This window comes from Lissotriton helveticus, chromosome 5_1 (assembly GCF_964261635.1).
Source record: "Lissotriton helveticus chromosome 5_1, aLisHel1.1, whole genome shotgun sequence".
Taxonomy (NCBI): domain Eukaryota; kingdom Metazoa; phylum Chordata; class Amphibia; order Caudata; family Salamandridae; genus Lissotriton; species Lissotriton helveticus.
Window position 1 is genome coordinate 1,360,559,919 of NC_136065.1, and position 126,177 is coordinate 1,360,686,095.

At 48.4% G+C, this 126,177-nt stretch overlaps 1 protein-coding gene across 5 annotated transcripts; it reads right to left on the reverse strand.

Annotated features, from left to right (window-relative positions):
* Positions 1 to 35,923: 35,923 nt before the first annotated feature.
* Positions 35,924 to 91,961, reverse strand: LOC144755394 (uncharacterized). 5 transcript variants are annotated; one of them, XM_078644249.1, is made up of 6 exons: positions 86,011 to 91,948; positions 60,980 to 61,149; positions 55,475 to 55,795; positions 54,437 to 54,544; positions 44,377 to 44,599; positions 35,924 to 37,083 (listed from the first exon to the last, which is right to left on the reverse strand). In XM_078644249.1, the coding sequence occupies exon 1, from the start codon at positions 91,078 to 91,080 to the stop codon at positions 89,035 to 89,037; it is 2,046 nt and encodes a 681-aa protein (XP_078500375.1). In that variant the 5' UTR covers positions 91,081 to 91,948; the 3' UTR covers positions 35,924 to 37,083; positions 44,377 to 44,599; positions 54,437 to 54,544; positions 55,475 to 55,795; positions 60,980 to 61,149; positions 86,011 to 89,034. The 5 variants fall into 5 exon arrangements, with proteins under 5 accessions (XP_078500375.1, XP_078500373.1, XP_078500374.1 ...); XM_078644247.1 differs by lacking the exon at positions 60,980 to 61,149; XM_078644248.1 differs by lacking the exons at positions 44,377 to 44,599; positions 60,980 to 61,149 and having other exon boundaries at positions 86,011 to 91,961.
* Between the last annotated feature and the right edge of the window lie 34,216 nt (positions 91,962 to 126,177).

Sequence of the window (126,177 nt, forward strand, 5' to 3'; positions counted from 1 at the left end):
ATCATAGACTAGGAACGTATTAGTAAACTAGCTGTACCCGGCCACGCGTTGCTGTGACTCAGTCTGGTTAAATGGAAGAGAAAGAAAAGAGTAAGCGCACGTTTCTAATATGTTTAATTTCACAATGCTTGTGGGTATACAATATGTTTTTGTCCATCCTAATATATGTAGTCTATTGTCAATATGCGTCCTTTGTATTTGTTGCGCAGCAACCAAATCGATAGGGTCTGTTCGGGTTGCAAAGTGAACCAACTCCTCCCCCCTCCCTCTTCCCGGTCTGCCACCCTGACACCAACTGTCCATCCTAATATATGTAGACTATTGTTTATATGCGTCCCTTGTATTTGTTGCGCAGCAACCAAATCAATCGGGTCTGTTCGGCCTTTTGATTAAAAACACGCGTGTATTGGACACACGTGTTTTCGAATCCAACGTTGTGTATATAAAAACACGTGCTAATGTTGCAAAGTGAAGCAACTACTCCCCCCTCCCTCCACCCACTTCCTGGTATGCCATCCTGACACCAACAGTCCATCCTAATATATGTAGACTATTGTCTTTATGCGTTACTTGTATTTGTTGCGCAGCAACCAAATCGATAGTGTCTGTTCGGCCTTTCGATTATAAACACGCGCGTATTGGACACGCACGTATTCAAAACCAAGGTTGGGTATATATAAACACGCGCTAATGTTGGAATGTGAACCAACTCCTCCCCCCTCCCTCCACCCACTTCCCGGTCTGCCATCCTGACACTAACTGTCCATCCTAATATATATAGACTATTGTCTCTATGCGTCCTTTCTTAATGTTGCCAAGTGAACCAACTCCTCCCCCCTCCCTCCACCCACTTTCCAGTCTGCCATCCTGACACCAACTGTCCATCCTAATATATGTAGACTATTGTCTGTAAGCGTCTATTGTAGGTGTTGCGCAGCAACCCAATCGATTGGGTCTGTTCGACCCCTAGATTAAAAACACGCGCGTATTCAAATCCGTTGTGTATATATAAACACGCGCTTATTCGAATTCAACGTTGTGTCTAAACTTCAAATCAATCTGTGAAGAACTTTAGTACATTTAAGATTTTTATCAAACGCACATTGACATTTTTTATGTGTCTGTTTGTGCTTTCGATGAAAAACACACGCGTATTCAACACACACTTATTCGAATCCAACGTTGTGTATATAAAAACACTTGCGTATTCGAATGCAACGTTGTGTCCAAATTTCAAAGCAATCGGTGAAGAACTTTCGGAGATTTGAAATTTTGAACAAACGAACAGTTACATTTTTATTTATATAGATTAACTTATGCCAACTGTGGGGGAACCAATAAGACATATACCTGTTAAGGATCAGAGCACTGGCACTGCAGTCTGGTTAACAGGCCTCAGTGCACCTCCAGATTTGAAAAACCAGCACCAGCAGTCGAAACTTTTGGGGGTAATCAAAAAGAGACATTTCCTTACAGCCACAAATTAGCTTTTTTAAATGTTGGGACTTTTACGAGACAAGCAGACTGGGATCATAGAGGGTGCGAAGTCTGGAATCGGGAAAATTGCAAAGCCATGGTGTATGCACAAAGCTTTAAACAGGCAGCTATTATGGACAGGAAGCCAATGAAGCTTTTTGAGCTCACTGGAGATTCGTGAATATTTCTTCAGACCCCAAAACAGTCTGACGGCTGCATTTTGAAGCAACTGCACTCTGTATAAAAATTATTTCAAGAATCCAATAACCAGAGAGTTGCAGTAGTCCTTCCCAGAAGAGACGAGTGCTTGATTCAGATATTATCTGGCTGACACAGGAAGAGAAGAATTTTTTATAATTATCCCCAAAAGATCAAAACTAGTGGAACCCACAGTCTTAATGTCTTCTGCAAAAGACATCTGTGTCCACAATGACTCTCAGAATTTGAGCCTGGTGTGCACAGACAGGAACAGCTCCTAACATCTCCAGCCACCGTGCTTTCAGTTCCAAAGACTACTATTTCAGTTTTACTGCTGCTGAGAAGCGAGTTTGCTCTCACCCTCCTTTACACTCGTTGAAGGCCATCCCTGAGAATCTGCACAGCCTCCCTAGGGTTGCTATCTAGTCTGCAATCAGCTGAGTGTTGTCACCATATGTGTGTGGAATGACATCCCAAAAGACTCAATTAGGTGTGCAAGGTGGGGGAGGCAATGTACAGAGTAAAGAGAGTGAGGCTCAAAACACAGCCCTGAAGGACCCTAGTCACAATAGGATAGGGTGGACATCTAAAGTTGGTATCAAAATAAGCAAATAAATCCAACAATATCAGGGCCAACACTCCACCATCACTCAAGGTTCCTCTAATATCTTTGGTGGATTTAACCTGCATTGTCTCCATGGAAAGGCCTTTGTGAAATCCAATTGAGCCTCATGTAATAGCATGTGACTTAAGATGTTGAATTAGCTGATTTTTCACTGCGATTTGAATCATCTTGGCTAACAAAAGGAGTAAGATTGGATGAAAATGTGCCATGACTTTCAGATCGAGTGTAGGTTAATGTTGGGGAAACAGTAGTTGCCTTACATTTCTTGGGCAACAAGTCCTGATGTGAGAGAGGAATTACACAAGTCGGTTTGGTAAAGCATAACCATGAAGATAACCTTTTTGAGTTAATGCACTAAACAAATGCTGGACAGAGAAGAGGAGGAGATGGCAGTGTAAAAGGACTAGGATTCCATCACAGGGACAAATGTTGACCATATACTCAGATAAGAGCATATTTAGAGAAGAATTGTTTATCACAGTCTGTGGCAATTTGTTGACTAAATCAATGATTTTATTATGGAAGAATACAGGTAGATCATCACGAAGGACTTGCGCGAGATTAGGAATGTTGCATCCTGTCTCTGGAAAGGCTATGCCCTTAAAGCTTAACAAGTTACATAGAGGTATTATTATACCCCAGAATCGGCTGCTGGGTAAACATAACCTTTGTGATCCAAATATATTTCTGGTAACTATGAAGAAGGCTATTGTAAACCAATTTGTTTGATGGATTATAGTCCCTTCTTCATTTTTTCCCAATTTTTTGCATTTCTTTTTCAATGACAGAAGCTCTTTGGTGAACCAGGGGGCTGTAGGTTTATTTCTTTGACGTCCAAGATGTTTGAAAGAAATTGGTTTATCCATGGAGGATGAAACCCAAGTATTAACCAAAGTAGAGTTGTACGATCATCATGTATTAGGGAGGAACCAGAGGAAATGATTGTGATCTAGTCAATGCTGTGTTTTAAAAAGATATAGAAACATTTCAAAAAATAATTTGCCCAAGTGAGGAGGGAGCAATTCTGGATGGACACTCAGGATGGGGAGCTTAAAACTGCATTAAATGATCAATCAATCAGGGGTTTATAGAGCGCACTACTCACCCGTAAGGGTCTCAAAGCGCTGGGGGGAGGAGGTTCCGGGCAGTTCCGAGGTCATCCAAAGAGCCAGGTATTGAGGTCGTTTATGAAAGTTTGCAGTGTAGGGCTTCGTCTGATGCTGAGGGGGGAGTTCTTTACAGGTCTTGGCCACGATGTAGGAGAAGAATCTGCCATCCAGAGTGTGACCTGCATCGGGGATGGGTCCCATGTTGAGGTATTCCAAATTCAATTTTTCCCAAAAATAATAGACATTCTCAGCAACCTTATCCACCTTGCTGTCGAGATGTGTTAAAATCTCCCAACAGCAGTCATGTACTATAATTTAAGGAGGTGCATGGCAGAGGAGTCAAAAAAGGAATGTATCAAGTCCCTTACTGCTCTGGGTAGTATATATATAAAAAAAAATTCTGGAGTTTTTTTATAGCACAAACTTGACCCGAAGGTATGAGGTATCAGAGCGCTTGATGAGCACCAGTTGCGTTACACAAGGACGCATTCATTTTTGTTAGGCACAGGGAGATTAAGTGATTTGCCCAGAATCACAGGATATTAAGCGACGTTATTGCAGAGACTCGAACCGGTTCCCCAGATTTGAGGTCGACCGCCCTAGCCGTTAGACCACATCCTCAACCATATGTTAAAAAGCGCTGAAAAGAAGCACGGGCAGAAACGTTAAATGCAAAGACAGCGACTCTGCCCCTACAACTTGAGAGCTTTATCATTAGAAACCAAGCATGTGTCTTAAAATCTGCAATAACACCCTCCCCTCTAATTTTCTCTATCTAGATGCTTAATAAAGTTTCCCCCGGGAGGAAGGAGGGGGAGTTATTTTTTTTATCAAATTTTTGTTGCGATTAGACTCCTTGATTAATTAATTTACTTTATTACAATATTTAAGATTTGAGAATGTTTAGGAGTACACATTTGAGATGTAACCGGTTCTCCTTTGGCTCCTTCCCTGGGTACACGCCACCTTTTTAAGGTGCGGCCATTGAGGCTGATGCGTGGGCTGGGTTTACCTTTAACTCGGGGCATTCCTGAAAAATATTTTCTGAGCTGGATTTTGTCAACAGACATGGGGCGCATACTGTAGGGCATGTAAATGGTTGATAGTTACTCCTCGGTTGTCCCCTGTGCAGACGTGCTTGCCTTGCCTTCGGCGCACCATTGGTGCTACCTCTGCGCGTGGATGCACAGCATCTGTGCTTATAATTCATGCTGTTGTCATAAAAATGAGACTGCAATTGAGACTAGATTCACAGAAAGCACCCTATCCAAGGTTTGAAGTACTACTTGCCTCCTGAACCAAGGCGCAGGGAAATAATAAAATACCATTCCGACCGGATATGTAAAAATAAACAAAGTGCAAAGTGTTGAGGCCAGATGAGGGATAGTAGGAAATGTAGACTACATTAGAACGATAACACCAGACAAAGTCAAAGTGAAACCAACCTAAAAACAAATTAAAATCCTTCTCATTTGCGGGGGAATGTACCCTTCCAAAACAGGCATACGCTAACTTCCTGATTGTTGTTTTAATTTCACAAATAGCAATTGTTCAATCACAACTAAGGGGTTATTAAGTTGGGCTATAGCAATACCATTTACTTAGGTCTTTCTGCCAAATTGATCAACAAACTGCAAATTATTCATAATATGTCAGCTTGGGTGATAGTGAATATTAGGAAATATAAATGGATTACTCCTGGGCTAACTTAATAAGATTGGTCTGCCTAGAACACAAAGCATTAACAATAAGAGAACAAGCCTCGGCACAAAAGATCCTCTTTCTATGGGTCAGGAAGACATTTACGTATAGAAAACACAGAAAAAAACAAGTTACTTACCTGTAACTACAGTTATCTTGTATTGGTATCTTTCATAGATTCACATGCCTGAATCATTCCCCGTCACCGAGTCGGGAGTCCCACGGTAAATTACAAAAGTAGTGCCATAAGTAAATAATAGTAGTAGGCTAAAAGAAAAAAGCCTAGACCTAAATCTTAGTAGCCTATCTACATCCTTATAGTAAAAAGAACCAAAAGTCAGCTCCAACCAATCAGCTACCAGCACCCTCTAGAACACTCTCAGCAGAGGAAGTTCTCCTCAGATTTTCGCAGCACAAGTGGGAAGTAAGTATCCCAAATCATAGACAACTGACTCGCCGGGGAGGAGGGTGGGTGCATGTGAATCTATGAAAGATACCAATACTGGATAACTGTAGGTAGGGGTAAATAACCTGTTTTCTTATCCAGTATTGGGGTATCTTTCATAGATTCACATGCCTGAATCAGAGTAGCAAGCAGTATACCAAATGTACTGTCGTTTGCGGATGGTGGCAGACAAGTGTTCATAAACTCCCAAATTGCATCCACAATAGTTGAACATTTCTAAATGACCAAGCCTTTAAGAAATCAAAAGCCATCTTAAAAGACATTACCGAAATAATCAAAGAACTTGAGAAGCACTTCGAAGTCACAAGAGGGTCTATTGAAAAACATTTTCTCCAGAGGGCAATTTCATTGACTACCTGTTAAAGCATAAGATGAATGACAGTGTTTTTACTACATGCAGTTGTGATATAATATTTAGAAAGTTAGCATAGTCACTTTTAATTTACATGGAATATTTTTTAACATCAGCTCATGTTAATACCATATGAAGAATATTGGGGAATTGACGTCTGAGATGACATCTGAGGGTGGGCGGGGCAATTTTTTAGTTCGATAGCATGCCATTGTGGGGGCTTGTGCACCAGGGCGCTTTTGAAACATATTTCAACGATGTATACCGTGAGGATACTATAAGAGGTTTTATATTAACATCGAGATAGTTGGTAATGATACACGCAGTGGTTTATGGGATTTGTAGTACATGAGGTTACAATAGCGCTAGGGTGCAGGTGATTGTGAGGGAACTGTTTTTTGTAAATCTATTACAGGGTGAATTTGAGCATGAAGAAGGAGTTTGGGAAAGTGTTTAAGATCGACAGGTGCAGAAAGTAATTACCTCGGGTGGTGGAGTGATACGGACAGGCAGTAAAAACTTGTGTTAATCATGGGTAATAGGAAGGCTTGCATTAATGCAATTACAGATGAAAATCACTTGTTGAAGGTATGGGCCAGTACGAAAGATTTTATGAAGTGGGGTAACAGCTAGATTGTGAGGTGGCGTCAGGCATTTATTTTGGTTAGTGGCCAGTCAGGATTGTAATGTTGACAAGGGAAACATGTGGACATTTCAGGCAGTAGGGAAGGGACAGGTTTAGGTATCGGACTAGCGGTAGCCATGGAGCTACACATTTAGCGGGAGGACGTTAATTAAGGGGCAAGCTGGAATGCAAGGCATGGGTTTTTAGTTTAAAGTGTAATAGGTACCATGTTAAAAGTGTGGAAACAGAGTCTAACACTAATGCTTTGATTTGTAGAGCACCCCTGACGAAGGGCCAGCAAAGGCCCGAAATGCATTGGGTTATTGGAATTTACGGTGGAGGAATACTTGTGTACGCTCCATGCCCCAAGATAAGGCCTGGATAGGCATTTTTGTGGCATTAAGGATACAGCGACAAACACAAGCGTCTCTCATGTGACAGTTGGATACACATTGTTTGAAGAGAAACTATGAAAATTTGAACAGGAAAATAAAACAGTAAAGCAACGAAGTAAAGTATATTTGTGGCATTTTTTGTGATGCATAAAACCCAGCTGTGCGTCCGGTACTGGGGCATGGCGCCCCAGTTTGGAGATGTAAGAGGGACCAATATTATCATATAATATCCTGGAACATTCTCATCACTCAGCCAGCATAAACCCCTGTGTAGGCTCTTCTGCTCAAATTATAGGCCTCTGGTTAGATTGGCCATAATGCTGCCATTTTTCTGTTTAGCAAGTTGAGGGCATGTCTGATCAAGATTTTACTCAGCTCCACTCCCTGTGAGGCCTCCTGCTCCGGACTAAGCCCCCACCCTACCCTTGCGCCAAGTTTACGTATGCTAAAATTCAACATACCACCTGTTCTTTCGACATACAATAAGACCACATCCTGGGTACGTGAATGAGATTAGGGAAGTTTCCCACCGCAGATACGTCAAGCTGGAGGTGAAATAAGGGCGTACAGATTTATATATACATATATCCCTTTACAATAGCACATTTTTCTGCTGTCCGATGCAAATTTACGACAGGTGCCCAGTCTAAGAGGCCTGAACTTTAACCTAGCTTACGTGCCACAATTACAGGAAGGGCTGCACAATGTATGGAGGGAAAAGTGAGGACCAGGCCATAAGTGACGCAGGTGGGAGAAGTGGCATGGGGTGGCGTGAGATGATGTTACCATAGACTTCTCACAGCCTTAAAGAATATAAAAAGGGATCCACAAAGACATCTTTGGACAAATCCTTGTCTGTTTGTAGGTAACGGGCAGCAAGTTGTTCCCAAGAGCTCTTGATCAATTGATTGACTTAACATATATTTTAACTGCATTGTACTATTTTTTATTCTGCCAAATGAAATGTTATATTTGATATTTTCTGTGTAACCTTGTTTTATCCTTTTTACATTTAAAGTGTTCAAATTGTAATTTCAGGATTCTCACTTATAGGCAGATGTGAGTATTCCCAGATAAAAATGTACCTTGTGTTCTGAATACATTCTACCTCAAAAATTATAACTAATTATAAATGTGTCTTTAAGGTTTAGGCTCTCTCTCTCTAACTGTTTAAAAGCTTTTCATCAGTAAATGCAATCTGATCCATGTGGCTATCTGAGAATACGGAGCACTGGATTCAGAACTTCCTGATTGTTATGCCTTTATATTGAAGTTTCTTGAAGTTCCATCTTCTTAATAAAACTGTTAAACTTTCAGCCTCAGTTTCCACGGCTCACATATCTGTTTTCTCTATTTTTAGAGCAAGCGTTCCTGGACACCCTGGCACAAATGAAGGTGCCCCTTTTGTCCCTAACTCACTCCCTCGACCATTCGGTGCAGGCTCTCAGAGCCCTGCGATCAGCCCCATGCCCTTTTGCCCCATAATAAAGCTCCCCCAAACAGTGGACTGACCGTGCCGTTGCCGCCCGGTACCGCCACTGCGTTAACCACGTCCGCGACTGCGTTGAGACTGGTTCTGCTGCCTGTGGCTGGCTGGACGTGTGGGAGCGCCCATTCCTTGGCCACGAAAGGGGCGAAAAGCGGAAAACCGCAGCCAGGCGTGGCGACAAATCGCCACCGTCGTGGAAATCACTCTACCCAGCGAGTCCGTGGTGTCAAGTCCACATATAATCGAGTACCGTGCTGCATCCCGCCCCTCCGCTAGGGCTTGGGTGAGCCGTGTCCGGGTCTCCTCCAGACACTGTGACAGCACCTCCGCAACCGTATCCCACAGAGAGTGGGTGTAATGGCCCAGAAGGCAGGCAGTGTTGACAGACCGCAGCCCCAAACTCAGAGAGAAGAACAGTTTCTTCCCAAACTGATCACACCTTTTGGATTCCCGATCTGGAGGAGCGGTCGGGAATGCGGTCTGAGACGTAGAGGCCTGAATCGCCAGGCTCTCGGGGGTGGGGTGAACTGACAGAAAGCCAGGGTCGCCCGCAGCCGGGCGGTGGCGTTGGGCCATGTTCCGATCCACAGGGAGGCCTGTAGAGGGCTTGGACCAGGTGCCCATCAGAACGTCGGTGAGGTCTTCGTTAAACGGCAGTAGAGGCTCTGAGGAGCTTGCCTGCGGTTTGAGCACCTCAGTGAGGAGGTTAGTCCTCACGGCCGCGACAGGGAGCTCAAGAGCCAAGGCCTTGGCCGCCCTGTTCAACACCACGCTATAAGTAGCCCCCTCCTCCGAAGCCACGGAGGGAGGAGAGATGAATCCAGTGTCAGGTGAAGCGTCTAGACCACTGGCCTCCCCCAGCTCATCTGCCCAGTCCTGGCTCAACTGGCACTGCTGTTCCAGAGGGTCCTCAGAACCCTCCCAGTCCTCCTCGTCATCCATCTCCTGGAAACCAGGCAAAAATGATGGAGCCCGTTCGTAGTTGAACTGTTCCGCTCCGGCGTCGCACCCGGACCGGGGCTGAAACCGGGGATGGTGCCGTCCGAAGACGGCACCGGGAGCGACTCCCTCGGGGTCGGCGCCAGCAGAGGAGTCGTGAGGTCGACTGGTGATGACCCGGATCCAGGCCTGGATCCTGTGGGGCCCTGCGGCCGGAGCCGCCGGCCCGCTAGGGCTTCCAGTCGGACCTGCGGAGCCCGAAGGCGCCTCGGCAGGTTCCGACGGAGGGAAGTGAGTCCTCATAGCCATGAGGAAAGCATTTATCTCCTCCGGCGTCAAGTGCAGCCCAGGCACCGGCAGGTATGGAGCTGGACGCGGCACCTGCGGCTCCAACGGAGCCACGCGGGCGGTGTCGCCCAAAACCCAGCCGCGTCGTGCGAGCGTCGGAAGAGCAATGCCATCTCTTCGACTTCTTTTTCAAATGCCTCGACTTACCGGAGGACTTGAAGCCCGCGAGTGGTGGTGACTCGACGGGTGGTGAGGACTGCGGCCCGCGACCAGTCCCTCGACTTCCTCCTCGACCAAGACCTCAAGCGGCGCGAGGCCGACTGCCGGAAAAGCTTTCGGGACCGCTCCCGTCTAGTATTCGAGGTCAAGGCCCGGCAGTCGGGGCACAACTTGTCATCATGGTCGGCCCAGAGGCAGTAAAGGCACCGATGGTGGGGGGTCGGTTACCGACATCAGGTGGTGACAGACGTCGCAAGGTTTAAAACCAGGCATCCCTAACGGCACTGCGAGTCGATAATCGACTCGAAAAAGTGATAAAAAAAGTTAGTAAAAAAATGGCTAGAGTAATGCTCTTCCCGGATCTGCGCTTGCTGGCACGGAAAAAAGAAGAACTGACGTCAGCGCACGAGGGCGGCGTCTAATTACTCCGACGACGTCATCCCGGCGATCACGACGCCGATGACGGATGCGGAGCCGCAGACGACGCCTACCGACATGCAAGGGTACTGCTGACGAAAACTTCCCGGATCCAGCCTGACGCCTGGGGATATTCTAAGGTAAGGAATATAACACTAACCTGTTTCTTTCAGATAATGAAAGCATGGATTTCACTAACCCTTCTTGCAGAAGTAAGAGCCAGTAAAAGGGCGACCTTCCAAGTGAGGAATTTGAAATCAGCTAAGAGGATCGGCTCAAATGGACGCTTCATTAATTGCTCTAGCACGGTATTGAGTTCCAATTCTGGAGGGTGCCCCCGCACTGGAGGGAAGGTTCGGAACAGCCCTTCATGAATTGTTTGACAAGTGAGGACGACCATAGATAAGGAAGTTTAGCACATTTTCTGAATCTGGAAAGAGCAGCAAGATGGACCTTGACCGATGAAAAAGTAAGCCCAGACTTGGCTAGAGTAAGCAAATAAGGGAGGATTTGTTCCACAGGAGCTTGAACTGGGTGAATGTTATTCGCCTCGCACCAACAACAAAATCACTTCCGTTTAGGCGAAGAGTCTTGATTGTGCTATGGGCACGAGATTTGGCCCAAAATTTCACGACAGTCTTGTGAAATGTTGAGGTCCTTGAACTCTAAGAAAATCAGGAGTCATGCGTGCAAGTGCAGGGACTGTGGGTCCGGACGAACTACTTGGCATTTGTCCCTCGACAACATCGAGAGCGACGTAAGAAGGCGAATGGGCTTGTCTTGAGAAAATAGCAGAACTTCCTGGAACCAATACTGTCTTGGCCAACGGGGTGTAATCGGAATTAGACGGCAACCCTCCAGCTTCATCTTGCGGAGCACTTTCGGGATCAATGGTATTGGGGGAAAAGCGTATGCACAAATCTCTGACCATTGCATGGACAGGGCATTCCCCCTTGAGCCCTGTTGAGGGAACCTGCTGGCATAGTATGAGCATTTCTTGTCCTCCCTCGTTGCGAATAGATCCAGTGCTGGTTTTCCCCAAGCCTGGAATATTCTGTTCGCCTGCTCCAGCTCCCACTCGTGACAGTCCGATTGAGACCTGCTCAGCATGTCAGCCAGAGTATTGTGGAGACCCCTGACGTGCTCGGCTCTCAGGGTTATCTTGTGGAATGTGACCCACTCCCACAACTCCTGAGCCTCCTGTGAGAGCGTAGCTGATCTTGTTCCTCCTTGCTTGTTGATGTAATACATGCTGGTCGTATTGTCGGTATGGACCAGCACTGAGGGATGTATGACGTTACAACGCATACCTTTACAATGCATACCTTTACAATGCATTTTTTACAACGCAACATCCATTACAACGCATGCCATTACAACAAATTTTTAAAAACTACCTTTACAACACATTCCATTACAACGCATGCCATTACAACGAATTTTTAAAAACTACCTTTACAACGCATTCCATTACAACGCATACTACCTTTACAACACATACCATTACAACGCATAACATTACATTGCATGTATGGTAAGTATTGGATAGTGTAGGGGTAAAAATTACTATTCTAACTCCAGGGGGGGGTGCAACAGTAGAGTAAGTGTTGGATAGTGTAGGGGTAAACATTACTATTCTAACTCCAGTGGGGTGCAACAGTAGGGTAAGTGTTGGATAGTGTAGGGGTAAAAATTACTATTCTAACTCCAGGGGGTGCAACAGTAGGGTAAGTGTTGGATAGTGTAAGGGTACTATGCATTGTAATGGTATGCATTGTAATGACATGCGTTGTAGTGGTATGTGTTGTAGTGTCATGCGTTGTAATGGCATGCGATGTAATGGATGTTGCGTTGTAAAAGTTTTGTTGTAATGGTAGTGCGTTGTAAAAGTTGCGTTGTAAAGGTTGTTTCCCGCACTGAGGGACCCGCAATCCTTGGGAGGAACGCTTGTAGAGACAGAAAGATGCTGCGGATCTCCAGTCTGTTGCTATGCTGCTGTTTGTGTACTTGAGACCATTTTCCTTGAATCTGCAAATCTTGCAGATGACCTCCCCATCCCTCCATGGAGGCATCGGTCGTTAAAACAAAGTCTGGAATGGTTTGTAGGAATGTGAGACTTTGGGCTAGATTAGCTGTTTGTGACCACCAATGCAGAGAACCTATCATGCGTGGTGTGATCTTGATAGAATCGTCGAACACACCCAAGGCTTGTTGCCATTGAAGGCTCCTCCTGAAGAGGCCTCATTTTGAACTGTGCCAAGAGTATGAGATTTATTGCAGAAGAGCACATTCCCAGGAGTGAAGCAAATATCCGGACAGAAACTGACCTTCTTCTTGAAATTATAGTTGCTAAGTTTTGGAGACATAGTTGGCGGGCGTGTGACAAGAATGCTTTGCACTGGACGTGTCTAGAATTGCTCTGAGAAAAGGAATGACTTGAAGTGGACGCAACTGCGATTTGCTCTTGTTGAGAGTCCCAGAGAAGCAAAGAGATGGAGACACGCTGTTATGGCAACCTTGGCTTCGTGTTCCGAAGGACATTTGAGCAGCCAATCGTCGAGATAAGGGAACACTTGGATTCCTCGAGATCTCAATGCTGCTGCCACTAGTGCCAAGCACTTCCTGAAGATACTTGGTGCCGATTTTCAGCCCAAACGGGAGCACTTTGAACTGATAGTGGGCGCCAGCCACTGTGAAGCGAAGATATTTTCGATGTTTGGGGTGGATAGGGATGTGGAAATACGCGTCTTCCATATCCAGATAAGTCATAAAATCTCCTTTGTTTAAACAGCTTAAAATCTCAGAAAGCGTGACCATCCGGAAACTTTGCTATTTGAGGAATTTGTTGAGCTTGCGGAGGTCAAGAATCAGTCACCATTCCCCAGACTTTTTTTTGTTCAGGAATAAACAAGACTGGAAAACTGTTCCTTTTTGAGATGATGGAACCTTCTCTATCGCATTCTTGAGGAGCATCGTTAAGGCTTCTTTGAATAATAAGTGAAGACGAGGGGGAGGAGGACCCCTGGGCGGAGTAGGAGGTGGCTGTTTGATGATTTCCAGGGTGTGGCCTTTGGTGACTAGGTCCATAACCCATCGGTCTGAATTCATTTCCTGCCACTTGTGTACAAAAGCTGAAATCTTCATGCCCACGGGTATGGAGGGTAATTTGGTTGGCACCCTGTGGAGATCACGGTTTCCTGTTAGTGTCTCGACTTTGATTCTGTGATCGCTTTCGACCACCCTGATGGGAGAAGCTAGCCATAGAGGATTGGCGGTATGACGACTGGTTGTAAGGCTATCTATACTGAGATTGATACTGCCTGTTTTGTTGGTTTTGGTATCCTCCTCTTGATGTAAAACCACGTCCTCTTGCGCCTCTGAAAGATCCATGCCTGTATTGAAGGGCGCCTAAAGATCTAGCGGTATCCTTGTCAGTTTTTAACGCTAGGAGGGCCTCCTCAATGTGCTCACCAAACAAAGAATCTCCGTCATAGGCCATGTCCAGAATCTTCGTTTGTACCTCAGGTCTGAAAGTAGCGGCTTTAAGCCATCCCTGGCGTCTAAGCACTGCAGCCCCAGCGAGTTGACGGAAATTGGTGTTCACAATATCCAGTGCACAATAAACAGAATTTTCCTGGCTTCCTGTCTATGGTCTTCAGGAATGAGGTCAATGAGACCCGCCTTATCTGACCACATTTGACGGTCATAACGGCCGATTATCGCTAGAGAGTTAGCAGCTCTAATAGAGGCCGCTGCCATGGTAGAGAATGTTTTGCCTATGAGGTCCAGACAACGTCCTTTCTTGTCAAGCGGTGTGGTGATAGTTGTGCAGGATTCTGAGATCGCTGTTGGGCCGCTTGTGAAATTACTGAATCTGGTCGTGGATGACCAATAAGACAAGGTGGGCTGTATGCAGGGGCACAGTATTTTTTCTCTATGCGAGGAAGCACTGCCGGAATGGATGCAGGCGTCTTCATGATCTTAACCCCTTCCTTCCAGATATAGTCCATGATGGGTACAGCTCGCGGGATTTTTCTGGACTCCTCCTTCAAATCATGTAATAAACACTGTCTGTTCGACCCTAACAGGCAGTTGGAATCTAGCGGCTGCCCGCTGCATTCAAATATGAAAGCCCCCAATGTCCTCGGGGGAGAATCAGAAGGTAGCGGAAGAGGTGGAGTAGGCATCAGTATTATATATTAGTCCCGGGGATCCGTAATATGAGAATTTTCAGGTAATTCGCCCTCTTCAACCTCATCTTCAGAGGAGGTACTATCATGCTGCACCTGTTCAGAAGGAACTGAAGGATGAGCCGGTGTAACAGGAACCTCAGACTGAGGTAACGGATCAAGAAACCACCGCTGGTGGGGGTGGATTTCCTGAGACAGCCTGTTGTGGGGGGGGAAACCTTTGACGGTAATCCACCAGCATGGCCTGGAGATCTTGTATGAGCATTGGAGGGAGGTGACTCATTTCCCTCTGGCGTGACTCCCTTCGATGAAATCTATGATGCGGAACCATAAGTTGTTCCTGGTAATATTGTTCCTGGTAATCGTCATAGACATCCTGACACTTAATGTAATGCTCAGAAGGATGGTGAGCTGTGCCAAATGGTCCCTCATCGTCTGTCTTCGTCCTCATAATCATCATCGTAAGTTTCTAAGTGGTGTGAAGGCAGAAGCGGAGAAATCTTACTATAATCATGATGCTTCTGAAAAGTCGTGAGTTGGGAAAGTCCAGATGATATCGGCATTGACTGTGAAGGTATAACTATCACCGTCCATACATTAGATTGAATTGGTAAATCACATCGCCGACGGGCTCTTCGTCTTCACTGATGGTGTTGCCGTCGACGGAAGGGTCGTCGAGGGAACATTCATCGACGGTGACATCCTCGACGGGGCAGACGTCCACGATGTTGACTTCGTAGACTTCGTTGATGATAATATCTTCGTCGACAGTGGAATCAACGTCGACGTGGTCGTCGACGAGGACTTCGTCGATTATTTCCTCATTGACTATTCTTCAAAAACTGGCTTTTTGGACATGATTAAGATTCTGGTAGACAGAATAGGTGATGTAATGGCCGTCGTCGAGACAGTAGCCGCCGACGATGGGGCAGAAGAAGTCACAGAAATCGTCGAAGATGGATTAAAAAGTGACAGATTTGGCATAACTTTTACTCACGGTTTTTGAAGTAGATGTTTTCTTAGACTCCTTGACCTATGTAGAGGGTGGATACAGCGTTGATCCAGAAGAAAGCTGGGATATCATAAGCAGCACCAGGTCCAAAACAACAAGAAAAGAAACCCTCAGGCAGAAGTCTATTGAAGGCGGAGGCAACACAAGTTATGGTTCGGTGAGCACCAAGGTTTCAGAAATGGCAACATGGTGGGTGGATCCTCCCATCATCAACGACCCAGGACTCTATTTTACACTTAGGTAGGCAACAGGGTGCCTGTTTGGGACACACACATACCTCACATTGAAAGTACTGGTACAAGGCACATGGGCTTACAGTTATGTAATCAAAACATTCTGTAATGTCCAAAAACTGGGTTGAGATATTTGGAAAATACAAGTGTAGGCCTTGTGAATAACAAAATCATTGTATACTGGACAGATTTCTTTACTAGTTGAAGGTGTTTTTCATAAGAGCCGCATAGGTTGCTGTGTGACTGTTTAAGTGCACCTTTACATATGAATTATGTATAGAGCGCAACTCTTGCTACAAAGCAACAAAGCCCTGTAAAAAAATTAAATGAATATCAATACATATCAAACACTATAAGCTGATATACCTCAGGTGTACATACATGGTGTCAAGCCAGTGTGTTGGTGCACTGAAGAGTTAGGTTGCTTTTATCCGAGGGATCTGCCAATAATTACTGTAGTGAGGGGGTTCCTAGACTCCTAGAATTCATCCAAGGGCCTGTTTTTTAAATTACCTCTGACAGCTTATTCAAGTGATAGTATAGGCAAGGTTGAGAATCACCCTGGGTTCTTAAAACACAACAAAACATGGCATCCTGGAATTCCTATATAAAAACCTCTCTCTAATTTCCTCATTACTCGTGATGCACCCAGTAGCCTGTAAAAGGCAGAACTTAGCTGCTTACTGTAATAACTTATAACAGTTAAGTACTGATGTCACAGTGCCTGCTGCCAGACCACGCACCAGAGATGAAAGGCTGGACACAGAGCATAATTAAAGCGGCAGTTGTAAAATAAAAATTTTTAAAAAGGAAAACGAAGCACGGCTTTTCCTTCCCCTGCTCTGTTATGTGCTAAGGATAAAGGATATATTTATGGCAATGTGTTTATGCTTTTACAGTCCTTATGTAACTATAGAAAAAAATCAAATCTCACCGCATGATGCTACACATTCCGAGCTACAGCACTTTTTTAAAAAGTCTGACTTGAATTAAATGGATTTTTTTTAATCTTTCAAAAAATACTTATCTGCTTTTAGGTGTGTTTAATTTTCCACTGTAGATACCACTTTTATTTTCTATATTTCATATAAAAGAGCAACGTACCAAGACTTTTAAGGATTTTTTGGAAAGTTGATGATGTGACCATGTATCATAAGGAACAAATAATCCTCACTGTACATTATATAAGAATGTTACAACTCACTTTGGAGTTTCATGATCTTATGAAGGAATTCAGCCTTCGGCCTCATTGCTCTATATGGTCACAGAACTTGTGACTTGCAATATCCTTATAATTTATGTCTGGGAGTACCTAATCTAATATATAATGGAAGTACCAGCAAATGCAGGATTGTGGAATAGCAGACCCCCACAGACCCCCCCAAAAGAAATTGCTCAAGCTTGTATATAGGATTCATTGATGTAAAGCCTTTACTATTAGGACGAGTGCTGTAAGGAAATGCATTGAGTTTTTGCTCGGCTGGCATTCCTGACAATGGATCCAGTATAAAAAAATGTGCATGTTTGCAAGAATAAATAATTTAAGGATTGTATAATGCTGCCAGCTTGTATTATGGTTAGATGTCATACACACATAAGTATGAATCCAAGATTTTGAATTGTCGGCTTTCAAATTAAAATACACAGAAATGGGGGCGTGGCCTGGCAGCCAAGATGGCGGACGTGTCCAGCCTGAAACATTAATCCATCAAATATCCTGTCCTCTGATCCTTAACTACGCTTGGATCGTGTCCCTTGTGGGGCGCCACAGGGGGATGAGTTTTAAGCCCGTTTTGACCTCGCATCTCGGCGTGACGTGCCGGGGTGGAGGAGGCCTGGGGCGTGGCCCGGGAGTAGCAAAGCTGCGTTGGTGCCTGAGGAGGCAGCCGGCATAAGATGAACAACGCATTTGGGGCTCCAGGAGGCTGCGGTGCCAGTCGCTGTTTGCTTACTGAAGCAGTGAAGAGGTAAGGGTGTCGGCGGCCTCCTATTTTCAGCCACAGGGGCCTCGGGTGAGGCCGCCCCCTCCCCGTACTCTCCCGCCGGAGCTGCTGAAGTTCGGTCGGCGGCTATATCGGGCCGCGGGGTTGACAGCATACAGAATCGACAGTCGAATCGGGCCACAGTGGAGGCGCTGTGAGGAGGGGGTGCAGTCAATGGAGCCTGAAACCAGCTGTGCTGCCCTGGGGTCGAGGTGGGCCCGTGCCCCCTGTGTCAGGGGAGGCAGGGAGTGCTGCTTGTAGCCTAGCTCATTGTTGGGCCGCTACGCACTTGCACCATTTCGGGTCGGGGGACCGCAGGGGTTCTTGGTGGTCCTAAGTCACGGCTTAGCTCCCCAGAAGGTAGTGAAAACACTGCAGGAGGCCCTGGGGTGGGTGTTAGGGTCCCCTTGACACCCGAACTCTGCACTTAGTTGGAAGCTGCCAGACCTCTTGTTGGGACAGTGGGGGGGGGGGGGGGACGGCTGGATGAGGTGGGACGGCCCTCTACAGCGGGCAGCTGTCCTGGACTCAAGTTTACCGGACCTTGGTTGTTACTTGGGGCCCCCTTCGCTCGCTGCTTCTCTACTCTAACCTGCTAGCATTCCTGCGTTCAGCGGCCAGGTCGGGTTGCGCGGGTCCCCCCTCTGCTTGGTCTACTGCTGCACCTGGGGGGTCGTCTCCGCCAACCACGTTCATAAAAGCAGGATGCTTTATCTTCTACCCAGACGAGGGAGTGCTCCTCGAGGACAGTTGCCTAGAGATCTGGTGCTGAGTGACCTGGGAATAGGGAGGCTCAGCAGGCACCATGACGAGGGACAAGACGAGTGTGGGCTCGGCCAAACAAAGCACCCTGGACAGATATACTGGCCCCGGAGGGCGCCGCTGCGGTGCCTGGAGGGTCACAGGGGGCTGTGCTGGACATGCTGGACAATGCTGGACTCATAGCCGCTATCACGCAGTCCAGAGATGCCCTGGATGCCAAAATCGGAGCGGTCGGCTGCGATGTCATGCTCCTTCACCAAGACCTGCGGAACGCAGTGCCCCGCATCACGGAGAATGAAACGCAGATCTCTGGGGTGGAGGACGAAGTTGCCACTCCACAGTAGCGGGTGGCCACCCTTGAGATGACTCAGCGGGGCCTTGCAATACGCGTGGAGGATGTGGAGGGGCGGGCCAGGTGTAACAACCTCCGCTATGTGGTCTTCCCGGAGGGGTGCGAGAGGGGGAGATATGGAGCAGTTCCTTACTAGGTGGCTGGAGAGCTGGCTCCCCCGGAGTCCCTGTACTGCTGTTTTGTGGTTGAGCACGCCCATAAAGCCCTCATGCAGAAGCCCCCACCTGAAGCCCGTTCGAGGCCGGTTATCGCAAAGCTGCTGAACTATCACGACCGAGACATCATTTTAAAACAGGCTAGGGCCAAGGAACCTTTGCTATTTGATAACGCTTGCATTTTGATCTTCCCAGACTACACGAAATTGGTGCAGCAACGGAGACAATCCTTTTTGGTGGCCAAGGCTCGACTCCTCGAGCTTAAACTTCCATATGCTCTGCTGTATCCGGCCAGACTCCGGGTGTTGTACCGATCACGGACGCATTTCTTTGATTCACCAGAGGAAGTATTTCAGTGGACAGATGAGAAAGTGCGTTTGCGTCCCCATAAACCGCTTCGGTGTGACTCCGACTCCTCATTTAGCGAGGAGGCTCGTAAGCAGCCTACATTGAAGATCAAGGATTGCAGACACTCCAGATCCAGTCGTCGATCCCGCTCCTGTAGTATGTCTTCCCGGGCTGGCTCGGCCTCCAGACAGTCTACTTTGGCTCCCTAATTCGAGGGAGAATTCATAATCCTGTATATCTTTGACACTATTGCCTGGATCGGAGGAGCCTAAATGTGGGCCGGCTTCTCTGTTGGTCCTTTCCACGGAGAGGATGCCTGCAGATGTTGGGCTGTAACTTGGGAATCCATTGGTCGAGGTGCGCCGGGACTCCCTGTTGGGGTCTGCTGGCAGCACCCGCCCATGACCGATTCTTCATCGTTACTGAAGTATAGGGTGGGGGGGTTGTTAGGTTGTTTATGGGTCTGTCAACATGTCACACTTTGTTAGGGTACTGTTAGGCCTTTGTACACACACCACATACTTTCATTTGCACCAGCATATCTCATCACGGTATCTAATGGCTGATCCATCTAGTGGCTCCCGGGTATCTCTTGGGACTCTTCAAATAGTGAGCTGGAATGTCAGGGGAGTATTAGATAAAATTAAGCGAGGGGCAGTCCTCCAGCAGGCTAAGAGGGCTCACGCCGATATACTCATGCTCCCAGAAACACATCTTATGGGGTGAAGGCACTCTGTCTTCAGCGTTACGGTTACGCTCAGGTGTTCCACTCAGGGTTTGCACGGGGGTCCCGAGGGGGTGGCGATTTTGGTTCACAGCTGGGTCCACTACACACGTCAAGATGTGGCCGGTCACCCATGGGCGATACCTGTTCCTGCAGAGCATGATCAGAGAGGAACCAGTAGAATTGGGCTGTGTCTATGCACCTCCCCTGCTCTCATGGGGCCTGGTGGAGTGGCTTCTGTCACTGTGGGCGGATATGCCAGAGGGCCTGTCCATGATTGGGGGCGTTTGGAATGATGTACTGGATGTGTCCTGGGACCGTTGGAGGCTCGAGGAGAGTGTGACTGCATGCCAGGCGACAAAGCTTTCTTCGCTGGTGGCTGGGCTCGATTGGGTGGACCCTTGGCGCCGAATGCACAGAAACACTCAGGGATACACGTATCTGTCTGCGGTTCACAACTCCTTCCCTCGCCTCGACTATTTGTTTGTTCCTTGGGCGGCACCTGGCAGGGTGTTGCAGGCAGAGATTCTTCCGAGGGGGCTCTCTGATCATTCACAGATTACTCTAACGATACAGATGGGCTGGGCGAAACAGTCCTTCCGCTGGCGCCTCTCGACGTGGAACCTCCAGAAGGTAGAATACAGGGAGTGTCTGGAGAATGCGCTTGATCAATACTCGACGCTTAATGTGGGGTCGGTTTCTGGGGCTGAATCTCTGTGGGAAGCGCTGAAGCCCACAATGCGGGCGTAGATATATCCTTTTGTGCGGCAGCCCGCAGGACACGGAATGAGGCTCTGCTAAAAGCGGAGACTACTAGTGCGGATCTTGACCTTCATAGTAGAGGGGTTGGCGGTCACCATTCACTGCAGCAGTTCTTGCTGGCGCAACATAACTATGCAGCTCCTCTTATGGTAGGTAAGGCTGCTGGTTGCCACCCTTACCTGGCTGGCAACGAGCATTAGGGTCTACCAATGGGGGGATAAATCTAGCAAGATGCTACATCGGTTGTGTCAGGGGATTTTCCATTCCCAGCCCCTTCCTAGATTAGTGGGCCTAGATGGTAGGCCCTTCACAGACGCCCGGGATATTGCTGAGAGCTTCTCTACCTATTTTGCGGAGCTATATGCCCCCAGAAAATGTCTCCATGAAGACGTAATATGGCGGTTTTTGGATGATCTCCCACCTCGGCCCCCGTCCGCTGAAGCGAGTGCAGAGCTGGATCTCCCGCTCACGGAGAAGGAATTGGGAGCAGCTCTGGGAGACCTTAATTCGGGAAAGGCCCCGGGGCTAAATGGGTTCCCCTGTGAATTCTTTTTTTTTAACATATTGTTTATTAAAGATAGTCATCAGACCACAATACAGGGAGTGTTAATCGATACAGTCATATTACAAAATTACATGTTATTTAAGAAGCAATATCATTAGCGTACCTTCAGATGATACTTTAGAGTGTTTAAGCTTACAATAGCCTGTTTTATAGCACACAATAATAATCACATATTCTCACAACTATCTGAGTGCATTTGGCACGGTCTCTATTTGTCCAATCCGTAATGACATATCTCGATCGGATAAACAATACTTGGAAAGCACATTTCCACTAATTAAATGTTGTGGAATTAGGAAAAATTAACCTAAACCCAAAAACGTAAACACCCACCCCCCACACCCGTAGACTCAGCAAAAATGTAACCATTTAGTCAGTCCAATCCAGTATATCAGAGGCACAAAAGTTCAACAGTGTATACCTGGACGACATACTTCATGTTTTTTTGTTTAAATCTTTTTATTAACAATTGTAGCATTTTGCACAATTTTAGGAAAAAATCCGACAATGTACAGTGTGTGTGTGGCAGCGTTAGTCAATAGAACATGTACAAATACGCCATCAATCAATGTATGACTGTTGAGGTACCTGGTAGTCCATTGCAAGAGTCCAAGGACGATGCCCCGGGTAGAAGGGGGTATCTAGACCGAAAGACTGCATCGCCAGAGTATATGAACAGAGCTAGAACATGGTGCATTATGCGTCAACTGTGGACATAGAGTACAACATATTGAGGACAACATAAGATAACGAGGGGTGGGGGAGTCGCCTGTGACCCGTTTCTGCGCTTAGTATAACCCGGGGGTCGGGGTGGGGTGGGAGAAGAGGACTAGAATTTGCCAAATCCAGTGACAGGAAGAGGATGCAAAACACTTGGAAACAGTGCTCTTCAGTCTATGTGGGGGCCAGAGAAGAGCCCTGAGTGCCAGTCTCCATCAACTCGCATGAGCCCCCTGCACCAGTGACCATCTCCTGGAACTTCAGTAGCAAAGCATCCCATTGATGTGCTATGGGGAGTTTGAGTAAGCAAAGGAGATCTTCCCTTTGGAGTGCCATCCCCTCCACTCTAGCCCAATTCAGTAGAGATCGTTGCCAAGTAATTGTGGGGGGCGAGAGAGGGGACTTCCATCTCTTGGTTATGAGAAGCTTAGCCCCAGGTCTAAAAATCTAGAGGTGGCCTTATGTTTCTTGTTTCTGCTGAATAGATGCAGGAGGTGGAACTCCCAGTGGAGATGGATCACCTTAGTGGTTCAAGCCGCCAAGATAGTTGATACGTGGGACCAGTAGTCGTGCAGGATAGGGCAAGACCACAACATATGGAGGATGTCAGAGTCTATGTGTTGGCAACGGGGGCAATTCGCGTCATTTCGACGAAAATACCGGTTGATTTGGACGGGAGCGAGGTAAGCTTGGTGTAAAAGAAAGAATTGTATCTGTGTGAACCGTTGGTTGCGCGGGATGTATGTGGGGCTGCCCCGAACAGTGGTCCATTCTTTATCTGTGAAAGCCCTGCCCAGATCCTCCTCCCAGTGTTGCCTAAGTCAGGTGAGATCAGTTTCCGTGTGCTGTCTAATGGAAGACGTGAACCAACGTATCAGCTGTCACCCTGTCCCCATCTCATGAAGGTATTGTAGTGTGTAGTGCACAGGTGGTTCTTCCTCAAGGGTCCCCCACGTAGACGCCAGGGAAGCAATAAGTTCTCGATGTAGTAGGAACTGCCCAGGGCGTAGATCTCCTTCTGACTGAGCTCCCGATAGGGAATAAGGCCGCCATCCTGAAAGAAGTCGCCTATGTCCACAATACCCTCTGAGGCCCATTGTTGTAGCTCCGCTGTCGAGGTGTAGATGTCTCCCCGCAGAGTTCCCAGCAGTGAGATGGCAGGGGCATATGGAATAGTGTCCCTAGTGATAAAAAGACATCTTCGGACGCATAAGTTTGCTACGTTGAGCAGGAGCACATCAGGGGGTTTTAGTTTGGAGCAAGGGTGGAAAATCCGTAACAAGGAGCTTTGGGACAGCGGGGGCTGCAGGGAAGCTGTCTGGACAACATCCTTCATTACATCACAAAGTTGTACTATAGCTAAAATTATTTATCTCAACTGCCCAGACAGAACACGCAGTAGGGGCGGAGGTAGGAAGAGGGGACACATAAAAATTCCATTAATATGCTAGTATGTCTACAGCAATAAATTCTTCCAATAATACATTCCATTCCATAGAGATGGATTCCCTGCGCAGCCCCCGTTGTTCTTCCCTTTTTAGTTCCACCCTCTCTGCCCTTCCCCATCTCACCATCTCAGCGTGCCAATCCTGCAGTGATGGCGGCCTGGCAGTTTTGCATTTCATGGTAATGTTACGTTTCACTAATATAAATGCAAGATTGTTGAATTTGGTGACTGGGCTACCTTTCTTCCCTTTTGGACCTAAGCCTAGCAAGCAGTATTCCAGCTGATCATTATTTCGCACCGGAGCTATATCTGCTAATATCTCACAGACTGTTGCCCAGTAGTGTCTCAGTCATGGACAGCTCCACAACATATGTAGGAAACCCACTTCCTGCGATTGACAGCGTGGGCATACATCCAATGCGTGTTGAAACATGACACTCAATTTAAGTAGGGTCAGGTAGGCCCTATGTAGTAGCATGAGTTGTATAAACTTAAATTTAGGGTTCCTCGATACCTCTCTAGGGTATTCTAGCATAGCGCTCCATTCCTTGTCACTGAGTGCTCGGTCCACATCAATATCCCCTTTGTTACGCAGGAGTTGGAGTGGTATCGCTGCTATTGTGCGGATCCCTTTGTATAGACATTTCGTTAGATGACGCCCATTTCCCATCAAATATGGCATAGTGAGTAGGGCTTGTGTTGACGGTTCTATCCCCCCCCGCCGGGGCCCAGGTGGTACGTATGTATCTAGAGACACTGGCGTGTAAAAGAAACAAGGTGTTTGGCACTCCTTGTTCTTGAACAAATACATTGTGAGGCATTAGGGTAGCATCCTTGAAAAATGCGCCCACCGTGTGCACTCCTGCATCTTCCCATGCCAACACTCTCCTATTTGTAACCCTGCCTAGGTGTGTGGGAATCCCCAGCAGAGGGATAGTGGGGGCATATGAAGTCATTGTTTTGGTGTACCTCACAGCATTCCTCCAGTACAGTAACACACTTAGTAAATAGGGCGCCGTTGGGGTAATTTTACTTTTTGGCAACAAGAGTGTATGCACATCACCTCTCTGCCAGGCCAATTGGGACATACCTATCTCATGCAGGTTCTTCCCCGCCAACCAATATTCTAGCCACTGTAACTGACTCGCATAGCAGTAAGCTTTCAGGTCAGGGACCCCCAGTCCACCTTGTTTAGCATCTAATTGTAGCTTCGCGATCCCTATAAGTCTTCGACTCTTGCCCCATATTAATTCAATAAATAGGGAGGTCAATAATTTAAATATCTGTGCCGGTACGATAATGGGTAGGTTGGTGAAATAATACAGCAATCTCGGTAACATCACCATTTTGGCTACTGCCACATTGTTTGCCACCGATACAGGCAAGGAGGTCCAGAACTTTATTTTGGAACCTAAGGGTAGTTATAGCACGATGTAAGTTGCCATCCAGAAGATCCGTTGCGTGTCTATATATATTAATTCCTAGATACTTAAAAGTAATAGGTGCTATATGGAATGAGTTCCCAAAGCTTAGTATCCCAGTGCGTGTCACATCAGTAAAGAAATAAACATTGGATTTGTTCTCATTAATCGAGAGCCGGGATAGTTTCTGGAACATAGCAAACGTGGAGGCTATGGGTTCGTAATCCTCATCGAGGTTCCTGAAATACAATATTAAGTCGTCTGCATATGCGGAGACAATATGTGTGCTGGGTCCCAGTACAATCCCCTTATGTCCTGCTACAGTGCGTAATTTATGTAGGAGAGGCTCTAAAGCTAAAATGAACAGCAGAGGCGAGAGTGGGCAACCCTGTCTGGTGCCCCGTGCAACCTTATATTGCTGTGAAATATGTTTTCCCGTGCGTGCCCGTGCCGTGGGGTTCAAATATAATAAACTCACCCACTTTATATGTTCCTCCGGTACACCAAATTTGGAAAGGGCATGAAACATATACTCCCAATGTAGGGAGTCAAAGGCCTGATGCAGATCCAGCGAGATGCATCCCACAGCATCGGCTGTTGGTAGTGTGTGTGCCATTATTTGATGTAGACGCCTAATATTAAGGACTGTGTTCCTGCCCAGGACAAAACCGCACTGGTCAATGTGTATCAGTTGTGGTATGCACTGACAGAGTCTAATAGCCAACAATGTACTCAATATCTTATAGTCCACATTTAATAAAGAAAGAAGTCTATATCCTGCCATGTCTGCACTATCTCGACCCGGCTTTAACAATGAGACTACGGTCGCCTGAAGTGTGGTAAGGGAAAGGGTGCCATTTTCCAAAGAGGTCTGGTATAACCGCTGCAGGTGGGGTAACAACAAATCAGAAAAAGTTTAATAAAATTCAATGGGCAGACCATCTACTCCCGGTGCCTTGTTAGGGGGCAAGCTATTACTTGCCTGTTTAATTTCCATACCAGTCATTTGGAGACCTAATACCTCCTTGCGGTTTTGCAACAATTGTGGGAGTTGTAGGCCATCAAAGAACTTGTCAAGTTCTGTCTGCAGTGACATCTAGTTGTCATAATAGTCCTTAGAGCCTTATTTATGTCAAGTTGCGTGCACATCATCTCTCCCTTCATAATCCGGATTTCTAAAATAAGAGACCGGCGGGGCCTCCTTGATAATTTTAGCGAGGAATGGAACCACCCTGTTCGCCGTTGCATGTTGTTTCTGTGTGTAAAGCCGGTAGTCTAGAAGGCGCAGGTCTTCCAATAGTTCTGCGTGTTTAATGTGCGCTTTTTGTAGTTGTGTTTGGTGCGTATCGTCCAGTTCAGCTACTTGTTCCAGGCGACCCAGACTATTTTCTATGTCAGTAAGTTGGGCAATAAGGGTATGCCTTGCCCCTGCCCTCGTACTGATTGCCACCCCTCTCATTACGGTCTTAAAGGCATCCCATTCCATTTGGCGCGTGGATGCTGTGTTTGCATTTTCAGTGAAGTAGTGTTCTATGGCTGTTGATAGTGTCGCTCGAAAGACCGGGTCTTCCAGGAGCTGTGTTTGCAATTTCCAGGTCAGTACCAGGGTAGGTATTTTGCCCCATTGAAGTGCAAGTTCTACTGGATTTTGATCCGATAATGTTGTACCCAAATGTGTTGTCACTCATCGTGCTCAGCAGCGATAAGGAACAAAATATTTTGTCTATTCTGGTCTGCAACTTGTGTGGCGGGGAATTAAAGGAGTATTCCCTATCCCTAGGCTATGTTGCATGCCATGCATCCATAATTCCCCACCCAACTGCCCATCTTGTTAGCGTACCCGCTAATTTCCTACAACCAGTGTAGTGCAATGGAGGGTATGACCTATCTAGTTCGACATCAAGCACAGCATTAAAGAACGGGGTATCAATCGACAGTATAAGCATTACAATCTGTTAAGCACTACGTTATACAATACCAATTTCCGTAGATCCCTTCCCACCATTTCAATAATTGTCGAGACTGTGGAGTAAGCAACGGGAACAACGTTAAACTGGACTCAGAGTCTGAGCGAGCCATGGCCTCATCTGAGGAGTGGACAGACACAGCACGGGACCGAGCATCATGTTCAGCCAGCGGCGCTGCCGTCAGGAGAGCGTCTCTCTGGCTGTCTGTGATCTGTTCCATGGATGGACTCTTACCAGTCCCTGCGTCTCGCCGTCCATTGTTTTCCCTGCTGCCTGCATCTTCCCGCTGTGGTATAGGTCGCGCAGAGCCACTCGGTGGAAACGAGTTCTGGGAAGCAGATGGAGTAAAAGTGAAATCCAGCCAGTCCGCCACCTCCTCTGGGTTATCAAAGAATATAGTCTTTTAGCCAGTGATGACTCTTAGCCGGGCCGGAAAGAGTGGCGTACTTGTGTGCCCTCAGCTTCTTTTTGAAATCCTGGAAAGTAGCCCTAGCTTTCTGCACCGCTAGTGTAAAATCAGAGTATAGGGAGATCATCTTAATTTCAAAACGGACAGGGGCATTCTCTCATGCTGCTCATAGTATTGTGTCCCGATCTTTGTAGTTCCGAAAGCATGCCATCAATGGTCTAGGAGGCGCTCCCGGGGGGGGGGGGGTGAGGGGGGGAGGCCTCTGAGGCACCCTATGTGCTCTCTCCACGCTGTAGAGTTCCCTCAGCCAGGTCTCCACAAATTGGGTGGGGTTACGTCCTTCACTCCTTTCCGGTATTCCCAGTATTCGAACGTTGTTCCTGCGTGATCACCCTTCGGCATTATCCACCCTGTCTTGGGAGTCCCCGTAGCTGGCGCTGTAACTGTTTCATTTGTGAAGTATGTAGAGTTTGATGAGGTATCAGGTCATCCAAAGCAAGCTTGTTGGATTTCACCTTTTCCTCCAGCTTCTTGTGATCCGCTTGTAAAAGATTGAGGCTACTGGAGAGCAACCCCAGATGTGTTTTGAGCGACGTCCGTGAGTCTCTGATCTCTTTTAGTATTAAGTCCACTTATCTGTGGTTTGTTCGGCTCCCGTTGGGTGTATCACATCAGTTTCTGTGCCCTGCGTCTGGTCTCCACTCATCACAGCATTCGTGGCATCAGCAGCATGAGGAACAAGTTGTTTGGCTCTGGTGCGTTCCATGATACAGAGGGACTATGGTCTCATATACAGTTCTCTTCAGCGCCACAGTTGGGGTGAAGCCACTAACGGTGCACTCACGGGAGCCTGGAGCCTGATCCCCCGGCTTGTCACTGCACGGTAAGTCTAGATCGCCTTAAGGAGAGGGGGGGTCACTACCCCCGTTATATCCGGTGATACCGTCTTGCGGAGGCTCTGGTCGATGTCCAGCTGTACCCTCACGAGTCGCTCCAATTTCCTACAGCTGCATTTAAATTAGCGGGACCACCCAGTTGCACAGTATGGATATGACGCCACAAACATAGGCGCCCAGGTTCCAGTACCAGTCGTCGACTGCCTTCACATCTACTTCAGAGCGAAATGCCGGCAAGTAGTCACGTCGCAATGGTGGTGTGGAGTCAATCACGGCTTCCCAGTGTGCTTATATGGCCAGCTGTGCTTTTACTCTCCAGCAAGCCTCTCGGTCGCTGGCAAAGCGCGATCAGCCCGTTAGGTATCAGCACTCTATCTCCGCTGCAAACCCGATGATAGGGTGCCGCGCCGTACAGCAATTGAACTTACCTCAAGCCGCCTCGGTCACCAGTTCTCGGCAGTTACGGCTACAGGACAGCGCCGCCACTGCAGCGAGCAGATCGCGATCCGCACGACGTGGTGCAGCTTGGTTCAGGCTCGTTTCACCACCACCACCACGTTCAGCTGATATCTCCACTACCAGTAATATTAAACCGCTCCAACCTGTGTCTACTGGTCTCTGGTTTGCCTCTGCATCATCCCCATAGTCCTCAACGGCTCTCCTCCTTCACTTTCATTTCTCGCTGAGTGCTATTTTGCCACCTCGCCTCACATCGGCTGATCCTCACAATCTGCCAAGTTTCAGAGATCGTGCTCTCAAATACAGGGCATTACAGTAATCCAATCTCGACAAGACTAAGCTCCAACCACTGTTTTCCTCAGCAAAAAAGGGATAAATGGAAGGATCTTCCGAAGAACCTTCAGGGTGAAAAAGCAGGCTGAAGACACCCGATTTATCTGGGGGGCAAGCATGAGGTCTTTGTCTTTCAGGACACCTAAGTTCCTAGCTTTCGACGCCGGCACAGGGCAGATTCCGGCTTCAGGGGGCCACCATAATTGGCTCCAGACTGATGGTTTCGGACCAAACTCTACAACCTCGGTTTTACCTGTATTTAATTTAAAAAAATTGGAGTTCATCCAGGTCATCATGCCTTGGCAGGGCATTTGGGGCTAGACAAGACCTTTGAAAGGCTGGTCACCCACTTTAAATGGCCCGAAATGCGCAAGTACTCTGACACATTGAAGGTCTTGCCAGACTCAGCAGGCAAGCGGTAAGAGTGGGAGGAAGTGCAAGGCTCCTCTCCAATCTTTTCCTGTAGTCAGCACCCCATTTGAGAGGGTGGGTATGGACATTGTGGTGCCTCTGGATACCAAGACAGCCATGGGCAACAGGTTCATCCTGATCTTGGTGGACCATGCCACCCGGTACACCAATGCTATCCCTCTCAGGACGACAATGGCCCCCGTGGTGGGCCAGGCATTGATGGGGATCTTTTCCCGCATGGGGTTCCCCACCGAGGTGATATCCGACTAGGATACCAACTTCATATTCAAGTTTATGAAGTCCATGTGACACGAGTGCAATGTTACCTTTAAGTTACCCACTCCTTACCACCACCAAGGTTATGGGCTGTTTGAGAGATTCAACCAGACCCTGAAGGGCATGCTTGGTGAGTCCATGAGGCGTAAGTGGGACGTCCTCTTACAATGCCTGTTTGCTTACAGGGAGGTATCGCTGAAGTCCTTAGGGTTCAGTCCCTTTGAACTCCTGTATAGACATCCTGAAGGAGAACCTCTGAGTCTGGTCAAAGAAGGCTGGGAGAAAGCTCCCAGTAAACCTCCCTGGGATGTATATAGCTACATGCTGGCCTCCAAGAACCAGATTAAGCACGTCAGACGACTCATCAGGCGAATCTGGAAGCCAGCCAGGAAGAGATGAAGCGGTGGTATGATCGGAATGCCACTCTGATAGAGTTTCAGCCTGGCCAGAAAGTGTGGGTCATGGTCCCAGTGGAGCTTTGTGTGCTCCAGAACAAGTGGACTGGGCCATTTGAGGTGGTGGAGCTGCAAGAGTAAAGTCGCATCTCTGCTGGACCTGCAGTCTCCAAGGAACCACCTTAAGCCCTGCTTGGACCGGTCCAAAGTGGGCATGCTCCTAGCAACAGATGCTGAAATGGAGTAGACTGAGCCTCTTCCTGACCTCCTGTCTGCTAAGGAACAGGATGGGTCAGTGGACGGTGTAATCCTCTCTCCTGCCCAGACCCCTGAACAGCAGAGGGATTGCCGCGAGCTGTTGGGGCAGTTTGTCGCTTTGTTCTCCCTAACCCCAGGTGTCACTCAGTGCTGTGTCCATGATGTAGGCACTGGGGACAGTACCCTTGTGAAGCACACAATTTACAGGGTGACTGACAGGGGCAAAGCTTGCATCAAGGAGGTCTCCAAAATGTTAGCACTAGGGGTGATTGAGCCCTCAAACAGCCCTTGGGTCAGCCCGGTGGGTTTGGTCCCAAAGGCTGCCGCACCCGGTGCCTCACCAGAACTTCGGTTCTGTGTGGACTACCGAGGGCTCAATTACGTCACGAGGACTCACGCACACCCCATCCCCAGGGCTGATGAGCTCATAGATCGGTGGGGAGCTGCCCAGTACCTTAGTACATTTGACTTAACGTCTGGGTACTGGCAGATTGCCTTTACTGATGGTGCCAAGGAGAAGGGTACATTTTCAACCCCAGAGGAGCACTACCAATTCCGGGTAATGCCCTTTGGGTAGAAGAATGCCCCTGCCACCTTTCAGAGGTTGGTCGACCAGGTGTTGGCTGGACTGGAAGAATTCAGTGTCACCAACCTGGATAACATCGCAGTGTTTAGTGCTACTTGGGAGGAGCATCTGCACCACCTCTGGGGAGTGTTGAAGGCCCTGCTGAGGGCAGGTCTCTTGATCAAGGCCAGCAAGTGCTAGATAGGGCAGGGCTCAGTGGTGTACTTAGGACACCAGGTAGGAAGCGGCCAGGTGTTGCCCCTACAGCCTAAGATTGACACCATTCTGTCTTGGGAACCCCCCCCAAGACCCAGACAGAGGTGAGAGCTTTTTAAGACCTCACTGGGTATTACAGATTTGTCAAGGGGTGTGGCACCATTGTTGCCCCCTTCACACAGCAGACTTCCAGGAAGCAGCCCAGGAAGGTGAACTGGACTGATACCTGTCAAAAATCTTTTGATGCCCCGAAATCTACCATGGGCACAGCGCTCGTAATAAAGGCACCCAACTTCTTACAGGAATTTGTGGTGCAGACAGATGTTTCAGAGCATGGTGTGGGGGCTGATCGCTCAATTCGATGAGGAGGGCCTAGTTAGTAGGAGGTTACTTCCACAGGAACAGAAGTTCGATGGAGCATGAGGCTTTTGCTGTAGCCTGGGCACTGAAGAAGCGGAGGCCCTACTTGTTTGGGACTCACTTCCAGGTTCAGACCGACCACAGGCCCCTCAGATGGTTGATGCAGATAAGGGGTGAGAACCCAAAGTTGTTGAGGTGGTCCATTTCCGTACAGGGGATGGACTGTACGGTGGAATACCGCCCTGGTACAGAACACTCCAATGCTGATGGTCTGTCCAGATTTTTCCGCCTTAATAAAGAAAACTCCCAAGGGGGTGGGTAGCTCTCCCCACATTTCAGCTGCAGGGGACACGTGTTAGACCTGGCATCCTTGGTGTGGGTTTCCCCTGTATTTTTGCCTTTGCCTCTGTTTTTACTGTGCGTTTGACTTTTTGCTTGTCTAAATGCTTTGGGCACTCTGCCACTGTGTTCAGTGCCAAAGTGCCAGTTCTCCCTCTGTAAATTGTTGTCGGGAAATAGTGTTTCCATAATTGGCTTATTTGGTTTACTGCTAAGCCCCTAGTACAGTGCACTGTGTACGCCCAGGGCCTGTAAACCAAATGCTGCTAGTGGGCTGTGTTTGCCACCCACAAACACAGCCTTGCAAAAGTGGCTCAGGCCTGCCATTGCAGTGTGTGTGTGCAGCCTAGTATTGGCGTGTCGACCTGGGAAGTGCACCCACTTGCCAGGTCCTAACCTTTTCTTACATGTGAGTCATCCCTCAGTTAGGCCTATGGTACCCCTGTGGGCAGGGTGCAGTGCATGTGAAAGGCAGGACATGTCCTGATGTGTGTGGCAGTCCTGATAGTGAGACACTGCTTATTTTGTTTTTCACTAATGAAAGGCTCTCTGTCCCATGGGATAGAATACGAGTTCATTTATAACATCTAAATAGAACTAACCATTGGGACAAGATAGGAAGATAACGTTTAGTATGCCTGAACTCAGAATATAAAGATGCATCTTTTAGTAAGGATGATTTTTACATTCTGTGTTTGAAAATACAATTTTTAGAAAGTAGGTATTTTCTTGCTTAGCCATCCTGTGTGCCTCTGCTAGGTTTGTGCATCGACTGTCTGGCTTTGGAGTGCCATGTGCTGGGGATGTGCATTCTGTTCAGACAACCACTTAGGGGGTGAGGTGTGTCCTGCCATTCCAGGGTGAGTCAGGGCTGGGTTAAATAGACTTGGGCTGCATTCAGAGTTGAGGGATGAGATTTCTTTCACACCTGAATGGGTCTGGTCTGCCTTGGAAAATGCGGTCTTCACCTCCTGTCTGGAAGCAGTACCAGAGAGGACAGAACTGGTTTTGGCTGGGCAAAGAGCTTCTCTACCATCAGAGAACAAAGAAATTTGAGCTATAAAGAGTGGGGCCCAGACCCCCGAACTTTAGTTTACTTCTGGAATTCAATAGGAACCTTTGCCAATAAGAAGAGCTGGAGAAATTGAATGAGAAGTACTGCCCCTTTGCAGTGTGCTGTCTGGGGTTGGCCTGCAGTAGCTGTTTCTGCCAAGGAAAGGACAAGGACTTTGCCGTGTGCTGTGTCCCCTGCTTGAGGAAGATCTCCAAGGGCTTTAAGTAGAGCTTGTCTCCTGCTCTGAAGTCTAAAAAAACACAAAGACTTCACCCCCAGCTCCCCTGAACTTCCTTGCTGGTGGTTCTGACCTACCAAGAGGTGCCTGTTGCTGTTCTGGGCCTCTGGAGGTTGTTTCTGCTGTTGGGGGCTGGAAAAGTAACCCAATGACGAAAAGGCGACACATCCCCACCTGTTTCCGATGCATCACCGAAAAAGCCAACGTAGCGCCCGCCCACGGCTGGAGAAATTGCTGCACGCTGCATCGAGTGCACCGATCTACGAAGTACGAGATCACCGCACCGATTCAGACGCAGGCCCTGATGTGCAGCTGCAAGAACCAACGCATACTGGGACCGTGGCTGGAGAAATGAATGCAGCACCGTTGCGTTGAGAACCGCCACATCCCCGATACTTGTGCATCACACCGGGGCACTAAGTCTACATCAACACTGAGGCCACCGTAAAAAACAGACACATGACCTCCCCTTCAGTAAGAAACCGACGAATCACCTCCCCTTCAGTAAGGAACTGATGCATCACCTCCCTTTCAGTAAGGAACCGACGCATCACCTCCCCTGCGTGGCAGTAAGGAACCGAAGCATCCCCTCCCCTGGAGTAAGGAACCGACACATCACCTTCCCAGCGGCTGTTTTTGCTTATGATTTTGACGCATCCAAGGTACTTAGTGTTGACGGTGTCACATTTATAGTTTGCTATGGACAGAACTGTTTCTACCTTTCAAAAGTCATATTTTGATTACCGTATTGTGGATTTTTGTCATTTTGGTCTTGTTTGGTTTAGATAAAGATTGCTTATTTTTCTGAACTGGTGTGGTGTCCATTTAAGTGTTTTCACGGTCTTACTGTGTGTATGCACAAATGCTTTATTTACACACTACCTCCAAGATAAGCCTGTCTGCTCCTGTCAAACTACAAGGGGTGAGCAGGGGCTATTTTAGAAGTTTATTCCTCTTACCCTGACTAGGAAGAAGGGTCCCTATTTCGACAACAGGGCAACATTTGCCAACTAGAGACCCCCCATTTCTAAAAATGTTCATTTCACTCAAAGTTATGCTGTTGGAGGTATAAGGCCTATGTACTGTTATTGTCGGAGTGCAAATGCCTGTATGATATAATATATGGAATAATAAATTACTTTTAATTGCATTTATTGAGGTTAAAGAATATTATGATAAATAAATGTTCAGTGTTTTACTGTATCCTCACTGATCTGTTTAGAATACATACAGGGAATTGTGCCCACTGGGATTTTTTGGTCTTTTTCAGGTTGAAAACAGCAGTGCCACAAGCTGACTTAAAATCCCCGATTGTAATGACACTTAGGACTACTATGCGCTGCTGTTTTTTAACATAACGTTATCCCTAGTGAATTGCTAAAAGCTAGCAACTGCCAACCTTTTCATACAAAAGACTCAAATGCACTTCACACCATCTGAGACCTTTAAAGGGATCCACAAAATAGAAATGACATACTAGTGTATTATTAAAAGATATAGGACACACCACACATTGCACATTTTTACTAGCAAGCTATTGAACGATTATAAGAAATCATGTTTAAATCTATAACCAGAAGCTGGGACCCTTATTTTGCCAAAGCAAAACAGTAACAAGCCTTTGGAGAGGAAGTAACTTGGTAGCTGTTGTCAAACCTGAAATTCCAAGACCAGGATTGTGTGGCCTCTTGGGAGTAACCTGTGTCATACTCAACAGCTGCCTTGATCAAGATTTATTCTTGAGCGGGAAGTTTGACATCTAGACACACTTTCTGAACGCAGATTCTGCTCTATTCTAAACTTTTGAAGTGGATGAATCAGTGGTGTACCTGCATTTGCCGGCATGTAAGAGTGGGGGGGGGGGGGCGGGGAGGCTGGCAATTCCCGCAATGGCTGCAGGTAAGGGGAGGCAACCGCACCCGAAACTCGTCGGCCCGCCCTGTGCGGACAGCACCGCCCCTTGCCCAAAGGCTGGACCACCAAGATTCCCAGATGGTCAGCAGGCAAGAAAACCAAAAGATGCTGGCAAGTGAGGTCAACGAGAAATCATCACTGATGGCTTGCCTTCAAAACTTTAGCTATAACCTCTGTCGGACAAAGAGGAGTGACCAGTAGTAAGTGAAGAATGTATCCTCTTCCTTTCGGCTAATGGGTAAAGTAAACTTCAAAGTGCACCAGCAGAGTGTACATGGATGTTCTGCTGTGCGTAAGGTACAAGAGCAGCCCCCCCGACTACGCGCTATCAGTGTTACTTTGTGAACACATGCTCAAAAAACAACTATTTGTTTCTAAAGTGGAAAACAAAATATAGTCTCAACATTTTAAGCAGTGTTGCAGATATTTAGATACTGGCTGCAGTAAACGCACCAGCCATTACCCAATGCCCGCCCCCTCTCTCCTAAATACAGAATGTGTCAGTATGGAGTAGTGGATTGGGAGCATGGCAACAATCACTATGTGAGCGGGGCTATCAGATTCCTATTCTTTGACAACAGGGCTAACAGCGCGGTTGAACAGTCTGTTAAGTAGTTGTGCTCGCAAATAGCCTGATAAGGAGACCATATGGTTTGTGACTAGAATTGAAGCCAGACTCACTCAAAGCCCATATTTGTTGGGCAGACTTGAGGCCAGGGAACATTTCAGGAGCCAGTGTGAAGTAGGATAATTATCTACCCTCTTGCAAACATTAAAGACATGTGATTGTGAGTTGCCCTTTCTCCAACTGCCATATAAGTACAAGACTGCATTCCAACAGCAAAAACATGCCCACAATGGTGATCTTAACAGCAGATATTTATTTCTAGCACATCAGGCCCCAACAGATCACTGTCGGACACATTTTCCATGGAGTCAAATTTATCTTAATTACAAAACTCATTTATGTGGCCTCTGCCTTAAGGTATTCAGGGTATACAGTAATAGTGAAAAAAGGTTAAAGCACAGGGAGGAGTTCAGCAGGCTAGATGATCCCAGGAATGCTTATGTCCCTCAAATATTAGTGTTTCCATTTAGCGGAGGATGTTTATATGGAATTTCTGTGCCATCTAAGCCCACTGGATGAATGGATGTTGCTGCAAGTTACACGGATGTTCTCTTTTGCTTGTTGCTTCCTCTTGATGTGCTACAACAGAGCAGTAGACTCCAAGGCCATGTAGTGTGAGCACATTTGCAAAGGGGAATGTATTTTTGTAGACCTGGCTGGCTGGTGCTGGGAGAGATCACTAGATACACTTGGGTGAGGAAGAAAGGATGATTTTTTTCCCCAGGCTTGTGGGAGCACTGATGTGCTTGTGCCCAATCAGTCTGTCTTCGGAGGCGGCTTTGATATGGGTTGGTTACATCTAGTATGCTATTTCTGTTTTTTTGCTGCCACAGAATGCAGTGTCCAATTTGGTGAGTGCTGGTGGATTATTCGGTGGTCAATGTTTCAATGTGGCATGTGAAGACTGCTGATGCAGTCTCAGGTTGAGTTCATCGAGAAGGGGGCTTTAGACTTTCACCAATTTGCTTTTTTTATTCTATAGTGCAGCAGTATTAGAGTGAAGGTTATTTTCATAGCTGCACAGCTGGTCACTGCAAATCTGACTGACTCAGGAAAAGGTACTGAGGAGCCTGACTGAATGCGGGATCTTTTGTATATGAATAACAGCAATTGTGCAGACTGATGCTGCCATCAAGAGGCAGGAGAAGGTGATCCATTTTTTCCAAGAGTTATCAGAGGCATTCCATCTGCTACAACTCAGCGAGAGGGACAGTAGGGTGGATTACTCTACTGATGTCTTATTCATCAATGATCACTATACACAAGTCATAAAGAGGTACGGTGGAGTATCTAGACATAGCACCCGTCAGTCTTCCACCATGTCATTCGGAGTGTGCCCTTTGTGTCCCTTACATACTCTCTCTCGGACCATCAGGAGAATCCATTCATGAGTCTGTCAGAATGAAAACAAAAGTAACAGCAAGGTTGTTAAATCACAATGAAAGCTTTTCGCAGGACCACAAAGCAAGTCAAAGAAGCAAAACATTGCAAATCCCTTTTTTTTAAAAAACAGATTTGATTAAGCATGTCTTCCACAACTCTGTACATTTCAGATTATACAATGGAGCCTTACAAGTAAATCAAATTTACAATATAAGGACATGGTATTAGCTGTAGACACTCATATTTCCTCATATTGAAAGAAGTTTAATTCTCAGTATACCATTAAATCTTTATGTCTTCCGAAACTTCTGTTAGAGAGGTTCAGTTTGTTATTTTGATACAATCTTTATTCAGCTAGCTCCTTTTTCACTGGCATGTCTTCTTGTTCTAGTAAACACAGTTAGGGCCCGAATCACAGAATGAACTTAAGACTCAATCCTAAACTTACTATTTTGGTATTCACAGTATGCACTTACTACTTTTGGCATTCACAGAATGAACTTACTACTTTCAGTATTCACAGAATAGACTTACGACTACTAACTTTACGTCCGCTCCCGGGTCGGAAATTCCACTTCCGGGACGGAATTTTCAGCACTGTGGCGGATTTTGCGATTCCGGCCCGCAATTTCCGGCTCTGCGTCGAAATTTCCGGCTCTGCGTCGGAATTTCCGATTCCGGGCCGGAAGATACAAATTAAGGCAGTTGATCATGTTAGCCAAGGGTAAAGACCTGTCCAAGTGCCTCCCATCCCCCACCATGGATCAGCTAACACACTGCAGCCAATCCTAGCCCTGCAGCATGTATAAATGCAGAGCAGACACACACAAACCCTTTCAACATGTCACTGAATGTGTTTGTTGCACTGCCCCTTGCCATGCGGCAAAACTACTTGAGGAGGAGGAGAGCAGAGAGGATCTTCAGACAGAGGATCAACCTATTTGGATTGTCCAGCCAAGATGTAAGGGCCAGGTACCGTTTCCCTCCAGAAGTTATCATGGATATGGTATGTGAGTGGGAGCAGGAACTTGACTCTGTGACCTGCTGCTCACATGCAATACCAGCATATCTCAAGATCCTTTCTGCTCTCCATTTCTTTGCCATCGGGTCTTTCCAAAGGGTCTCCCGTGAACTTGTGGGCAATTCCCAGGCGAGCCAGTCGCGGTGCCTGCATCAGGTACTGAGATGCATCACTGCTAGAGCCCACAACCACATACAAATGCCACATACACTGGCCATGAAACAAAGGGCAGCAAGAGATTTCTATCTCCTTGCACAATTCCCACGTGTGCTGGGTGCAATTGATTGCACCCATGTGGCCCTTCAGCCACCCCGCCACATTGCACACATCTTCTGCAACAGACACAGATGGTATTCCATCAATGTGCATGCTGTCTGTGATGCCAGTGGGCGGTTCAACAATGTGCATGCAGTGCTCCCAGGCAGTACCCATGACAGCTTCATATTCCGCATGTCACCTCTTGCCCGGCGGATGGCTGCTGGAGAATTTGGCAACATGTGGCTACTGGGTAAGTACCAAGCACTAAAAATAAAAGATATGTGTCATTGAAATGTCTGAATGCCCCCCCAATATTAACCAATGTACAATAAGATTCATGGCCCAACAGACACTGCATGTATTAACGTATAGATCATGTCCTGTGTAAGTCAAAGAGGGAAATGTAAACAACTGCCCTTTCTTCCCTCCTCAGGCGACGCTGGGTATGCACTCTCCCCACATCTCCTCACCTCTTACAAGCGTGCAAACACTGTACCTTAGCGTAGGTACAATAGGGCACACATATGGACTCGCTCCATCATAGAGCGCACTTTTGGTCTGTTGAAGTCACAATTCAGATGCCTCGACCGTACAGAGGGTGTGCTGCTGTACTCCCCAGAAGTCGTGTGCAAGATCATATTAGCCTGTTGTGTTTTGCACAACATTGCTTTAACGCATGGCTTACCCATACCTCTGGAACCTTGGCTAGCTCTGAATCTGGGAAACCGGGCCATTGCACATAACCGGTCAGGGCATGCAAGTCCGTCATCAGCTCGTTGCCACGTTTTTCACATGAGCAACCTGTAGCGTCATGGACAACATGTGGTTTGCTGTCTGTTGTCAATTATGATGAAACTTGGATAGACACGACTGAGTCAATAAATTCCAGCCTGAGACGACTTTGCTAACTGCATGTAAATCAAAGCTGCGGACAGTAGTCAAAAGGTGGAGTGTGCCTCAGGTCATGTGCCCATGTCAGCGATCAGTGCAGTGGATGTCCCTAAAAACAACTATTCATGCTGATGACAAACAATACATGTCCTGAGAGACCTACCTGGACCACATGAGGATGGGTCACTTAATCACAAAAGGCTATAACCCTTGCATACTCAGGCCTGTGGCCTCAACAGATTTGACGCCCCCACAAATGATGGGCCCAGAACGCGAGTGATGATGTCATGGGTGAATCAGACACCATGGGGCAGATTTACAATAACTGGCGCATACCTGCATATTATCAGGGATGCGCCAGTTATTGTGCGTCACAGCAGACACCTCTTGCGCCACTATGGATGTGCTGAATTTACAATGCGGCACACAATGGCGCAAGAATAGACAGATGCGTGACGCATCTGCTGCCGTAAAGGTGACGCATTGCTGGAGTTCCAGCAAGGCTCGGGGTGACCCTATGCCTAACATGCTGCAACAATCCTTACGCCTTCAAGCAGGCGCAGGGTTCTGACGCAGCATGGCCATGAAAGTGACTGAGTGAAACCTTGTAGATTTCACTCAGCCACTTTTAGGAGGCGTTCCTGCGTCGGTACATCCCCCCCCCGTGCCTGAGCGCCCGCATGCGGCGCAGGGCTTTGCAACGGGACACATCTCCCAGACGTACTGCATTCATAGCAGTGGACGGATAGGACATCGCTCCCCCGCTCCCAGAACACCAATTGCAGCAGAGTCATTGCACTCTCACAGACACAGCGCTGGTTTCGACCCGAACCATGCAGTTCAACTAATACTGTTCGGACGAAGGACATTGTACCAGAAAACTTTCGGTGGCGCATAACAGGACCCTGCAGTCCAATTGCAAATGTGCGGACCCCGAGACCCCGAAATTCAGGTAGAGCAATCTCACCTTGAAACCGCGTTTTCTACCAACTCGTGTAGGCGGGCACGCCACACGCTCGCGATATAAAGAGCCTAGAATTAGGCGGTTGTATTACAATTACAGGCAGGCAAATGTTGTCAATTTTTAGTCCTGATGATGATCCCGTGTAACTAGAGCAAAAGGGGATCGAAACGTCGACTTCATGTAGTGCTTTCACAACCTAGCCATTGTGTTGTATTTCAGCTGTGTCTAGCGCTTTCTGGCAAAAACTTAAATTTAACATTGACTCAAAAGTGGCCAGCATTGCTCTTTTTTGCCTGTGAAATCTTTTCTCTTATATGTTGTTTGTCCTTCTTGAGTAAGGTACAGGACTGTGCCTAAAACCCATTTATTTAACTGTTCTTCATTGTGTTTAAATAAATACCCTGTCCGGCTGGACAGAGGACAAATATAGTTTCCTATTATGGCCTATATTTCATTCACACTTTTGATTTTGATAAGCTAAGGACCCTTGTCTTTTAAAACATCTCCCAGATGCGTCACATTCTAAATACCCCGCAGCATGGCACTGGCTTAGCGCCGCCGCTGGGTCACAAAAGGGACGCAACGGTGGCGCAAATGTGGCATACGGGGCTTGAAAATCTGCGTCCATGTGTCTGTGATATATCCACACTGCTCCATCTCAATGTTACGTAACACATCACACAACTCTAATAATGAGCACTCAATATGGACTACATGTACCATAATGCAAAGTAGAAGAAAATGAAACTGGGGTATGATGTTGTGTCAGCCCCCCCCCCCTTGCCTGTGCAGAAATGTCATTAAATGGTCTGTTCCCCATTTTGTTACATATTCATGATTTTCACCTGCACTGTAATTTCATTTTTTTCTTCAACAGAACAGCAGGATGGGAGTGGATTTGATTACTGATTGTGGATGGATCAGGATGAAAACAAAATGGCTGCCAACTACTTCCTGTGATGTATTTCCTACTTCCTGTATAAAATTTCCTCTATGTAAATATGTCTTCCGGGTCATTTTCGGTGGTTACGGCCCAAAAACATAATTTCCGGTTTTCGAGCGTAATGCGGGTGCGTGGACCCTACGCTCCGGAACCGGAAACTACATTTTCGGGCCGTAATCTCCGAAAATAACCCGGAACACATCATTTCATACAGGCATTGATATACAGGAAGTGGGAGACAGGAAATACATCACAGGAAGTAGTTGGCAGCCATTTTGTGTTCATTCTGAGTCATCCTCTATCACTGATCAGATCCTCAGACATCCTGCTACTCTCATCACACTTATATCCCCCAAAATGGCTGAGGAGTATGAAGAGAGAGCACCCCCTTTCACAGAAAGGGAATTGGACATCTTGGTAGAGGGGGTGCTGGACAAATTTCCTCAGCTATATGTGGACCCTGTGTACCAGCTGAGCACTGCAGCCCGGGCCAGGCTATGGGCCAACATCGGTGAGCGCTGCAGTACAGTGGGAGTCTACACCAGGAGTGGACAGGCTACGGAGCTGGTGGGCCTGTCTTCCCAGCACCACGTGCATCGTCCTCGCCTCTCTCCACTGTACAGGAGGGTCCTGCGAGCAGCTTGGCCGACCCTCCATGCTCAGCTGGAGGAGCATGAGCAGCAGAGATCTGGTGAGTGAATCATATGCAATATGTGTCTGGGAGTATGATGTGAGTGAAACAGTGCTGTACCATTGTGTGTCCCATGCCTCCATTCACCAATTCCATGTCCATACAGCAGTCACCAAGATTAACAAGCATTTACAATGCAATGGTCTCAGCATTATTAAAGGCAGAGCTATTGGCATTGCTCAATGCATTTTTTTAAAATCATAAATAAATGGCATTGTCATTTACAATGCCAATAGCTTAATCGCTCGCAAATGCCTGACCTACTGCATTTACACCCACACAGAGCCACACACACACACACATACAGAGTCACCCACAGTCATTCACACAGAGCCACCCACACACAGAGCCACCTACACAAATCCACCCTCACACAGACCGAGCCACCCACACAGAGCCACCTACAAAAAAAGCTATCCCCACAGAGCCACACACAGACAGAGCCACACCCACACACACAGAGCCACACACAGACAGAGCCACACACAGACAGAGCCACACACAGACAGAGCCACACACAGACAGAGCCACATATACACACACACACACACACACAGAGCCACACCCACACACACACAGAGTCAAACACACACACATTGCACAATCAGAGCCGGTATGTGGAAGCCCGTAGAGGCAGTTAGAGCCCCGTCCGGAGCTATCCAGAAGCATTCATTCAGCAGCGGTTTCTCCGAGGGGGCCTGGCCGGGCCACTGGGGGTCAGTCATGCCGACGGTGGTAACTCACTCCCGCCCCCACGGACTCTCAACTAGCTCATCCATCCTGACCACGCACTTACCCAGCTCACACCCATCAGCACGCACACTCGCCCAGCTCACACCCATCCTGACCAAGCACACTCACCCAGCTCACGTCCATACTCAGCACGCACACTCACCCAGCTCACACCCATCCTGACCACGCACACTCACCCAGCTCACACCCATCCTCAGCACGTACACTTGCCCAGCTCACACACATGTGCAGTGCCTAATAGAATCACTCTGCAGACATAAGTGCAATCCGAGGCACGCCCCAGGTGCAGTGCCCGCTCACAGTGCCAACAGGCCATGCCAAGTACAGAAGCTTCTAGAACTAAAGTCAACACAGCAGGGAAGTGTCGTGCGACCCACAAGGGGAGCTGTGTCACACTCACACGAGGTGACTCCTGTTACAACCCTGTGTATTGTGTCCTGGGCCTCTCGGTGCCCGCTGATGCCTGCTTCCCCCCCACCCCTCTCCGGGGATCGGGCACATACATCAGTTTTTCTGTGGGGCAGATTCTCCTCTCGCCCTTCCAAAGTCGATATAATTAGGGCCATTGTGTATGTACATGCAATTCTGTAAATATACGTGTTTTCCTTGTAGCGCCTATACCCACACTCCTACCAGTTGTCTCCAAGCACACGCCCTCTCTGCGCCGTGCAACACCTTGAACATACTACAATCTGCCAGACCCTTTGCAGGGATGACGCTGTGCACCAAGGCAGCATGGATAGCGCCTAGAAGGGGCGAGGCGCATGCGCAGCCTGGACACGACACCTAAGGACCCGTGATCACAGAACACATAAGAGGTGCCCCGTGTACAACACCCACATCCCATGCTCCAGGTGCCCCAGGGGTGAACATCTGGGGTTCAAGGTGGTTCACTGCACCCAGCATTGTGGCGGGGAGGGCCCGTGCCATGCGTGACACCCTCAGCCGTGCGTGACGCACATAGCCGGCAGCATCGCGAATTATGACATTTTAAATCAAATACTTACAATGTTCATGAAAACTACAACTCCCAGAAGGCAGAGCGCTGACCTCCGGACCCCCACACACCCCTCCTAACACCGACACAAGGATTATATAGTCCACATCCTCTGTCATATTTGCCTCATTGCTTCGCCCTCGGATTCTTGTTCACCATCGCTCTACACCTGTTAACAGCATCTTGCAGCTCAGCTGCCATCCCTTCCCGTCTTTCCCTCCACTGTTGATTTATCTTCCCGGCTAATTTCGACTCCCCTTTTCAACAGACCCACGATTGCCAACTCTTCTATGCTCTCCCGCTTTCATAGAGTACTTTCTATTTTCACACGCGCTCTTTCACCTATGCTTAATTTTGCTTCTTTATCACCCACTTGTTTCTCCAACACACCGCTTTCTACTGCGCACTCTTAAAAACCTGTTTCGCTCCCACGACTATACTCAGACTACACGTAAATCTCGCTTCTCGGTCTCCTCTTCGATTCTACCTTCGCATCAATTTCCTGACTGGCCCCACTTCTCTTCCCATTCACTTTCTGATGGTCCCCTCACTCTTGGATACCACTTTCTCTCACCTACCATCCAGGTATCCTCCTCGTTTGTATCTGTAAAGGGTAAGTATGTAAATTTCCTCATGTACTTGGTTTTATAGTGAAGCGCTCCGAAATCTTTGGGTAAAGTCTCCGCTATACAAAATTGCATGAAATAAATAAATAGAATTAATTTATCCCGTTGCTTTTTATTCTACTCTCGACTCTCTCACTGAGCCTTTCCTTCTGCACTCACCCATTCGCTCGCTGTGTGGCTGAAAATGTAGAGCGCTACTTGGCTTGCTACCTCCAGAATTCCCCGAATATAGGGATCATGCCTACGCAGAGCAGCCAGGCTAATGTCCAAGCCCTTCTCCAGGAGCAGTCCGCTCACCGCTACCCCAGAGGCAGCCATCTTCCCCTCGGCAGGCACCGGCACCATGGACACAGAGAGCAGACTAGCGCCGCACTGTTCAAACCTGTACACAATAGCAGAAACTACCATTTTAGGAAGGGAGATAATGGGCCCTGGGTGAAGAGATATAGAAGCGAGGAAAATACAGTCAAGTACAACAAACCTTAAAAGCGAAGTGTTTTACACTACCTTTTGAAAATATTACAATTAAACATTATTAAAAACAATTCGTAATACTCGATACTTAAAAATATTGCCACACCTGTCAAAGCCAGCAAGCTAATATTCCATAACTAAATACACATTTAATTTCTGATCTGCTTATTTAAGTACTTTTCACTGTCTACGTGTTTGAGAATTGACAAAATGTGGACAGATTTTGCCATTTCAACATGGCCGCTGAGTTTACACATTAAGAGAAGACTCTCGAACTATGATTCCTTAAGTATCCATTGCCACCTCAGTCGCCCTCGTTGAAATGTTAAAACCACAACCAAAAAGTTTAGTTTCATGACAAATACACGTATATTTTTCACACAACTCACGCCTTTCTCCAGAATGCTATATACGTGCATTGAAATGAAACCAGTTAGCGAAATGCAAATACTATATTTTATGGCCTTTACCATATAAGAAGTACGCGTCTGAGAAACGTTTGTCTTCCTTCATGGTTTGTTGACGCCCAATTAGCTAGTAAGAACATTTAAAGGCAAAATCAGTACTTCTTTCTCTTCTCGTGTTTCTGTTAGGCTGGTACGCGAGATCACCAAACAGAACTCTTCCATTGCCAGAAGCGCGAGTGGGCACGTGATTGTGTTGTAGGAAAGACAGTACCAGTCAATAAACAAACTCTCTCGCAGCTTGTTACCCAGGCAACTGCAAATGCATCTTTTTCTATGTGTTTCAAATGGCAAATAAATATGCGTGGTCTCTTTAAAATGTATTTGAACCCCTTTTAAAACCAATTGCGACAAACCCACATACTAAATAGGGGGGGGGAATAGGAGTTGTTGGAGACATGGGTCTGCTTTGCTGCTGGAATGTTCGGGGGGCACAGAGTGAGGGAAAGCACATCCGCCTTTCTCCGAGGTCAAGAAGAAATGCCTCGGAGAAAGGCACCGTCATTTTGCGATTTGGGGCGTATTTTTTAGGTTGAGTGACGGATGACGTCACAGATAGAAAGAACCTAAAAAACACGCCCCCGAATCGCCAAAAGACGGGGCTTAAAGGGAGTGACGCCCCTCTCCTCCAATGGCTGGCCAGCATTTACTAGGCCAGCCAATGGAGAAGAGGGGCGGGTTCCAAGCCCCCTCTAAGAAACATAAAATCTTCGGCTCCGCCCACTGCTACGCAGTGTGGCGGGCCTCGACCTAAAAAGGCACACTGTGGCATATGGACTGTACAGGGCAGAGTGCATTTTGGGAGTAGTAGTTTCTTCATGACAACTAGGTAAATGAGCCACACTTGGGCATTCATATTGAAGTCTGCTCTGCCAGCACCACTACCATTGAACCAAGTAAATCATAATTGATGTGTGCATTGGATGAGCAATGGTACAGACACTGTCCAGTGTGCGCATGGCAGGCCAAAGGGTATTGGATGCTATGACTTGCATTGCAGTTGTAGAGTTTGGGTTCCAATTGAGACAGATCATCATGTGCCATGGAGTTAAGACAGACTTTGAGATCCTTGCATCAGTCTTAAGTGTTCCTTAATTTGCAAGGTGTGTGTCCAATGACAGACGTCTCACCCTCAGTGGCCTGTATGACATTTCACATGTACAAGTAGCTGTCACAACGACTGTTCACCGGTGTACTGCTCTACCTTTTAAGTCAACAAAGTCAATATGTGGCACTGGATTGTCCGATGATGTGTGGGGACGGCAAAAGGCTAGACTCACAATGTAGCTTGAGAAGTTGCCCAGACCCTATGTGGATGTGTGACCCACATTCGGCATTTGTCTTGTCCCATACAATGCTACAGAGCAGATGACACTTGTCCAGACGTTAAATAGCTGCAAATCCATGTCAATGGCCAAAACTAAATAAAATCTGGACTCTTCATGTTCTCCTTTGGTGGACTGGTTTTGGAACAGGCACATGTAGCAGTGACAGGATACACAGATCACAAGAATACCAACGTTGAGGGTTGGCCAATAAAGTTGCGTAAGCCACAATAATACAGATGAGATGTCCATGTCAGTAAATGACGGTGAACATACATGTAATGTAAGTTCATAAACACTGAGGGGCAGATTTTCAAGACCCATGCGCCTCTTTTTCACCGCCGTTGTGTCACCTTTGTGGCGCAGCGGCGGCGCAAACCAAGCACCATGCTGCGGGGTAATTACAACGTGACGCGTCTGGGAGATGCGTCACGTTGTAAAGCCCTGCGCCACATGTAGGCGTTCTGGGGCGGGGTTCCGGCGCAGGAACGCCTCCTAAAAGTGGCTGAGTGAAATCTACAAGATTTCACTCAGTCACTTTTAGGGCTATGCTGCGTCAAAGCCCTGTGCCTGCTTCAAGCAGGCGTAAGGATTGACTCAGCATGTTAGAGATAGGGCACCCCCGAGCCTTGCTGGAGCTGCGTCACGCTTGCAACGCAACTCCAGCAATGTGCTGTATTTCCGCCGGGGATGCGTCACGCATCTGCCCACCCGAGCGCCACGGTGCGCCGCATTCGGCGCATCAGTGGTGGCGCACAGGTGGGCAGATGCGTCGCAACTCTTCTGGCACATCTCTGCTGATTAGCAGAGATGCGCCAGGAGTCGTAAATCGGCCCCTGACAACTGTAGAGTGTGATCAGAGGAAAACAAACTCTGACCTCGGCGTATCTATGTATATGTCTCGTCCTGCATGAAACAACCACCACATCAGGATTTTGCTTACATTTCAGCAGGCACAGATGGTGCGACAGAAGAACTGCATGAAAAGGTCCGGAGCAGGAGGACATCAGTTCGCCGGCGGCTACACCCTCTTTCCACCAGCGAGGAAGAAGAGGCGGAGGGAACCTCAACATCATGAGGCATGGGGATTGCGCCCACCCGGGATGAGGAAGAACACCACTCTGGTGCAACTTTCCTGGGTGGAGGCTGTGGACATTGAAGGTGGGGGGGGGGAAGGACCCGACACTTCTGACCATGATGTGGTGGAAAGCTACTCTCCCCCACGCTCTTCACAAGTGGGTCCTGAAGAGGTGTCCCCGGGGCAGACCAACATTCATTATGGGCCTGTCATCAGCCCCTCCCTACCTCCAGATTCCCCCATGCCATCGGGGGCTCCAGCTCCATCCACTGCAACCTGTCCCCCTCCTCGTAGCCGCCAACCCGAACGCAACATCTGCCCCGGAACTGAGGCATCACATCCCTCCTGTCCCCCCCAGGCCCCACCCGATGTTGTTCCTCTTGTAGCTGTGCCAGGGGACTTGAGTTGGATAGTTGAGGGTCAAAAAGACATGTCCGCTCGCATCATGCTACAAGTGTGTCTAGAGATACGCACAATGTGAGCGGACATTCTCCGACTTCTGGACAACCTCGCCACCAACGTCAATTCCCTGGCCACCGCCATGTCGTCTGTTGTCTCCCAAATCCCTTCCCATACCACCGTCAATGTCTCCCCCTGTCCGTTGCACAACACTGTTTCCCCACGTACTCCTCGTGTGTCACGATCCCATGTGGTGCCTGTTCTGCACCAACCAGCCGTGTGCCTGCATTGGACACTGAGGATCTGGACATTGGAGGATGAGCAGAAGGACACTTGACTTTTTGACTGAGACGTTGTTGTGGACAAAGATTTAATTTTCCCCTTGTAAATAGACTGGTTTCCCTGACGCTCCCTAACGTATTATATTTTTTGCCCCACCCCAATCCAAGTTCCCTTCTCCTTCTGATATAAGATCATCACTTGTTTTCCTTGCTCTCTTCCAAACGGACGGTTATTTTCTGTTCTTACAAAAATATCTTCTACTTAGTTTAACTTGTTTGACTTTATTTTGAATGTCGGTTTCCGAATATGGACACATATTTTGTGAGTCATCTGCTATGCACATAATAGCTTGTTGCAATGATGGGTTATGTCACACACACACACACACATACCTACATCGTTATACAGGACATGATACACAACAGAATATTTCTTTTGTAGATCTTTATTTTTCCTATACACAGTTGTTGTCACTGGCGATTGTGCTTGCGACTTCGCAATTTGGGAGGTGATGATCGCTGTGAGGGGTCAAGTTGGGCTTGTCACCTACGTGTTTGTGGGTGTTGTACAGAGTGATCTACATGTGCAGGGGCAGATGGTGTCTGTACATTTGGTGTTTGTGCCTGGACAAGGGCTGGTTGTGCAGGTGGTGGGAGTGACGGTACAGGGTTGGTGGTGGTTGTGCAGGTGGTGAGGGTGACGTTACAAGGGTTGGTGGTGGTTGTGCAGGTGGTGGGAGTGACGGTACAGGGGTTGGTGGTGGTTGTGCAGGTGGTGAGGGTGACGTTACAGTTGTTGGTGGTGGAGGGGATGGTACAGGGGATTGTGGTGGTTGTGCAGGTGGTGCGGGTGATGGTACAGGGGTTGGTGGTAGTTGTGCAGGAGGTGGGGGTGCCTGTTCAGGATGCCGGTGTGTTGGTGTACCTTTGTTGTGGTGCTGTGCAGTTGGTGGTACAGGTGTGTGGATGTGCTGTCCTGGAGGCAGATGCGATGGCTCCCCTCCCTGCGTTGGCCGTGAACGGAGACTTCGGATCACAATCAGCATGCCCTCTATCACCTTCATGGCCAAGGCATGGTGTCTTGCACTCTCTTCCCTTTGGATGGATATCAGGTCTCTCAAATTCCTGGACATGTCCTTCCAAGTCCTATCCAAAGCGTGGCTCACCCTGTCCACCACCTGAGGGAATTGGACCATGTCCTGCAGGGACCCAGACATGTCAGACAGGGTAGCCCCTATGACACCAATGTCCTGCCTCACATCAGCCTGCTGTTGGAAGAAGTCCTGCTCCCACTGGCCACCTGCTCCCACTGGCCACCATAGCCTGGTGCAGGCCCCCTCTGCAGGTGTCTGCCAGGGATGGGATGAGCAGGTCCAACACCAGGGGGGGTGGCAGGTGGAAGACTGGGCAAGAGAACGGTGCCCAGGGGATACCTGCACCACAACAGGGCTGGTACTTCCCAAAGATGTTGGAGAGTGTGGCAGGGATACACTGTGTAGGGAAGAGCGGGTAGGGGAACCACCATGTCGGTCCTGGAAGTGAGGGTTGTGAGGGAGTGATGGCCACGCCAGCAGATTTGGCAGGGTCGTCAGAGAACATCTGAGTTGGGAACACGGAGGATTTTTTGATGGTGGCAGTCCTTTGACAAGAGATGAGTCTCCAGGAGAAGGCATATATCAGCATGGGCATTCTCAAGGCAGGACAGGACCGCTTTGCGTTTAACGGGGTTGTTGAGTCCCCGCACGTTCATGGTGAGGATTTTAAGAGTAGTGGGCGGCATCTACCTGGTAAGAAGTCAGGAAGAAGTGGCAGCGAGGGGCAGAGATCGCCCCCGGGGCCGGAGAAAAGGTGCATCAACCACGGAGGAGCGCCTCCACTGTGTAGCCCTGCGGTGAACAAAAGACTGGTGGACGAGGGATCCCAAAACCCTGAGAAAACAACCCCAAACATAGAACAAAGGCCCCCAAAAACAGGGGAAAGGGAAAAAGGAAACACCAACAAAGACAGGAACCACGTTGTCATTAGTGCATACGATGTGCGGTCGATCCCATAGGGAAGACGAAAGCAAGCTCCCCCAATGGGGAAAGAAAGGGAAACAAACAACCAACATCTGAAACATGGTAGTCCGTCATCCCACGATGAACAGAAAAAGTCTGTTAATGGGTCCATAGAGGGGCCAAGATTACCCCCTCCCTGCCTCCCGCCTAGCAGATCAAAGAGCAGACAGCCCCTTCTAAAGTCATGTGGAATGAATTTTGGTTAGGTCCCCTGGGAGCGATTCCAGAGCAGCCCTTGGGCTCTGTGCGATTTCTGCTGGGTCCAGTCTTTTAGGGCGTGTGCAGCGTCACTGTAAGCCCGATGGCGAAACACCTGCAGCGGGCTTGAGCCGTCATTTCCTTCCTCCTCCTCCGGCATAGTGACACCAAGAATTCTGCAGGTCTCCGACAGGGATCGATGCGGATACTGTTTCCCGCGCATATGGAAAATCAGTCGAAACGGGTGACGCCAGGAGTAAGAAATGTCCCGTTGGCGGAGATGAGACGTGATTGGACGGAAAAGTCGACGTTTCGGGAAGGTGATGGCCACAGAGACCTGATAGAGGGTGGGCGTTGGTCTTGGTATATGATCGGGTGCATGGTCCTGGCCTTACGGAGGATCTTGATATCGAAATCAGGCGAGTTCCCTAGCACATGGTTGAACAGCCCCTTCACATAAGCAAAGATGTCTCCCGCTTCTGCATTCGTAGCCACTCCCTGGATCCTTATGTTATGCCTACCGGAGCAGTTTTCGAGATCTTCGAGATGCGTTCGAGGTCTACCTGTTGCTCATGGAGGCGAATTACCTCCTGTTGAATCGCTGAGCGTTCTGTGTCTCTGCCGTCCCCTTTATCTTCGGGAGCTGCCGCACAATCCCCAATGGCAAATACGTCCCTGCGAATGTCCTTTATCTCAGAAGGTGAGATCGCGTTTCACTGTCTGCAGATCTTCCCGGAGCGTTGTGAAGAGGGACTCAAGGAAGGCGTGCGTCACTGGTTCCTCTCGATCATCCCTCGGTGTTAAAGTGGATGAGGCCTCTTGGGACGAGTGAGCCACCTTGAGGGGGGGGCCCTGCTGGAAGCGAGAGAAGAGGTCCTTCACCATAAGGTCGGATTTGGAGTCCTTCTGGGGTCTGTCCCAGGCTGGCGCCCCAAGGAATGAGCAGAGCAGGCCCGCTCCCGCTGTATGCCGGGGCAAGGCAGCGTCAATCAAGCAAGCGCGCCAGGGACCAGTCTCTGAACACACCAGGACCTCGCCCAGGATCCACAGCAGGCAGAGTCTAGAGTGAGCAGTCGGGATGTCGCAGTGGCAGGCACGCCCAGCCGCCCACGGGCGGTGCACTCCAAATGATGAGGGGCCCCTCGCTGAACAGTCTCAAGTCCGGGCCCACCCTAGGTCTGCGGCAACTCCCTCCAGGGAGTCCCAACGGCGTCGGCGAATGGCGGCAACCTCTCCTCTCAATGTCGGCAGACGGGCCGCCATCACGCGGGCCCCGTGTAGCCCAGGCCGCAAGCAGGGGCCCACGTCTTCACTCCCAGACCCAACAGCCTCCAGTCGTAGCAGGTCTCAATATAGCCCAGATCTCTTGACTGGGTGAGAGTATTCTGCTTAATTCAGAGACTCTGTCCCTCACCACCCCTTGTTGTAAATATTTTTGTCCACCCTAAGCGTGGAAGGGTATACTCAGACATGAGTCCCTTGCTCATTGCACCATCAGGATTCAAGCAAGCCGGGCCGAAGACGGCTGTAATGCCAGAAACCGGTCCCCGGAAGCTTGTTTCCTTCCCAGTGTAAGAATTGGCTTTTGTAGTCTGGTCTGCCCTGTTCCCATGATGCACTGGGCCAGGGACAGACTAATTTGCATACAGCCAGGTTCTGAAACTGGGATGGTGCAATGAGCTAAAAAACGGTGTTGGATCTAGCCCAGATCTCTTGACTGGGTGAGAGTATTCTGCTTAATTCAGAGACTCTGTCCCTCACCACCCCTTGTTGTAAATATTTTTGTCCACCCTAAGCGTGGAAGGGTATACTCAGACATGAGTCCCTTGCTCATTGCACCATCAGGATTCAAGCAAGCCGGGCCGAAGACGGCTGTAATGCCAGAAACCGGTCCCCGGAAGCTTGTTTCCTTCCCAGTGTAAGAATTGGCTTTTGTAGTCTGGTCTGCCCTGTTCCCATGATGCACTGGGCCAGGGACAGACTAATTTGCATACAGCCAGGTTCTGAAACTGGGATGGTGCAATGAGCTAAAAAACGGTGTTGGATCTAGCCCAGATCTCTTGACTGGGTGAGAGTATTCTGCTTAATTCAGAGACTCTGTCCCTCACCACCCCTTGTTGTAAATATTTTTGTCCACCCTAAGCGTGGAAGGGTATACTCAGACATGAGTCCCTTGCTCATTGCACCATCAGGATTCAAGCAAGCCGGGCCGAAGACGGCTGTAATGCCAGAAACCGGTCCCCGGAAGCTTGTTTCCTTCCCAGTGTAAGAATTGGCTTTTGTAGTCTGGTCTGCCCTGTTCCCATGATGCACTGGGCCAGGGACAGACTAATTTGCATACAGCCAGGTTCTGAAACTGGGATGGTGCAATGAGCTAAAAAACGGTGTTGGATCTAGCCCAGATCTCTTGACTGGGTGAGAGTATTCTGCTTAATTCAGAGACTCTGTCCCTCACCACCCCTTGTTGTAAATATCAATATAGATCAAGGCAGGCATGGTCTGCTCCAACCGGCCAGCTAGAGTCCCCGTGGTCTCAGTGGCCAGGTAGACTGGCTATGCAGGGGGCCCACCCCCGAAGTCCCCCAACTGGGCCCACCTCAGGCACGTCAGTCTCAGGCACGTCAGTCCCAGGCAGCCGCTACCCTCACTGGCTCTGCGTGCGTGGCCTAGGCATCGAGTCCCTGCATGTCCTCCTCACCTGCAGGGACGGCTACAGCGTTGCTGCCGGTATCGCCGCCGATCGCCTGGTCTCCGCCGATTCAGAGCAGGCTCCACAGGGCCAGACTCGGGTGACGAGGCCCCGTTGCTGTGGAACCACGCCCCATCGGGCGCCTCAAGATGGTCGTACAGGAGAGAGGAAGCAGCCCACCAACACCACTCTGCCGCCGCCGGGGTGTAGGACGCACGTCCGCCGCTGGGGCGTCTCTCCTGGTTCCAGGCCCACGGGCAGCGGCGGTGTAGGTAAGGCCAAGTCGTCACACAGCACCCTGATACAGTAGCGACCTCCAGTCAGCGGCCACCAGGAAGCTATGTGGCACGGGGGCCGGGTCACTAACGCAGAGCAGCTAGCAGCGAGAGTAGGCCGCGCCGCCGCTGCAGACATACCAGCTCCGGTTGTAACCCTCTCCGTCCGCGGTGTGCGGACCGGCCAAATTCCGCACTGCAGGGGCCCTCGTTGCAACGTCGCAAGCAGATGCTATCGCCCCTGACGGAGGCGCTCCTTGGGGTTATGGGCTGGTGCTGTAGTACGGCAGTCGGCGGAGAGGTACCTACCTCGCCGCCATCTTGGCCACGCCCCCAAGAAGGTTTACAGCACATTCTGGAGAAACCAGAATATAACCCCCAATGTGTTCCGGCAATGACCACTTCTGATCACTAAACTATATTATTGATAGCGCCCTATGGTCCATTTAAGTCTCAGGTCAAGGCTTCTTCTGCAATAGTTTGAATAGTTAGATACCACAAGTCTCTGTAGAAGGAAATTCGTTCTCTAGGGTTCCCCCACTCCCCCCCCACTGTTATCCCCAAACCACAAATCTGTCCCTTGAAAACGTGTCCCATGGTTATAGGCATAGTGGGTTCGATCCACCACTGTTGAATGGGTATCTAAATGTGTCCTTATGCAGCACAGCAGCCAAGACTTATGGTGCATTATTTCCCTCAATTTAACTCATGACCCAACGAAAAAAACAGCTACTCAGACTAATCAAAGTGAAAGGAGACGTGAAGCTTCCCCAAATCAGTTGGGTTCAGTAAGTAATTTAGAAATAAAGGAGTCTCCCTGCAGACGGAGTTCACATCCACTAGAGAAGGCCAAATTGATCGTAATGAGAAACAGAACTCCAATGATGCAAGTCTAGCTCCTGCACATTGTAGGGAAAATGCACTTCTAGATATCAGAGACAGGGCCTGGACAGGAACAGACTAGAAGAACATGACTTACCAGAAGGAAGATGGCTACTTGGGATCTTCCGCTGTTAATTTCCAGGGTGAAGTGTCTTCTGTAATCCACCTGCAAACGAGCAGGCTGCTCTTGAAGGCACAAAGTACACTAAAAATGAGAAGCACAAAAAAAGGCCTTAGCACCTTACGAGACCAAGATACAACACATTCACCCCGCCTCCCCCAAATGAAACAATATTTCTTATATGGCAACGAACTAAAAAAAACAAATACCAGGGAGGCCTATGGCCAGTGTTAATAAATGGGCACAGGGTTGGGCGTCCACAGCATGGTTTGTGAACTTAAGTGTAATGCGGATACTGTTGACATTAGGCAGCCAAAGTGACACGAAGTGGCTCAAAGAATACCACAATATGTGACGCTGGCTATGATGAGTCGGCTGTCTCACATAGTTTTTCAGAGGGACAGGGTGTTATGTACACCATGTCAGTGTTTAGTGGATGATTTGAAACCAGATGGATGAGAAACCAGTATAATGGTCCAAAAAATCAAAATAGTATTCAAAATAATTTAAATCACCTAAACAAGATAAAGGTTGACAGTGTTCAAAGTGAAAATTTAGAGCGGGAGGGGTAGTTCACAAAGTCTCAGAGTCCAGTTAACAAGGCTACAAGAGGTCAAAATGTTGTGTCTACAGTGATACACTGTTCTAGGAGAGGTCAGTTGCGATCCACGTCTCAGTAACAGTTCAACAAGGGAATCTACTGGTTCTGGAGTTTGACGCGCACCAATGTATGCCTTCTTAAATGTAGAAAAACTTCAAGCACTGCTATGTCAAACCTGGCAGACACCAGCAAGATTTCTGGTTGGACAGGCATCCACTGGACCCAAATATTCAGCATTGGCGACCACTGTACTGGGATATGGGGTTAGGCCCAACACAATGTCATACACGGATATCTTCAGAAAAGTAAGGGCTGGAAGAGAAAGGGTTTCAGCACTAGGGCAATTAGCCAAAGCCAACAGAGACTACCACAAGGCCTGGCATGAAAAGAAAAAAACACCCACGTCTTCTCACCTGAAAAAGGTCCAATACAGGTTCCCACAAAGGCAGAGATGGCAAAGGGCATGTCCAGGATACTGCAGGCTCACCGACCTTGTAGGTCTGGTCTGTTTCTCCATAAATCAGGGGTCTCAGCTTACAATGTTTTTTGGCTCATTTCTGCTGAGCTCAGCTGCATGGACCTTGTGGCTTCAAATCAGATCACTTCTTTTAGAGAACCTCCATACAAGCATCTGTTAGTTGAGCCTTCCTTTTAGTCCTTTTTGGTGAGAGCATATTATTTTTTCAGGCACGAGCTAGGTCTCTGGTGAAGTCCTCCTGCTGATGTGACATTTTCTGTAAGACCGAGAACTGGTATTATCTACTTTTGGAGAACAACTATCAGCAGTATCCCATTCATGACTAAAGTATTTCTAGGTTGCTGACAATCTCCATCGAAAACACAACTGCTGGTGGATTTGGGCAAGTACACATCCTGATTTGGGGACACACGCAGAATGCTAGGGCCAAACGAAGCACAAGAATTCTATAAAAAATTTATACTTTTCCAATCACCGTACATCTTCCTGAGCTTTCCCAGAGGAAGAGAGAAGTTGGTATTAGCATGACCAGTTATGTACATTCATTTCAACAGACATATGATGCTTGCAGTCAAGTTAATCATGTATCTAGGCAATACCAAACACAACACAATCGAATAAGCTTGGATTCCACATTAGTAGAAACTAGTTGGCAAGCACCTTATGTATATTCTCCAAGCTCACCAGAAACCCAAGTAGTTTTGAGCAGACATGCAGGTACAATGTACTTGCAGGTTGTCATGTTAACAAGGGAAGAACATATTGTTCAAGCACTTGAGTCCTTCAGAAGATGCTCACAATTTCCAAGTCAAACAACCGATTTAAAAAAAGCAAAACGTACAGTACTCCAAATATAGCCAGAGGGGGAGTGGTTAACCAAGTAAGGCCCCCAGCTATGGCAGACAGCAAATATTTTTGAGGGAAGAATCTGTAGGCCAGCCCGCTACAAGGAAGTGAGTAAAAACACCTGAGCACCTGAAACTAAAATTAACTACCACCAACCCTTTGCCACCCCTTCTTGGTTTCTGGGGACAAGTATTCTCCTGGACTATGGGTGGCAGAACACTTGTGTGCACATCCTGGCTTCCAGGCTCTTGTACTGATGTATGCCTCAAAAACATGTAGCATCTTCAGCCGACTATCAGATTATCAAAAGTGATGGCTGAAAAGCGCAGGGTGGGTTAGGTGGATACAACTTGTCTTTTTGAAAGCAAACGAGGGCAAGTGGTTAAATTACCGTGACCTGTGCAGGCCCTAGAACATATCTAAAGCCCGTGGTAGAAGACGGATCCACTGCCAAGTCCGTGAGGATGCCTCCTATGAATGTGGAGCATCGCTCCAATATTGAAATAATTCTTGTTTTTTAAGTCGTGGACCGAAGGCTGCGCTTGCGCAGTCTCCGGGGGAGATTTAATGATTTGAAGTATTTTCTGTAAGGGGGCTTGAACCCGCCTCTCTCCTCCATTGGCGGGCTTCCTAAACGGAGGCCAGCCATTGGAGGAGAGAGGCGTCACTCCGTTAAAGCCCCGTCTCTTTCGGATTTGGGGGCGTTTTTTTTGCGTTTTTGCGACTGTGACGTCCTCCGTCACTCAACGCCAAAACACGCCTTGCTTTCCTGGTGGCTTTTTCCGTGATTCGGACTGCCGGGCCCCGGCCTTCCTGCGGCCCGGTGGACCTTGAGAGGGCTCCCTGCGGTGGTGAGCTTGCGGAGCTGCTGTAACTTTGAGGCGCCTACGGGAGAGTGTTGTAGCTGAGTCATCGCTGGTGTGCTGCCCTGCGATCGGAGCTCCGGCCCACAGTAGTTGATGCAGGTACGGGTTGAGGAGGTTGGGAAGGCCACAGAGTGCCCGCCTTTTTGTGTCCCCCAAGAGTGGCAAGGCGACGTCTCTCTGCACAGCCAAGTGAACTGCGGCGCTGATGTCACCGGAGGGCTGTGGGCACCAAGACAAAACGTTGTGGTGGTGGAAGCACGGGGCCATCTGGATCGGCCCGGCAGCTAGAGAAGTCCTGTGGCGCCCTGCCCAGTGAAGGTGCCGCCTCCCTGGAGCGGTAGAGGTGAGGAGTAGCGGGCCGTGCGCTGCTGGCCGTGGTTGTCTCGGTCCACGTATCGGCAGACGGCGTGACTCTGCTTGCGGGAGGGAGGTGGGGGCTGTCTGCTCCTGCGAGTCTCACCCCCCTTTTGGACCTAGCGTACAGGTGCCAGCTGCGGCTGGAAGCGTGAGGCGGGAACGGAAACTGCAGAATAGAGCTCAGCCTCTGGCCCTGGTTGCAGTGGGGGCATGTGAGCCTAGCGCTTTCACCGCAGCAGTGGCGGGGGTGGGGATGCCCTTGGTGGTACTTGTACAGAGCGTCTGCTGAGGCCTGGTGCCCGTGGCCTACTGCGCTTGAGTGGCAGTGAGGTCTGTCATCGGCCCGTAGTTCAGCGGGCAGCACACCGGGACTGTGAGCAGGCTTTAGTGATCTGTAGTAGTCCAGGCCCCCCTTGCAAAATACTGTGGGCATAGCAGGGGTGCTACAAAAAGAAACCTGCGGATTAACCACATATGGCTATATCTCGGGATTCAGGGAGGTTATACAACAGCTACGACACCAGCACCAGTGCAGGGATCAGAGGTTGTACTCCAACTCTGACACAGAGTCCCTCTAGTACCAGCGCAGGCCTCAGCGGTTGTACTCCAGCTCTGACACGAAGCGGCTCCTGCACCAGTGCAGGCCTCAGAGGTTGTACTCCAGCTCTGACATGGAGCTCCTCCAGCACCAGTGCAGGCCTCAAAGGTTGTACTCCAGCACTGACAGGGAGCCCCTCCAGCACCAGTGCAGGCCTCAGAGGTTGTACTCCAGCTCTGACATGGAGCCCTCCAGTACCAGCGCAGGCCTCAGCGGTTGTACTCCAGCTCTGACACGAAGTGGCTCCTGCACCAGTGCAGGCCTTAGAGGTTGTACTCCAGCTCTGACACGAAGCGGCTCCTGCGCCAGTGCTGGCCTCAGAGGTTGTACTCCAGCTCTGACATGGAGCCCCTCCAGCACCAGTGCAGGCCTCAGAGGTTGTACTCTAGCTCTGACATGGAGCCCCTCCAGTACCAGCGCAGGCCTCAGCGGTTGTACTCCAGCTCTGACACGAAGTGGCTCCTGCACAAGTGCAGGCCTCAGAGGTTGTACTCCAGCTCTGACATGGAGCCCCTCCAGCACCAGTGCAGCTGTGCTTGCTCCCCTGCCCCCTGGCTGTGCTTGCTTCCCTGCCCCTGGCTGTGCTTGCTTCCCTGCCCCCTGGCTGTGCTTGCTTCCCTGCCCCCTGGCTGTGCTTGCTTCCCCTGCCCCCTGGCTGTGCTTGCTTCCCTGCCCCTGGCTGTGCTTGCTTTCCTGCCCTCTGGCTGTGCTTGCTTCCCTGCCCCCTGGCTGTGCTTGCTTCCCCTGCCTGTGCTTGCTTCCCCTGCCCCCTGGCTGTGCTTGCTTCCCCTGCCCCCTGGCTGTGCTTGCTTCCCCTGCCCCCTGGCTGTGCTTGCTTCCCCTGCCCCCTCGCTGTGCTTGCTCCCCTGCCCCCTGGTTCCCCTGCCCCCTGGCTGTGCTTGCTTCCCTGCCCCCTGGTTGTGCTTGCTTCCCTGCCCCCTGGCTGTGCTTGCTTCCCTGCCCCCTGGCTGTGCTTGCTTCCCTGCCCCCTGGCTGTGCTTGCTCCCCTGCCCCCTGGTTTCCCCGCCCCCTGGTTTCCCCGCCCCCTGGTTCCCCTGCCCCCTGGCTGTGCTTGCTTCCCTGCCCCCTGGCTGTGCTTGCTTCCCTGCACCCTCGCTGTGCTTGCTCCCCTGCCCCTGGCTGTGCTTGCTCCCCTGCCCCCTGGCTGTGCTTGCTCCCCTGCCCCCTCGCTGTGCTTGCTCCCCTGCCCCCTCGCTGTGCTTGCTTTCCTGCCCCCTCGCTGTGCTTGCTCTCCTGTGTGTGTATGTGGCTCTGGGTGTGTGTATGTGGCTCTGGGTGTGTGTGTGTGGCTCTGGGTGTGTGTGTGTGGCTCTGGGTGTGTGTGTGTGGCTCTGGGTGTGGGTGTGTGGCTCTGGGTGTGGGTGTGTGGCTCTGGGTGTGGGTGTGTGGCTCTCTGTGTGTGTGGCTCTCTGTGTGTGTGGCTCTCTGTGTGTGTGGCTCTCTGTGTGTGTGGCTCTCTGTGTGTGTGGCTCTCTGTGTGTGTGGCTCTCTGCGTGTGTGGCTCTGTGCGTGTGTGGCTCTGTGCGTGTGTGGCTCTGTGCGTGTGTGGCTCTCTGTGTGTGTGTGGCTCCCTGTGTGTGTGGCTCCCTGCGTGTGTGGCTCCCTGCGTGTGTGGCTCCCTGCGTGTGTGGCTCCCTGCGTGTGTGGCTCCCTGCGTGTGTGGCTCCCTGCGTGTGTGGCTCCCTGCGTGTGTGGCTCCCTGCGTGTGTGGCTCCCTGCGTGTGTGGCTCCCTGCGTGTGTGGCTCCCTGCGTGTGTGGCTCCCTGCGTGTGTGGCTCCCTGCGTGTGTGGCTCCCTGCGTGTGTGGCTCCCTGCGTGTGTGGCTCTCTGCGTGTGTGGCTCTCTGCGTGTGTGGCTCTCTGCGTGTGTGGCTCTCTGCGTGTGTGGCTCTCTGCGTGTGTGGCTCTCTGCGTGTGTGGCTCTCTGCGTGTGTGGCTCTCTGCGTGTGTGGCTCTCTGCGTGTGTGGCTCTCTGCGTGTGTGGCTCTCTGCGTGTGTGGCTCTCTGCGTGTGTGGCTCTCTGCGTGTGTGGCTCTCTGCGTGTGTGGCTCTCTGCGTGTGTGGCTCTCTGCGTGTGTGGCTCTCTGCGTGTGTGGCTCTCTGCGTGTGTGGCTCTCTGCGTGTGTGGCTCTCTGCGTGTGTGGCTCTCTGCGTGTGTGGCTCTCTGCGTGTGTGGCTCTGTGCGTGTGTGGCTCTGTGCGTGTGTGGCTCTGTGCGTGTGTGGCTCTCTGTGTGTGTGGCTCTCAGTGTGTGTGGCTCTCAGTGTGTGTGGCTCTCAGTGTGTGTGGCTCTCAGTGTGTGTGGCTCTCTGTGTGTGTGGCTCTCTGTGTGTGTGGCTCTCTGTGTGTGTGGCTCTCTGTGTGTGTGGCTCTCTGTGTGTGTGGCTCTCTGTGTGTGTGGCTCTCTGTGTGTGTGGCTCTGTGTGTGTGGCTCTGTGTGTGTGTGGCTCTGTGTGTGTGTGGCTCTGTGTGTGTGTGGCTCTGTATGTGTGTGTCTCTGTGTGTGTGTGTGACTATGTGTGTGTCTGTGGCTCTGTGTGGGTGGCTCTGTATGTGTGTGTGGGTGGCTTTGTGTGTGTGGCTCTGTGTGGGTGTAAATGCAATAGGTCATGCATTTGCGAGCGATTAAGCTATTGGCATTGTAAATGACAATGCCATTTATTTAACGATTAAGCTATTGACAATGTAAATGACTATGCCATTTATTTAGGATTTAAAAAAAAAAAAAGTCATGAGCAATGCAAATAGCTCTACCTTTAATAATGCCGAGACCATTGCATTGTAAATGCTTGTTTACCCTGGGGCCAATATGTGATACAGCCAGTGAGCACAAACTCGACAGATTTGGATAATTGCATACAGTTTTCATCCATGAGGGTTGCTGGTAGAAACAAGAAGGCCATTCATAACTCCATCCACTGATACTTCGAAAGAAAAAAAAGAGAGATTGAGGCAATGACAATTATTCTCAGCTATCAATACTTACACTGATAACATTCCACTCTATCCTTTCATTGGCCCTGCTACAAAAGTAACTAACAGCCCGGGTTGATAAGGTTTGCCAGAACAGGAACATTAGCAACCAAGTCATTTTTACTGTGCCGAATCAGTGAGAACATTAAGGCGGTTCAGAAAAGGGTGGCTTAGACTGTCCCTTTTCGGGTCTGGGAGAGGCAGATTTAAAGATGGTTGGACCCAGAGTCCCCTACTGCTATATTTTGAGACATTCCCGTAACATATTAAAAAAATTGTTATAGGAGAGTGATTAGTATACATCAACTGTTATAAGCAACGTTCGTTAAATACACATTATTCCATTTAACATAGTGCACAGACTCCATTCAGTTTTTTCTCTTAAAGATGTTCATTTATTCATATCTTCTTTTTCTTTTTATAAAAACTTCTTCCAGTTAAATCAAATTAATATATCTTATTTCTTGGAAATATTTCAAACTTATTTTTGATAGCCCAACGTTGTTCTGCAGGATTCGGCACATACGGTTGGATGGCTGATATAGGCTGGAACTACATACATAATTAATGACAATACGGTTTGGCCTGTGAGAAGGAAAAACGATATTTGCGAGAAATAAGATATCATAATTTGTCTTCAAAAATAAGGTGAGAAATGCTCCACTAATTGACCGATCACCAAATCATATGATGGACCCTAAATGCTAGTCTATATTGGTGCTATTACATCACAAGCCCGGGAGAAATCTGCGTTATGAGGCAAAACGAGTTGGCTACACTGGAATAAAATATTTATAAAAAGAAAGCAGATGTGAATAAAGGAACTTCTGTTGGAGAAAAAAATGGATGGAGTCTGTGCACTATGTTAAATGGAAAAATGTGTATTTAACGTACATTGCTTATAACCGTTGTGAGTGTGCTGATCACTCGCATATAACAATATTATGGAGCTAGACTCCTGTGTGGAAGATTAGGAGATTTATCTTCCAGAACTTTGTACTACCTGCATTTGGATTATAAAAGATCACTTATAAGTGATAGGTGTGAATTGTTTTGTCTTAATCCCAATTTTTGTAAATCACTCCTATTTAAAAATTGTCCCAGGCACACATCATGGATCCTTTGTTCAACTTGATTTATGGAGCAGTCCTGGAGTGGGATATACTGATACCACAATTTAAACTGCAAAGGTCTATTTCTACTGCTCAATGATGCTAGTTAAATTTGTTTGCAACAGTACTCCAAGGCCTGTTTTACACATAGTGCCCCAGGGGCACAACCAGCGCCGGACTGGACATTGCAGGCACCGGCCATTTCCTAGGTGGGCCTGAAGGGTGGGGGCTGGTTTTGGTCCAGTGGAGGCTGTTTTTGCTACTGGGGCCAGTTTTGCAGCAGTGCTGCAAAATCGGCCCCTTGTAGCAAAAGCACAGCAGCAGTGCTCCTGGTAGCACCCCCACCCCCCACCGGGGCCGGTCAGACATGATTGCCAGGGCTGATTTGCGATCTCAGTCCGGCCCTGGGCACAACGGGCGGGTGTGCCTGCTTTATGTACCCCAGGGTACTATGGTTTTACAGAAGGGGCTGCTAAAGCTGTAGTGTAGTTCCAATCTTCCTAATAGGCTCTGCGCATTGGAATAATACCTACAGCAGTAAAGGCCTAGGCCAGACGTTAACTAGGTCTACTACTGTCGATACTAGACTTAAAGTTTTGGGTTTGCCAGCGTAGCTCAGAGTTCGCTAGAAACTTTCTCGAATGTTCAAGGAGGAATTAACTTCCCTGATTAGACAAGAAGGGATTTAGTTTCTGACAACCATAGAACATGACAACTTTGCTCTCCCCTAATCAAGAGTCAATCTCGAGAGTCGTGTGAACAAAAGGCAATTTATTTTACTCAGTCAGTACGTGCATTCTTAGTCTCATCAGAATGTAGAGAAAAGGAAGAGACGGGCGTGTTCAATAAAAAGGTGTTATTTATTGATCAGTCTCTTTTCTCATACAAGAGAAATGGATCGATATTATTGCAATACTTATAGCTAAGTAAAGTTCATACATTAAAAGCAATAGTATAAAGTAATACTGTAAAAACATTGATATGGTTTCTAAGCCATATGTTGTTTAAAATGAATAAAATATATTTACATACACATATACATTTGACTAAACGTACTCAACTGGTGTTTCTAAATACGCCTACCCCGTGTACCTGACCTAAGCCTAATACGTGGGCGGGAATAGAAAGTTACAGTTTAAGTTAAGTTTGTTTTTGCCAAGTGAATAACTAAAGAATTCTCTGTGAGGGGTTACTCAGTTCTGTACCTGGAAGTTAGGATGAATGAGGAATGGTATCTCTCTCTCTGGTCTCGATATTCCAGGCTGCCTGCGAGGGCTACCCAGAAACGCCGGTGCTGGATTCTCGGCAGGAGAAAGCAGCGCGTCTCAGCGCGTCAGGAAGGCGGGGCTGCTGCCAGCGGGGTCTGCTCTGCTCTTGGCTTCGGCAAGTATGGCTGCTCCGTCTCGTCACCACGCGTGTGTTTGCATATGGCAAGATCGGTAATATTTATACCTTTAAGGTGCCGAGATTGACGTAAGGATGGACATAGATACGTCAATAAGGATGTCATACGACTTGCTCGTTAGCACATTCTTTTACTAAAGTTCTCGGTGAAATCAAAACAATGGCCGCAGGGTTTTGCCCAGGTTGTCATAGGTTTGATTTGTTATGAGAACGTCGTATGCCTTATCAGGGGCTGGAGGAATGTCGCTTGTCTAATTAGATCGCAAGCGTTATGACCTAATCAGATAACACGTTCCTGTGCCGTAGTGTGACTGCGTCAGATAACGGTATCTGCATCATGGGGGTTTTCTGCCTCATGGGCTGACTGCTAGTTAACTTGTTGGTTTGTTTAACTAGAATAGGGTCAGGAATAGGGGGATCGATTCAGAACCTATAGGAATACATGACACCCACTCCACGCTAACTATGGACATATTTACTAATCTAGGCATAGTATAACATAGTACAACATACTATAGAGTAGTGTGTATACCTTACCACCCCAAAATACATAAATGCATTTCGAAATTTTCAAATATACTGAAAAAAAATTGCAGACATATATATATGGTATGCACTCAAGCTGTAGAAAAATGCCAAAGTAACTGCATTTGTATACATTATTGCTTATTTGGTATATGAGAATTACACATGAAATGGTTTCTGACAGAAAAAAGTTTCGAGACCATTCCATCACAGAATAAAATATCTTTATGAACATGCCAGCGGGCAGCTAATGTCTATAAGTTATCTAAAATTTAGAAACCTTAGTTCTCTAAGAATAGTTCTTACTTTAAGCAGAAGATAGTGTCCCGAAAAATATGCAAAAATATTTGGGGCTGCTGGAAAAACTGCTGTCCGTGAACCGGAGCGAAAAATGTTCATGTGACTTTATTTTTAAAGTTGAAGGCCGAATTCAGGGAACGCCGTGTGCGAGCTTGCTCAAAAATCTCTATTTCTGTTCGGGTGAGAACATCATATCATTTAGGCTTTCGAAAAAACTGTCAACAGCTTCCTGGGAAAGTTCCACTAACTCGGAAATAGGTGTGATCATGCATTCTTGCGCATGATTGTCTCCATTGACATTCTGATTTGCATTACTGACAGAAGGTCGTACCTGTTCGATGCTGCTTTCATCTTGAACTTCACTACCCATCAATCGTAGTGGTGAAGCTTCCACGAATGCCGTCATCAGGATTGGTAGCCTTTGAGGGCAGCACAAAGCATGAACCTTAATCGGGCTCAACAATGTTTCTGCATCCATCGGCGCATCCGATTGTAGCGTCAGACAGGTGTCTAACACGCATTCTTCTCCGCATAGCAGACACCTCAATACAGGTAAAACACATCTTTGCCACATTGGTCGAAATGATAGAAACCAAGTCATGTTCAGGTCTCTAAGCCGGGAGAGTCCCAGGATTTTTGATATCCGGTCCCGGTATCCAATGGCTAGGACTGTTTCTTCCCTTGTCGCAAGAGTTTTGTCTGTGACATGGGTTGCCATAACGAAAAATAAGGACTAAGAATAGGATTCCTGCAATTAGTCCCAAGATCAGGGGAAGTCCGCCAAAAATCGAATGGACGAAATCTGGAAAAATACCCAGTATGGCTTTGAATGGTGTTAATGCCATCGAAAATACTGTCTTAAATACCCCTGAGATCCCATTGGTATCAGAAATATTTAAGATTTCACTTAGGATTTCCGCGAAATGTACGGGGGAATTAGTTGATAATAATGTATGCATCTCCGCAGTCGTCCTTGCGACTTGTAGATCATACGTTTCTTTTGATGACGAGAGCCTGGTAGGCGTCTGAAGAAGGACTGTTTTCATTCTGCTTAAAGTATCTATTCGAATAGAAGTAATTTTCAAATCGGGCCATGCCCTTGCCTCCCTGTCTGGGAAGGAGCTGGGGAACAATGTGCGTCCACAGCACTTGACCTTCGCAGTAGTAGTTACTAGATAAGGAGTCCCGGGCATAAGACTACAACATCTGCGGTCTACAATAAGAATGTAACTCCCATTATAGAGTCTTTGAAAGAATGGTTCTATTTCTGTTGCAGGTGCGCCTTGCTGGTGACATGAAAGGTTGTATGAATTCCCTTCACAGGTTCCATGCAAACTAATTCCGTTACACAGAAGCGTGCCGCTTAGTGACATCGCACAATTGTTGCCACTAAGAAACACTTTCTGGCCTTTATTACTGACACATGCATGTGAATAGGGCAGGTTCCATGTTGTTTTAAGGTACCCCTTTCCCAATTTCTCGTACATGCCAGCCTGTATATATTTTTGGCAGTATTGAAACCTGAAGGTTGAGATTGGATTATTTATGATTCCGTGTATTATCCATTCACTGACAGGTCGTTCTGACATTGTCATTGGTAATCTTTCTAGTTTTTCAATGCTCAAGATTGTATAATCAGCACCCTTTTGCGCCATACCGATTTGTCTATCAGTAAGGTTAAAGATTTGGAATAGTGACGTTGTGTTGATTAGACGCCAAGGCACATAGCCTGAACGCAGATTTTGTAACGTCCAGCCAAGCTGTACAATAGAACGCAATTGTGACTGACCATGTTGTAATAACAGTAAGTCTTGCGATAATATATCGATTGCTGAAGACACAATGCTGTCCAATGAAAAAATTCTGGAGGACAGAGTCATTAACCCATTGTCCACTACAGAAAGTGATTTTTCCAAATTGATACGGTCAATTTCCCGTATTCTCTCTGCTGTTTCAATTTGAGTAACCTTCCAGGCCTCATTGTATGCTGCATATACAGAGGCTGCTATGAAACGCTTTTGACGCTGTTTGCGTGGTCCCAAAGTGAAATCACGCAAGTCAGCACCATCAGTAAGTAAAGTTAGGTGTTGCTTAATTTCAGGCAGTGTGGAAGTTTGTAGCCATTGAAGGCATAATTTGCCCACACTGTAGGTGGTAATTATCCCTGGGTGATGTCTTTGGGGATATCTAGGGTCTGGCCTGGTCATTTTGAAACCTTGTGTTTTGTTCAGGAATCTGTCTTGACAGTTATTAGTATCTGTGGGCCAGATCAACCACTGTTTCCAATCAGGATGTGTTCTGTTTTGGTTTAATATTTGGTTTACGTCTATCTCCTCATCTGTATCAGAGTTATTGCTAAACATTATTGGCTTTGGAATAGACGGTTTATTTAAATCTTTGATTTTGGCTAAGCCAAGACAGGTGGTTTGTTGAACAGTGTCATTTAAAAATATCATTTGTTCTGGGATCATGCAGGCTCTAAACAAAGCTTCTATACCCTGTACTTGCCATTCTTTTGTACCCCAAACACTTTTCAATTCAACATTTTTGTCCCAATAATCAAAACCAAAAGTATTCATTTGTTCGAAAAATGAGTCTGAATATAACAATTTTGTGTTGGTTATCATGGTTTTTGTTCCTGTCTTGTTTGACAATTTAATTTCAAATTTGTTTTTATTGGTTTTAAGGGCACAAAAAAAAGCAAGCAAGACAGTATATATGTAGCAGGCATATAAAGCGAGCGAGACAGACAGGCACGTCTTCTCTAAGAGTCGTCGAAGAAGCACGTAAAATATGCCAACACCGAGAGTCACTGCCGATGTTGCGGTGAAGATGCCATGTACGAAAGTCAATAAAACAAAACAAAAAGAAGAACCACTAAACCCCCCTCCCTGTACCCAACTTCCCCCCTCCCCGACCAGTATGCCGTTTATCCGGAACTTCTGGAGCGATACGCTCAGAGTGGTGTGTTTCAGGGCGTGTAAACTCAATGGGGCTCTCCCGGTGGGCCCGTGAGCCGTAGAATGCGGAGATATTTTGGGCATGTTATCTCGTGAAATTCTCTGGACAAGAGGGACAGAAGTGGTTGCCAGACCTTCTGATAGGAGTCGGCTGTGTGTGTGAGCGTGGCCTGGATGCGTTCCATACCTAAAGTGAACCATAATTTATGTAGCCAGCCGGTGTGGGTGGGTGTGGTGGCGGATCCCCAGAGTGACAGGATATGTTGTGACGCAGCTTGCATGGCAACGCCCATCTGTTTGCCGCGAGGAGATCTCAAAGGGAATGTAAGTGCGTTGGGCAGCCCCAGGATTGTGTATGCCGGGAAGCGCGGGATTTCAGTGTCAAAGGTGGAGTCGATGTCGTCCAGAACTGCTTTCCAATATGTCTGCAGTGCGGGGCAGTCCCACAGGATATGGGTCAAAGTGCCCCGTCCACCACAGCCCCTCCAACACAGCGCACTTTGAAGTGGATTGCCTCGATTGAGTCTAGCCGGAGTAAGATGCCAATACATGGCCAATTTCACCGCCGCCTCTCTGGCACTAGTATTGCGAGTCGTGTGTGCAGCCCTGCAGTATATGAATTCCCACTCCTTGGGCGATAGTGCTCTGCCAAGTTCCGCCTCCCAGCGCTTCTGTCCCGCTGTCTTACCTGGGCCGGCCACGGGAGATAACATTTTATAAAGGTCCGAAATAAGGTGCCTATCGGAGTCTTTTGTCACCAGCCATTTTTCGAATGGTGTCATTTGCCTACTAACTCGGGGGGCGTAATCCGGGCCCGTGAGCCAATGGCGGAGTTGAAAGTATTGGAACATGTGGGGCCTGGTGACACCGTAGCCTTGCGTGACGTCGGTGAGGGGGAGAAAGCCGTTTAAGTCAAAGAGGTGGCCGGCAGAACGGCAGTCCGTACCACGCCACTGTGGGAAGGCTTGAGGATCGGTGCCCGGCGGGAATGCCGGGTTGTCGAAGAGCGGAGTGAGTGGGGAGGGGAAAGTGGTTAGGTTTCTCTTGACCGCCACCGTGTCCCAGGTATTCATAATGGCGCGCGTGATGGGGGAGCGGAGGAGATATCGTGGTCTATGCTGGCGGGTTAGGAATGGGATCTTCCACAGTGACGTCTGGGCCATCGCTCTATCCTGAAAAAGCCACCTCTTCTCAGACTCGGGTCTGTACCACTCCACCAAGTAGCGGAGTTGTGAGGCTTGAAAGTATTGTAGGAGATTGGGGATCCCGAGACCCCCTTCGTCAACCCCTCTGTACGCCACCTGTTTATGCAGTCGTGCGCGTTTCTTTTCCCAGATGAACTGGTGGAAAGCGGACTGCAGGTCAGCAAGTGCGCCAGGTGGCGGTAGCACTGGGAGAGTCTGGAAGACATACAAGATCTTAGGTAATGCTGACATTTTAACTGCCGCTATGCGGCCTAGCAAGGAGAGGGGTTGTTTCGACCACCGCGTAAGGTCGGCTCGAATCTGGGAGGCGAGCGTTTTATAGTTAAGGGTCACCGTCGAGTCTGTGGAGGAGGTGAGAGTGATCCCCAAATATGGGAGCTGCGGAGAAGATTGTAAGTCGCAACCAAAGTGCGGTGACGGGGTGTGAAGACGGGCGTTGCTACCCAGCGGCAAGATCAAGGACTTTCCCCGGTTGATTTTGAAGCCAGATATCGCTCCAAAATTCTCCAGCTCTTCCAGGAAGGCCGGTATAGAGTGGGAAGGGCGGTCAAGTGCGGCAATGATATCGTCGGCGTAAAGCCCCACCACGTGAGGTTCACGGCCGAAGGTTATGCCACTGATGCAGGGGTTGTCCCGGATATTTTGCGCTAGGGGTTCCACGTACAGGGCGAACAGGAGGGGCGAGAGAGGACACCCCTGGCGTGTGCCACGTTGTATCTCGAAAGGTTCTGATTTAAGGCTGCCTAACCGGACTCGGGCCATAGGGTGGTGGTAGCAGCTCGCGATCCAGGCCTGAAATCGGTCGCCCAGCCCATAATGCTGTAGGACTTTCTGCAAATAGGTCCAGTCGACTCGGTCGAACGCCTTCTCCACGTCGATTGCCAGTAGCGCCGAGTCCGAGTCCTGGAAGTGAGTCTTGTCCACGAGGTGCAGCAACCGCTTAGCATTATCACTGCATTGGCGGTTCGGGACAAAGCCCGACTGATCCGGTTCGAGGATACCCGGTAGGCAAGGGCCCAGGCGGGCCGCCAATACCCCCGTGAACAATTTCAGATCCAAATTAAGTAAGGAGATGGGGCGAAACGCCGCGCAGTGTGTCGGGGGCTTGCCCGGTTTGGGCAACACCACTATCTCTGCCGCCAGCATATCCGGGGGTATGGAGCTCGGGCCTTCGAATGAATTAAATAACCTCGTGAGTACCGGAGCCAGTACCTGGCCAAAGAGTTTATAGAAGCCTGATGAAAATCCATCCGGTCCAGGAGATTTGAGCGGGCGTAAGCGTGAGATGGCGGCCAGGACTTCATCCAGGCGAATAGGAGCCTCCAAGGCCTCTGTGTTCGTCTGGGACAGTGGCGTGATGTCCGCCGAGCGCAAGTATGCGTCGATGGCGGCAGGTGACACCTTATCCTCACTGTACAGGGAGGCGTAGAAGGAGCGAAAGGCATCGGCGACTTGCGACTCATCGGTAAGGGTCTCACCGGAGTCGTCGAGAAGAGTGGTGATTTTCGAGCGTTGGGTCTTGGCCTTCAAGGTACTGGCCAGGAGGCGTCCGGTGCGGTTGCCCCCTACATAGTAGGTATGGCGAAGTCGAAGGGCGGCGAATTCCGCTCTGTCAGTATCCAGGCCGGCCAATTGAGCCCTAGCGGCTTTCAGTTGACGCCAAATTCTCGGAGCGCAGGTGCGGCTGTGGCCTCTCTCTAATTCAGCTACTTGTGCTGTGAGGTCATCCCTTTTTTCTTTGCGGATCTTAGCGTCAGCAGCCGCAATGGCGATCAGTTCCCCCCTGACCACAGCCTTCAGGGCCCCCCAGAGAGCCGACACCGAGGTCGCGGGGCTATCATTTATAGCTAGGTAGTCCAATATGCATTGGTGGATTTGTTTATGAACGGCCGGCCGTTGCAAAAGGGGTTCGTTGAGCCGCCATGAACCATGGATACGTGGAGTCTTGGGCATACTGAGCGTCAGCTCTACCGCGTCATGGTCAGAGAGGGCCGCAGGGACAATAGAAACGCCCGTGACTTGAGGGGCCAGATCCGAAGAGCCCAAGAAGTGGTCTAAACGCGCGTATGTGTGGTGTACGTGGGAATAGAAGGTGAAGCGCGCTGTGTTGGGGTGCGCCGTCCTCCAGAGATCCACCAGACCCCTCTCCCGCAGCCATGACCCGCCCTCCGCAGATAGCGCTCCCGTGTCCCCATATCGGTGCCCAGATCTATCCTTATTCGTGTCCATGACCAAATTGAGGTCCCCCCCAATGAGCAGCTGAGAGTTAGGTGACTGAAATGTTTCAGAGAGTGCAGTTTTCAGGAACGGTTCCTGGCCTGTGTTTGGAGCATATATGGAGCCAATTGTCAGTGCCTTGTCCCCAATATGGAAGGTGTAAGCCAGGAGGCGTCCCTTAATTTCTCCCGTTTTGGCCCCCACCCTACCCCGAAAGCGCCGGGAGACTAGAACGGCCACCCCAGCCCTTTTAGATGGAAGTGAAGAAAAGAATTGTTGAGGAAAGATCCGGGAGCGCATCCTGTGCCAGTCTTTAGGTAGAAGGTGGGTTTCCTGCAATAAGCAGATGTCAGCTTCCGAGTGTTCTAGATATGAAATAACAGCTCTTCGTTTTATCGGGTTATTGAGGCCCTTTATGTTGAGTGACAATATCTTAAGCGTGTCAGTCATCGCGGGATAGTATGAAGGCGGCAAAGCGTAGCAGCGCAGCCCGCCGTGGCACATAGTAAGCAATGGTTAACACCCGAAATTCGACGATGTCCTTTGGCATACTGGTCCCCACCCCAGTGCTCCACCCCGCCCCATCCACAACAGCGCACCCTCTCCCGGATCCCGTCCATTGGTTCCCGCCCTCAAAGCCCCCCCCCAACCCCAAAAACCTCCCCAAACTTCCAAAAGGCAAACCATAGGCACAAGTAAAAAACTGTCGATTTCAGTGATATTGAGAACAACACCCCAGACCCTCCTCCCCTTCCCACCCTAACCCCAACTTGAGGACCCCAACCAGAAGTCATAGTCCCAGGCCTATCCATAGTCAGTTCAGGCCTGTAGGTTTAGAAGATGAAGGAGACTGTGGCAGTGGCGACCCATGTGGCCCCCCGCCCCTCACCCCCCCCCCACTATGAGAACATGCAGTAAGAGCGGACCCCCAGCAGGACCAAATTCAGGGTTTCAGAGCGGTGTCTTTGACCACTGCTTCGATGGCCGCAGTGTGTTCTTTGGCAATTGTGTCCGGGTCCGGTCGGAGGTGGGTCTTAGGTGTGCGACGTCTCCGCACTTGTTGCCAGCCGTCTCTGGAAGATTGCGTCCCGGTATGTTGGGAGGATCCCGGGGAAGGTGACCCCTCTGATGCGTCGTCGGGCAGTTCAAGGCCCAGTAGGGTACAGGTGTCCTGAAGCGAACGGAGCTGGTGCAGGGTTCCTTCCCATTTGAAGATTAAGCGAAATGGATGGCCCCAGGAGTATGGCACCCCCTTTTCTCTCAGGAATGTGGTGGCCACCCTAAAGTCTTTGCGCTTCTGCAGTGTTATAGCTGATAAGTCCTGGTAAAGTTCACCAGGGCTGTCGCGAAAGCGAAGGGGTTGCGCTCTACGTGCTTCCCGAAGGATCCTTTCTTTCAGGGGAAAGTCCGGTAGGAATGCCAAGATGTCTGGGGGGGGCGCTGGGGCCCGGCGGGGCATCCCCACCCTGTGTGCCCGGTCTATGCTAATGGGAAAGTCAGCAGGTTCTCCCAGGACTTCGCGGAAAAGGTCCTGGAGGTACATCGTGACGCTATTCCCTTCTGTTTTCGATGGCACTCCCCGAACCCGTATGTTGTTCCGCCGGGAACGGTTTTCGAGGTCCTCCGTGTGAGCTTGGAGGTCCACCTGTTGCTCCCGAAGGCGGAGGACCTCTTGTTGAAGGTGTTCCAGTTCGTCACCACGTGCATGGTTGGAGTCTTCTACCGCCGCAACTCTTTCCCCCAGTCCATCCAGGTCTCGGCGCAGTTCCCTCTGGTCACTCACTAGTTCCTGTTTCAAAGTTTGGAAATCATCACGGAGTGTGTTGAACAGGCTTTCCAAGAACGACTTTGTGATGGGGGCTTCCTCAGAGGACTTGTTGGGGGTAGTCGCAGATGTCGATGGCGACGTAGGCGTTTGGGACTTCTCGCCTTTAGTGGATGACTTCAGGAGAAGCTCATTAATCGGTCGGACACCTCTGCGTGTAGCGTTGGACATTGTGCCGTGACAATCCAGGCCACTCGGGGTCAGTCCACTCCCTCCACCGTCACCAAGGAGAAGCAGCAGCTGAGGAGCACCGGCGTGAGTCAAAGCAAGGCACCGCCCCCGGGGCCAACCGCAGGAATTTGTGAGGTGTCCACGTGGCACCCCTCGGGCCTCACTGCCGCCCGTCTACTCCCCTCTAGCAGGTCCCAGCGGGCGAGGGGGGGGAATAACGACTGGGTGTCCTCTCTCCTCCCGCCAGGGGCACGATCACCAGGCCCCTCGAGCGCCCCCCTCCTCACCTCTGAGCATGTGGCTGCCCAACCGTCTCGCAGGCCTCATGCAGTGGGCTTCGCTCGGTCGGGCCGGGGCGCTGGCACTCTGATTCTGCAGATTGGGTCCGCTCTCAGTCTTCCCAGGCGGCGGCACGAAAGCGGGCACACTCCAGCCGGACCCGTGGGGATCGTCTCGTTTGTGGCTGCGCCACACAGGCCCAAACCGGGGCCGCAGGTCGGCACTCCGACGTGGGGCGTCTTTTAGCAGCAGATGGTCAGGTAGGGGATGAGTCCGCGCTGCGCCGAGCGCTCGCGATGTGAGCAAGGTCTCCCCTCTGGCGTCTACACAGGAGGCCGACCGGCCGCCGCCGGGTGCACGTCAGCAGATGCCCACTGCAGGGTAGGCCCAAGCCGGGGTCCAAAGCAGCGCGCGCACGGGCCGCATTCCGCCCTGTGTGCAGGCACAGGGCCTCGGTGTCCCACGTGGGTTCGGGGTGGAGGCGGCTCAGCGCCGGTGGCAGTGCCGGAGGGGCTCACCAACGTGGGCAGTAGAGCGTGTGGCCGCTCCGGCGTTTCCTGTCGGCCCCTCACCGGCCGCAGGCCCAGACCGGGGGCTGGATTTGGGCTTTGCCCGGGCCGCAGTTCCCTCCGGCCGCGGGGGGTGATTCTCCGTAGGCGGCCCCCCCGTGCCTCGGGGGGTCTCTGGTACTGAGGGCGCGACCCGGATCGCAGCCGCGATCTGTGCAGGCGGGTCGGCCGGCTCTGGCACGGGAGCTGGTCCGAGTCCCTTTCGGCTGCTAACACGGCACCCTCCGTCCCCGTCCGGCAATGATGGTGAGCGATCGCCGTTTTCTCGCGGGCGAGCCGCTGTTCGGGACTGTGGGTCCGCGCTGCCTCGGGCGGAGTGCCAGGGGGCCAAAGCAGCAAATTCGGGGGCTATTGTGGGGGGTTATAGGGGGTTAGGGCGAGGAGCTCCGCAATCAGACCTCCGTCCCGGTCGCCATCTTGGCCACGCCCCCCTTGTTTGACAATTTAAAATAAAATGCTTCAGCATTACTTGTGTTAAAACCTGAAAAATATGAATATTTGTCGTAAACGGTTCTTGAGCTCCCTTTTGGAGGTGTTGCACAATGTTCCCATTGATTATAATTTAAAACATTTCTAGGTTGTGCAGATCTATGTAGAAAGTGGTTACCATAGTGGTTATAGCAATACATACTGTCATAATTTGTAGAACCCTGCAAATAATCATGTTTGGTAAATTTAGCAGACATTATTAAGTCAGACATCATGTTATTAATGCTTTCGAAGTCCCAATCATCAGCAAATGAGTTTGGTTTTGCAAAGTCACTCAATGAGATCTTAATTTGGTGTGGATATTTCAGGATCTCGACCGGACCATAAATTTCATAGTCAGTGTTGTCCCAGGCTACCCCACCAGGTATTGGATTGGCTGTGAAGTTGGCTGAAGAAAGTTCTCTTTTCTCGACGTGCGAAGATGTGTGTGGTTTGAGGATCAAGTTGATTTTCTGACTTGCTGTGTCCATTTTAGCATATTTTCCATCAATGAAGCGTCCCAAAGTAAGTACCATGATGAGCCAAAGTATGAGGATAAATGCACCAAAACCCACCCAAAATTCAATCCATGGAGAAATCAGATATGTTTCTTTCAGTTGTCTCAAAAGTTCCTTAGCTTTGTCTTTAAAGGTTTTTGATGATGGCTGTGTCTTTGATTCACTGAAGCCTTCAGAGGAATCATCGAAGTTTATGAAGTAGCCGGATGCAGTTCTGTCAATTGTTCCAATTGGTTCAGGATTTCTGTTTCTTGCATTTTCACTTGGTACTTCATTATAGATTGGTGTGTCTCTGCTAAATGTTTTTATTTGGGTTTTCAGAGGTCTGAGTTCTATTGCATTGTTGCATAGTCCTTGTTGTTCTTCTGTAGGCGTTTCGAATGTGATTAGCCTCCTCGATAGGACCTCTGTACTGGTAGCAAACCTTGGTGTTCTGCTACTTATTGGGAGTCCACTTGGCCTACTGTTTGTTATCGGCCACATGTTGTGGTTTTACCAGGTCGATTGATACAACTCGGTTCTCCTTTTTACCAGCAAGTGGCGGTAGTACAACTGATCTTGTCCCGTTGACAGACAAGACAGGAACTGCTTTTCTGTAAGAAGGCCCAAATTCCTTCTTTACCGCAATCTTTTCCCTGACTAGATCCCCGACTTTTGGAATCCAGACAGGTCTTGCTGGGACAGGTGGTGGTTCTTCAGTGGTTGTTGGCTGTTGTTTCAACTTAATGTTGCTCAGGTCTTTTCTTGTTTTGTTTAAGTCCTGCAAAATAGCCAAACGGTCTTTGATATCAAAGGTTTTTTCTTTCACCACTGAAGTCTGACTATCAATGTCAGAGATCATCATCCTAGTTCCAAATAATAATTCGTACGCACTGAATCCCTTCAGAGAATTTCTTGGCAAGTTATTGAGACTACGTTGGACACTTATTAGATGTTTGACCCACCCAGCTCCCGAACCTAATATCCTTTCCGTTATAGATTGCTTTATGCCTTGGTTTTTTCTTTACACCATCCCGTACCCTCAGGAAGGAAGTGAGAAGATTCCCGCTGGACTGTGCTCATTTGATCATGTTTCCCCTCAGGCTTGAGGGCTAGAGTGGAGACAATGGTCAAACGTAGCATGCTCTTAGCGTATATGCCATTTAGACTCGCAAATCTTTGTATAACAGTCCGGACGTCAGCCGAGTGCTGGTGATCTACATTATAAGTGGAACTAGCCTGTATATGTTAATCGCAAGCCATTCTTTTTACTGGTAATATTATCTGCCGTAATACGACGAGGTATCAAACTGTTTCTTTCCCCACTGCGATCTCTGTTGCAGTTTGGGCAGTTTTTTACAAACATGGTATGACGCAGGCTCATGCCTGGCCACCAGTACCGTGATTGTAATTCTTCCAAAGAATCTTTTAGTTTAAGGTGTCTGAGACCCTCGCCCATGTGTGCATCTGCGATTAACAAGTTTCTCCTGTCCATGTTTGGAATCACCCTATCCCCCACTCCAGGGATTCGAGCAAAAGGGACGGAGTTTGCATCGATTATGTATGTATAATTGAGTGGATAGTTGATCGGTAACGCTGAGCAGTCGCCTTTTGATGACGTTTTCACTGCCAGCACTGTTTCACCGTCAATGTATTTTAATGTACGCTTTTTTCGATCTACGGGAGCCGATTTAGTGGCTGCCGCTGCGGCTGTTTCAGCCAATGAATTCCCTACAACGTGAACGCCATCACGCTGATGACTCAGTGTATGTATCACGTGAGTCTTTGGTAGTTCTTTTTGTAAAAGAGCTATTTGTTCCCAGAGCAGTTTCTGCTTTATTGGTGCGTCTGTGTCATCTTTGTAACCGTTTTGAATCCATGTCTGCAAATCCTTGTTGTATGATTTGACGCAGTAATATGAATCGGACACTATAAGTGTCGGGAATTCGCGATCCGCATTATCTAGCGCCATTTTTAATGCTATTATTTCAGTTTGTTGTTCTGAATTAGTTTCTACTGAGTGTGATTTTGTTAATAGAGGTTTTAGTTTACCTCCGCGCCACACTTCTTTTGTAATCTCACATGTGGGGTTGTATGCCTGTTCTCCCCAAACGGAGGGTTGAGCATGTCCGTCTGTATAGATTACACAGGCGTAATGTCGTAGAGGCAGAATGTCGATTGGCAGAGGATATGTTTTTTCATATTCTAGATTTTTCAATTTCTTCTAGTTGTTAAAAAATTGTCAACCAGGCTATACTTGATAATTCATATCCGACGTACAAGACTGTTAGATGGGCAATTCTGGATTTTTTAAAGTTGAATTTGTAACCCTCTGCAGCGAACCCAAGTATTATGGTGTTCACTCTTTTCAAGTGAGTATCCAAGTCATCATCTGTTAAGTAAATGTCATCGACATAAGATAATGCTTCATCATCATATAGTTGAAGTAATTCTGTTACTCTCGCTGAGAATACCCCCGGGCTGTTCTTGTACCCCTGGGCTAACTGACAGAATTGTTTTTGAGTGCCATTTACTGAGAATGCAGTTAAATATCTGCTCTCTGGTGCTATGTTTTGACAAAAGAATCCATTGGAGATGTCCAAGGTTGTTTTGTATTTTTTGCGCACTATATTATTCATTAGTGCAGCACTGTGTGAGTTTTGCACTGCAAAAGTTTTGCAACATGTGTTAAGGTGTCGGTAATCCAAAACTAGACGATATGAATTGTCTGGTTTGGATACCGGAAACAAAGGGTTGTTCATTTGTGAGGTGCAAGTTTCAATCACCCCCTGGTATTCTAGCTGATCTAGTATTTCATTTACCTGTTTTTTAGCTTCTTGCTTAATTGGGTACTGCCTTTGTGCAGTAGGTTGTGATTTTAACTGGATTTTGTGAGGAGGGGAGTCCTCATCCCATCCTACGTGATTTTTATATAAAGCAGGAGCTAGAGCCACTGCCCATTTTCTGGCAAGTGTGTATTTTTTATGAATTGGAATTTGATTTGAGAAGGCAGGCATAATTACTTCTTCGCCATGAGGGCACTCCCTGACAAACTCTGGTGGCCAGTCTTTTTCAGCTAGAAGGATATCATAGCCCTTGGAGAGATTATCCCAAAATAGTCCCCTTATTTTCCTAGTCTTATCTCCCTCTATACGTAATGTTATCTCGTATATCTTGTGGGGTTTGCTAACCCTGGTGTCTGCAGTTTCCACTTGAAGATATTCATTCGTGTCCACTGTCTCCAGATGATTCATAAGGACTTTGCGAGCTATGCTCACTTCTGCTGCACTGTCTAGCATTGTCTGAGCCCACTCTCCGTTTTTCAGTTGTGTCCTCAGTATTCTCGGCATTGTTAACTACCTTGATACTGGCTACCTTCTTTTTTGGAAATTGTAATTTCTTTTTTAGCTGAGCAGGTTCCTTGTCTTTGGACTTGGCGTGCTCTTCTCTTTGTTCTGATCGTCCTCTTCTTTCCGATTTCTGCGAGGAAGTCTGAAAAGATTGAGAGGGACGCGTATCAATGTCTTGATATCTATCAGGCTTTTTTATATTATCCCTATTTCTAAGGTTATATCTTTTCCCAGAGGGGTCACTCTGGGGTGACCTGTGTCTTTGGTTCGGAGATTTTTCCCTTCGCCTAGGAGACCTTCCTCTGGACTGGAATTTCTTTTCTTTAGGATTGGATTGTTTGTTTCCATCCCAGTTCTTTTTTGGTGAATTATTATTAAAAAATATTTTTTCAGGACTTTCAGTCAGTTGCGGTTTTACTGGTATTCCACCTAAACTGTCCCTACCTAGTTCCTCATAGGATTTTTCTATGATTCTGGCAATTTCAGCTGGTTGGTCTGCTATATCTGTCTCCTTTAACCTCTGGCGGATCGCCACGTTTGCTGCTTCACCTTTTATGTTGGCTAATAATATAGCTGAGACCTGCTTGAAGTCTTTCAGTAATTTCATACCAAGAGTTAAAGCGGGCTCTGGACCGTATTCGTCTTGAATTTGTTTTAGCACATCTGGTATTACCGAAATGGATGGAACACCGTGCGTTTTTGTGTAGATGGAAGCAAAGACTGTACCCCAAGTGTCACAGTCCTCAATGTGTGGTGCGATTCCCACTGGAAGACAGATAGTCAGAATCCTGTGTTTTTCTAATGGGGTGGTGTCAGGAAACACCGCCTCTATTTGGGTAATTTTCTGTGCCAACCAGAATGGTATTTGTTCCCGTTTAGCCGGTACTTTACCTAGGCAGGACTGGATGTTCTGTGGTGTAATTTTATTTGTGTTCCCTTGTTGAGGGGTCAGCTGTGGAAGTTTAATCGCTGGCTGAATTGTTGATGTCCGCATCACATACTGAACTAATTGTCTATGAATTTTTATTAATTGTTTTAGCTGTGTTAACAGTTCTGCTGCAGACATCCCATTGATGTCTGGATGTGGTGTGTATCCGGCTAGGACCGGCCACGTTGCTCCTGGTCTACCTAAAGGACCGAGCCTGGTGATGTGATTATTATGTTTTAGGGCGCCATCAAATAAGAGCAAATGCTCTTGAAATTTGAGTGGTACTTCCACCTCCTCGAAAGGAGTGTACTCATTAGGAGGTTCCTCTATTTTGTAATAGTGGAAGTACTTTGTTACAGCATTAGCTGCTGGAAAATGTATCCATGAATAATATACCTCTGTCTGCCGATATTCGTGTGCCTCAATTACGAATATGACTGTGCCACCTCTAGGTGTCAGTCCATTTTCTATAAGTTTTAAGGTTATAGATTTTCTTTTAATGACCGGGATGAGTATTATATCCGGGTCTGCATTTTGTAGTGCAGTATCAGCTTCTGCTATGTCAGCTGCTAATCTGACTGCCTCTCTTTCTTCATCACTGTCTGTCATTTTACCGACAGGATGGTTATTTTGTTTGTTTGCAGATCAGGTTTCTTATGGAACAAAGGTTAGATGCACAATATTTTGGAACTGTTTATCCTTCAACGTTGACTATACCAAGAACCATACATAGGAGTTCCCTCCTGCGAGGTCTGGCGGATATAACCTTTCACCCACTCCAGACGTCTTTGGAGTATGTGGGAAAAGGGGTCTGAGTGAGAAAGCACGACTAAGTTACTCTAAATGTCTTACGTTAGTTTTATCGCCCTTTCCAAACGCGTTGGGCGCCATGTAGTGTAGTTCCTATCTTCCCAATAGGCTCTGCGCATTGGAATAATACCTACAGCAGTAAAGGCCTAGGCCAGACGTTAACTAGGTCTACTACTGTCGATACTAGACTTAAAGTTTTGGGTTTGCCAGCGTAGCTCAGAGTTCGCTAGAAACTTTCTCGAATGTTCAAGGAGGAATTAACTTCCCTGATTAGACAAGAAGGGATTTAGTTTCTGACAACCATAGAACATGACAACTTTGCTCTCCCCTAATCAAGAGTCAATCTCGAGAGTCGTGTGAACAAAAGGCAATTTATTTTACTCAGTCAGTACGTGCATTCTTAGTCTCATCAGAATGTAGAGAAAAGGAAGAGACGGGCGTGTTCAATAAAAAGGTGTTATTTATTGATCAGTCTCTTTTCTCATACAAGAGAAATGGATCGATATTATTGCAATACTTATAGCTAAGTAAAGTGCATACATTAAAAGCAATAGTATAAAGTAATACTGTAAAAACATTGATATGGTTTCTAAGCCATATGTTGTTTAAAATGAATAAAATATATTTACATACACATATACATTTGACTAAACGTACTCAACTGGTGTTTCTAAATACGCCTACCCCGTGTACCTGACCTAAGCCTAATACGTGGGCGGGAATAGAAAGTTACAGTTTAAGTTAAGTTTGTTTTTGCCAAGTGAATAACTAAAGAATTCTCTGTGAGGGGTTATTCAGTTCTGTACCTGGAAGTTAGGATGAATGAGGAATGGTATCTCTCTCTCTGGTCTCGATATTCCAGGCTGCCTGCGAGGGCTACCCAGAAACGCCGGTGCTGGATTCTCGGCAGGAGAAAGCAGCGCGTCTCAGCGCGTCAGGAAGGCGGGGCTGCTGCCAGCGGGGTCTGCTCTGCTCTTGGCTTCGGCAAGTATGGCTGCTCCGTCTCGTCACCACGCGTGTGTTTGCATATGGCAAGATCGGTAATATTTATACCTTTAAGGTGCCGAGATTGACGTAAGGATGGACATAGATACGTCAATAAAGATGTCATACGATTTGCTCGTTAGCACATTCTTTTACTAAAGTTCTCGGTGAAATCAAAACAATGGCCGCAGGGTTTTGCCCAGGTTGTCATAGGTTTGATTTGTTATGAGAACTCCGTATGCCTTATCAGGGGCTGGAGGAATATCGCTTGTCTAATTAGATCGCAAGCGTTATGACCTAATCAGATAACACGTTCCTGTGCCGTAGTGTGACTGCGTCAGATAACGGTATCTGCATCATGGGGGTTTTCTGCCTCATGGGCTGACTGCTAGTTAACTTGTTGGTTTGTTTAACTAGAATAGGGTCAGGAATAGGGGGATCGATTCAGAACCGATAGGAATACATGACAAAGCCTGCGCTTCCCCTTTTGTAATACTGCTAGCGTTTGGCGCAAATGTAGACCCAGCACTATCTTCAGATGGCGTTCCTGAGAAATCACTTTGCCTCTGCACCCGTGCTGTATTATGAATAAAGACGAAGAGGCAAACATGTCCATAGGAGGTGCCCTGCCGGTGCATCCCCTGAGGGCAGACCTATGTAGGGGACAGGGGTCCCGGACCCCCCTCCACCCGACATTCCTCTGCAGATGAGTGCACTCACTGCAGCAGCCTGCAGGGGGATCTCTAACCCCTATGAAGTGTAGATGGGATGCCAACTGCAAAAAGAAATACGGATCGGCTTTGAAGCAGCGGCTCAATATTTCACTAAATGCGCTACCCCCGGGGCAGCGCACGTTTGTAGCTGCCATAGGAACAGAGCATTCATTGTAATGGGACGAACGGTCCCCTTTTGCCCCTTGCGCACCTGCTTAGAGGTGTGCCGTGGCACAAACAAGGACAATGTGTCCTATATTTAATATGGGCTCAAGTTGGCGTTTGACAGCAATCATCCTAGATATGCCACCAATCATCCCCTGGTAGTTTCTTTGTCAACTTGTACATTCTAGATTCCCATCTTAGATAAGTGTCTGTCTGAATTATCTAGGATAGTGGGGTGGGCTTCGTCAGGTTTTCCTGCGATTACTGAGTAGTTAACACTCAACCCATGTCAATTTGTAATGTATAAAAAACACCTAATGAAGTCTTGCCGTTTTTTTCTTTAAATTGCCTCAGTGCAAAAGACCAGTCTTAAGTACTGAAGGTCACTGTTAAATATTGTTTATGGTTATTTTCAATGTTAATGGTTTCTTGAGATTATCCAGTAACTGGGTCTCTTGGGAATAGAGTTTAACATGTCCACCGTACATTGACAAAACAAGCCATGCTCGAAATGTTGAGATCATCAGGTTAATATCTGTACAAGACTGCTGAGGTTTAACTGCTGTGATTGTGTTTAATGTTCCAGCTTCTATGAAATCACGTTATGTAACCAAGTGCAACATACGTGGTGGAGCAAGACACAGGTAGGCTACAAAAAGCGGTTGTACAGATGAGTAATATGGCCAGAAACCCCAGAGTCCGCTCTAAGAACACGGTTAGATTAGTGTCTCACCTTCCAAAAAAAAAACATTTACCTGTCGATATAAGCCTAAGCAACAAAGAGTCACTTTTTTTAATGTTTTAATAGAAAGGATATATTAACAAAGACAGTATTTAGCTACTATTACCATTTAAATTGAAGCAATATACCCCGCAATTGACAAAGGCTGGTAAATTCACTTAACTTAATTGATAAAAACTGGCCCAAACTTATCCATGAGCACTTTATTATAATCACTGTGCACCCTAAAGGAACGTTTGGATTTCACATTTTAAGAGGTGTTAAGGATGGGTTAATATAGTAAAATTCTAGAGGTATTATTGGAACTATTCCACAATTGTGTCTTGTGCCAATTTTGAGCAATGACTGCCCATTAGTCTTTGTCTACATTTAGAGTCTGTACTTCCCACTTATCACAAATTTATGAAGCAGGACTGCTTTCCACACAACCTACTCTATAAATTGTTCTGGGACACGCTACTGAAAAAGGTCCCAGCAGCATGGGACTGGCTGCCCTAATGTAAAATGTGATATAGGTCAATTGACAACTCTTCTTGCAGGGACAGGTAAAAAGACCTGACCATCCACCCGAAACTGTATTGCTGCCACCACTGTCAGTCCTCTACATCCCAGCGAGCAGACAGTAGTCACGCTCGCCTGAAAGAAGGTGTACATGATGTTCTTTCGACAAAACAATTATTATAGGGGCACAATGCTCCCTCACTCGCCTGGATCAACCCACACTGTTATAAAAAAACTAGTAAGATGGGCATCATTTTGAAAGTGTTTTTAATTGTATTTTAAACGTATTACCATGTACTTTAATGGTATTTTTTAAATACCGAATAAAGGTTTTGATTGATTGATAGTATTTAATATCCTTTTTTTGCATCACAATCAGGCTTAGAAATGCACTCTTTCCAACATGTGTCACAATAGAAGATTGCTTCTTCAGGACCACAAATTATCATATTTAAATCTTTAAAAACACAAATGCAACCAATACTGCAAGTGCTCTTTAAAACAAATACTGAATGCCATTCCATCAGTTTCTTGATGCATTCATAGCTACATATGCCTGTGTGTGTACCTTAACCTCCAACAACTTTCTCTTGCTTGAAGTTGCATATATTTAAAGTCTGTCAATCAAGAACTCACATTTAATCAGACATTAGGTTTCGCCATAATTTCAAATTTGTTGCTATACTATCCAACATTCTGCTACTATAATGAAGAAGAAGAATGAAAGAAGAAGGTGAGACAGAGAATAATGATGTGAGGGTTTTTACAATCTGAAAAATGTATCTTAAAGTTCACTTAAATGCTCGCCAGACTGAGAAATAAGCTGATGGTATGCTTTTAATGCCGTCTTATGTTTTTTGCCTTACAAAAGGGCCATTCTTTTTACACCAAAGGCTCTCAAGCCTCTTACATTTCTTTTTAGACGCAATGATTTCCTCGTAAAACCACCAGCTTTGGTCTCGGAGCAGCTGGTTTAACCGGGGGAGGGGTGGTAAACTGGTCAAGAGTTTCTTTAGGCCAGCTGGGAGCGGACTTTGCTGACGTTGTGGTCTAGAATCAGAGTTTGACTTTTAAGGGCATAATAAAGCCTCTCAGGAGCAACTTTATACCACGTCCAGGCCCAGATGGGGCCAGAGTAGAGACCGCTCGCAAAATAGATATATAGGGATAGCTAGGTGGTCTGACCACACCAGTGGGATCGGCGTACAAATTCCACTTTGACCATGTTAGTAAACATGAGGTCGGGAATGTAACTGTGTTGGGGAAGATACTTGCTGGAGAAGCTGTGAACTCCAAGATCACCAATTAAAGTTTTAGCTATCTGACAATTGATATCATCAATCCGAATACTAAAATCACCTAACACTATCAATTTAGAATAGTGCAAAGCTAATGAGGTGCAGAAATTAGCCACAGGTCCTGGAGGGTGATTAATTAAAACTCTGAACCCTGTGAAGTTGTTTAAGAGGGACAGGGAGGAGGCTTTACTGCCGTCAATAGAGAGGTCAGAGAAGGAACATTTGAGGTCTCTTAAAAATGATAGCGATTCTATACCCCATGATAATCTATCTTGCCTGAGAATAGTGTAACCTTGCAGGATGGCCAGGGAAGGAGTCCTTATTAAGCCATGTTTCAGTTAGAAAAACTGTGTCTGCCCTGAGGTCCTCGAGAAAATCATGCATCTCAACTTTATGCTTGACAAGTGACCTACAGTTAAGAGAAGAACATTTAAAAGTGTGGTATGCTGATACTGAAGGGCAGATTCAAGTTGACATTAACATGAGAGTTGAGAATGAAAAACTGCAGTGGTCACACATAGGGTCTACATTTCCCAGGTTTAAGGACCCACAGCAACGGGGCGCAGGCCTATCAGATCAAGTTTGGTATAGAGTGGGGGCTGACCTAAAAGGCACAAAGGCAGACAGGCTTGTCTCTGGCGCGCCAGCATCACTGCTGCACAGCACCCTCGCTTTTAAGGCCAGCTTCCATAATCACTAGTACGCTGACCAAGCTGGTTCTTAAAACCCCCCCAAGTCGCGTAATATAACACACCACTGCTGACAGGTAATCCCGCTCCCTACGCGTATCCACCAGTCAAAGGGTGCCCTCAAACAACTCGAAAATCCTCAAAAGTGCAAAGAAGCAAACATTATCTGGGTTCCTTTCTCCCGAAGAAAATTTTTTTTTTAAAACTAATAGCAGCAATCTAGAATAGCAGCAGTTATGTGTAAATTGCCAGAGCGAAACTGATTTTTATTGGGGCAGCAATACTGTCGAGTGTGCTGAGGTGGGGGTCAAAAACCTTCCGCTTGCTACGAGGAGCCCGATGCAGGGGAACATGCTCTTCAAAACCATGCAGGGAATCTTTACTGTCCCAACAGTATGTTAAACATCCCATCGACAGCATGTTTTTACCACCTCTAAATAAAAATCAGCTGGTTTAGGTCGAAGTGGATTCAAAGTTTGAAACCAAGAGAGGAAAAACTCCACCTCTTAAGAACAGAATCTCAGAGAGTGTGCGCGCTACGGCAAGGATGTTAAAGAGGAGAAAGAGTAGGAAACCTCGCTGTCTCTCTTCTGCACTAGAAACCAAAACTTTAGCAGTCATAATGTTGATTTTCTAAGCAGATTACAGTGACCTTTACAAACTCTGAAAGATGGGATAGAAATGGGTCCCAGTTATGAGTGATGGACTGGCTTTACCTCTGTAGGAATGTATCATCCTTAACTATGAAATGGATCTTTTTGGAGTAGCCTTCTACAGAAGCTTAAGGAACTCGTATGGAACCAAACAAAGGTAAAATTTGATGCAAACCGTATAGGAGTCTTGAGACACGTTTCACCAAGAGAAAAAGCACGTGGTTTGCCAGAATGTGCAAAACAAAGCATGATAGTGCAAGTGCGCAATATCAGACGGTTTTGCGACACCACACCTTATTACCTCACCTCTTCATAACACAAACTACATTCTAGTGAACATAAATGTGGTTCCCACCAAACCCATCCCAATGCTATCAGCACACGTTTCCGCCTGTTATTTTGCAAACCTCACAATATCCCTCTGTCCACAATCCCAGCATTCCTTACCTTTCCGTTTGAAGTCGTCATGGTTCCACAATTCATCTTGTCAGCCCAGCTGTCTGTCTGCTACACCAGATCTAAGTTCCTCCCAGTTGCAGAAGAGCCATAAAAGTCAATGTTATGAAAGCACTTTGTGTCTTTTTACCTTTTTTAAAGACATTTACTGTGATATTTTTTAAAACAGGAGCTATTCTGAGGTCAAGTCACTAGGAACCTTCTTAATCAGAGGTACAAGACTAGGGTCCTATTGGTCTGGAGTTTGGGTCTTTGGGAAAGCAATGGGATGGAATCAGCCATTAAAATGTTGGGGAATCCTGTAGGCCAATTACATTTTAAGTTGGGAGTTCTGATTAGGTTTGAAGACCATCTTGCTGTATATGCTCAATGCCTGGAAGCGATTCTGTTAGAAGGGAGGGATGAATGAGAGGGGTTGACGGATCATGTGACAATTGTGGCAGTACAGGAAGGTCGGTTAGTTTGAAACTATGGTTAGCCACTCCAGGGTAGAAAAATCCACTCAACCGCTTGCATATGCGAGCTAAATTTAACGAGGTAGAGCTGCTTGTAGGTCCTACTCGCCAGAAACAAACTAACTTTTGTCCTCTATCTGGGAAAACGGAGCAAATGTGACAAGATAAAAAGATTTAAAGGCATTTTTATTGCTCACAAAAGGTAATGAGCAATAAAGATGCCTTTAAATCTTGTTATCTTGTCACATTTGCAAGGTTGGAGTTAGGTCGAAGAGCTTTTTCAAGGTACTAGTCCTGCAGGACTAGTACCATTTTTGGGATTTTTCGAGCTCTGCACTCCAACTTTGAGGGAGTCAAGTCTTGTGACTTCCATGTCAATAAGAGGGCGAACCAAACGAGTGAGTGGATGGAAAAGAAATGTGACTTTGGTCATTAACTCATCTGGGGCACCTACTGACACAACCTTGGTCGTACACCAGTACAAGAGGCATCCTAATCTGTCATTTGACTTAGTTTGTGTTGAATAGGAACTATGCCTTTTGGATCTTGTGAGCTTGGTTTCCAGCTCTAATAGTAATGCCATGTTCCCAGATTAGACGTATGGAGGCATGGAACAGAGGAGTAGGGGTGAGTGCACTCTTACAGTTTTAGCTTGGAGTGAGCTGCTAGAAGTCAAAGATTTTACACGTAAGTAGAAGCTGCATATTGGATATTACGCTTGAGACTTAAAATAGGGAGGTAATGCAGGAGAGAAAAACAAACAAAAGAGCAGATTAACATAGCTTACTTGGGTTTGCTTTCTAACACTAGAATACAATTGTCTTGATAAAGCAGTATGGAACCTACATCACACAAAGGAAGGGCAAAACTCTCTACAAAATGCAGATGAGAAGACAACAAATAAACATGCAGTAGTAATCAGCTGCAAATGTAGATTGAGACAGTCCTAAAAACACGGAAAGGCAGACAACTTAAGAGTGTTGAAGACCAAAACAACTTCTGTTCAGAGAAACCCATCTCAAGCAGATTACATTAACAGGCGAGGCAAAGGATAACAATGAGCAACTTCTACTATTAGCTTCAAACTCTGCAACAATGGAAATGACGAACCGCTCAGGTTAACAAATGTAGCAGAACGTTATAAGTAAAGAGATGCAAACCTCGATTTCCTTTGCATACATAATGATGCATTCATCACAGGACTGAAAGTGTGATTTGAGCTCAATATGCAATGGAACTTGTATGAGATGAAACCACAGTTCCTGGTAATCGCAAAGTACGTGAAGCACCTGGATACCCAAAGAGATGTATAGCGACCAGACAAACTCAAGCCAAAATTGACTTTACACATTGTTGCACGTTCTTTCTGATCAATGCATATTAAAGAGACAAAGTATAGTTGGTGTGGGAAGGATTTTGGAATACTGGTAGAAAGACTAACTACTCAAAGTATTTGTAGGTAAAAGCAGTTTGTGATCAGCCTGTCTGATATCCAATCTTTTAGATAAAAGTTCACAGGGGGCATTTATTCACCTATAATGTCCCATCAAATAATTGTGAGTCTCTCTATTTAATCCTTGCGCAAATAAAAAAATACTGAACACAGAAACTGGGTAGTCCTCCACAGTATGCTTACATTGTGCTCCTTGTATTCGCAGTTTAGTTAATACGAAATAAGTCATTTAAACAAATTCAACCACGTAAAAATAAATTCAGACCACTGAAAAATGCCAAATGCAGACTTAAGTCTCCAATCAGTATCATGAAAATCTACTCAAGGACCTCCAATACACTAAACTAAATTACAAGAGGAATATTGGGGTGCAGAGGGACATGTACAACCAGCAGACACGGGAAGGAGATTTCAATATGCACAAGTCAATGGCAAAGCATCAAATCCAATACAGGAGGCCAAATCCTCCCATTAGCAACAAGTTAAAACTCCAAGAGAAACGAAAAAATGAAAAAGTTAAAACTACCAGCAACGGGGTAGGTTCAGAATTTCAATCGAAGACATTCTAATTAAGACAATGTACAAGATTCAAGAATCTTTCAGACCAATAGTCTTAGAACTTGGAGTCATGATGACATGGGACAGGAGCGTATAAACTACAAGATTCCTCTCAGAGAGCAATATTATGGAAGAGCAGTTGACAATAGAACAGTTAAGGAGCTCAAAGCGCCTTGGGCACGAACATGGGAATTACAAAGAAAGCAAGACTTAAATTATTGACTATACAAAACTAGGCCATCAAGAGCAGAAAGATGTGATGTTTATACTTTGTAGTGACTACAAAGCAGGAAAAAATTATAAAACGCTAACCTACATGCAAAAGAACCAAAAGGTTAGTAATAACTTATGTAAACAAAGTCTAGTATGTTTCCATGGAAAAACCAAACTAACATTCATCATTCATGCTTAAATGGAGGCAACGATGGCCAACAGCCAGGTTATGTGCTATTGCAACAGACACCAAAAAAAGTACACAAAATGTATAGGAATAGAGCTAACTAAGCAGGTTCTAGTCTTTTTGGAGCCGCTCCGAGTTTCTGCACATCTTTAGTTCAAATAGTTTAAACTGCCACACTTCGCTACTGGGTGCGGTCGATAGCATTGGGAACACACGTGCTTAAAGAGGCAGATATTCCCGAACTTGCATTTTTCTATGTTGTACTGCTGGCAGATACGTGTTTTTTTGGTGGATCTCCTCTTGCCTCGTCTCGTCTTCCTTTTATTTGATGGCTGGGACATAGATTTCAATTTGCTACACTTCACCCTTGGGTGATTATCCCCACAGCCGGAACAAACATGCTTGTAGCGGCATATTTCCCCCACCCTGCATTCCCCTTTGTTATAGAAAGTGCAATAGTCTTTGGTCACTGGGCCAACACTGGGATTCTTTTGGTTCTCTTGTTTGAGCTTCTCAGGGCCAGGTTTCACAATGGTACACTCTGCACTTGGGTGCATACCGCCACATTTTGAACAGATGGTCCCAACCTTGAAGTCACCCATCCCCAATTCAGGTTCCTGGTGCTGGCGGGGTTTTTTCTTCATCGCTGCCTCGTCATCGAGTTGCTGTTTCGTCTTTAGTTTACGTTTCTTGGACTCCAACTCCACTTTGCTACAATCCACCCTTGCATGCGCCTCACCACAGCCAGAGCAGAGATGCTTGTACTTACAGTCCTTACCAAACTTGCAGTGCCCATGGCTATAGACACGACAAATAAGTGACACTGGATGCATCTTACTTGGATGTTTCTGCTCCTTATGTTTTGTATCTTTGCCATCGAGGTCCCTCTGTGGTTGCTGCCTAACGACTGTCTCCTCCCTGGAAGATGGTTTAGGATGCATGCTGGATCTGCATCTCATCTTTGGGTGCTTACCCCCACAGATGGAACAGAGATGTGCAAATTGGCAGAGTTCTGCCAGTTTGCATTTGTCTTTATCATACAGCTGGCAGGTTTTCCCAACTGCCTTCTCCCCTTGAGGGTGCAGCACTGGCTTGGAGGCCTTCTGCCACAGCTGAGGGTGCACCACTGCCCAGCTCATATTCGGATGGGCCTCTTTCAATTTACGAAACAGCTGATCGTAGATGTGCCATGCACCCTCAGGCAAATCGTCATGGGCCCTGCGGATTGTAGCGATATAGTCAAAGAAGCCTGTCATCTTTTCTGGTGCATCTTCTAGAAGAATACTACCCATTACTTCAAATGCTTTCTGCCAATTCACAAGTGTCCTGTCATTCGCATCCACTTTTTGGCCGGGGCCTTTGGTGGACTGCCCTTGCAGAAGGGAGAACATGTCAAAGAACTGTAAAGACCCCACTGTCTCCCGTAATTGCTTGGGGACATGGGCTGCTAATGGCTTAACACAATGGAAGTCATCAGCTACCCCAGCAGGGGCTGGAAGGACTGACCCAGTAACTGCCACTGAAGGCAACACAGGCATTACCGGCAGCGGACTGGCTCTAGAGATTGCATCAGTTGGTAGTGGTCCTACAGGAACAGAGGATGCATCCCATGAGGGCACTTGGGCCTGTGCATCTTTACTTGGCCTCTGTTCCCACATGCCTGTAGACAGACCTGGCTGGCCATATATCAATGCTGGGCCTGAAGGCTCACATGATGGGAGAGTCTGCCTGCTTCCTGCCATCTCTAGGCCAGAAAAATAGTTGTGGAACACTCTGGTCACCTCAACAATGAACTCTTTTATCTTTGAGTGCCCAGGCGTCCCACCCTGATACTTTCCCTTGGTGCTAAGCACTGGGGGCTCCTCTCGAGGAGAGAGGATGGTTGCACTACACTTAGGACACTGTCCAGACCATGAAGGCCATTCATTGCTATTCAAGCAGGATGTGTCAATTACAGTCATCTCCTCCTCTTCATCCCCAGACTCCTGGCTGACCATTAGATTGTCTTCTGAGATAGGACCTTGCTGTGACCAATCTCCAAACTGACCCCTGAATCCCTGGCCTTTGCAAACACCGCTGGCAGGTAAGGAAACGTCCACTCCCCCACACAGTAGGGTGTCCACTACAAATCCCCACCCCTTTCGCACTGCCACATCCCAGGTCATTAGCACGAGCTGCTCATCACTTAGCTCCATGATAGGCTTCTTTCTTAATGTGCTTGTTGGATTGCTTTGCTAATGGCACTATCGTCCAGTGGAGTCAAGAAGAATGATGATCTTGTGATAAAAAAAACCTCTTGTTCGGGGTGAATGTGTCGGTCTCCACCCGATCAGTTCAGCATACCTCTCAATGCATGCGTCATAAAAATCCAGCAAGGCCTATGTAACCGAATTAGAATGTTTGTGGGTTATAAAAAATACACTAAAGGGACTACCTCATCAACTTGAACAAATGTAGTTATCACACCAAGTGCACTTATCCTCCAGCTTATACACACACAGAGCAGTGTAAACCGTGTGGCACCTAATTGTTGATCAATGCCTCTTGGAAGTGGTGGATGCTGCCAACTATGCCTTATGAGGGTGGGAGCTTTGCTGGATCTCAGGCTTGAGAGTTGATCTGTTTCTAGAAGGGTTAGATAAGCTAACTATCCCGAGTTGAGGTGTGATCTTTGTGCTTTTTTAGGTGTTAGACGTTCAGTCAGGATATGAATGACGGGGAAGTTGTAACCAGGGTGGGGGTAACACCGGTCTTGGGAAAGATTGTGATTGCCCAGGGCACCGGCCTCGTCGTCAGGGTAGCTCAATCCAGGGGGGAGGAGTGCTGTAAACAGTCTCGTTGGGCGAGGGGAAGATTTGCTTAGTTCCTTAAAAGGGTACCTCCGTTACCGGTGCGGAATAACATGGATTGTCCGGTTCTCCATCACCACATAAGAAGCTCACTCGCAACGCGATCTGCCGTAACGTATAGTTAGTTTTGATTTAGGGAAGTAGAACACTTCGTTGGACGCGTTTACTTTCTCTACAGAGTGATGACCAGATCTCCCATCAGCCCCCAGCAACGCGCGCCAGTAGACAGAAAAAGCCACGCCCACAAAAGGCCTCGACAAATCACGGACTGCATGAGCTGGCGACGGAGAAATCCATTGAAAGTACATACAAGCAGACATTTTAGAACAGGAAAGTGGGACATTTAAAAGATAATCGGGGGAATAGATTTCCCCAATTGATTTCTATTTAAACAGATACAGTTTCAGGCGGGAGATAACTCAAAGCCGTTTTTAGCCACAACAAAATTAATAACGGGGAGTCTCCCGTCTGAATCGGGTCGATTGGAGTGTATGATATAGTGGAACTTTTTGGTTGTGATGTACAAAAAATGTTCCTTTCTTTAAAAAAAAAACGGAGATTCGGATGTATTCAGAAGGAAACGCAAAGTGTCAGCAGCAACAATATTAAACGAAATAAGCTCTCTTTAACTTGACAAAGAAGCCCATTGGTTTCCCTTGCCTCTACGAATAATCGTTTAAAACGGAAATGTACCGTATTCTTTTCAAGTACGCCGGCAGCCCATCGATCGATTGACAGACCTTATTAAGCTGCTCAAGAATAACGATGGTAACTTGCTGTTGCCGGAAAAGGAGTCAGGCCAATCCAAGATGGCCGATGAATTAGCCTTCTTTAGACGAACAGCATAGTTTCAGCTTTTTTTATTTAGGAAAAAAAATCGAACATTCGGCTGCATCGTCGTAAAACGGGCACTTACCTCTCTCCCTCAGTTGGAGGAAGGGCTGAGCAGCAGGGAGGCTCCTGGTGGGGCTCTGCATAAGATCTTAACTTGGAATAAATCTACATAAAGAAACTACATGGAATGGAGCTACTTCTTTACAACATATTTTGGCGATGATTTTAAGGAAAAGAACCTGCGTATGCAACTTCTGCGGACTGGAACTATGAACTTTAAAAAACTTCAAGGTAAAAAAACTTAAAATTATGGGGCATATTATTGAAAGGGCGAGATTTTGATCGATACCTTATATCTATTGATCCAAACCTCGATCTGGTCGACTGAACCTTTGTTGCCTGTCTTGGAGGAAGTAAGTGCCCCTCTCTGCAAGTTAGTTCACCCAATAAAGTACTCTGCTCCCAAAGATCACAAACAACTTCTAGCTTTCAAAAGTTTATTGTAAAGATATGATAAGCTGCAAATACAAGCATCTCAGAATGAGATTCACGAGATACACAGGTCCAATTACATACATGTGCTCTCGGAAAGCCCTCAGACGAGCAACAGAAATCACTAACACAAGTTCTAAGAATAATAAAGCTATCAGCATTGACGCATATCTCTCCTTCATTTAGGTTGGAGGAAAACGCACAGGTTAGGCTGTCCCTACCCTGCTCTAGATGGTATCCCTACTTAACCAAAACCCAACCTAACAAAGGTGTCAGCAGTGAATGACCCCCAAGGGAAGTCACTCACTCTAAGTCTCTTGGTGAAAACCTATAGTTCTCCAGTCATGACCCCTCTCTGCCTACCCATCAGCTCTCTAAAGGGTCCTCAGGCATCTGCTCTAACTCCACCCAGGGGTGCTGTCCCTAATACAAAACAGTCAACAACAATTGAGACGCCCCTTGCGAGACGCCCCTCACGTGGTGTAGCTTCTGGCTTTTTCCATGATGCTTTGTATTGGGCCTCATACGTTAGAGTTGACCTTGCTTCTCAGACTCTTCTCCGGCCCGCTGATACCCCTTAAACATTCCGGAACCCTCCTCCATGTCTGGGCCTTCTACTGAACAGACCTCTATTCATTCATTTATAATTGGATCCCCCCTTTCCTTGCAGACAGCTATCTGCAGCCAAGAACCCAACTCTCATAGACTTCCAAAAAGGCCTGCAACATTTCTTGGCCCAGACATGTACGTGTAAATCAATGTTAAACTAATTCAGGCCTACAATATTTCTCATCATGATTATAGCATTCAACTTCTTCATTAATTAAAGCATGTTAATACTCTTATTCTATTATTCAGTAAACATCTCTATAAATCATGGCCCATTTAATACAATGACCAAAACATTAATACAATCTGTGTCGTGAAAAGAAACATCTTCCCTTTTAGCTCTGGCTCTGAGGCCTACCACATTCTGCGTTTAACCACATACCATCTTACATTTTAACAGCTACACGACATGGATTCAGAAATAATCACATCTACTAAAATCATATAATGTCACACATTTCTGTATTAGTTCCACTTCTATTTAAATCTCTACATTAGCTATACATTCAGAATATAATTATAGATACTATTAGCACTCATGGCATTTCTCCTCATGATTTGTGCTTACTACAGGTAAGTGTGATGTACTCATACATTTAAGTCAGTTTGCGCTCTCTCAGTTCCCCCCTTTGATGACCTCTCGGGGTCATCACTAACATTTAAACTGCAGTTATTGCTGGCATGAATTGTCTCTGCGCTTCCAGAGCCCTCAGACTCCTGTACTGATTATCTTGTATGGCAGCCAATCTCTGCAGCTGTTCTCTTTGGGCCCTTTCTGACCTTCTTGCTCTGTACCATTTGTATACCCTCACCAATCCCCACAATATAATCCCACAGATCAATATTATGATGATAGGTTTTAGTATATACCACACAAAGCTTTTGCCTAAGGTGGAAATCCACCCTCCAACTTCACTCATTCCGTGGCCCACCTTTTCCCAGACATTTTCTCTACTCAAGTCTTCGATCTCCTTGTGAATATTAGTTATGTTCCTAATAACTTTTTCAAGGGGTTTTGAATTGTCTGGAATGTAAGTGCAGCATTCCTGGACCTTCAAAGCCTTACAGACTCCGCCCTCTTTTGCTAGTAGGACATCTAACGCAAGACGGTTCTGAAGAACCATAGCCCTTATCGATTGCATCTCTCCTTCTACCAGCATTAAGGACTGAGCAGTGCTGGCAGACAACCTGTCGACAACTGTTGCCAGTCGTCTAATTTTAACATCATTAAGGATTACTCCCAAAAGAGGGAACATAGCTCCAAAGACATCTCCAACCATTTCTGCATCTCCTATATCTCTCTTTCCCCTCGATGATGTCTTGCCCTCAATGATCACTAAGTCTTGTGCATGATATATTTTGGGGAAGACAATTGCTAAGTAACATGATCCATACCAGTTGTCAGGTAGTCTCACATAGGCATTTCTTCCACATACAAAATACACATTTGGAATCACTTGCATTCCCTTCAGGAAATCTTTAGTATAGTACTCTATATTGAAAGCATGTTCACAGTCTACTTCTCCCACGTATACATTTTCATAATACGTTTTGGCTCGGTGAAGACATAGCTTTCCTCTCTGCGTCTTATCTAAAGCTATTGGACCACTACTACCCTTTCTCTTGTGTGCCTTCTCTTCCTCGGTCCAATCTGTTTTCCATTGTCCTGATTTTTTCAAAATCTTTTGTCTCCTGTAACGATCATCCACCTGCCCTATGAACTTCTTCTCGACTTCTGACACCTTGCATGTCAGGTTATTTCTACGGGCATGTGAAGTATCTAAGGTAATCCAAGGAATGAAGAACTTGGCCAATCTGTCTTCACTCTTCCAGTAGTCCCATTTGTTCATCTGCTTATAATTTGGGACTTCTGGCAACACTGAATCATAATTGGAGAAATAGTATTCAAAACTATCTCTCTCATAAAATATACTAAGCAATAAGCTACATGTAATGCCATATGTCAGCGGGAGGTGATGATATCGGATGCCTTCATCTACAGACGCCGGCAACTGCATGCAGACGTAACAATCCTTAACCTCCATGGCATCCACGTATTCATATAAGAGTTTAGCATAAGCATTTGACCTAAAGTCTCCTTGGGACTCATCTACGTGTAACCTACGGGCTTCTGCAGCTAATAACGCTTTCTCTTGAGTGTTTTCCCTTTTCTCACCAGCAACAGTAGGTGTAAGCGTTTCTACAGAATTCACATCAGTTACCTTTGCCTCTTCCTCATGTCCCTTTACATAAGAAATTGTTACCACTAAAGCTATTAATATTATCACTCCTACTATTAGTGTACCTATTATACATTTAGCTCTGCGGTTCTGGGTGCCGGCCTCCATTTCGTCAGACAATATGGCTCTCTCTTATCTTAGCAAAAAGTTCTTTTCCTCTCGTTCCTTTACAGTCTCTTTTTAATCCTTTTGTCTTTAGAATCCACACAACTGGAAGCTGACAACCTTCTTCGCAAAAGTCCTTTAACAGTTCAATAAAGACAACCCTAGCCCTTCTCCATCTACTCAAGGGAAGTTCCCTAAAATTCTCTGCTTCCTGGGCGCTAGGTAATCTTCTTTTTCTCTGTTCACTTTATTTACAAAGTCCTTTAACAGTCTACTATCAAGCCTGTGCCTGCAGCTTCAATAGCATAGTTCAGTATTTCCAAACGAAGATTGTGCTCTTCATGTGCTGTTATCGTTGTACCAAAGTCGGGGAATTGCAATTCTGAAAGGAACATGTGTTTTAACTTGCTGAGGCGGGGAGGTCTGGGGAGCATGAATGTTAGTGACCCTTCTTGTTCGACTCCGGGTACCAACAGTCGTATTTCCACGGTGATAATGGGCTCAGAACTGGACACCACCACCGCTCGGATCCTCCCTGTCTCCGGTTTCACAGACATTTGTCGCCAGATATGTCCACTCAGGTGTGGAGTATCTTCTGTTAGGCACACGCACTCTTCTTGACCTTCTTCGGTCGGGTGCTTCAGCGCCCTGAGCACCTTCTTCTGGGTCTGAGTCTTCTGATATCGGAGGAAGGGTTACCTCTGGAGTTGACCTCAGGCTAGAGCTCCTTCTTTGCGGCCAATTAGCTTCTCCACGTGCCCTTCTACTCCTTCTCCTTCTTGTCTGTTCTCGCTCTCTGTCAGACCTGTCAGTGTCTGACTCGTATTCCCAGCTACTTTCCCCTTCTGTAGCGTCTTCCGTTTCGCTGTTGTACTGACCGTCCTCAGCTTGGTCAGACTCGTTCCCTGCTTCCGCTGGCACCTCTACAGCTTGGCTAGCCCCCTCTATGGCTTCTCGGTCCTCTTCTGGACGTCTATCCGAGAGAGGAGCTGTTTCTTCCCGAGGTGCTGGAACCCTTCGCGTATGTGACGCGTGGATCCAATTGGGCAGGCCTCCCACCTTCACAGCTGTGTTCGTGATCAGGATGATCTGGAAGGGCCCACGCCAACGAATATCCAAGCAGCTTCTTCTCACATGTTTTTTCACCAGGACCCAGTCCCCAGGGTACAGGTCATGGCACGGGCCCTGGCACGCTGGAACCTCGGCAGCCTGCACCTGAAGGGACACAGAACGAATGGCGTCAGACAGCCCCTTACAATAGTCCAGGATCATATCATCTGTGATATTTAACAGTGCAGTAGTTGGGACAGATGGCAGCCTCATTGCTCTCCCCATTAACACCTCATGTGGTGATAACCCCGTTCTTCTGTCTGGGGTACTACGAAGGCTCATGAGAACCAATGGCAGGGCGTCAGGCCAACTCAGGGTCGTTGAGGAACAAACTTTGGCTATTCTGGCCTTGATCGTGCCATTGATCTGCTCCACAATTCCTGAGGCTTCTGGTCGGTAACTGCAATGCAACTTCTGATCAATATTCAGAGCTGCGCAAATCATTTTCACAAGCTCGCTGTTAAAATGGGTTCCCCTATCTGATTCCAAAAAGGCCGGCACCCCGAAGCGCGGAATGAGTTCCCTGAGCAGTAACTTGGCCACTGTGAGGGTGTCGCACCTACGTGTAGGGTATGCCTCAACCCATCTGGAGAACACACAAACAACCACCAGGACATAGCGGAGGCGGTTGCACCTTGGCATTTCAATGAAATCTATCTGCATTCGATTGAATGGACCTCCAGACCTTCCTATGTGGCTCAGCGCAACTGGTGTTCTTTTTCCTACGTTCAGCTGCTGGCAGGTTACACAACGCTGGCACACTGCTTCTGCTGCTATTCTAAACTTAGGATTGTACCAAGTCTGTCTAAACACTCTCAGCATAGCATCTCTCCCTAAGTGTACGGGACCATGTATGAGTCTAGCCATTGGACTCACCATCTCATTGGGCAACACTGCTCTGCCGTCTGCTGAGACCCAAAAATGGGACTCACCCATTACACATCCTGCCTTTTCCCATGTTTCTTTTTCAGAATCAGGAGCATTTTCTTGCATGTTTGACAGTTCATCCCAAGTATCAACAGTTTCCAGTATCATGGCTAATTCAGTCCTTACATTTATTCCACCCACTTCCACCTCTGTGAAAGAGTACCCTTGTTCTGCGCAATACCGCGCAACTTCATCAGCATATCTATTGCCTTTTGAAACGAAGTCCTCATTTCTGGTATGTGCGGTGCACTTTACAACTGCGATACCTGCTGGGCATTGCAACGCCTCTAACAACAGGCGCACAAACTCTCCATTGCGAATGGGAGAGCCTGAAGAGGTCATGAAGCCTCTTTGAGACCATAACTGCCCGTAATCATGAACTACCCCATAACCATATTGGCTGTCGGTGTATATGGTGACTCGAATTTGATTGCTTGCCAAACAAGCACGTGTCAAGGCAATAATTTCAGCTACCTGAGCGGAGTGTACTCCTTCCAGGCACCCAGCTTCCACAACTCCAGTAATTGTACAAACAGCATAAGCTGCTCTCAACTGCCCAACTTCGTCTCTTACACATGAGCCATCGACAAAGAAAATTTCGTCTGGGTCGGTCAGTGGCTCATCTACGATGTCGGGTCTGGGTTTGGTACATAGTTCAGTCACATCAAGGCAGTCATGGTCTGTACATTCATCATCATCTTCGATATCATTTGGAAGTGGCATCAAGGTAGCAGGGTTCAAAACAGAGCATCTCTTGAGGGTCACATTCTCTGCAGCAAGAATAACTTGCTCATATCGCGTGAGCCTGCTGTTGGTCAGATGCTGTGTTTTGGTCCTGGTCATCAACAGTTCAACAGAATGGGGCACGCACACCTCTAACGGGTGCCCCATGACGATATTTTCACATCTCTCAATGCTGACACCCGTTGCAGCAACGGATTTGAGACATCCGGGCAACGCTGCGGCTACTGGGTCTAAAGTAGCCGAGAAATAAGCAACTGGTCTACGGGCATTCCCATGGATTTGGACTAACACAGACAACGCGCAACCTTCTCTCTCACAACAGTAAAGAAAAAATGGTTTATTGTAATCAGGCATTCCCAATGCCGGAGCACGACACAGGTCCTCTCGCAGCTGTAGGAATGCCATCAAACAGTCTTTGTCCCATGGTACCGGATCGCTCACCTCCTTGTGTGTCAGTTTTTGCAAGGGCTTTGCTTTCAGTGAAAAGTTCACGATCCACTGTCGGCAATAACCCACCATCCCTAGGAACATCCTGACCTCTCTCTGTGTCTTAGGCGCATTCATTTTCATGATCGCCTCTATCCTGTCTGGTGACACCTTTCGTTTGCCTTTCTCTATTCTGTGTCCCAAGTACTGCACTTCTGTCAGGCAGTACTGCAATTTCCCCGGGGACACCTTGTGCCCATTGGCAGCTAGGTGATTTAACAAAGCAATGGAGTCCTCCCTGCAAGCTTCTTCTGTTTCTGACGCCACAAGGAGGTCGTCTATGTACTGGACCAGAACTGACTTCTGGGGCAGCACTAGACTTTCAAGATTTTTCTTCAAAAGCTGGTTAAAGATCGATGGGCTCTCTGTATACCCCTGAGGGATACGACACCATGTTAGGACGCGATTTTCCAGCTTAAATGCGAAAAGAAAATGGCTTTCTTCGTCCAGAGGGATCGAAAAGAAAGCCTGACAAAGATCGATCACAGTGAACCACTCAGCTTGGAATGGAATCTGAAACAGTATCACTGATGGATTCGGTACCACTGGACAACACGAAACGACTATGTTATTAATCTTTCGAAGGTCCTGTACTATCCGAAATTTCCCATTTGGTTTCTGCAGACCCATAATCGGGGAGTTGCATGGACTACCCACGATTTCTTTCAGTATTCCTTGTTTAATCATGGACTCAATCACGGGTTTTATGCCTGCAATCGTTTCTGGAGTCAATTTATATTGGGGTGTTCTTGGGAACTCAGCATGCGGTTTCACTACAATTTTCACTGGGTCCACCCCTTTTACCAATCCTATCTCTTCCCCAGTGAAATCCCATACTTCTGGTGCCACTGTCTCTCTCAAGTCCCAGGGGAGCTCATCTACTGTTAAAGTAGGATACAGCTCCACGCATATTCTTGAGTTTGCAACTTTGAAATCTGCATCGTCATCATTGGTCAATACCTCCACTCCCTGAGGTGTACAGTATATAGTACAATTCAATTTACACAACAGGTCTCTTCCTAGCAGACACACAGGACTTGAATCGCAAACTACAAACTGGTGCTCATCGCTGTACTTCCCTATTTTCACCTGTACCGGTTCTGTCAATTGGCTGGTTATTCTCCTGTTTGCGACCCCCACCACCTGTATGGTCTCTCCAGACATGGGCAGGTCTGGAACTGCAGCTGATCTGATCGTGGATCTAGTGGCTCCTGTGTCCACCAGAAATGTCGTAGGGCACCCTGCTACTTCTGCTTCCACATAGGGTCCCCTCTGGTCCACCTCCAATGCTGCCCCGAGGGTGCAGTCTTCTCTTTCCACTCTCTGTCCGGTTAATGGGTCCACATAATAGCACTCTTCCCCTTCTACAAACAGGGGCATTTGTCTATAGGTCTTACCCATAGACCCTACTCGAGGAGGTTGCGGGAACTGGGCTCGGGGAGGAGCCCCCCCCCCTTTGAGCACCTTTCCTTGGTATGGCGTCACCCCTCTTGTAGGCGCGCTCTGGACCTCTTCCTCCTCTATCTCTTGTTCTCCTATCTCTACATTGTAGGGGCACTCGCGTTTCCAATGCCCCACCTCGTTACACTGGTGGCACCTAGTCGTTTTCTTCAAGGCAGCTATATCTAATCTGGGTCTAAAGGTGGAACTCTCCTCATTGCCCTTGTTCTGACTGTACTGCTTCTTTCCTCCTGTACCTGTTCCTTGCTGCTGTTGCTGTTGTCCCCCCTTCCCTGCTGCCTGCATCTGTACCACCATCAACTTTTCTTTTAATTTCTTAGCCTTGGAGTCTATCTCATCACAACAGTACCTGGCATATCTCAGTATTTCGTCTAGGGGTTTACTTTGCCAACAAATCGAGTGTTGCTGAATCATTAAACTAATATCCGGTCTCAGTCCCAGGACGAACTTGGACACAAATTGCCCTATGTCTTTTGGATCCATTACATCCAAGCCGCTATACTGTTTAAACGCCTTCAGCAATCTCTCGTAATATTCGTGGACTGTCTCTTTGGGTTCCTGTCTTGTTCGGTCTATTCTGACCCAATCTATGTCTTGCATTGGCACTTTCTCTTTCAGCCAAGTCATCACTCTCTCGAATTTTGCCATCACAGTCTCAGACGGCCCATTAGTCTTAGCATCTCTCTCTGGCTCCGTTGTGGGCCACTCAGCGCTAACCTTGCATGCGGTCCACAGATCTCCTGGTACTACAATGTCAAACAGCGTGTTCAGATCTATCCATAGGACCTTTGAGATTTTTACAAATCTCTCCACTTGCTTGTACCACTCCACTGGGTTTTCCCGTAATTTGGGGAAGGAGGTGGTAAAAGCAGCTAAATCTCCCCTACTCCAAGGGACATGTACATAGTTCCCGTTTGCGACTTCACGCAAAGGGTAAGCTTCTATTCCCTGCTGTCCTCCTGGTGTCATACCAAGCGTGCTTCTCCTGCCGGTCCCTTTCTTGGACCACCTCTCTTCCCACTTATCTAGTGCCCTCCATGTCCTTATTCCAGTGATCAGTTCCCTTATGTGCGTTTTCAGCCCAATCGTTCTCCTCTCATCTAGGTCCCGATCTGTATAATGTAGCCTGTGGTTACCCTGTAATGCTTTGGTTCTTGACAAGTCCACCATATATTTGCCTGCTAGTTCGACTAACTTCTCATGGACTGCTCTCGCTTTTCGAGTAATGTCCTTTGCCATATACAGTATTTCATCCTGTTCATACATTTCCATTCTTTCTAAAGGCAGGGTACCATCTACCATATCATCCAGGTCTGACCTTAAACTGGCGACATCGAGTCTCTTGGCTTTTATCTCAGCTCGCAATACGTCTTTCGAAGGGGGCTCACTGGTCTCCCTACCATCCCAACTTCGAGCTCTACGTTTGGGCTCGGGAGAGTTAAAGGGTGCCCTCCCTTGCTCCCATCTCTCCAGGTCCCATGCTCGGCCATCCGATCTTGGAAGGTGATGGAACACGGGCCTGTTACCCCTACTCTTGCTCTGCCCACTCTCTTCTTCTTCTCTCCTCTCACCGCACACCTCTCTGTTATTTTCCCTCTGGTCGCTACTCTCTCTTTGCCTAGTATCGCTCAGTATCCGATACGATCCTTCCTGGTTCCCCATATTCCCTGGACTGCGCTCATTTCCGTCATCACAGGGACTATGGTGCGACCTCTCACAACTCCCATTCAGTTCTCTGGTGCCGGGCACACAGTGTGGACACTTAAAGCTGTTTCTGTACTCTTGCGCTCTCCTCTCCTCTTCACTGAGTATTGGGCGCGCCACCCCTCCACTCCCGGGGCCCCCGTTTTCCAGGTCTGTTCTATCTCCCCTCCGGGCCCAATGGGTGACTCCCCTACTCTCTCTCTCTCTACAGTCCCACTCCGGGCTGCTCTCCCCAGCCCCGCAGTGAGTCCGAGCTCGGCTGTCCTGACTTTCTCTTTCAGCTTCCGCAGCATTGATGCTCTTTTGAGCCTTCACTGCCTCATCCCACTGCTTCATGTACTCATTTAGCTCTTGAAAGGATTTTCGTCCAGATCCCCTCAGATCCATTGGCCATCTAGGGCCCCCAGGATCTCCTCCTGGGTCCCCTGCTGTGTGCATCGGGGTGCTCCACTCTCTCGGTATCGGCATCTGACTTGGGGAATTGATCGTATCGTTCCTTCTTGCCTTCTCTGCTCTTTCTCTGTCCTTCCGTACCCGTTCTTCCCCTCTTGCTCTCTCTTGGTCATATATCGATATTATAGGACCTATGGTAACAGGTACCTGTAGTGCATCTGGTAATGCGTAGGATGTGGCGCTTTCCGTTTCCGGCGCTCTTTGTACCACAAACCTCCCGACTACCTGTTGCACCTGACTAGGCTGGGACAGTTCTTTCTTTGCCTCAGGATCCCACTCTGAACTGGGAAGCGGTCTATGCTCTCCTGCATTGCCCCCCTTTTCTCCTTCCGTATGCTCGACCTCTCCCCCTGCTCTATTATACGGGGGTGGCCTGTCTGTCAGTAATCTGTTTATCAGGCTGTCCTCTGTTTCGCTCTCATCATCTTCTTCTAGGGGGCTTTTATTTACGGGTACCTCTAACACTGGGTACAGTTTATTTACTTCCAGGTTATGCACTCTCCATCTTTTAGCATCCGCATCCCACCTGGCATCCTGCACTGCCCTTACCGATCGTTTCACCCTTTCTTGTCGTCTGTTCATATTCTTTTCATGCGCTGCCCTAACCCATGCTTCAAGAGCTTCAAACTGGGTCGGTCTAGGCAAGGGTCTCATTGAGGTCATGACTGATTTTAATCGATGTAACACCTCTAATCTGAACGTCCCGTACTTCGGGAACGTCAGTTCCTCATTTCCTTCAGTAATCTTACTCCACTCTGATATCCAAAGGATCGTATGCAGCCCAACATTCACTGCCATATAACGAGCTGGCGTACCCTCCGGCGGGGCTTCTTCCCCTTCATACGATCCCCGCTTCTCTTTCTTAAACACCGCTTTCAGCCATTTAAAACACTTCATAATTATGCGCACAATATCCAGCTTCGCTACTCTGTTTACTTCCTGATGACAATCCACCAATCCTGTCGCGGCTTTGCTAGCTTGGCCTATCGCAGCGCGGTCTTTCTCCGGTCGGCCAATCACGTCGCGACCCTGTCTGACGTCACTTTTCTCCGCTTCGCAGCAGCACCCCTCCTTTCTCAACTCGTCTCCCGGTTATGCATGCGTCCCATTCATACACCGAAAAATGACTACTTCCGACCAAGCGGTCACTTCTCTCGACTGTACGTCCACAGTCTATATGTAATTGTCAACACAACTGACGAAATGTCTATCGTCTCTCTGATAGGTTGCTTACACACACAGTAACTTCCGACCAGCGTCCGTTACTCACGCACTCACTCTTACGTTCCCCCTATCTCGGTCTTTCGGGTGATCAATGGTACCTCATGACCCCCTTCACACTAGTTGACAATTACTCTGGGTGTCCGATACACCCGAACCACTTAAGCTCTCCTTGAACTTAAGATTTCCACCGGTTGCGCGCGCTCACAACCTGTTCCACAGTCACTCTACAGACATTCAACTCCGCCAGACATTACAACATAGATACAATACAAAACACCGCAATCTAACACGCATAACCCTTTATACTCACTCTCGACCGATACTGCTGCTTTTTCTGTCTCACGTCATCCGGATCTTCTTCGGCGGGCGGTTCTTCCGATCATCGATCTCTAGGGGCCTTGGGGTAAGCTAACCTGGCCTAGGTCACCGTCCTCAAGAAGGCAACCATCCTCTATAGCTACCAACTGAAAGGGCGAGATTTTGATCGATACCTTATATCTATTGATCCAAACCTCGATCTGGTCGACTGAACCTTTGTTGCCTGTCTTGGAGGAAGTAAGTGCCCCTCTCTGCAAGTTAGTTCACCCAATAAAGTACTCTGCTCCCAAAGATCACAAACAACTTCTAGCTTTCAAAAGTTTATTGTAAAGATATGATAAGCTGCAAATACAAGCATCTCAGAATGAGATTCACGAGATACACAGGTCCAATTACATACATGTGCTCTCGGAAAGCCCTCAGACGAGCAACAGAAATCACTAACACAAGTTCTAAGAATAATAAAGCTATCAGCATTGACGCATATCTCTCCTTCATTTAGGTTGGAGGAAAACGCACAGGTTAGGCTGTCCCTACCCTGCTCTAGATGGTATCCCTACTTAACCAAAACCCAACCTAACAAAGGTGTCAGCAGTGAATGACCCCCAAGGGAAGTCACTCACTCTAAGTCTCTTGGTGAAAACCTATAGTTCTCCAGTCATGACCCCTCTCTGCCTACCCATCAGCTCTCTAAAGGGTCCTCAGGCATCTGCTCTAACTCCACCCAGGGGTGCTGTCCCTAATACAAAACAGTCAACAACAATTGAGACGCCCCTTGCGAGACGCCCCTCACGTGGTGTAGCTTCTGGCTTTTTCCATGATGCTTTGTATTGGGCCTCATACGTTAGAGTTGACCTTGCTTCTCAGACTCTTCTCCGGCCCGCTGATACCCCTTAAACATTCCGGAACCCTCCTCCATGTCTGGGCCTTCTACTGAACAGACCTCTATTCATTCATTTATAATTGGATCCCCCCTTTCCTTGCAGACAGCTATCTGCAGCCAAGAACCCAACTCTCATAGACTTCCAAAAAGGCCTGCAACATTTCTTGGCCCAGACATGTACGTGTAAATCAATGTTAAACTAATTCAGGCCTACAATATTTCTCATCATGATTATAGCATTCAACTTCTTCATTAATTAAAGCATGTTAATACTCTTATTCTATTATTCAGTAAACATCTCTATAAATCATGGCCCATTTAATACAATGACCAAAACATTAATACAATCTGTGTCGTGAAAAGAAACATCTTCCCTTTTAGCTCTGGCTCTGAGGCCTACCACATTCTGCGTTTAACCACATACCATCTTACATTTTAACAGCTACACGACATGGATTCAGAAATAATCACATCTACTAAAATCATATAATGTCACACATTTCTGTATTAGTTCCACTTCTATTTAAATCTCTACATTAGCTATACATTCAGAATATAATTATAGATACTATTAGCACTCATGGCATTTCTCCTCATGATTTGTGCTTACTACAGGTAAGTGTGATGTACTCATACATTTAAGTCAGTTTGCGCTCTCTCATTATCAAGGGCCTATCGCCGCTTTAGCTGCACTTTTTTGCCGCTAAAGCAGCGATAATTGCATCTCACTATTAGCAACCTGCAGCAAACTGGCTTTAGCGTGAGTTTTTGCGCGATAGTGGCCCTTTTTTTATCTCAAAGCATGTAAGCGATATTTATCGCTAATTACATGCAAAGTAGGCGTTCCCGTGCAAAAAGGCGCGCAAACACCACTACTCCATATTATCACGGGGTTCCATGAAATTCTGAAGAGCCAAAAAACTGGCTCTAACAGCAGGTAGAGCCAGTTACTTAAGACCAGAAAATAGCTGGTCTTAAATGGTGATAAAACTTGGGCCCATATCTCTGCAGGTTTTGGCGCTGGCCAGCGCTGCAAGCAATGTTGCAGTGCTCCCCTGCGACAAAACTACAGTGCAGGAATGCGCACTATCAATAAGATAGTGCGCATACCTGTCCCCCAGTCATGAAAAGTGTTGTTGCGCTGCGACAAGACAGCGTTGCAACACGTCTCACTTCTTGCGACAACATGGATGCGCTGTAATCACTGACAGCACTCATGACGCAAGTAATGACAGATATATCAGGAATCCTGACGTATCTGCTGGCGCTAAAGTCAAGCATTGCTGCAGTGGTGTCACAACCAAGACGCAACTCCAGCAATACATGGGGCCATCCTATCCCTATGACACTGCCTCACCCTCACGCCTGCCATTAGGCAGGCGGATGGTACTGAGGCAGTGCTGTTCAAGAGGGGTGCCCTAATGTCGGCGAAGTTGGAGATCCATCTGTGGTGGTTGAGCGCTGCGGTGTCATCGTTTGGAAGCATTGGTGGAGTGTTGGTGCGGAGGGAGTTGACGAGATGTTCTTCTCTGGCCTTGATCCAGCTGCGAGGGGGTGCGATGATGGCGGTGGCGTCCGGTGGGCAAGGTGAAGACGTGATATTACCAATGATGGTCGGTCCAGGAGAGTCCGGTGTTGTGGCTGTAGTTGAAGTACCCGGTGGCGGAGGTGACGTGTTCGACCATGTGTCTTCCTATGTGGCCTGCTGAGGTGACTTGCTGCTTGCGTCTGATGTCCGTGACCCTCCCCAGGAGGGGGTGGTGCTCTGGTCACTGGGGTTGTCCAGGTGGAACTTGAGTACACAGAGTCGGATGCCGTTTGTGGATGGGAGACCCTGGGGTGCAATGAGGTCTACAATGGCATTGGAGAATGGGGAGCCTTGGCCCGGGGGGACCTGCACATGAAGGTGCCACAGAGGATGTTCTTGGGCTTGGTCCAGAAATCTGGGAGTTGACATGGTCCATGGTCACCCGTGGCACATTAGAGTGCGTTGTCATTCGGAGTGTGCCTCTGTAGGTGACGGCCATGCGTCCTCCTTGACGGTCGGAGTGCTCCTTGCGGGTGATACTGCAGCTGACAGTGATGGTGAAGAAGGGTATGTCCGGCATGGAGCAGAGGTTGGTCAAGGCAGGCGAGGTGGCATCCAGAGTTGATAGCGAGGAGGGTGCTGGTGTTGTAGCTGTGGAGTGTCCAAGAGGAATGCTCCTTGGTGCTGAGCCCGGTCCAGGGGCAGACGGTCGCAAACGGCATAGCCAATGGGTTGCCTTTGGCACGGGAGATGACCATTACAACGCAGGCAGTACATCGTTAACAACGCAACACCGACAACGTGGGTGCCTTAACATCGCATTTGATCACAACTCCTTGTGAGGTCAGTAATGGGATAAATTAAAGTTTCTCATGTGAGTATGGGTTTTGGGGTAAAATTTGAAAATTAATTTTTTTTGGCAGTAAAATATGAAAAATTGGGTGGTTTTTGGGGTAAAATATGAAAAATGGGTGAATTTTGGGCTAAAATGTGAAAAATGGGGTGAATTTTGGGCTAAAATATGAATGAAAAATGGTGTGTGCATTTGTCTCAAATTTGAATTTTGTGTGTGTTTTGGGGACTCAAAAAAGGAATTCCATGGTTCACAGTTTGGTTTTTGGGGTAAAGGTCAGTTTTGGGTTGCACTCACTGAAGTGGGAACATTGATCTTTATGTATCCGCTATGCAACACCCACACTACTGTTGCAATGTGCCTAGTATCAGTATGCATTGGAATGGAATGTGAGGTGATGACATGCGCCGCAACAACGTATGTGCCTTTGGCACACGAGTGGTACTGCCACTGTGTATGGGCGCACAGCTGCCAACATCGAGAAGTACGGGGGGCTGGACAGCTGTGAGGTGGGAAACGCCGGAAATAACACTGGATGGTGAGTGGACGCGGGGATGTGTGTGTGATCGCGTGTTGTTAAAAATGTATCAAGGGAAGTCTTACCTCGAAGGTGTAACCCGTGTCTTTGGAGCGCCTGCTCTCCTGTGTCTGCTTCCAGGAAAAGGAAGTAGGCAGCCAGACTCCCTCCCCTGAGGCAATCACAACGCTGCGATGCAGCTGTGGGATTGGTATTCGGCAACGGTACAAGTCATGCAGCCAGGGGCCGGAGGGGTGGCAATATTCTCCATGCAGGCTGTAATTCAGCCTGAATTGAGAACAGGGAAGTGCGCATGACTGCTGTGGGTGGCCTGAGTGGGCCGACCAAACAGTCATTACACACTTGAGTGGGCATGCCAATCTGCCCAAGCCCTGCTCTGTGTTTGGGCAGTCCTACCCACCCTCCCACTCCCTGAGGATACATAGCATGATTACATCAGTTATTCCTTGTTTTTAACTTTTGATGTTTTTTTTGGTTTCTAGGAGCCCGAACTTCCCGCTGCCCCTGTGGCCCGCACCCCTGTCCTCACACATTGCCACCTCCCAGCTGATCATTCCTCCCCCCTCTCCTACTAAATGGCAGAAGCTGCGCAGTTGCGCAGCGGACGTGCACCACTGGCATGCAGAAGGTGCACCTTATCCAAGCCCGTCTGCGACCGCGACCAGCGTCCGGAACACAGGATCTCAGGCCACGCACTGCTACAGCACAGCCAGCCCCCGGAAAAGTCAGAGACTTCCAACAGGCCTCACCAAACATGACCCATGGCCAGTTCTCCTGCCTCCAAAGCCTCCAGACCTTAACCACCACCCCGGAATCCAACACAGCCAATGCCAGCACCGGTGACACCCTAAGATGCATCCTCCTCAACGTCATGGAAATCTGTAACCTACTCAACTCTTTCGTCCTACAAAAACTTCTTCACAGAGACCTGGACCAACGCCTCCTCTGCCCCTGACATCAACACCGCCATCCCGGATGGATACAAGATCCAGAGGAAGGACCGCCCCAACCACCCAGGAGGGGACCACGCTATCGCCCACAAGAGCACCCTCCGCCTCAACACCTCCAGCGAAACCTTCCCCTCCGCCGAACACCTACACTTCCAGATCCAGACCAGCCTCAACTCCACACTCTGAGGAACCCTCGTCTACAGACCCCCCGGCTCCCAGACACCCTTCGCCACCACCATCACCGACTTCATCGCACCCCACACCATCGCCTCAATGAACAACATACTCACTGGAGACCTGAACTTCCACCTCGACAACCCCAGCGACCCCAACTCCACCATCCTTCGTGACAACCTCGCCAACAACGGACTTGAACAACTCGTCACCACACAGACCCACAGAGCAGGCAACACCCTCAACCCCATCTTTGTGACAGGAAACAACGTTCACTTCAGCCACACAACACAACCGCCATGGACCGACCACCACTGCGTATACTTCGCCGTTGACAAACACAATGCACCCAAACCAGCCCCACGCACACCACGGAGGAACTGGAGCAAGGTTACCGACGAGCAACTCAACTCCGCCCTCACCAGAGACAACCACACCTAGGCACCTGACACCAACATCGCAGCCAGAGAACTCCACACTTAAATCTCCAACTGCGCATACAAGCTCGCGCCGCTATGCAACCCCGACAAACAGCACATGCGGAAAGCCGCCTGGTTCACCACCGATCTCCAAGAAGCAAGACGCATCTGCAGACGCCTGGAGAAGGACTGGAGAAACACCAAGACACCCAAAATCTACACCACCTACAAGGACGCCATGACAGACTACCACAACCAAATCAGGACCACCAAGAGGGACGTCATCCATAACAAAATCCTCAACAACTCCATCAACTCCAAGCAATCCTTCAGTGTCATTCATGCAACAACCCACGCAGCGAAGCCACAGACCTCACCCCGTCCCAAGAACTCTGCGATAAACGAGGAACTTACTTCCTCCTGAAGTTAAAAAAACTCTACGATAACTTTGCAGAACATCCAGCAGATGCCATAGCCGCCCCCCGCCCCCAGACACACCAGCCAGCCCACCATCTCCACCTGAATGCCAGTCACAGCCGAAGACACCGCCGCAACAATGAAAGGCATCCACTCAGTGACTCCCACCGACTCCTGCCCTCCTCACATCTACCACAGAGCCGCGGCCGCCATCGCACACAAACTACAAGGCACCATCAACACCACCTTCAAAAGAGGCACCTACCCAGACGACTGGAAGCATGCATAAGTCTGGCCCCTGCTCAAAAAGTACACCAGACTGAATTATCTGTGGGTCTAACCAGTCACCTGGCGCATTAGGGCGTCCTAAACACAATAAAGTATATTGAACCTCTCACAGGGAAGCCCTATTTAAAGGACGGAATCCCATCACTCACCAAAGGTGACATGCTTAATCATCTGGGATCTCCTCCCGGCTGTAAATCCTAGTACAGCCAAGGGCTACAACCCCCTCACTATGAGGGAGGAGCTCAGGGATGTGTTCAATGTTCAAAGGATATACTAAAATCCACCAGATGAAGAGCTACAGTAGGTGATGGGTGCAGTGCTCAAAGAAAAAGCGTGAAAAAGTGTGCTAAAACAAACTACCAGGAGAAGAAAAAAGTTTAATGTGTATCTCGTGGTGTCAGGGTTGAAAACAGTGCTAGTGCAACTATAGTTGCAGTTATTTTTTTCAAACTGCGCTAGCACTGTGAGATGTTCAATATATAGGCTCAATATACTTTACTAGTGTTTAGGACACCCTAGGGTGCCAAGTGACTGTTTAGACCCACAGATCTGTTGTACGGTTTTCATAGGGAATACATCTGTGCAGTTCTTTAAACTTTCCCACGGACCCTCCAATCCCCGGTGGTGTATCCCTGCTCAAAAATCCCACAGCTGACCACTGGCCTCAAGAACTACCGGCCCATCTTGCTTCTCCCCTTCGCAGCCAAAGTTGCAGAGTAAACAGTCAACAGGGAACTGACATGATTCATTGAAGGCAATGCCATCCTCGACCCATCGTAATCTGGACTGCGAAGCAACCACAGCAATGAGGCCACCCTACACTCTGCCACAGACGACATCCGTACCCTCCTGGACCAAGGCCACTCCGCAGCCCTCTTCCTACTCGACCTTTCAGCAGCCTTCGACACCGTCTCCCAACGCACATTAGTCGCCAAACTACATGACGCCGGCATACAAGGAACAGCCCTAGACTGGATCCGATCATTCTTCACTGGAAGAAGCCAACGTATCAGACTGCCGCTCTTCCTCTCTGATCCCACGTAAATCGCCAGCGGAGTCCCACAGGGGTCAGCTCTGAGCCCAACCCTCATCAACATCTACATGGCCCCCTCGCTGCCATAGTCTGACAACACGGCCTCAACATCATATCCTATGCTAATGACACCCAGCTCACCCACTCCTTCACCAAAGACCCCAACACCGGTAGACTCAGCTTCCAGAAACGAATGCACGACATTGCAGTCTGGATGACCAACAGCTGCCTGAAGCTCAATGCCGAGAAGACAGAAGTCCTGGTCCTTGGAACCACCCCTTCTGCATGGGACAACAACTGGTGGCCCCCACCCTCGGAAGCCCACCTACCCTCTCGGACCACGCCAAAAACCTCGGCATCGTACTCAACTCATCCCACACCATGAACTGACAGGTCTATGCCGGCACCTCCAGCTGCTTCAACACCCTCTGCCTCCTCTGCAAGACCTTCAAATGGATCCCCACAGAGTCTAGGAAGACAGTCACCCATGCACTCATCACCAGCAGACTGTACTATGGAAAGGCACTCTACGCCGGCATTTATAAGTCCCTACTCCGCAAACTCCAGACATTAGAGAACACCGTCGCCAGACTCGTCCTCGGCATCCCCCAGCACAAACACATGAGCCAACACCTACATAGACTCCACTGGCTCCCCGTGGAGAAAAGCGTCACCTTCAAAATCCTCACTCATGCCTACACAACAACATAACCAAATACCTCAATGACAGAATCAACTTCCACGTACCCAAAAGAAACATCCGAACTTCCAAACTCACACTAGCCAAAAGCAAGCTCATCCACAGAGCCAGCGCAAGCGGAAGTTCTATCTCCCATATTGCATCCAAGATCTGAAATGTGCTACCGGCAGACATCAGAGGTGGCCCCTCCCTGAACACCTTCAGGAAGACCCTCAAGACCTGGGTCTTTGGCTAACAGTTCTGCACCCCCCACCCCTCAGCGCCTTGCTACACTCACGGATGAGTAGCGCGCTTACAATTCCCCTGATTAATCCATTGATTGAGTTATCATGTGATGATTGTTCCTCTTGCTTGAGGCGGTGGGGCAACCCTCTTCCGCCATAGCAGAAGAGCCGCACTGTGGGTGGGTCATCTACGTGTGTTAGGCTTGACCGACTCACCCCCCAGACCTCCTGCTGTCAGGGCTCATCGAGCGAGATCGCACTAACAGCTGACAAGAAGCAAAGACGGACAAAGAACTACATTTCCCGTCACTCCATCCGCGCTGACAATTGAACGCGCTGGCGAAGCACGCTCTCAGACGTTCCGTCGGCGGATCACTATCTCTAAAGATGTCACCTGGACAAGGACGCCGATTATTTCTGTTGTTCCCGCAGTACACGGTTGTACGGACGGGTAAGGGTGCGGATGCGCACCGACTTACTTCTCTCGTTGGTTTTCATTTGTATCCCGAAGCTTTCGCATCTCGTTTCTTGATTCCTCCCTTTGGCGAGATTCACAATTTCCTGGTGGTCTCATGCTGGAGGATAGACTTCCTAAGGCACATTTTCTGGGGCATTATTACTCACATTATGAGGCAATAGCGAGAGTTATATCCGCATGGCTATCTGGCATTGCCGCTTTCCTAAGGCACCTTCTCTGGGGGCATAATTATTCTCGTTATGAGGCAATAGTGAGAGAGATACCCGCGTGGCTAACTGGCATCCTCATTACTGGCGAAGTTTTCTTTTCACTGTTACTGTAACTCTGTTGAGCGCAAATAGGATGTTATTTTTGAGAGTGTGTTTCCCGGTCTTATGAGTTACGGAAGAGAACTATTATACGACGTTCTGGATGTACAGTTAATTTTGGCCACTGTATTATCTTTCATTTACAGGGAAGATCAGTTTGGGGTGTCCAGGGCTCAACTGTCAGAGTTTGGTAGGGGACAAGCATGATCCATTTGAAGGTATGCGCATGGTCATAATACATTCTAAAAGCATAGAGTGGGAGTAGTTGTTGATCCATTGTGTTATATATGGATACTAACTCTATATTTCTTCATGGTAGGATCTTGCTGGTACCTTGTGATCACCCTCATATCTCACCCCATTTAAGGCCATCATTATTTTTCTTTACAAGTATATATATGTATGTGAATATCCTTATTGTATGACGTTAAGTAATATAAGGATATAAGTAGGAGTTGAACCTCACAGTAAAACTGTTTTCCCTCTTTTGTTTATTCATAGGTCTCCCTCCCTGCTGTTCCTACACTTTCCTTCCCTCGCTTGACCATCCCACTAGTCCGAGAGGATTTATTCCATCCGGACTTTGGGGCTGTCGAGAGGTGGACCCCTTAGAGCTTCAACCTGATTCTGAGGATAACCTGGTGACTGTGACACCTGCGCTACGCGTCTCAACTTCTACTTACCTGGACATTGACACCGTGGTGCAATCCACTGCATTCTCTCCAAATCTGTGACTCAGCCAGCAGTGGCCTCAGCTAGGTGTGATTTCACTCGGCTGGGTACAGCAGTCGCCGCCTAGTACGTTGGTGGACCTCCCGATGCAGTTGATGCAGCAGGGGTCCCTTAGCCGTGAAGGTGCAGCACTCACGCCACAAAAGTTCACTGTAGCACAGGGGCCTTAGCCTCCACACCGTACGGCCAGCTCAACATCTTCCGGCCTGTGATGCATGGAGACGGCACACACCGTTGGTAATCCCCTCTGGGCACCCCTGTGTAGTGGTGGATTGTAGTATGTGATGCGGACCTCACTATGTTGGTGCTCTACCATTAACAGCTCCAAGGGTCGCAAGGAGGTCTTCTCACACAGGTCAGCAACGTGTCTCCATGCAACCCCCAGACTTCACCACCAGGTACGGGCGATCGTCGTGCATCAATGTCTCCCGCCACGGCTCATTGACTCCACAGCTCCTCCACATCCCGCTCCAGATGCAGGTCCAGTGAGGCATCCAGGTTCCAGATGCAGGTCCAGTGAGACGTCCAGGCTCCAGACACAGGTCCAGCAGAGCATCAAGGCTCTCCTCCTGGTCATCCTGGATGTTGGGTGGCTTGAGGGGGTTGTTGATATGTGCTGCACTTGGCCCTGGATGCTACAATCTGCATTTAACCTTTTTTTGGGCATCTTTTCTACGGGAGGTGGACTGATAGGCTATTTTTTTCTAAGTCCTCACTTGGTGCCTAGCGTGCATTTTTTTTGCGTATCGGCTTATCGCTAGGATTCTCCTACTAACGCAGGAATTTTTCTCGCCGTTTAGCTAATTTTATCACCGGATATTTGAGCCGATGAGGGAAGCTATCACCTGTTCGTGGCGTTTTGGTAATGCGCCGCTAACACGGCAATAGTTTCCTGCGGGACAACGATAAGGAAAAGAGCGTTAACTATGTTAAGCGATAATTGTCACCTTTTCTTGCTAATATCCCCCAAACTCTTTGGTCACATTGCAGTACGCAATCGTTACTGTCTTCTGACAACCACTAACAACCTTGCATGGCCTGGGTTTAGGATAACAGTTTAGGATCATTCCCTCAACCTCTGGGACCTTACACACTATACTTTCTCGGATCGAGACAAGACTATGCTTTCAACTTTGTGAGTGCTTTACAAACATGCACTGTGAGCTTGTCTCCATGTCATATGTTATGACTATCGAGAGCACCTTCACCCAATGTCACAACAGTGCCACTAGGCCAAGAAATAGACAAATGGATGAATGCTTTGCTACTCAAAATGAATGTACTATAAATTAAAACTGATAAACATAAAATAAGGTTGTTTACCTAAATGAACATATTGACTTTTTACAGTCGTAACACAATGATTTCCGTTTCTTAATTGCAAAAAGATAATGCAAAGACTGGAATGAGATGTAGCAATTTTTCATCAACAATGGAAATTATTAACCATAGGAGTCGGCTAAAAGTTTAAAATGTTTCTCTACTTGCGATGGAGGAGCTAAGGGTAAAAAGTGTGATTGTTATTTATCTGTTGAGCATCTAGCTACCATTTTAATATGGGAAGCAGCTTTAGAATGGTTGTTTTGAAGATATGCCTTCTCTGGCAGTGCTGTAAGGCAAGTTGATACCCCCTCAACCGAAGAATTTGATGAGAGGCATCTAAGACTCCCATATCACACAGACATTCATTGTTCTTGGGCTCGAAGGGTTCCTCCAGGCGGGGTGGGGCAGCTGAAGGGTTGGCGGCCCTTTGTGCCACACAGGTGCTGCAGGAGCCTACATTACGGCCCGGTCCCCTGCTGCTCTTGGACACTCATAGGAACATAAGGAATGCATGCATACACTGGTGAATACTTACGTTCACATGTGTACACATACCCAATCACGTGCCTTCCATGATAGTTCTAGATTCGGGGCTCTTAGTCTACTCCACCCTCTTAGTTCTGTTGTGAAATACTTTTTATAATCAGCAGGTGGATGTGGCAGCAGCATCCCAGAATCCATGGGTACCATACAGGCAGCTTTATCATTCATTGCATGTTTCATGTCTGTGGGGGTGAGCCTGACTTTGCGTTCATATGTGAGGCTGAAATCCACAGCAGTGTCAAGTAGCATTTACCAGGTCATTGAAAGGGTATCACATCAAAGTTGTACAGGGGAAGACTGGTCTATAGGGCAACCAGGCAGAGCCCGACGGACTGGTCTGACAGGTGTGGACCGGTGTTTTGATTGTTTTGGGCCTGTTTTGCGGACTGCTGGGCCGTTTTTTTATGATGATGTTACTGATGTTAAAACAAACTGTTAGACCTGGCACCTTGGCGTGAGTCTCCCTTCCATTTTTTCTGATGTGCCTCAGATGTTTTGCTGGTATTCGATGCTCAGGGCACTGCGCCACGGCCGATCCGTGCCGCAGTGCAAGTGCTCCCAATGTAAAATGTGTCTGTAATTGATTTCCACGATTGGCTTATTTGGTTTACTGTCAGTCCCCAGTAAAGTGCACGAGGAGTGCCGGGGCTTGTAGATACAAATGCTGCTAGTGGGCCTGCAGCGCTGGTAGCGCCACCCACAGAAGCGGCCTCGTAAGATGTGTCTCGGGTCCGCCATTGCAGACCCCTCGTACGGTGTCGTACTGTCACGCTGACTGCGCAAGTGCCCACACTTGCCAGTCCCTGAAACTTCCCTAACCTTCATATCAGTCACCCCTATGGTAGGCCTACGGGCAGGGTGCATTGTAAGGGTAAAGTAGGACAAGCCTAGAGTGTGGCATGTCATAGTAGTGAATTACCGCCCTTTTCGTTCTTCACTATTGAAGGGCTACCTGTTCTGTTAGGCCAAGATGAGCTGCCGGAACTATTACACGCTATAGTCCCGGCAGGCTCAGGGAACCCGGTAGCACGTCGAGTTTAGTATGCCTGGACTCAGAATAATAAAATACTTCCTTTAGCAAGGTTTATTTTAATATCCTGGGTTTGCAAATGCTACTTTTTGAAAGTTAGCTTTTGCTGGCCTAACCGTTTCAGCCCGCCTCTGCCAGGATGTGTATCTGCTGTCTGGGTTTGTGTGAGTGACAGGGCTGGGAGATTCCCGGGGACAGTCTGGGGTTCCAGGTGGTGAATAGGGTGCTTACTCCAGGATGGGTGGGCGGAGTAGTCCTTGACTCTGAATAGGGTTGTGCTCCACCACCACAATGCTGGCTCCACCTCCTGCGGAGCGTCTGATGTCCCTGCCCTGCGCCCTGAAAGAAGACGGCAGCGTCCTGTCAACAGAGTACTCCAAAACCGGGTTGAACTAGGCTCAGACCCCCTGGCCTGCAAAGACAAAAGAAACGCAGTATAAACATAGGAGCTCCGCTCCTTACAAATCAGATCATGTTTGGACCACTGACTAGAAGGACCAAGAGAAGCTGAAGGACGGAAACCAGTCTGTATCCTGTAAGACTGGCCTGCAGTGGTGCCTTGCTGAGAACGGAGAGGAAAGGACCAGAGAGGACTTTGTAGACTTGTGCCTGAAACGATCTCCAAGGGCTTGATCGAGAGCTTGCCCCCTGAACGGAACCCCAGGACCATTGGGTTCTATTCTGCCTGTGCCCGTCTGCTGTTGGGCCTTAGTTCTTATTCCCTCGCCAGAGTTGTGACTCGGGTGCCTTCGCCCCTCCCAAGGTCGTGACAGCTCGGAGCCTGGTTGCCCCGCCGCAGAGAGCCCCGCTCATCCTTGAGCCGCTCTTCGCTTCAGTGCCGGGCCGTCGGCTCTCCTGTCACCTCGCCTGTTAACGGAGCACGTTGTGCGCCTCTCATCTTCTCCTGCCGGAATCTGCACGGAGCGCATTCCATAGCCTCGGACGGTCCGTACGTCGTAACGTCTCGCTTTGCCCCCCCTGCATACCAAGGCTCGTGCCGCACCTCCAGAAAGGCCTCCCCGTACAGTGGTACCGGAAGCCTGGTGCTGCACCCGTCTGCCCGAGAACGTGACGCCCCTCACAGATCCACGAGTATGACCCGGCGTGCTAAGAAGTAGTACGTCCCGCAGGCCTGAACGGCGCCTCGCCCCGTGAGCTGCATCGACCCCGGATCGCCGCAACCCTCCACCGTCCTGCTCCCCCGCCTCGCACCTCGAGGGGGATCAAGCCGCAGAGATCCTCTGGAGAACCGTCGGCCTCGTCCCGGGTCCGCCCTCACCAGTAGTCGCGCCTGAAACGCCTCGTACTTCCACAAGCAAGGTACACTTGAACTCCGTCCCGAGTTCATACCGGATCCAGGGTCCGCAACGTTCTTATTTCCCTGTCATCGTACCTTGCTGAACAACGAACAGTTAAAGACTAATTGCCTATTGTAATCTGGTGGCCTCAAATCGCTAAACGTTATATGGTCTTGTGATAATCCTGCTTTTGAATATATCTTTTATATAAAGTATACGTATTTTTGATACAACCATACGACTAGTGTCCAAATGCTTAACTTACTATCGCCCTGAGGATTAGCCTTGTCTGCTCGCGCCACACTACCTAGAGGGTGAGCAGGGGTTATTCGAAGGAGTAGTTCCCTTGCCCTGACTGGAAGTGAGGGTCCCTGCTTGTCACAAGTGCATACCTGTGCCAACCAGAGACCTTCCGTTCCAACATTGGAGGCAGCGGCGAGGATTTCGGATTTGCATTTATGATTCGTGTACAGTGAATTACTGACCACCACGTAGTGAGAGCAGACCTATAACAAAGCCACAGATTTACATTCTTGTCGAGAGATCTCCAATCTCCAAACCATGCCTGGTTCACTCCCCGAAAGAGCACCCTCTGTCATCTCTGGATTCGATGATGTTGACTGGGAAGGGCTTAACAAATTTAAAGCCGATCAATTGAAAGCCCTCTGCGTAAAGTTCTGAGTCGCCCACTCCGCGTGCAAAACCAGAATCCAGACCCTCAAGGCACTGAGAGCCTGGAAAGAGTTGAGAGAGACAGTAAATCAGGTGGCAGTAGATCCACCAGATAGCCTTGTCGAGGTGCACGGAGGCCCGTCTTCAGAAGAGCTGGCGGACAGGGCCGCAACCAGAGCGCATGAAGTGGAAATGGCCAGATTGAAAGGACAGATGGTTATGGCGGAGAAGAAACTCCAGCTAGAGCATGAAATATGCATCAAAGAAATGGAGTTGAAAGCAAAGAGCTTGGACGCAGCTCCTGGTGGCAGCACAACGCCAGCCCAGGTAGAGTCAAGGGTCTACGTACCGAAGATGTGGTTAAGAAGTATTTTAAGGGGGATGACATAGGGCAGTGGTTTTGGGCCTACGACGTAGCCATGTCCTCCCACCGGGTCCCTGAGCGAGATTGGGGAGCGGGGTTGTGGGGACGGTTCCTGACCGAGGGGCGGGATACCCTGCTAGACCTTCCCTCTGAAGAGTCCAACTCCTACCAGCACATGAAAGATGCCCTGATGAATCAATTTGGGTTAACCCCTGAAATGTACAAACAGCAGTTTAGGAATTGTGTGAAGATTCAAGGGGGTACGTATGTGACCTTTTTCTGCAGAGCGCTGGATGGTTGGGTGAAGGGCAGTAAGGTAAATGATTTCCAAGGCTGCTTGATTTAATGGCATGGGAGCACTTGTCGCTTAATTGTTTTCCTGAGTTACGCCAGCACCTGATCGATAGCAAGCTGTCCAACCCGAGGAAACTTGCTGAGGAAGCGGACCGCTGGCTCAGCACCAGGGTCCACAAGGGTCCAGTGGGAGACTCAGCCAAAGGTGGGCAGGGTCCCCAGCAGAAGAGTGGGGGGGGCAAGGGAAAACAGAGAGGGTTCCACAAAGGCCCCCAAAGTAATCCCCAAGGGAACCAAGGGAAAGGTTCTCAGCCTCCTCCACCCCCGAAACTGACCGGGGCCCCGACAGGTAAACCTGTTCAAAGAAGGCCCATCACCTGCTTTAGGTGTGGCGACCTGGGTCACGTTGCCTCTGACCCTAAGTGTCGCTTGTTCGCAAAATCCGCACCCACTGGTGCTCCACCCCGGCAAATAGCTAGTGTTAATTTTGGGGAGGAAGTAGCCGTCCAAATGGGTGGGGATCCCGTACAGATGACCCTAGTCTCGCTAGGAGACAGTGAGATGGTCCCCGAGAACTACCTACCCAGTAACACTAAGAAATATGGGCAGGTAGTGACCATCAACGGTAAGAAGGCGGAGGCTCTTCGAGATACAGGAGCCAGTGTGACTGCAGTGAGGCAGCACCTGGTGTCTCAAGAGCAGGTGGTATCGCACGCCTACTGTAGGGTTGTCAATGCTGACAATTCTGAGAGCCAGTGTCCGATGGCTCAGGTTCCCTTTGAGTGGGGGGGGGGGGGGTCTCTGGTACTCTGCAAGTCGCTGTGAGGACCTCCATGCCTGTAGATTGTCTGCTAGGGAACGATTTGGAGAACTCCCCTTGGGGAAAGGTGGAGAAAACGACTCATCTGCGGATGGTGGGACTACCCGACTGGGCGTGCGTGACCACGCGGTCCATGGCAGCCAGTAGGGGAGTTGAAGAAGTCCTTGAGCCTGAAGGAGAGGCCCAGGAACCGGCCTTAGAGAGAGGGCACGGGAGGCGCAGACAGCCGGCCCCCGAAGTTCCCACGCCCCAGGAGGAAGCAGACCTCGAGGGGGATGCCCTGGAACCTACCGGGGAACAGATCGCCGAACTGGGAGACCTGCCTGAGCTGACCCATTGGCAGTAAGAAGGAGGCCCCTCCAGGGAGGAATTCTGCAAGGAGCAGAAAGAAGTCCCTTCTCTCGTGGGTATGCGGCAGCAGGCTGCAGACCAGGCCAATGGTGTTCAGTCCGGAAAACACTTGGTCTACTGGGAGAACGATCTCCTGTATTCAGAGCCTAAGGCTGCTGAACCTGGGTCAGCCCGTGCGCTGGTGGTACCCCAGAAGTTCAGAGCCTTCCTACTGGGTTTGGCTCACGATGTGCCTTTAGCAGGACATTTGGGGATGGACAAGACCTATGACAGGCTTGTCACCCACTTTTATTGGCCCCAAATGCACAGGAGCTCAGATGCTCACTGTAGGACCTGCCAAACTTGCCAGGCAAGTGGTAAGTGCGGAGGGAAGAACAAGGCTCCCCTTCAACCATTCCCCGTCGTCAGTACCCCATTCCAGCGAGAGGGAATTGACATTGTGGGGCCTCTGGACCCCAAGACAGCCATGGGCAACAGGTTCATCCTGGTCTTGGTGGACCATGCCACCCGGTACCCTGAAGCCATCCCTCTGAGGACAGTGACGGCCCCCGTGGCGGGACGAGCACTGATGGGAATTTTCTCACGAGTGGGATTCCCTCTAGAGGTGGTGTCTTACAGGGGTGCCAATTTCATATCGAAATATATGAAGTCCCTCTGGCAAGAGTGTGGTGTAATGTACAAATTCACCACCCCTTACCACCCCCAAGGAAACGGGTTGGTTGAACGATTCAACCGAACCTTGAAAGGCATGATCATGGGCCTAGAAGGACCAATGAGGCGTAAGTGGGACGTCCTCTTACCATGCCTACTGTTTGCATACCGAGAGGTGCCGCAGAAGTCGCTCGGGTTCAGTCCCTTCGAGCTTCTGTACGGTCACCCGGTCCGAGGACCTCTGAGTCTCGTTAGGGAAGGCTGGGAGCAATCTCCCAGGAAACCTCCCCCGAATGTATACAGTTACATGCTGGCCTTCCGAAACCACACCAGGCGATTCAGGCAACTTGCTGAGGCAAACCTGGAAGCCAGCCAGGAAGAGATGGAGCGGTGGTACGACCAGAATGCCACTCTGGTGGAGCTTCAACCTGGACAAAAGGTGTGGGTCTTGGCCCCAGTGGAGCCTTGTGCACTTCAGAATAAGTGGACGGGTCCATTTGAGGTTGTGGAGCGCAAGAGTCCTGTCACCTACCTGGTGAACTTGCAAACTCCCAGGAACCCTTTGAGTGTCCTACATGTTAACCGCCTTAAGCCCCACTTGGAGCGGTCCGAAGTGGACATGCTGTTGCCAACCGATGACGGAATGGAGGAGGAGACCGAGCCTCTTCCAGACCTCTTGGTGGCCTCCGAGCGAGATGGGTCAGTGGATGGAGTTAACCTCTCACCCTCCCTGACCCCTGAGCAGCAGAGTGATTGCCGCCAGCTGCTGGGGCAATTCTCTGACTTGTTCTCCCTGGTTCCGGGTGTCAGAGATTGGTGCGTCCATGATGTGGACACGGGAGACAGTTTGCCGGTAAAGCACAAGGCTTACCGCGTGACTGACAGGGTACGAGCCTGCATCAAGGAGGAAGTCTCGAAGATGTTTGCTCTTGGGGTGATTGAGTCCTCCAGCAGTCCTTAGGCCAGCCCAGTGGTCTTGGTCCCGAAGGCTGCGACGCCGGGAGCCACACCCGAACTACGGTTCTGTGTGGACTATCGAGGACTCAATTCCGTCACGAAGACGGACGCGCACCCCATCCCCAGAGCTGATGAGCTCATCGATCGGTTGGGGGCTGCACGGTATCTCAGCACGTTTGACTTAACGTCTGGGTACTGGCAGATCGCCTTAACTGACGGGGCCAAAGAGAGGTCAGCGTTTTCAACCCCAGATGGGCACTACTAATTCCGGGTCATGCCATTTGGGATGAAAAACGCCCCTGCCACCTTCCAGAGGTTGGTCAACCAGGTGTTGGTTGGACAGGACGCGTTCAGTGCCGCCTACCTGGACAACATCGCAGTGTTCAGCGGTACGTGGGAAGAACACTTGCGACATCTTTGGGAAGTGTTGGCGGCGCTGCGCAAGGCAGGCCTCACGATCAAGGCAAGCAAGTGCCAGATCGGGCAGGGTTCGGTGGTGTATTTGGGACACCAAGTTGGGAGCGGCCAGGTGGCACCCCTTCAACCCAAAATTCAGACCATCCTGGCTTGGGAAACCCCCAAGAACCAAACGGAGGTGAGGGCCTTCCTCGGACTCACCGGGTACTACAGGAGGTTCGTCAAGGAATACGGCACCATCGCTGCCCCCTTGACAGAGCTGACTTCGAAGAAGCAGCCCCGGAAAGTGATCTGGACTGACGCCGGTCAGGTAGCATTCGACACCCTGAAGGCGGCCATGTGCACGGCGCCGTGCTCCTGGCTCCTGATTTCTCCAAAGAGTTCTTAGTGCAGACAGATGCTTCAGAGCATGGGATAGGGGCTGTCCTTTCACAGACGACTGAGGAGGGCTGGGATCAACCTGTGGCCTTCATCAGTCGGAGGTTACTTCCACGGGAACAGAAGTGGAGTGCGATCGAGAGAGAAGCTTTTGCTGTGGTCTGGGCCCTGAAGAAGCTAAGACCCTACTTGTTTGGGTCTCACTTCCGAGTTCAGACAGACCACAGGAGCCTCAGATGGTTGATGCAGATGAGGGGTGAGAACCCGAAACTGTTGAGGTGGTCCATTTCTCTACAGAGTATGGACTTCACGGTGGAACACCACCCTGGCATAGACCACGCCAATGCTGACGGTCTGTCAAGGTTTTTCCGCCTTAGTGATGAGGAACTCCCTGGGGAAGGGTAGTTCTCCTCACGTTTCAGCTGGAGGGGACACGTGTTAGACCTGGCACCTTGGCGTGAGTCTCCCTTCCACTTTTTGCTGATGTGCCTCAGATGTTTTGCTGGTATTCGATGCTCAGGGCACTGCGCCACGGCCGATCCGTGCCGCAGTGCAAGTGCTCCCAATGTAAAATGTGTATGTAATTGATTTCCACGATTGGCTTATTTGGTTTACTGTCAGTCCCCAGTAAAGTGCACGAGGAGTGCCGGGGCTTGTAGATACAAATGCTGCTAGTGGGCCTGCAGCGCTGGTTGCGCCACCCCCAGAAGCGGCCTCGTAAGACGTGTCTCGGGTCCGCCATCGCAGACCCCGCGTACGGTGTCGTACTGTCACGCTGACTGCGCAAGTGCCAACACTTGACAGTCCCTGAACCTTCCCTAACCTTCATATCAGTCATCCCTATGGTAGGCCTACGGGCAGGGTGCATTGTAAGCGTAAGGTAGGACAAGCCTAGAGTGTGGCATGTCCTAGTAGTGAATTAACGCCCTCTTCGTTCTTCACTATTGAAGGGCTACCTGTTCTCTTAGGCCAAGATGAACTGCCGGAACTATTACATGCTATAGTCCCGGCAGGCTCAGGGAACACGGTAGCACGTCGAGTTTAGTATGCCTGGACTCAGAATAATAAAATTCTTCCTTTAGCAAGGTTTATTTTAATATCCTGGGTTTGCAAATGCTACATTTAGAAAGTTAGCCTTTGCTGGCCTAACCGTTTCAGCCCGCCTCTGCCAGGATGTGTATCTGCTGTCTGGGTTTGTGTGAGTGACAGGGCTGGGAGATTCCCAGGGACAGTCTGGGGCTCCAGGTGGTGAATAGGGTGCTTACTCCAGGATGGGTGGGCGGAGTAGTCCTTGACTCTGAATAGGGTTGTGCTCCACCACCACAATGCTGGCTCCACCTCCTGTGGAGCGTCTGATGTCCCTGCCCTGCGCCCTGAAAGAAGACGGCAGCGTCCTGTCAACAGAGTACTCCAAAACCGGGTTGAACTAGGCTCAGACCCCCTGACCTGCAAAGACAAAAGAAAAGCAGTATAAATATAGGAGCTCCGCTCCTTACAAATCAGATCCTGTTTTGACCACGACGAACCTCTGCCTGACTAGAAGGACCATGAGAAGCTGAAGGACGGAAACCAGTCTGTATCCTGTAAGACTGGCCTGCAGTGGTGCCTTACTGAGAACAGAGAGGAAAGGACCAGAGAGGACTTTGTAGACTTGTGCTGAAATGATCTCCAAGGGCTTGATCGAGAGCTTGCCCCCTGAACGGAACCCCAGGACCATTGGGTTCTATTCTGCTTGTGCCCGTCTGCTGTTGGGCCTTAGTTCTTATTCCCTCGCCAGAGTTGTGACTCGGGTGCCTTCGCCCCTCCCAAGGTCGTGACAGCTCGGAGCCTGGTCGCCCCACCGCAGAGAGCCGCGCTCATCCCTGAGCCACTCTTCGCTTCAGTGCCGGGCCGCCCGCTCTCGTGTCACCTCGCCTGTTAACAGAGCGCATTGTGCGCCTCTCATCTTCTCCCGCCGGAATCTGCACGGAGCGCATTACATAGCCTCGGACGGTCCGTACGTCGTAACGTACCCGACTGTCTCGCTTTGCCCCCCCTGCATACCAAGGCTCGTTCCGCACCACCAGAAAGGCCTCCCCGTACAGTGGTACCGGAAGCCTGGTGCTGCACCCGTCAGCCCGAGAACGCGACGCCCCTCACAGATCCACGAGTATGATCCGGCGTGCTAAGAAGTGGTACGTCCCGCAGGCCTGAACGGTGCCTCGCCCCGTTGCTGCATCGACCCCAGATCGCCGCAACCCTCCACAGTCCTGCTCCCCCGCCTCGCACCTCGAGGGGGGATCGAGCCGGAGAGATCCTCTGGAGAACCGTCGGCCTCGTCCTGGGTCCGCCCTCACCAGTAGCCGCGCCTTAAATGCCTCGGACTTCCACAAGCAAGGTACACTTGAACTCCGTCTCGAGTTCATACCGGATCCAGGGTCCGCAGCGTTCTTATTTCCCTGTCATCGTACCTTGCTGAACAACGGACAGTTAAAGACTAATTGCCTATTGTAATCTGGTGGCCTCAAATCGCTAAACGTTATATGGTCTTGTGATAATCCTGCTTTTGAATATACCTTTTATATAAAGTATACGTATTTTTGATACAACCATACGACTGGTGTCCATTTGTGGTGGGTCAGTGGGTTTACTGTGCGTGATCATAAATGCTTAACTTACTATCGCCCTGAGGATTAGCCTTGTCTGCTCGCGCCACACTACCTAGAGGGTGAGCAGGGGTTATTCGAAGGAGTAGTTCCCTTGCTCTGACTGGAAGTGAGGGTCCCTGCTTGTCACAAGTGCATACCTGTGCCAACCAGAGACCTCCGGTTCCAACAAAACATTGCCTGCAGCAAGCACAAACCCACCCCTTGCAAAACCCTTATGCAGCGTGTTTTACAAGTTCGAATCTGTTCTAGTTGTTAAACACGGTCACGTTTTTAGTTCACCAATATGGGCCACTTTTAATTTAGTGCCTGGGCCTATGTTCGATCTCACTTCGAACCTGAAGCTATCAGCTTGAGGTTGTGTGAGGGAGGTTTAATAGGTACCACATGCTATACAACTTATTACAACTCATGTCAGACATTGTTATGGGAATGCTTTGACAAATGATGCGCTGTCTCTCATCACCA

What these genes read in the sequence shown, in the direction of transcription:
- LOC144755394 (XM_078644248.1), bottom strand. Translation starts at nt 91,080, where the DNA reads ATGGAGCTAAGTGATGAGCAGCTCGTGCTAATGACCTGGGATGTGGCA.